This window comes from Humulus lupulus, chromosome X (genome assembly GCF_963169125.1).
Source record: "Humulus lupulus chromosome X, drHumLupu1.1, whole genome shotgun sequence".
Taxonomy (NCBI): Eukaryota; Viridiplantae; Streptophyta; class Magnoliopsida; order Rosales; family Cannabaceae; genus Humulus; species Humulus lupulus.
In genome coordinates, this window is record NC_084802.1 from 2,547,451 (window position 1) to 2,690,564 (window position 143,114).

The window sequence follows — 143,114 nt, forward strand, 5'->3', positions numbered from 1 at the left end:
ACGATTATGGGGTTATTTTGTGGTTTTTTGTCAACTGTTTGAAAACTGACTAAGTGGTATGATTTGGTACGATGATGGTCCGATGGGGGTACGATATGTATTCTTTGTTAATGTAGTAGTAGAGGTACGATATTGGTACGATGTTGTACGATGATGGTACGATAGTTAGCAAGTAATTCTCACTTACGGGTACGATATTGTTATGTTATGGGTACGATATGGGTACGATAATTGCATGATATGGGTACGATATGGGTACGATTGGGGTACGACAGTTTACCATTTTTCACAGATGACAATTACTTATTTTTTATATTGTTTTACTTTCCAATCTAAATATGCATTGTTTTTTGTGGCAGTTGACAGTATACCCCTACCTGTGTGCCCGACCTGCTGAAGAACAGTATGTGAGGACCCTTACAGACAATGAAGCCTCATTGTATGTGGACATGGGGTTAGAGGAACTAGAGGTGGGTCCCGATGGACAGCCTACACAGGAAGCCTTACAGAGCCAGGCTGAAAAGCTTGCTGAAAAGTTAGCTGAGCAAGCAGAAGCAGCAAATATTTTTAAGGAGGTTCCACCAGCTCAACCTGAGGCACCTGAGGTTCCCCCATCAACACCTCATGCCAGCACCTGAGCAACCAGGCTACTCTATGATTTTGGCCAGGTTGGAAAAGGTTGAAGGGCAACAAAGTGCCCTTATTAAAGGTCAGTCCGAGATCTTGGGTCAATTGCAGAAGCTTATGACAATGATGGAAGATCTTAGTAGGCCAGTTCCAGATCCACACCCTCAGTCCACTGAAGAAGGCCCTCAGTCTCCTGTAGATGAAGACATTCTCCCTAACGATTACAGACCTGATGATGTAGATGATCACATTTTTCGCACACCAGAGGATATGCAAATTACTGTAATCGGAGATACTGAAGATTCTGAAGTACAATTCTTAAACATAGCTCCACCAGCACCGGAGAAGAGGAGAGAAAGAAAGAGGCCTAGGTGGTTCGATGAGTACACTGCAATGAGGAAAAGGAATAAGAAATCGAAGACAGCAGTGAATGTGGATCCATTGAGGGTTGTTGATGGTAAATTACTTATGACCTTTCACAAGTGGTTGCTTGGCACCATTGGGAATAAATATCCGAGGGAATGTTTCTCAGGGACACACGATGCTGCTTGGTTCCTGAAACTGCATACTCCGAGGACATGGCTTTCTGACTCTGTAAGTTTTCTATAACTTCATAATTAAATAATGTTGAAAATTTATTTAAATGTTTCTATATATAGTGGTACGATATGGGTACGATATGGTACGAATGTAGTACGATAATTATAAGTGTCAAATTATAAACTGTTTATATGTCAATGGTACGATGGTGGTACGACATTAGCACGATAGTGGTACGATATAATTTGTTAAGTAGTTACTATTACCATCATAATTTTAGAATTTGTAGTGGGACACTTTAGGTACGATGGTAGTACGATAATGTACGATGATGGTACGACAGTAGTGGGACGCTAGTGGGTACGATGGTGTATAATACTAGTTTTTGCCATAAAGGTACGATGATGGTACGACATTAACACGATATTGGTACGATAGAAGGTTTTATTGTTACTATATTCATGTACGATTGGGGTACGATAATGGTACGATTGGGGTACGATAGTTACTATATTCATGTCTGATAGTTTTTTGTTTGTTTATTTTGGTACGATATTGTGGTTACTGACTTAATTTTCTTTTAATGTAGCATTTAGATGCAGCATTCCATCTCATGAGGAGGCGTCTAGAGTTTTATCCTAACGTGTACCCTCAGAAATGTGTTGTTATGCCTACAATTTTTCCCGAATCATTGAAGGGTCGGTGGGACGCTTTTCCAGGTTCTGACTACTCTAGATTTAGTTGGGATGACAGTATATTGGACCTGGTTAGGGGTGATGCAGTCCAGTTCTTACCGAGTTGGCAGAACAAGGAGTTCATTTATTTTGCCCTCTTCTTGAAAGACCAAATGCATTGGGTAGCTGTAGAGGCAGACCTGAATGGGTGGATGCTCAACATCTTTGACTCCAGTATTGGATCAATTTCCGAAAACGATTTGATCAGCTTGATGGTTGACTGGTGTACCATTTTCCCGTCGGTCTTGCGACAGTCCGGTTTATTTGAGAACCATGACGTTATACTCGCGCCTCAGTTGACAGCATCAGAGAGTCAGGTCAGACCCTTCGATTGGAAACTCACTCCACGTGAATTCGTACCGCAAACAAAATCCAGGTGAACTTTATTAAATATCACATATTAATTATTATTTCTTAATTACAAAACTTTATTAAATTATTGTTTATTTTCTAATGCAGTGGCGATTGCGGATGTTACGTAATTGAGCATATTGAACATAAGCTTCTACAACTACCATTTGATAATGTAACTGACAATAATATGAAACTTTTTAGGCAAAGGTGGTGTGTAGACTTATTCTACCAAAACTTATGTTGAACGGTCTTAATTTTTTTGAATTGTATAATTTTTTTGATTGCTCTTTTTGTAATTACTACATTTTAATGTGCTTAATCTTTGCATCGTACTATCGTCGATCACTATCGTACTCTATCGTACCCTCACTTGCCTCACAAATTTCACGAACAGTACTGAAACCATACCATCGTACCATTATCGGACCAATATCGTACATTATCGTACCCTAATGTCGTACATTAACTATCGTACTACATCGAGCAACGTCGTACCATATTGTAAGATACATTTAAATAATCCTACAACAAACAATATCGTGCATTGTCGTACCGGCATCGTGCACTATCGAACCAACACTGGATTATTACATATTTAAGAGTTTCATAATGGAGAAAAAAACAGAAAAAAAACCTGCAAAATCCAGCACATAACAAATATTACTAGTTCAAGCAGAAATAAAACATAATAGGTCAACTAGAATACAAACAAAACAAGTTAACCTCGGTACTTGCAAGACGCTTTGTTGTGCCCTTTACCACCACACTTGCTACAACATCGTTGTATCACAACCTTGTCTCCATTAGATGGATATCGATTTTTCCTAATTCGTCCGACCTTTTGCTTCTTCGGTCGGCCTACAGGTTTCTTCTCAATCGGTACTCCAACTTGGATGTTCTTAATGTCTTCAGGCAATTCCCAATCATCCTCATCACCAACTGGCATAATTGTCCCCTCATATGTGCTCTTCCAACTCTCTCTTGTGTAATATTGAGAGCACAATGCGTACATGCTAATATTTCGTTCTTGAGCAGCAGCACATGCATGTGGACAAGGAATCTTCATGATTTGGAATAGGCCGCAACTGCATTGTCGTGCCTCCAAATCAACTATACCACCGCTCTGAACTGTTCCTCCGGGGTGGACATTAAATGTATAAGGTCCAGCTCTGTCGACGCTTAAGAACCGAGATTTCTCAAATTGACATGACAAGTCCCCCTCCATAACTGGTGATAGAGTCGTGCTACACTTTTCAGCGTTTTCCTTTCGAGTAGCAAGCCATGTTTGAATAGTAAACCTGATGAATTCAACAAAAGCAGTGATCGGGAAGGCTCTTGCATCCTTAGTTTTGCTATTGAAACTTTCAGCCCAATTACTTGTCATTACATTGTAACGGTCCCCTGGAAAGTACGCACGAACCCATCTTTCAAATCCAATGCCCTCAAGATATAGTGCAACTCGAACATCCATTGCTTTTATCTTTTCAAATTCTCTTTCAAAATCTGTCTTCTTATACGAGTATGCACAACTGTAAATATGATCCGTGAAGCAATCAGTCTTGAACTTGCTAGCCACGTTCATAATAATGTGGTGGTAGCATGCGCCATGGGGTGCATCAGGGAAGACAAGTTCCAAAGCATGAACAATGCTTTGATGCCTATCCGATACGAATGCTAAGTTCTCAACATCACCAATCGCTTGTTTCAACTTCCTTATGAAATAGGTCCAAGAGTCGTGGTTCTCACTGTCAACCATTGCGAAAGCAATCGGAAATATGTGGCTGTCTGAATCCAATGCCACGGCACACAACATTTGGCCACCATACCTAGTTTTCAAGAAGGACCCATCAATACATATAACAGGTCGACAAAACTTGAATCCCCGCCTACAAGCACCCAGAGAAAAAAAGCAATACTTGAAGCGACCCTCGTCTACCTTGAAATCAGTAATGGAATCGGGATTGTTCAACTGCAGCATGTGCAAGTACCCAGGTAACTTCGAATATGAAGCTTCAGGCGTACCCCTAACTATGTGGAGTGCTTTCTCTCTGCATCTCCAAGCCTTCTCATAACTCATTTCGATCCCGAAAGAATTCTTCATATCTTCTCTTATTTTGGAGGCTAAATAATCTGAACCGTTAACTGAGAATTTATCCTTGATCAGTTCGGCAACTACCAAAGGTGATGCTTGACGGTTATCTTTTTTTCGAACATCGAGGGAACATGTGTGTACATTTTCAAATGCTGTCACCTCGAACATGTTAGAAAGTTGCTTCTTCTTCCCTCTTAACCTCCACCCACAATCAGGATCCTTGCATGTAATATACCAAACATCAGTACCAGACTTCTTAACTATAAAGTCGAATCCCTTCTTCATTGCAAACAAGCCAGCAACCTTCTTTAAATGTTCCTTGTCTCTGAAAAACTTTCCTAAATGAATCTCCCCGCCCGATGTGCCACCCATAGATATATAGTGACTATTATCCTCAATGTCTTCTCTTGTAAACATCTGAGCTTTGAATTTACTATAATATGTCGAAGAAGAGAGTGGATCACTAAATTCTCTAGCATCATTTGTTCCGTCTGGACGACTACTACTAGTACCAGGTGTTTGGCGATCTTCTCTACGGGGTCTACTTCTACATGTTGTTTGCCTCGGTATTTGGTACGACAGTGGACTCAGGCTCAAAGCTTGAGAACGGACCTCTGTTTCTTGGTCGTCATTACCCTCAAAATCATTTTCAGGGTCAGGACAATCAGGAAAATCATCATGAAATGGCATCTGTGCTACATGGTCAACTGTTGGTATGAAAGGGTTTGATTAAGGTATAGCAGTGGCTACCAGCACCTCCGGATTTGTTTCTGGAACATAAGTCCCAACCTCACTACGAGTATCCTTAACAGTACTTGGTGGAGGATTACGATCAACAATGATATTCTTCTCCACCAAAGTCACAAAAAGGGGAACAAATTCATCTGGCTTCTTCAAAAGCATTGACAAATATAAGCTTACACCCTTGTCATTCCTTATAAGTTCAGGCCGATACATTAACCCTTTCATGTACTTATAATTCACTTCTAATTTCAGGTCATACTGCACTTTGTCAACTTCCAGCTCTGAGTACAGAAGTTCAACAAGTTGTGAGTAAGTTATGTCCTTCTCCAACTCGAACGTTAAATTTTCGGCTCCATTAAAAACCCAATCTCTACCTTCACGCTCCCAAACACCATTATACATTAAGTACGCGAACAAAGTTGACCCTATCATGTACAAAGAAAAAAAATCAGTAAATGGCAACAAAATGTCGAAATTTAGTTCAAATGTTTGGGAATCGTACCAGTATCGGGCCATATCGGGCGGTATCGGGCAAAGTTTTATTTATGTTTTTTGATCACTTAAAACACTAATATCGGGCAAGTATCGGGTAACATCGAGTACCATCGTACTATTAGGTCAGCAGTAACTTAATAATAACTATCGAGCATATATCGGACTACTATCGATCCATTATCGTACTTAAAAGGATGTGTAGATTTAAAATAATAATCGGGGCAACCATCGGGTAGCCATCGTACCCTTATAACCATCGGGTAACCAAACTATCGGGCAACCATCGGGTTGCCATCGGACCTTCATCCCTAACCTTGAAACTCAACAACTATCGTGCCTGTATCGGGTCTCTATCGGACACTATCGGGCATTTAGAAAAAAACTCAGGGAACCCAAGAAAACGCAGATTTTCACATAACACGATTTTCACCCAAAAAAACAGCAAAAAATACCAACAAACTATAGATCCAACATATAAACAGCATTATGAATCATAAAAGCAACCAACAACAACAAGAATCAAAGAAAATCACTTACCCATTTAATATCTTCACTATGAGCAAAAATAACACAAAGCTTGGTGTTTCTCCTCAAACAATCCACAATGTCCGAATGTGTATCTTTCTTGCAAGATTTTAGTATAAAAATCTTGTGTGTAAAACGTATGGTGAAGAGAGAGTGAGAGAGAATGTATGGTGAAGAGAGGTATGGTGAAGAGAGGTAGAGAGGAAGAGGGAGAATAGAGAGGAAATGTGTTATGAGAGGGGTATTTTTGGTATTAAATGAAAGATGAGCATTGATATCATATGGTGGTTAACTTTGGTTCAAATTTTAATTATTAAGCTAATGTAAGTATGATTAATCAAATTTCCCAATACATCCCATAGTTTAATTAATGTTTAACTTGTAATAATCTTGAATTTCACTCTCCAATGAGTCCGTACATCGTGCTTAGGTGGACTCGACTACAGCATATAATAATCACCTTTAAAAAAGGTAGAACAAAATAATGAGTTTCACGATTTTACCGGAAAATGATCTCATTTGCATTTGGTTGTCTTCGATTTTCCCGGAATTTTTTCCCAGATTCCCAACCTAACATCCTCATATTACTATTCTCATCGCTGCTTTTTCCTTTTCACCACTGTACTAATTGGTCTTCTTCTTCGTCTGGCCTCATCCAATTTTGTTGACGAAAGAGATTTTAGGTTATGCCAGGTTAGTATCACAAACTTCTTGGTTTTATGTTTGAAGTGATGACTCTTGGATTTTGACTGATTCATAAATTGTTTTTTTTTTGTTTGTATTTTATGTTTTTATGATTAAAATCTTGTTTTTGAGTTTTTTTGTATTGATTGTGATACCTTTTTCATTTTCTTAGCAGAGTCCAACTTTTGGTGATCCAAGCGATTGCATTGAATTGAAGTTACTAAATATTTCCCAAAGAGTGGAACACGGTGAGTTTTGGGTTCATTATGCTATATTGGTCTTAATTCAGAGGTATAATGTTGAATAAGCTAGATAGTAGGAAGAGTTTTAGTGATAATCATCCCGGGGATTCAAGTAATGGCCAGTTGTTGCGAGACATTGAGGAAATTAGCAAAGCCCTTTATTTGCCAAAACCCTCTCCTAATGAAGTTCGATCCAAATCAGCTGGAAGAATCCGTTTGTCGGAATCAAAATCGGATTTAAACCTGAAAAATGTGTCTTATAAGGACAAGAAATCGTCGTCGTTATGGAATTGGAAGAATCCTTTAAAAGCGCTTACTCACATTGGCAACAAGAAGTTCTATTGTTGTTTTTATCTTCATGTCCATTCAATTGAAGGGTTGCCCTCCATTTTCGAAAATCTTAGTCTGTGTGTGCATTGGAAGAAGAAGAATGAGGCGATTCAGACTTCACCGTCAAGAGTTTCTCAGGGCGTGGCTGAATTCGATGAAACTTTGATGCATAGATGTTCTGTGTATGGTAGTAGTGGTGGGGCCAACCATCCCATGAAATATGATTCCAAACTTTTACTCCTATATGCTTCTCTTGTTGAGAATCCTAGTCTGGATATTGGAAAGCAATGGGTTGACCTCACCAGCTTCTTACCGCGTACTATGGAGGAGTTGGAAGGGGAGAAAAGTAGTGGTAAGTGGACAACCAGCTTTAATCTTTCGGGGAAAGCTAAAGGTGCTAGTCTAAATGTCAGTTTTGGATTCTGGGTAATGAGAGATAAACTAGTTAAATTGAGTAGTAATTCGAATTATCCTGAACTTTTGAATGTGTCGCGTAATAGGTTGAGTACAATAGATGATGGTGTTGACTTGGTTCCTAGCAATTATAACAGGACGCTTCCACGAGTTCGCAGCATTACTAGTTCTGTCAGTTATGAGCCTGACTTCTTGTGCCAGTCTCTGGATATGAAAGTTTGTCATGAAGTATTGCTCAGAACAGGATTGGAGCTTTCAAAGTCTATAAATTGTTTATATCAGAAACTTGATGAGGGGAACTTGTGCATTTCAACTGATTCAGCTTCTCAACAGCTGGAACAATTCAAACCTAAGTTTGATTATGACTTTGTGTCTTCTGGAGAAATGGAAGACAATGACTGTGAAATTACTGAATTTAGCATTACTGAAATGGGGACTGAAATGTCTGAAAAAGACGAGTCGACATGGGATCAAGGTGCTGATCTGTTTATTGAACCTATATTTGAGGCGACTGAGACAATCAATGTGAATGAGATCATTAAGGGTAGTGACACAGATCTTTATTCTGAGGACAACAGCTGTATGAGTTGTGTTGAAAAGATTCTGGTGGATGCTAGGAAAAATGAAACACAAAGCAATTGTACCAATGAATTGACCAAAGAAGAGCTGGAGTCAGCGCGCATTAGTCAGTTGATTGCGGAATCAGCAAATTTGGACCCAATAGACTTTGGAGGGTACATTGAGCAAGAAAGCCTCATGGAAGCTAAATCAAACAACAAAGCAAGTAGATCAGTTAAACGATCATTTAGCTTGGATGATGTTGCTGAATCTGTGGCAACTGATTTTTTGAATATGCTAGGAGTTGATGATGAATTATATACAGAAAATTTTTATAGTCAGCCAGATTCCCCAAGAGAGCTTCTTTGGAGACAGTTTGAAAAAGAGGCTATAGATTCAGGCAACTTCATTCTTGATTTTGATGCAAAGCAAGAGGAGTCAGAATTTGGCTGCAGTATTTCACCCAGGTTTAGCTGTCAGGATTACTCCGAGGAATCTGAATTGTCTTTGATAGTTCAAGATGCCGAAGAGGAGCACAAGAGAAGTGAGTTATTAAACAGAAGGAAGGCAAAAGTTCTTGAAGACATAGAAACTGAAGTTTTGATGCGAGAATGGGGAATAAATGAGGAGGACTTTCAAAACTCTCCACATAGTTATTCCGGTGGATTTGGTAGTCCAATTGAGCTTCCTCCTCAAGAGCGACACCTACTACCTCCACTTGAAGAAGGCTTTGGTCCTTATGTTCAGATGAAAAATGGAGGCTTTCTCTGCACTATGAATCCTTTGCTTTTCAGGAAAGCTAAAAATGGTGGGAGCTTAATTATTCAAGTTTCCGATTCAGTTGTCCTACCTTCAAAAATTGGCCACGATGTTATGGAGATTTTGCAACATTTGGCTTTTAGTGGAGCCAATAAGTTGTATGCTCAAATCAGTAAATTAATGCCTTTGGAGGATATTACTGGGAAGACAATAAAGAAGGTAGCATGGGATACCCCTCCAATCTCAATGGCACTTCAAAGGTGTGTAAGCACACAGAGTACATTTATTTTTCAAATTACTCTGACATTTATTCTTTTCGTTTCTCAAGTTGATGCCTTTTAAGTTGGTATATTTTCCATTTTTCGGTTTCAGGAAATTTCACTCGCAGCATGATCATTTTGGAAGGAAGGGAGGTTATGAATATCAATCAGGTTTGCAACATAATGATATCAAATCAGGCTTTACTGGTGGTGAGGTACATTTGGAATTTGCATCTCTTGAAGATGTTTCATCGTTGGTTGTGAATAAGATTGATACCCTCATACTGGAAGGCTTAAAAGCTCAGTCTCACATGTCAGATGAGGAACCGCCTTCTTGTATTTATCCACAGATTACTGGGGAGATATCGTCCTCTGGAGGTACGAACAGGTTTCTTAATTCAGATGTTGGAGCATTAAAACTTTGGGATGTAAGAGATGATGGTAACAACATTAGTGACTTAGTTGACTTGTCTGTTAAATTGGATGAGTGGTTGAGGTTGGACGCTGGAATCATTGGTGATGAAATTGAGAATGTTAACAAGGACATATTAAAAATCCTTGCTGCCCATCATGCCGAGTGCATAGATTTAGATAGTGGGAGTTTGAAACAAGACTTCAACTGGCACGAAGTATCTGGGAGAAGGTGTGGAATGTTGGGAAACAACATCACAATAGCTCATTTGGTACAACTTAGGGATCCCCTTAGGAACTATGAGCCTGTGGGGGTCCCAATGCTTCTTTTGATTCAAGTGCGGAGGGAAGAACAAGTTCACCCAGTAGTAGATGAGGTGTCAGGGATAAAGAAAAATCAGACAGTTAAAGACGGGGAAGACAGTCCCCGGTTTCAAATCACTGGTACCCACCTTGCTGGTGTAGATACTGTTCCCTTCAATAAGCAACTCTGGGGCACCACAGCACAGCGGCAGTCTGGGTCCCGTTGGCTTCTTACTAGTGGTATGGGAAGAAATGGTGGATATAAATCCAAGTCCAAGGCGATCGTTAAATCATCCCCACTTGGGATATCAGCAAATGTGCAGCCTAGGGATATCTTATGGAGCATCTCATCAAATGTTAATGAGCTGGGAGCTACCTGGAATAATTCGGTAAGTCCACAAACCCGAAACCCAGATGTTATATTTCAAACTGAAACTATATCAGACCATAGGTAACTCCAATTTAATATTTCTATGAATGGAGTCCTCTTCTGGTGTATAGAAACTTGTTCATGGAATAAAAACAGAGAATACCACTTATTTTGACCTTTTCTCAACTTTAACCCAAGATTCTTGAAGGTTTAAAGTATGCCAAAACTGTGCAACCTTTTGTGGATAAGAATTTGTTGAAGAGATATGTTGTAGTTATGATTTCAATTGATTGATATGCCGAGCCAATAAAATGTAATGGCTGATTCTTTTTGCCTTTTATTTTGTAAAACTGTTTGTTTTTTTTCATCTTAGCCTTAATGGTTAGTGGAATTTGTTTGGCTTGTTCCTGTGATTGTTAAAGAAAAGTATTAAAGTACAAATTTGGCTGCTTAACTCATCTTATATGCAATCAGACAAAAAGTCAAAGTATAGTCGTCCCATTTAAATGTTGATCAATACAAAACTAGTCAACAAGGACCACAATAGTAGCATCAGTTTATCTGATTCTAATCAGCTTGTACTTTTCTTGACTCTAAAGCTGATTGGTTTGTTTAAATCTTTGCACCAATGACAGTGCAAACTCATCTTTTTGTTTTTGAGTACTTGGTGACTCTTTTCATGTCCACCTGTACTGTCATCTGTCTCCTGCTGTATTGTATAATAATAATAATAATAATAATAATTCATCAAATAATATGATATAGGACAATAAGAGTCAGCTTAAACGAAATTGGGTAACTAGTATGACCGATCTGAATAATACTATGTCAATATTTAACTATAGATAGTTACATATGAACTATAGAAAGTTACATATGTTTAAATAGTTAGAAGCTAGAATTTTATACATGATTGTGATCAATTTGGCACTTCATTATAACTATGGAAGGAATTATAATAATAGTACATTTTTTATTTTTTGAAACGTAACTAGTAACTATTATAGAGACGTGACCATTCTTCTATATATGTATACCTAAGTTGGAATAAAGATGTTTCCTTAGTTATTGTCATATAAAGCTAAAACTTAAAACCCAATACTGCTAGTTTCTGAAAACATCCTAGTTCTGAAACTCTGATCTGATTTCATAACTCTACAAAACTGGTAAAGAAAAGAACCTAATGCTTGCTTGTGCAAAAAGCAGAGGAATACATCTTGGTCATCATATGTATAAACATGGTCAACCCTTAGTCAACAAGGGAAGAAGTGGTGGGTACAAAACTATCTTGTACCAAGTTTGAATCTGCAACTTTGATTAGCTCCCAAGTTACCATAACTAGAAAGAGCTTTGGTGGTTATGGACTCCCTCATAGGTTGTTATAACATACATAGGATCTTCTCTGTCTCTTTCCACTCTCTTCTTTACAGGACATCCATCAACTGAACACCTGTAATAGTTCCTGCATTTACATAATATCTTATATTAAATTTGGTCCAAATAATTTATATATATATATTGGTCTGGATTTTGTTACAACAGACAACCGTTTAATCAGTGATTGGATTGATCAGATGGTTGTTAATCATAACAAACCCAAAATACATAATGGAATTTGTCCTAAAATGGGACAAAATCCAAAACCATGTATGAATATGTATATATGTGTTGAACTTATAGCAAGGTATAGAAATGATTGTATAAATAACAACCCTTTTGCACAAAATACTAATGCAGCATAGTTTTGATAGATTTTATTATGAAAACCTTGGATTTGGGCTGTTCTTCACCATCTTCTTCCCATACTTCCGCCATTTGAACCCATCATCCAATATTTCAATTTCTGATTTTGTCTTGAAAGCAACTCTTTCTCTGACTTCCATTCTTTCCCTCCCACTTTGCACATTCCCTCCTGTTAGAAGAAAAATATACCAAGAAACTCAAAGCCTCAATACCAATAACACTAATAATAATCACTCATATGATTCTATCATGTGTTGCTTACCAGTGGTGTTGTGTCCACCAAGGTGGCTGCTGCTTCCACCGAATTCGTCGGTGGCATAAGTAACAGTGTTCGGTGTAGGCTGAGACACTGGGGACACCTCCTGATGACGATATTCATCAGGCCACTCTTCAAACATCAAAAACTCGGAGAACTGATCGAGACTGGAGTCATCAACCATGTTGTCATTCTCAGGAGACTGATCCATATGTGATTTAAACTTAGTGTTGCTATTGCTACTAGGACTGCCCGACATCATTTGCTTGCTACACAAGTGAACTTGGTTTGTGCAGATATATTATTAGGGATAGATTGTGTGAGGTGGGTTCATGGAGAGCTTCCTACGTAATAATAAGGAAGCTTCAAAGATAATTCTTAGTAAGTAAGAAGTGCCACTTAGCCAAAAAAAAAATACAGCGGAGAGAAAGGTATTGATTTGGAGGTAATGAGGAAGAAGAAGACAAATGAGGGAGTGGGGCATGGGAATGACTTGGGAGAAAGTCTTTGTTATGTTATGAGCCTTTTGTTTTTAAAGACCTTTGTTCTGTATGAATTAAAGTAGGCTTTAGGGTCCCGTGGTTAGACCAACCCCTTCATAACGGAGAAGAATATGAGTCAAAAGTGATGTTGATTTATATATATATATACACATATACATGTACAGATCCTCTTACATGACCCAATTATATGTATTTAATTTTAGCTTTAGATTTTAGGGGTCTTCATTGGGCCGGTTGGGTAGATTTTTGATAAATCCAAACTTATAATTGGGTTGGTACTTTTCAACCTGTAACACACCCAATTAAAAAAAAAATTGAAGTTCAATCCGACCATCGGTTTGGGCCGAAACTTTTTTTTTCTAAAAAATAAATTTTCACTATTTTTAGTTTTATTTGTAACTAAAATAATTGTTACTTTTAAATATAGGGTTTTTTTTTTATAAAAAAATTTAATTTAAATTTAGTTTTATATATGTATAATTAATAATTTAATAAATATAAAATTATAAAAAATAGACAAATCCTTAATTGGGCGGGTCGGGTTACATTGGGCGGGTTGCCAAAAATTTCAACCCGCCCAATGTAATAATTAGGCGGTTTGAAATGAAGGTCGGGTTTTTCGGGTTGTATTTTTGTTGTTTTTTCAGGTTAGTTTGGGCGGGTTGCAAAGTTGTTTGCACAACCCTATTAGAGTCTAGGTATATTTTAGTTATTTTATATTTTTTTAATTCAATAATTAATTGAAAGGTTCTAGATTGAACAAAATGTTTATGTGGATTAAACCGGACATAGAGCTATAGTACTACTTAGGCTAAATTTGTCCACTTCACGTTGATTTAGTTTAATATAATTTAGAGTTTGATGTCCTTTCAATTTTTTATTTTTATATATTTCTAAATAATTAATAACCGTTCGATCGATTCAATCATTAATCATACTATTCTAGACCGAACAAAATACATAACCATAGAAAGACAAAATCGGAACCCTATATGTATGAGTTGTTTGAAGCCACCAATATTTATCAATGTTAGATAGAAAATTTTGGATCATAATAACAAACATGTTTGAACATTATCATTTGAAAGCAAAAAATGAATTTTTTGGTGCTTTCCCTTTAGTGCTCTTTCATTTTCAAACTCAACCCTAGATTATGCCTATTAATGTGTGAAAATAATATAAGTTGGTTTAGTGTGTAACCTTATACATCATCATATTGAATAAGGCCAAGTGGGAAATTTATGAGTTTCCTCAAAATTGAAAAGAATGTTGTCCTAATGTGAATGAAACAACATGTGATGATGGGGAACAAGGTTCCGGCTCAACAAGAAAGTTCCTTGAAGAAAAGGCAATTTTTTTTATATCTTTATTTATTTAATTTTAATAGATATTATCAAACCATGCAAGTTTAAGGATTGAGAAGCAAATAAGTGATTGAGTCAAAACCAATATTTGAATCTCTCCCAATCAAAGTCCATTTACTAAAAATACAATCTAGACTCCTTGACCATTGAAAATGCAAAAGAAAACACCCAATCTACGACTCCTAAACCCTAGTAAAAGCATATATATAATAGAATATAAATATATATATGTGAAAGATTGGGTGGTTACTAGCCATAGATTGGTACTAACAATTATGATGATGTGGCAACATAGTGACTTAACAATTATGATGATGTGGTAACATAGTGATTTGTTATAACAAGTCACCAACATGTAAATATTTTTTTTCTACATTAATTTCGAATTTAGTTATTTTTTTGCCATAATTAATGGTGTTTCTAACCAATGAGAAACACTAGCTATATTTAGAAATTGACATACATTTGAAAAATGAAAAATTTACAATATTATATTTTCATAATAAATACACGTTTTTTATCAGGTAACCATTCTAAAAATTTAAAAAAATCAAAAGTTATTTTTAGAAATATTAATTAACAACTATAAAAATGGATCATCAATCTTAATCCAACGATTAATATTAAACTAGTCATCCATGGGATGTAATCATTAAGAGTGCATTCATATATATATATATATCATAATTTATAAAGTATACCAAAACTTAAAATGAAAAAAGCTATTTATTAACAAAATTAACTAAATAATATATTTTTTTAAAAGGACTAAAATTTATGTAATTATTTATGAATAAATGTTGATGTAATGATTTGAAGACCAACTAATATATTTTTTATATACCTATTTGAATGATTAATCCTACTTAGATTCGGTTAAATTTGCATTAATGTGTAAATGGGATGACTTGATACAAACTTGTGACATTAGAAGACTCCATTATAAGGTTATGTTATGTGACATCATATTAATTAGTCACCTTAGTGAGCACTCAAAAGGAATGATATGACATATTTCTTTCTTTTTTTTGGGTTCTTTTTTTTGGACCAATGGAGAAGTTTTATGGTAACTTCTTAGAATGGTTTTTAAGTCTAATTTTTAAGTCTAATGAGTGGGATTGAGTTAAACTTGTACTTTATAGATTACCACATATTGTATTATTAGTATAAGGCCAACTCCAACTTAATTCCAAAATAATATATATATTTATATATATATATGCTGACATTCTCTCTAATCCAACTCCATATTCTCATTTAGCTATTTTTGAACAGTGCCACGGCATATATATTGTGCACTATTCGCACAGCAAAATACTTTTTTTTTCTTATTTTAATATATATATATCATATATTTTTTTTAAATAAATATATTTATATCTTATATATATTATTTTATTAAAAAATAATATAATAATAAAGAATGTATTTTTTGGTGTTGTGTTTGGAATGAAAAAAAAACATGGTGCTAAAATTTTTAATTTTGATGTTGGTGCAATACCATATATGATGTTATGGGATGGAGATGCCGTTAGACTTTGCTCCTATTGTGTTTAATTAATTAATGCCTTGAATAGCACATTTCTTTCTCTATTCATCTTTATTAATTATTTTGAAATATAATTTTAAACAATAAATCCTCCTTTTTAACACCCCCATAACATTAAGTATGTATATATATTCAAAAAATTAGGTTATCAATTTAAAAAAAAAAATTGTACAAAATATGAATAACCAATAAGTAAAATTTGAATGTGAAGAATTACATGTGATTGAAAAATTAGAGAAAACATAAATAATGATGTATAATGGGGTAGAAAAAGAAGTTCATAAATGCTTTATTTTTTATTATGAGTAATTTTGAACTTGTACAAAATTTAAGAAAGGAGTAAAAGAGAAAAGAGGGGTAATTAGATTGAAGTCAAAAAGAAAACAAAAGTGTGTCAATAAAAGCATTCTTAATTTATTTAAAGAATAATAATAATAATAATAATAATAGGGCTTCTTGGCAAAATGACCTATTTTTTTAAGTCATTTTGCATTCTAGCCTAGTTTTAATAATTCTTTGCAAAATGACCTCTCATAATTTAGACAGGTAGTCGAAAATTTAGACAGGTGGTCGAAAAATTTAGACAGGTGGTCGAAAACTTTGACAGCTGGTCGAAAAATTTAGACAACTGGTCAAAAATTTAGACAACTGGTCGAAAATTTTTGACAACTGATCGAATTTTAGACAGAGGCCATTTTGCAAAAAATTATCAAACGTAGGCCAGAGTGCAAAATCACTTAAAAAAAGAGGCTATTTTCACAAATTTCCCAATAATAATAATAATAATAATAATAATAAGTTAGTATTAATGATAATCTTATCTTTCATCATCCTATTTAGTGAGTCAATTTCCTAGCAAGTTAATAAGAATGTTTTGTTTGCCACTTGCTAGGCAATTTTCATTTACATGTTTATTAGGCATCTGTCAATTTGTCAAACAAAGAGCTTTCAATCTTTATCAATTTATCATAATTTTCAAAAAATCAAATAATGTATATCTCATATTTGAAATGTATACTCATTAATTAATCTTTGATTTTTACACTCCTCTCTATTTTTTTGAAAATAATAATCTAACCCCACTTAGTGGTCAATTCTATATATATTTTAATCATCGCTAATATTTGTAAGTGTCAAAACTAATGATTTGTTTGGTATCGTTTTTATTTTCTAAGGTTGTGTTTTTTCAAAGACGATAATATAATTGTCATTTTTTAAATATTTGACATGTTTGGACTATAGTTTGTAAAGTAAAATTGAAACTTTAAATAGAAAAAGAAAAGTCTATGTGAAATAATAAGAAGAGAATTTAAAAAATACTTAGAATTTTTATTGTTTAAAGAAATTATGTTTTTTTTAAAGATTATTGTAAAAAAAATAACAATATTGTAAATACCTATTTATTTATTTATTTTCAAAGAACAATTTTTTTTTTTATATTTTAAAAAAAGTATAATATCAAAATTTTCAGTGAAGTGTTCTAATATTATAGAATTAGTAAACTTCAAAAGCAAAAAGAAAAACCTTCTTAAGAAACAACAAATAGGCATATAATTAATTAGTACACTTCACTAAGAAAATCTCTAATGTAAATTTTGATACAAGATATATAATTTAGAATAAAAATAACTAAATATTATATTTAATATTTAAAAAATAAATATTTCACATAATATTTTAATATTATACTCCAATACACAAATATTATATACAACACAATGCTATTTAGAAGTAAAAGTAAATAATATTCAATAAATACACAATAAATTTATTGCAATTGGATTTAAAATAAAATAAATGTAAAAAAATCAATTAATTATATAATTTTAACAAGTATTTGTTAAAAATATAATATTTATTATTTTTCTACATATTGTACGTTGGACTTAATGTTTATTTTAACTCTTTGTCAAAAAAGATATTTATTTTAATTCGGAAAAAATACAAAAGTGCCTGTCAAAGCGGTGTCGTTTAAAGAAAACTAACAGTGTCGTTTTATGCCTAAGAAAACAAAAAACGGTGTCGTTTTATGCCTTAAAGAAAACAAAAAACGGTGTCGTTTACTCTCAGGGGCAATTTATTTTAGTTTGGGTTCGAATTCGAAGCTTTTACCTTAGCGTAAACAATGGCGCGCACAACACCGAAAGCTGTGAGGAAGAAGGCGAACCCCTCCTCCGCCGCACCGGCCTCGAAGTCGGAAACTCGCCGCCAGAGCAACGCCGAGAGGTCGGCTTACTTCGCTCGGCGAGAGGCAGCGAAGGTTCTCCGGCTCGTTCTCCAAGGCGACGCTCGGCGCCGCGCCGTTGGCTCCATCAAAACGCTCATTTATAGTCCCTCGGTGAAGAACAAGAAGGCCACCTTCGCTCTTGTCTGTGAAACCCTAAAACGTAAGTCGGTCTTAAAGGTTTAGTAACTTAATTAGCAATGGCTCGAATTTAGGGGGATTTTCTTGTCTTTTTCAGATCTTTCTGTCATAAAGGAAGTGTTGAATGAAGCTGAGATTCTCAATAGCAAGTGGAAGGTATGTATATATAAATATATAAATGTATATTTGTGTGTTTATTTACAGAAGCATTTCTACAAACACTTGTTGTGCATTCGAATTTCATTGACGTAATAATCGCCATTGTTATTGCAGAAGCAAGATGAGTTGGTTTATATAATCACGTATGATGTTCTTTTTGGTCAGGTAATTTTGATGAACCAACATGGTATCTTCCATTTTTTTTTAAAGACTGCTTTGATTTTGGTACTGAAATGTGTTTTGGTTCGATCGAGTTTGTAGAAAACTTTATCAACAGGAGATGCAGAGAAGTTTCTCTGGAAGAGAAGAGAGGCTCTGGTTTCTGCTCTAGCTTCTATTTTGAAGAAGAAAAAATTGAAGAATGTTCAAGAGTTACTAGCTCTGTATCAAACTCCAGGTATGTGTACAAACATTGCATAAAATGCTTATACACTATATTGATTTTCATGTTTTTTTTTTCTTGATCATTTTTATTCATTAGTGAATTTATATGACTTGTGATCCAAAAGGGTAGCTCAGTAGGTGAGGTTTGAGTCCACATTGGACTTAACTCTATGTAGTAATTGTTATAGTTTTTTGGTTCGCAAATATCTTAAAATTAGACAAAGAGCCTATATTCGAAAAAATAAACAAATTTATATGAGTTGTGAACACTAATTCTGTAAATCATCAAAGATATTAAGTTGATTTTTCTACTGAGATGTTAGTGTAATCAAAGTCCCATGTGCTGATTGCAGATGCTGATGTTTCAAAACCTCGTTATGTTCGAGTAAATACTCTGAAGCTGGATGTTGAATCTGCACAACAGGAACTGGAGAAACGATTCTCGGTATGTTCTGCTAGTGGGGTTTTAGAATTAAATTATGATCATGGTCTATGTTAAGATCATCTACTGGAGTAAACATGTTTAGACTAAGTATGGTGTATTAAAGTACCGAACATTCTTGTACTTATCAATTTTTTTGATTATGTTTAGGTTCAAAAGGATGACATGGTTCCTGATTTGTTGATTCTTCCAGCGGGAACTGATTTGCATAAACATCCTCTTGTCATGAATGGAAGTATCTTTTTGCAAGTAAGGTTTTTACCAGTTGTTACTGAAATTCGGTCTGAGCCATATGACCTTTATGCTGAAATCTATTAGAACTTGGCAATTGTTTTTGGGATTTTATCTATTGTTATTTTTATCATTTTGACTGATGAACTGCGGTGATGATTTGTATGAGCAGGGAAAGGCTAGTTCTATGGTGGCAGCTGCCCTGGGTCCTGAACCAGGATGGGAGGTAGCTACTTATGCTCTTCTTCTCTATACTGTGAAATAGAGAAATGCACAAGATGTTGCTCAAGAGGAAGCCTAGTTTTTTTAAAAAAAAATGCACAAGATGTTATAATGTTCTTATCTTGAACAGAAAACTTGAGGAATTGAATTAGGGCATAAACAGTGCTGACTTGACTTATGTCTGATTTTTATGAAGGTTCTTGATGCATGTTCTGCCCCTGGGAACAAAACCGTGCACCTTGCTGCTCTGATGAGAGGAAAGGGGAAGATCATAGCTTGCGAGCTAAATAAAGAAAGGGTTAAACGTTTGAATGACACCATCGAACTCTCTGGTGCTTCTAGTATCCTTATAACGACGTTCATATTTAAGCTCAGCATCACTTGACATGTTGTTGTTCGTTTTCTTTTCTCGTCTCTCTCTACCCATTTTGTTTTTTGTTTAAATCTTAACCCAATTTGTAGATATAAAGGTTTTGCATGGAGACTTCTTAAGTTTAAGTTCAGATGATCCGGCCTATTCCAAGGTAAGCCAACTGCCGAAATTTGTGCTGTAATGTCTATTTACAGACTTGAATAATACGAACCACTAACACACCCATCTAACATATGAGCGAGCTTCAATTTCCAAAGGGCCCTCTTTTAAACATGAACCGGGTTAAGAAAATCCACTCTGTTTGACAACATATTCTACAATTTCAGGTCCGAGCCATTCTTTTGGATCCTTCCTGCTCTGGCTCTGGGACTGCTTCTGTGAGATTGGATCATCTTCTCCCTTCTCACGCCACAGGTAATTTTCGGTTTCTAAATAACAAGAAAAACCCACCCCCATTTGAGTCACTCCACCATTACTACCTTATCATATTTCTTGAATTTCTCTCCTTCAATCCATTACAGGTCACTCAAGCAATGATGTTGACGATTTTAGACTGAACAAGCTCGCAGCTTTCCAAAGAAAGGCTCTGGAGCACGCTCTGTCCTGTAAGTATCCATTTAGCTACTGCAAATCTCTAGACGAAAGGTCGTATGCCTCGTTTCTCATAACTAGAAATACTCAAACAAATTGGTTAACTCAAATAGTAAATCACATGCAACAATTGAAAAACTCGACAGCTTTATCAACATATCATAATGATGTTACAACTTATAATGCTGGTGTTGCCATTTTCACCAGTTCCATCAGTGGAGAGAATAGTCTACAGCACTTGCTCCATCCACGAGGCTGAGAACGAGGACGTAGTCAAATCAGTTCTCCCTCTTGCAGCATCCTACGGATTCGAACTCGAAGCTCCATTTCCTCAGTGGCCCCGCCGTGGTCTTCCCATCTTCGAAGGCTGTAAGTACTCTCATTACAATCCTCCATGGACACACATACAGATTCTCATCTTTTATAACTGGTAAGCTCCCTGTTTTTTCGCAGGCGAAAAGTTGCTTCGAACCGATCCGGTTGAGGACAGGGAAGGGTTCTTCATTGCCCTGTTTGTCAGGAAGAAGGAAGAGAAGCCCCAAACAAAAGATGGCCACCAGAAAGAGATTCTAGTTCCGAATGTGTTCAGTAAGTTTTGTAAGTTTATGTTTTACACTCAACTTAGTAGGTCAAGAAAATCCAGTCCACAATGTGGATGTTGTCACCACGAGACTTAATATCATTACTTGCATAGCATTGGAAAGATTTTTTAACACTTTTTTTTTTACAGCATTATTGGTTTTTTACTGGAAAATTTCATACAACTGACTTCATATTTCGAAGAAGTTTTAGCACAATTACTATCTAAATTCCACTTGATAATTTAGTTCTTGATTTTTTTTTAAGAATCAAATTTTTGAGTATTTATACAGATTTTTTGAACAATTTTTACGGGCAGAATTGATATTTTTTTTTTAAGTCTTAGAGCACTCCCAAAATTGAACGTGGTAACTTATATTTTTTTTTTTATCTAAATCTCTTAATAGGAAAATACTATTCATCAAATTATAATTTGAGAGATAAATTATAAAAAAAATATGTTTTGGTGATGTATACTTTCATTATAATATTTAGTTAAAACTTACATAAATATATTATTATAATATTCTATCAGTTTCTTTTTATATATATTTATAATAGTTAATAAAATTTAATTAATTTATGTACAAATTTTAATTAATTTATATCTATATTTATATTATTATTTTTATAAGGAAAATAGAAAAAAGGACGGAGTATTTGACTCATTTGGAAGTGCTCTTATAACAATTTTTTAAACAAAATTTAAAAAAATTGATTTAAATATATTTTGTCTGTAGACAGAGACGCTTTGCAAAATAATTTTTCTTTATAATCTCTTTTTTAATGGCTCAAAAACGTCTAAAATATCATTTGCGCTATCAAAACAAAATATCTATTTCTTTTTTACCAATTTCTCTTTATATATAATTTTGATATAATGTTGGGAGCAAATAATTATTTTTATTTTGTTTGAAACTTATAAAATTACATAATATAGCTTTATTTTTTGTTTGTAAATATTGGAAACAAAATTAGAATAGAACGGGGCTTGAAATTTTAATTTCTTTTTATTAATAACCCAAATTAAAGCGATAAGTTTTTGTATGAATTTGTAATTTATAAATATTTCTTTTTATTTATTTGTTGTTTTCCCAAATGTGAAAAATATTCATGCTAAAACTCTGTTTCGTCTTAATATCCAAAACTTGTTCAAATGATATGAAATTTTTTCTGAACAATTTCAAAAAGAAAACAGATACGAATTCCAGGCAAAAGTAAGATGATCGAAAAGAAAGAAAAAACAGTACTAATTTGATTGAAATTTGGTGCAAAGTTCATACAACTACTAGGAATAAGCAAAAAAAACAAACACAAAATAAGCACACCAAACAGAACATTCCTCATACCCAAACATACCCCTAACCAAACAGCCAGCCATAACAAACAAACCACATACATTCATTCATTCATTCATAATCATATTCAAGCAATCTTAACCTCAATCGTCTTCGGCTTCTTCGGCTCCGGCGGCGGAAGCTTCTTCACCGTAACAGTCAGAACACCGTCCTGGCAAACGGCGGAGATCGAGTCGGTATCAGCATTCTCCGGCAACACAAACTTCCTCATGAACTTTCCGACTCTCCTCTCCATCCTAACGTACTTGGCTCCTTCTTTCTCCTCCTCTCTCTTCCTCTCGCCGCTGATCAGAAGCACATTGTCGTCCTCCACCTGAACCTTGATGTCGCCGGACTTCAGCCCCGGCATGTCGATGATGAAGACGTACGAGTTCGGGTACTCCTTCACGTCCGCCGGAGTCGCCGCCATCGCCTTCGCGTCGCGGACGTAGGTCCTGGTCGGAGCGTTGAAGGATTTGTGGTCGTTGGATTCGTCGGAGGGATCGACCATCTGGTTGAGTGTGGTGAAGAGTGGAGAGTCCAATCCCAAGATTCTGAAATCCATGGCTGATCCGATTGATGATCTTCTTGGCTTGTTTTGTGGTATTTTTCTAAATCGGTTTTTTGTGCGGTGATTTTGATGGAAGAAGATGAAGGTTTTGGGGATATTTATAGGGAGAGATGAGAAGTTTCTGGAGGAATGTCGGAGAAGGAGTGAAAATGTTCTAGCAAATTCTGAGACTTTTCTTCTACATTTCTCTAGAATTTTGTCTAAAATAACTCTTTTTTTTAAAAAAAAAATAATAAATAAATAAATAATGATAATGGAGTTTCTAGAATTTGCTTTTTTTTCAAAAAAAATTAAAAAATTGAATAAATAATTATTCAGTTACTAAAAATGTCAAAGGCGCCAAAAATAAACCTTGCCCAGTTTCCTAATTTGGCAATAAAGTATAAAGTACAATTATTTATTAATATCCACTTAAGAGATGATATAATTTAATATAATTCACTTTAATTAAATAGGAACTAATACATTTTATATATTAAAAAAAATAGGAACTTATACATACATGTTGTAAATTGCGTATTGTTTAATTGGATAAATCCTCAACTTTAATTAACGTTACAACAACAAAATAAAAGAGTACAAAATTAATATATATTCTTTTTATTAATTTATGATACATCAAATTGATATATATTCCATATGATTTGTAATGTAAATAATGTGAATAAAATGTTTTTTTTTTAAATTTTAGAGGCTAATATTAATTATTATATGAGTAATGTTTGTGATACACTCAAATTTCACATATTATTTTCATTATTTATATACAGTAATATGTAATTAATTTTAATTGTACAATTAAAAGTAATGTGGTCCAACTTAAAAATATCTATGGCTAAAATTTAATATCACTTAAAAATTCACAGACAAGCAAATGGTAAAAAAAAAGAAAGTATTTATTTCCCTTCTATATCTTGCATCTATAGTATTTTTGCCTTGGTGTGTAGATAACGGAAATTTTTTATTTTAACGGTTTTTTATTTTTTTCCATTAACTTTAACGGAATTTTTTTATATTTAAAACATGATTTAAACTTAAATAAATAAATAATTAAACAAATTAAAATATGATATTTTTGAGATATTTTACAATGATAATTATTTACAAATAATAAAACTGTATATTTTATAACTTAATAAAATTTAATTAAACTTAAACTTAATATTATATTAAACATATAATATATAATCTTTTGTTGTCACTTCCAAATTCAAAAACTAGAACAAATATAAACTTAAACTGATGGATGTCGTATACCACAACAAATTTAACAATTGTTTTTCTTTCAATACTTCCAATTATCTTAGTATAATAGCAAGCATATGTCGAACCCACGAACTATCGTTTACTCTATTATTCAATAATTAACATTAAAACTTAAAAGAGGATTTAGATTTCAAACTCAAAATTAAATAACATAAACTAGAAAGCAATTAAAGATTGATATTACGATATTAAGAAACAGTTATAGGTTAATCTCCACCCTCAACAATCATTCCCAATCACTAATAATAAATATCATTCCAATTTCTCAATTAAACTATTAACCTCGCAGATAACGCTGAAGCATATAATTATCCCAGTCTCCCTATTATAAGTAATCAAGGCGAAGCGCTCAATAATTAACTGTTTTAGCTAAGCAATAAATCTATGAAACATACAATCTATTTAACTTAGATAAAGCATTAAGTCCTATGGAGACAAGTTAATCTAGGCAATAAATTAATGAAGCATATGATTCATTTAACCTAGGTTCTATCTTTCATCACAATCAATAATTCTTTTGACATCACTATCAATTGCAATTTATCACATACACTTAGAATCCTAAACTATTAGGTGAGTAGTAATTCTAAGATGACAGTTGAACAATGTAAAACCTTAATTAGTTGGCCACCTAACAAGAAATCACAAAATTCATAACATTCAATTGGAAAAATAGAAACAATTTAATATTGAGAGAAATTAAAGAATAATATTCATTATCAACAATCAAGAATTAATGTCTTGGGTTTTGAATTAACCCTTAACCTAAAAAGAACCTACTCCATAATAGTAATTGTTTACCCAAAAATGGCTGCTGATGACGTGGCAATAATTTCTCACATGTGCTTGACACGTGGCAACGTCATTATGAAAATGTGCTGTTCGTCTATCGACCAGCTCCCAGTTGCTTCATCAAACCTCACGATTAGATGCGACCAGGCTGGTCGTATGCTTCGGTTTATTTCCTTAAAAGATACGAAATCTTGTAATAATTACGATTATTATTTCCTCTTAATTGCCTTGATACGCTGAGATTAGGAATAATTAAGGCCCATTGACCTATGTAACCCACTTGAGCCTATAAATATGAATGAGAGGGCTCAAGGAAGGGACTTTTGGACTTTTGAATTTTTTTTCTGAATACTTGAAGAGAGAGCATAGTGTTATTATTCACCAAAAAGTTGTACTTCTCCAGAGGCTTGTGAAACTCAAGAACCATAGTTCTTTGATCACAACATTTCAATTCGACATCAATAATAGCAATAAGTGGACGTAGGTTATTACCATTCTTTGGGGCCGAACCACTATAAATCGTCTATGTCATTTCTTTACCATTTGATTCCATTCTTGATTATCATCTCATTTCTTGTCGTATTTCTGACTCTGTGTCGTTGGCCAAATCGAGGGTCAACATTTTAGTGCTTTCATTGAGAGTTTGATAAAAAGCTTTAAGAAAATCAAATGGCAAAGACATCTAAGAGAGCTGGACAGGCCGTTGGTGCAGCATCATCTCAACCTCCTCCTCCGAATGTGGCGGAGAATGAACCACATTTAGAGTTTGAAGAGGAGGAGTTGGATACGGAAACACTGAGGGCAACACTGGCGATGTTGCAGGATGAGTTGGCCAATCCGAGGGCCAACCAGGAGAGCGCAACGGAGACAAAGGCGCTGCAGTAGAGAGAGATTGAGCGTCAGCGCCAGGAGTTGAATGAGTGGCAGGCGGACATGGACTGTCGGCAAAGAGATGCCATGGCTGCTCTTGAAGCAGCCATTCAATTGGCTTAAGGACAGGCTACGCCGACCTCTCAACCGGATCAACCACCGAGTGCGCCACCACAACGGGCCCTCAATCCAAGTCCTCCGCTTCAGCCAGCAAGCCCCCAAAGGCCGGAGCAGCCACCTGTGGCTTATGATGATGTCCTAATTCGGGATCCTGAGCAGCAGCCTCCATCTCAAGCTGATCGTGGCAATCCCTAGTGCCAGAGGCAGAGTAGGGCCGGGCAGCCGCCCCGCAGCCCTAGACACCAAGGGGACGAAGAGCCGAATCCACCGAGCAGGGGGTAACATCCTTTTACCAACAGAAGGAACGAGTCAGTCTTTGCGGTCAGGGGCCCCCCCACGGCATAATAATGCCCGGGGACCCAACGATCAGCGCAGGCCTCCCCGTGATGCTCGGGAAATACCAGCCCGCGGAGGAAATAGCGTGAACAACCAGTCACGCCGTAGTCGGCCACAGTTTAGAGATGACCATGACTATAATTAAGCCGATTCTGGCAGAGGGAATGCTGGTCGGAGGAATGAGGAAAGAGGTGGAGACAAAAGCCCCCCACCTAGAGAAAATAGGCCAGCAAGCCATAATGCTGGGGGGCAACCCAGGCAGCATAACGCCTTTGATCAGTTAGGAGTTAGCGAGTAGAGGCGCAGGAATGATGATTTGAGGGACGTACTCAACGATCGTCGTGAGAGGCACGATGAGTATGCTCCTCCGGCACCGGTCGCCTCAGCGATCCCAGAAGCGGTTCAGGCTCTGATTGATGCTCTGAACCAGGCAGTACAATAACTGGTCGAGGGTCGAACATCCTACATAGAGTATGATCGGAGGAGAGGCACTCCGTTTGTGCAAAGGATTGCTATGGCAGAAACCCCCCAGTAAATTCAAAATGCCAATACTGCCAAACTTTGATGGGTACGGAGACCCAATATCTCATATCAACAAATTTGAGATACAAATGGACATACAGAAAGTGTCAGACGATGCTCGCTGCAGGATCTTCCCCGCAACACTATCTGACACCGCCCAGGAGTGGTTCTTTAAGTTCCCTCCTGCTAGTATAGTATTCTGGGAAATGTTCGTGGATGAATTTTACGGACAGTTTTATGTGGGTCGCGTACACCCCACTAAGGCCAACTAGCTGGTCGAGATACGCCAAAAGGAGGGAGAGCCCTTAAAAGAGTATGTCCAGCGCTTCATGCGAGCAGCAGTTGGAGCCAAGACAGTGGGGGATGAGGGAAAAATGATGACCCTAACTGCTGGGGTTAGACGTCATTCTCCTTTCTGGAGTAGCCTAAGAAAGAATGGGGTAAAAAGTACACAAGAGTTTTTGGATCGAGCTAATCGATATATCAAGCTCGAGGACGCGATTGCCAATGAGGGGAAATCGCCCACGAACGACAAGGGACCAAAGGAAGAGCCCACCATGGCCGCCAACGGATCGGAGAAACCCAATGGCAACGGCAAGGGCAACGGGAACGGGAACGGAAATGGTAAAAATGGTGGAAAACGGGCGAGCAATGAGCCGTCAGCCTATGAGAATAAACGCCCCAAAGGCAATAGATACGAGTCGAGATTCACCAACTACACGGCCCATGTCAAAAGTCGAGCAGAGGTCTACCAGGCGACCAGCTCTAGTGTTCTTTATAAGCGACCCGCACCTATAAGGAAGGATATCTCCAAGAGAAATGCCACAAAATTCTGTCGTTTTCACAACGACTACGGACACAATACCATTGAGTGCAACCAGTTGAAGGACGAGATTGAGTTCCTGATCAGGCAGGGACATCTAAGGAGATATGTGTGAGCCGTAGGAGGGTCTCAGCGAGAGGCTCAAGGTGGCAACGAGCAGGCGCCCGCACACCAACGCTCGCCACCTTTACAGCCAGCTCCTGTGGCAGGCACGTTACTCACCATCTGTGGTGGTCCACACCTTGCAGGAGACAGTGGGAAGGCAAGGGAACGATACGCTCGAACCCTACGCCACGACCAGGACATCGAGTTGATGAGTGTGGAGGATCGAGCACCAAAGAAGGCTCGAACAGAGGAGGAATTAATAACTTTCTTTGAGGACGATGCCCAGCACGTACGATTCCCACACTCCGATCCGCTGGTCGTGGACGTTCAAATTGCCAACATGATGGTTAAGAGGGTGTTGGTTGACATAGGAAGCTCAGTCAACATCTTATACAAGTCTTCATTGGAAAGAATGAAATTGTCCGTCAAAGACTTGGAGCCATGTAACCAAACCATCTATGGTTTTTTTGGCGAAGGGCTCGCCCCAACTGGGTCGATTAGGCTTCCAGTTACAGCAAGTACTGCACCTGCTAACATGACATTACTCACTACTTTCATAGTAGTTGATTGTCCTTCGGCATACAATGCTGTAATTGGGAGGCCAATTTTGGTCGACCTACGAATCGTTACCTCGATATGGCACCTGACCATGAAATTCTCAACCGACGCAGGGATAGGATGCGTGTTAGGAAATCAGCGGAAAGCAAGGGAGTGTTACAATGCCTCGATAACTAAGGCGAAGAAAGGTGTATCGAGGGAATTTGCCGGAAAAGAGTTGCAAATGGTGACTGATGTACAAGCCCAATCAGGAGATAATGTCACCAAATAGGGCGTTGCCCAAAGTGAGGACATAGATTTAGATCCTCACTTTGGGGATTTTGACGAAGAGATAAGGCCCATCGAGGACCTTGAAGAGGTCCAACTCGATGAAGAAAACCCAACAAAAGTTGTGAAAGTCGGTAAAAACTTAGAGACAACAACGAAGCAAGCACTGGTGGAATTTTTGAGGAAAAACCAGGAAGTCTTTGCCTGGTCGCACAAAGACTTGGTGGGAATAGACCCTGCAGTCATTAGTCATGTCCTGAACATAGACAAAAGTTTTCCACCAGTGCAACAGTAAAGGAGGCTGCTCGACAAAGATAGATCAAAGGCTCTAAAGGAAGAAGTTGAGAAGCTGAAGGAGAATGGATTCATCAGGGTAGCATTTTATCCATCATGGGTCTCTAATCCCGTGCTTGTTCCCAAGCCTAATGGCAAATGACGAACATGCGTGGATTTCACAGACCTTAATAAAGCCTGCCCAAAAGATTGTTTCCCACTCTCTAGGATCGACCAACTGGTCGATGCCACTGCAGGGCACGAAATTCTCTCATTCATGGATGCATACTCTGGATATAATCAGATCATTGTGCATCCTCCTGATGAGGATCACACTAGCTTTTAGACTGACACAGGACTTTACTGTTACAAAGTAATGCCCTTCAGTTTGAAAAACGCTGGTGCAACTTACCAGCGACTGGTCAACCACATGCTTAAGGAGTTGATCGGCACAAACATAGAAGTGTATGTCGATGACATGCTGGTTAAGTTGAAGAAGGCAGAAGGGCATGTAGGGGACTTGCAAGAATGCTTTAACGTCTTGAACAAGTATCAGATGAAGTTGAATCCCCTCAAATGCTCCTTCAGAGTTGGATCAGGGAAATTCTTGGGATTTATAGTAAATTCGCGAAGGATTGAGGCCAATCCCGAGAAAATCAAAGCCCTGGTCGATATGAACTCGCCAGCAAAGATCAAGGATGTTCAAAGCTTGACCGCAAGAATTGCAGCTCTTAAATCTACGGACAAATGCGTCCCATTTTTTAATCTACTCAGAGGCAGTAAGAAATTCGAATGGACGGAGGAATGTGAGCAGGCTTTTCAAGCATTAAAGACGCACATGTCGCAACCCCCGATCCTATCAAAGCCAGTGGATAAAGAAACTTTGTTCATCTACTTGGCGATCACATAATACACTGCTAGTGCTGTCTTAGTAAGAGAAGAAGAAGGCGTGCAGAAGGTTGTTTATTATGTAAGCAAGAGGCTAATTGGAGCGGAACTGCGGTATCCACCTATTGAAAAATTAGCCTATTGCTTAATCTTAGCCACTAGGAAGTTGTGACCCTACTTTCAAGCTCACCCAATCACGATTTTGACCGACCAGCCTCCACGGCAAGTTCTGCAGAAGCCAGAAGTCGCAGGCAAATTATTGAAATGGGCGATCGAACTTGGGCAATTCGATATCTCTTACTTTCCACGAGCAGCGATAAAAAGGCAAGCCCTGGCTGACTTCATCGTAGAGCTCACTGGGCTTCCAGATAGCGAGCAGCCAGAAGCGACTGAAGAGCCCGAGCCTCAAAACCAACCTCCCTCATGGAAGTTGTACACGGACGACTCTTCTAATGAACATCACGCAGGAGCATGAGTGATTTTGATAACGCCTGAAGGGCATCGATTTCATTGCGCAATCAGGTTTGACTTCACTGCTTCTAACAACAAAGCCGAGTATGAAGCACTGCTCGCTGGATTACGGCTAGCTAGAGATATGCACATAGAATCGCTTGATATCTACAGTGACTCCCAACTGGTGGTCATTCAAATCAGTGGAGAATATCAGGCCCGAGGCGTAAAAATGGTTGCTTAGTTAAATAAAGAAAGGGATCTATTAGCGCAGTTTGGCAAGTACACATTCAAGCAAGTACCTTGCGATCAGAATTCAAACGCTGACGCCTTGGCCAAATTGGCAAGTGCGAAGGATGCTGACACTCTGAACATAGTGCCAGTTGAGCAACTATCCGTACCAAGCATCCAAGTAGAGGAGACCTCTTTGGTGGTCCAGGCGGCCGATACATGGATGGCACCTTACATAGAGTACCTGACATAGGGCGTCTTACCGACGGACAGAAACAAAGCTAGAACCCTTCAGCGGCAGGCTGCTTGGTATATCCTAGTCGATAGAATCATGTACCGAAGATGATACTTAATGCCACTCCTCAGATGTATTTTGAAAGAGAAGGCCAAATAGTTGATGAAAGAGGTCCACGAAGGCTTTTGTGGGGACCATGCTGGGGATAGATGATGAGTCTAGTTTTTATTATGTTTTGGTGATGTTTTTAGTAGTTTTTTATTTTGTTTTTCCTTGTTTTAGCACGGGTTTACGCTTTGTTTGGTTGTTTTTGTGAATATCAGGAAGAATTGAGCACGTGGAAGAAAATGCCAAAGAAAGGGAAGAAATAACCGAGTTTTCCATCATATTTTGATCAAGAATGGTTCTCAACACAATTTGGAAGTGTTGGTGAAATTTTGGGATGAAAACTTGAAGAAATGAGATTTCCCTTAAGAGCCACGGCTTGAGCAAAAGGGAGCCGCGGCTAGGTGGGAAACAGAAGCATTGTTTTTCAGGAAGTCTTCGGGCCGCGGCATGGCTAGATAGAGCCGCGGCATAGATGGGTACTCTGCCCAGAATTCGTCGATGCGGGCCGCGGCATGGCTTCAGAGAGCCGCGGCATGAAAAGGACCTCCTGCCCAGAAATTTTTATACGGGCCGCGGCATAGTGCATGTAGAGCCGCGGCCCGCCTCTTTAAAATTCGAAATCTTAGGTTTTTAAGAGGGGAAAAAGAAGAGAGAAGGACGTACGGACGAAGGGAGGAGTTCTGGTTTTGAAGGCTCAAGCTTAGAGTATTTTTACATGTTTTTCTTCCTGATGTTATCTTTAATTTCTGTTGTGATTAGCACTATGACTATGAACTAATTTTCTGTTTAGGATGTTCAATTGAATCTCTTGAATTTCTGTTATGACCTAATGCAATTTTAATTTCCTCTTCTTCAATCTTCTTCAATTCCATATAATTTGTTCTTATAGAGTGATTATTGATTGGCCATCTTTAGTCACATTCATATGTTTTAAAGTCAAAATCTGAGAAGTGAGATTTAATTATGCTTTGGTTATATTGGACATAATTCTAATTTAGAACGAAAGTATCTGAATTAATTGTGTAACTGTTATTAAGTTGTGGAATTTAATGCTACCTTTGTGGTTCAATTTACCATAGAAATATAGGAAATTGTCACCTAGGTTGAGTTTATAATTCATAGTATGATTATAGGCTGCTGTTTCAACTTGTTAATTGAATTAGGTAAAAAATAAGAAGAATTCATACTTTGCATTAGGGAATAATAGGAAGGATAGTTGATGAGATTGAATATCCTAATTGTTTCTCAGTGATTAAATTAAAAGTCTTATTATTAGTTATTATTCTATTTAATTGTCGATTATTATTTCTGCACTTTATTGGTTCTTTTGCTGTATTTTACAAAAATCAAGAATTTTAATTCATCAAATAGAACAAGAAGTTAATTGACTGGTAATTGATAACTCAATCCTTGAGGACGATACTTGGTTTTACCATTTTATTACGAGTTTGCGACTGTGTGCACTTGCATAGCAAAATTATCGCAACAAGTTTTGGGCGCCGTTGCCGGGGACTGAAAATTATCAATATCAGTCTAATTAATTTTTATTCTAATTTGATTTTAATTTCTCTCGTTTCTAATCTGTTTAGTTGCTTAATTTGTCTATCTCAGGTGAATTTTGGTATATGCGTGGCAGAAAAGGAAAAGCCACACTTGTTCCTTTGAATCCCGAGATTGAAAAGTCCTGCAATCAAATCAGAAAGAATAAGAGAGAGGCCCATAAATCTGTAAAGATGGCACATAATGAAGGGGATGGCAGGAATGTTCAAACTCCTGGAGTTGTACGAGGGGTTCAGGCTCAACCCAATGCTGAGAGGAGCCTGCGAGATTATGTGCTACCCACTCTGACGGGAGTACAAAATAGTATATGCCCACCAACTGTAGAGGCCAACAACTTTGAAATAAAGCCCGCCATTCTACAAATGGTGCAGTCCTCTGTGCAATTCAATGGGTTGCCCTCTGAAGATCCTCACACCCATTTGTCTAACTTTCTGGAGTTGTGTGGAACCTTCAAATATAATGGGGTGAGTGATGACGGCTCTTCCCATTTTCTCTAAGGGACAGAGCTAAAAGCTGGTTGAACTCTCTGCAGCCAAATTCCATTGTCACCTGGAAAGATCTAGCTCAGAAGTTTTTGTCCAAATTCTTCCCTCCGTCCAAAGCTGCTAAATTAAGGGGAGAGATAAATAACTTTTGCCAGAATGACGGAGAATCATTATATGAGGCGTGGGAACGGTTTAAGGAACTCCTGAGAAGATGTCCTCATCATGGCATTGAACAGTGGATGCTAGTACAGAACTTCTACAATGGTTTATGTCCGACAACCAGAACCATTATTGATGCTGCAGCAGGTGGCACTTTTATGAGCAAGAGCGCAACTGGTGCTTATGAGCTGCTGGAGGACATGGCTACAAACAACCATCAGTGGTCAGAGGAAAGATCATCAGGAGTTAGAAAGGTAGCTGGGGTGCATGAGCTAGATGCAATTACTGCTTTAACAGCGCAAGTAGCCTCTTTGACCAAGCAGTTGCAACAGAGCAGTGTATTTGCTAATGCGGTTCAGATGGCAGTGAGGTGTGAAATGTGTGGTGGTGCTCATTCTGTCGATCAGTGCCCTATTTGTATGAATAACACCCCAATGGATCATGCTCAAGTTCAGGCGGTGGGAAATTTTCAGAGGCCACTCAACAATCCATTCTCCAACAACTACAATCCAGGGTGGCGAAATCATCCAAATTTTTCGTGGAAGAATAATCAAGGCCAACAACCTCCGTTTCAGGGCCAGTTTCAGAATAACATGCCTCAGCCACCTATGAATCAAGCTTCGTCATCACTGCAGCCTAGGCCTCAACAATCAATGCATCAACCTGAGAGACCTAATGAACTGCAAGCTGCCTTGTTGACTCTTACTAATACACAGACTCAATTTATGACTGAGACCAGATCCTCCATTCGAAACCTTGAGACACAGGTTGGGCAGTTGGCCAATATGCTCAATAACAGACCCCAGGGAAACTTGCCTAGTAATACTGAAGTCAACCCCAAGGAGCAAGTTCAGGCAATTACTCTGAGGAGTGGGAAGCAAACAGAGCAGCCTAGACCTCCACAGGCACTGGTTCAGAAAAAAGAGATGGGTGCACAGTTTGAGTCAGAAAGGGTTACTGAAGACCATCAGAAGTCAGAACAGAGTCCCCCAGTTGTCATTGAGCAGCCAGTTAGAGTTCCATACCCTCAGAGGCTTAGAAAGACTACCCTTGATAAACAGTTTTCTAAGTTTCTTGAGGTGTTTAAAAAGCTGCACATAAACATTCCTTTTGCTGAGGCCTTGGAGCAGATGCCCAGTTATGTTAAGTTCATGAAGGAGATTTTGTCAAAGAAAAGGAGAATGGAGGACTATGAGACTGTAGCACTCACTGAAGAGTGCAGCGTTATTTTACAAAGGAAGTTACCCCAAAAGCTGAGAGATCCGGGGAGTTTCACCATACCTTGCACCATTGGCAAGTTTGAATGCAAGCACGCCTTATGTGATTTGGGGGCAAGTATCAATCTGATGCCCTTATTTGTGTTTAAAAGACTTGGTTTGGGGGAGGCAAAACCAACAACTGTCACTTTACAGCTTGCAGACCGATCGTTAACACATCCACGAGGTATTATTGAGGATGTTCTCGTGAAAGTGGATAAGTTCATATTTCCCGCTGACTTTATTATTCTGGACATGGAGGAGGACACAGATGTCCCTATTATTCTTGGTAGGCCATTTCTAGCCACAGGCCAAGCTCTTATTGATGTTCACAAAGGAGAGCTTAAGCTGAGAGTTCAAGGAGATGAGGTGGTCTTTAATGTCTTCAAGTCGATGAAGTATCCGGTGGCTAGTGACAGTTGCTTTAGTGTGGATGTGATAGAAAAGGCAGTCTCAAAGAGAAGGATGAGCAGTGATGCCTTAGAGGCAGTATTATTGGGTGATGAGGGCGATGATGATGAGGACGCTGAGATCAGAGAATGTGTCAACTGGATCAATTCTTTCTTACCATATTGGAAAAAGTTCCAAGAATTAGCGGATGCGACTGAAAAACCGCTAACCTCCATTCAGCAGCCACCACCGTTGGAATTAAAGGTTCTCCCAGATCACTTGCAATATGCTTATTTGGGAGAGAATGAAACTTTACCGGTCATTGTGTCAGCTGACCTGTCAAAGGTAGAATTGGAGAAACTGTTGAGGGTTCTAAGGGAGCATAAATTGGCCATTGGGTGGACATTGGCAGATATTAGAGGAATAAGCCCAGCGAAAGTGATGCATAAAATCTTATTGGAGGAGAATAGCAAGCCATCCATAGAGGCCCAGAGAAGACTCAATCCAGCCATGAAGGATGTAGTACTTGAGCAAATTCTTAAATGGTTGGATGTTGGGGTAATCTACCCAATTTTTGATAGTGCATGGGTGAGCCCTGTGCAAGTGGTACCTAAGAAGGGTGGAATGACTGTAGTGAAAAATGAGAACAATGAACCCATTCCAACAAGAACTGTAACGGGGTGGCGGATTTGTATAGACTACCGCAAGCTCAATAAGGCAACAAGGAAGGATCATTTCCCTTTGCCTTTCCTTGATCAGATGCTTGACAGATTGGCAGGCCACAGCTACTACTGTTTCTTGGATGGGTATTCTGGGTACCATCAGATCGCTATTGCACCAGAGGATCAAGAGAAAACAACCTTTACATGTCCTTATGGCACATTTGCTTTCAGGAGAATGCCATTTGGACTGTGCAATGCCCCTGCAACATTTCAAAGGTGCATGATGGCCATATTTTCAGACATGGTAGACAGGTGTATTGAGATTTTCATGGATGATTTCTCTGTTTTTGGCTCATCATTCGACCTCTGTTTGGGTAATTTGGAGAACGTGCTGCGTCATTGTGAGATGGCTAATCTGGTGTTGAATTGGGAGAAATGCCATTTTATGGTGAAAGAGGGGATTGTTCTTGGCCATAAAATTTCAAGTGAGGGAATTGAGGTAGATAGAGCGAAAATTTCTACCATTGAAAGGCTGCCTCCACCAGTTTCAGTCAAAGGAGTTAGAAGTTTTCTTGGTCACGCTGGGTTCTATCGAAGATTCATCAAAGATTTCTCAAAGGTGTCTAAGCCTCTCTCGAATCTGCTTATGAATGGAGTTGTCTTTGATTTTAATGACGAATGTTTGAGGGCGTTCAATTTCTTGAAAGAAAAGCTTATTTCTGCTCCAATTGTGATAGCTCCGAATTGGGAATTGCCTTTTGAGTTGATGTGTGATGCCAGTGATTACGCAGTAGGGGCAGTTCTGGGACAGCGGATTGACAAGGTATTCAGGTCTATTTACTATGCTAGTCGGACTCTAAATGATGCTCAGCTGAATTATGCTACTACAGAAAAAGAGTTGCTAGCTATTGTGTTTGCTTGCGATAAATTCAGACCATATCTGATTGGTAACAAGGTGATTGTCTACACTGATCACTCTGCCATTAAATACTTGATGTCAAAGAAAGATGCCAAGCCCCGCCTGATTAGATGGATTCTGTTGCTTCAAGAATTTGACATGGAGATTCGTGACAAGAAGGGCAGCAAGAATGTGGTAGCTGATCATCTCTCTAGACTTGAGGTGGAGGAGACTGAAAATAAGAAAGCGGTGCAAATCAATGATCATTTTCCTGATGAGCAGTTGTTTGGGGTAAGTGAGACTTTAGCTGTCCCGTGGTTTGCAGACATAGTGAACTTTTTGGTTGCAAAAATTGTGCCTTCTGAAATGTCAAAGCAGCAATTAAAGAAATTCTTTTCTGAGGTGAAACACTACTATTGGGAGGAACCTATTCTCTATAGGCACTGTGTTGATCAGATTATCAGAAGGTGTGTTCCTGAAGAAGAGATGCAGTCCATTCTTAATCACTGTCATACTCAACAATGCGGAGGGCATTTTGGAGCATCAAGAACGGCGGCTAAGGTATTACAAAGCGGTTTCTATTGGCCTTCATTATTCAAGGATGCCAATGAGTTTGTCAAGGCTTGTGATAGATGTCAGAGAACTGGCAATATCTCGAGGAGAAACGAAATGCCTCTACAAGGGATTCTTGAGGTGGAACTGTTTGACGTATGGGGCATCGATTTCATGGGGCATTTTCCACCATCTTACAACAATGAATACATTCTATTGGCAGTGGATTATGTATCCAAATGGGTGGAGGCTGCAGCAACTAGAGCCAATGATGGTAAAACTGTGCTTAATTTTCTGCATAAACATATTTTTACTAGATTTGGCACTCCCCGAGCTCTGATTAGCGATGAAGGGAAACACTTTGTGAATAAGCAATTGGATGCACTGCTGGCTCGTTATGGAGTTTATCACCGAAAAGCTTTGCCTTATCATCCTCAATCAAATGGGCAAGCTGAAGTTTCGAACAGAGAAATCAAGAGCATCCTTGAGAAGACCGTTGACAGTTCGAGGAAAAATTGGTCGAAAAAGTTAGATGATGCGATTTGGGCATACAGAACTGCATTCAAAACACCAATAGGCATGCCTCCTTATAGGTTGGTGTTTGGTAAAGCGTGTCATCTACCAGTCGAATTGGAGCATAGGGCATTTTGGGCTATGAAAAAGTTAAATTATGATTGGAGTGCCGCTAGTGAAAGAAGACTGTTGCAACTGAATGAACTTGACGAGTTCAGAAATGAGGCTTATGAGAATGCCAAGATTTATAAAGAAAGAACAAAGGCTTGGCATGACAAGAACTTAATCAGAAGGGAGTTCCAACCAGGGCAGCAGGTACTTCTGTTCAATTCAAGACTTCGACTGTTTCCTGGAAAATTGAAGTCAAGATGGTCAGGGCCATTCACTGTAGTTCAAGTTTTTCCTTATGGTTCTGTAGAAGTTCGGGGCAACTCAGGTGATTCCTTTAAAGTCAATGGTCAGAGATTGAAACCCTACTTGGGTGGTAGTTTTGATCAAGCGAAGTCTATCCTCCTTCTGAAGCCTCTCTGAAGAGGGGTTCAGCGTCCGGCTAAATGACGTTAACGACAGCGCTTGTAGAAGGCACCCTATATTTTTACTTGTTATTTTTTTTAATTTTGTATTTGTAAACAATGGATATTTGGTATATTTTTGGACTTTTAGAATCGTGAAAAACGTGAAAAATCAAAAAAACTTTAAAAAAATCAAAAAAATAAAAATTCCTTAAGGGCCGCGGCATAGCCATATGATGCCGCGGCATTGGGGGTTCCAGAGGCTCACGAATTTGGCAGTATAGGGGCGGGCCGCGGCATAGATGAGGAGGGCCGCGGCATTAAACCCAAGATTTCCCAGAATAATGAGGCGGGCCGCGGCATATGGGTGAGAGAGCCGCGGCATTACATCCTGGCGATTCGATGCGAGCCGCGGCATAGTCAAGGTAATGCCGCGGCCCTAGTCCGAAAATTGGGATAAAAAGCCCTAAATCAGCCATTGTCTCATTCATTCACTCTCACAATATACATCACACTCCAAACATCTTTCTCTCTAATTTTTTTTTAGACTTCCATCAGTCAAGGAGACCACAAGAAGGATTTTTGTGCCATTCAAGTAAGTGTATCTTCTCTAGTCTAATACTTTTGATTGGAGATTAGATTGCATTGTGGTGTTGTGGATTGTCCTTTGTTGTTCTTGTGAGAAGATTAAGGGTTTTGCCAACTATTGATAGTGAGAATTATTGTTTGAGGCTATTGATTGTGGGAATTACTGTTTGAGACTATTGATTGTGGGAATTAGTGTTTGGGGTTGTTGATTGTGGTAATTAGTAAGTTTGGGGGGAGTGACACCAAAAATGAAATTATACTCAAGTTCTTGAGAGCATATTTGGGGGTTTAGTTGGTTCTTTTTTAAAGATATTATGGGTCCTAAGCGAAATCCCCTTAGAGGCACCTCCTCCAAGAAAGCATCCTCATCACGTACTCAACCACCACCAACACCACCTGCCCCAGCTGAGTATGACACTAATATATTTGTTAATAAGGACGCTGCCGAGTTGTTTAAAAAGATTTATGAAAGATCGGTGGTAAGGGAAAGGGGGTTTGACTTTAATGAGGTCCCTGTTGTACAACACCCTGGTTATGAACTTATCAAAGCTGAAATAGTGCGACGTAGATGGAATTTGTTTTGTGACTCGAACCATGTGGATTCAGCCAACTGCTCTATTATATATGAATTTTTCGCCAACTTCTCATATCAAGATGCAGAGCAGAATAATTTTGTCAGGGGCAAATTGGTGCCTACAACAGCCTATGCATTCAACCAATTACTGGGTCTTCCCTCTTTTTTTGCACAAGAGGATGAATACTGGCAGTTGGCCCATTTCGAGGAGCCAGACTATGATGCGGTGGCTGCGGTCTTGAGTATGGAAGGGGCACGTTTCAGTTATCATAATGGGAGGCCCAAAGAGTTGTTCAGGTGGCAGCTAAACCCCGTTGCGAAGGCGTGGTTTTATTTTGTGAGTGCACGTTTACTGCCGACGTCTCATCTGTCTTCTGTTGATCGAGAGCGTTGTTTGTTAGTGTATGCTATCATGACTCAAAAGAAGGTCGATGTGGGCCGCATTATTCGATATAGCATACGCAACATCAGTAGATTCAACACTACCGCTGGTGTCGCCCATGGTACCTTCCTTTCGACTTTATGCAGCACTTACGAGGTACCAACCTTTTCCAGCGATCTAGTCCGGAGGCCAATGGGGGCAATCAATCAGACCTTGTTTACGGCCTTCCCTCCAGCCTCTCTTACGCAGCCTCCCTCTACTCAGCCAAATAAGCGCAGTCGGGCTGATGAAACAGGGGATCTGGATCAAGCTGAGGAGGAGGAAGTAGAAGAAGTGGGTCCCAGCAACCCACCTGAAAATTTGGCAATTGGAGGACCGATTGATGAGCACGCACAGCATACGCATGCTCGATTGGATTACATTATTGTTGGAATTAAAGGTTCTCCCAGATCACTTGCAATATGCTTATTTGGGAGAGAATGAAACTTTACCGGTCATTGTGTCAGCTGACCTGTCAAAGGTAGAATTGGAGAAACTGTTGAGGGTTCTAAGGGAGCATAAATTGGCCATTGGGTGGACATTGGCAGATATTAGAGGAATAAGCCCAGCGACAGTGATGCATAAAATCTTATTGGAGGAGAATAGCAAGCCATCCATAGAGGCCCAGAGAAAACTCAATCCAGCCATGAAGGATGTAGTACTTGAGCAAATTCTTAAATGGTGGAGGTGGTGGAGGTGGCCACTGATATGGAGTGTACTGTGGCGGTGGAGTGAAATAATTCTCATCAGCTGAACTCATAGTCCACCTCGTGACCAAAGTATTCAACTCCTCAATGTGAGCCCGCCCATATTCATTTTGTTGCACCATAAAGTCATTATAGTGCTGATTTTGCGCCTGCTGCGATTGGATTAAATACTGATTTTGTTGAATAATGTAATCCAATCGAGCATGCGTATGCTGCGTGTGCTCATCAATCGGTCCTCCAATTGCCAAATTTTCAGGTGGGTTGCTGGGACCCACTTCTTCTACTTCCTCCTCCTCAGCTTGATCCGGATCCCCTGTTTCATCAGCCCGACTGCGCTTATTTGGCTGAGTAGAGGGAGGCTGCGTAAGAGAGGCTGGAGGGAAGGCCGTAAACAAGGTCTGATTGATTGCCCCCATTGGCCTCCGGACTAGATCGCTGGAAAAGGTTGGTACCTCATAAGTGCTGCATAAAGTCGAAAGGAAGGTACCATGGGCGACACCAGCGGTAGTGTTGAATCTACTGATGTTGCGTATGCTATATCGAATAATGCGGCCCACATCGACCTTCTTTTGAGTCATGATAGCATACACTAACAAACAACGCTCTCGATCAACAGAAGACAGATGAGACGTCGGCAGTAAACGTGCACTCACAAAATAAAACCACGCCTTCGCAACGGGGTTTAGCTGCCACCTGAACAACTCTTTGGGCCTCCCATTATGATAACTGAAACGTGCCCCTTCCATACTCAAGACCGCAGCCACCGCATCATAGTCTGGCTCCTCGAAATGGGCCAACTGCCAGTATTCATCCTCTTGTGCAAAAAAAGAGGGAAGACCCAGTAATTGGTTGAATGCATAGGCTGTTGTAGGCACCAATTTGCCCCTGACAAAATTATTCTGCTCTGCATCTTGATATGAGAAGTTGGCGAAAAATTCATATATAATAGAGCAGTTGGCTGAATCCACATGGTTCGAGTCACAAAACAAATTCCATCTACGTCGCACTATTTCAGCTTTGATAAGTTCATAACCAGGGTGTTGTACAACAGGGACCTCATTAAAGTCAAACCCCCTTTCCCTTACCACCGATCTTTCATAAATCTTTTTAAACAACTCGGCAGCGTCCTTATTAACAAATATATTAGTGTCATACTCAGCTGGGGCAGGTGGTGTTGGTGGTGGTTGAGTATGTGATGAGGATGCTTTCTTGGAGGAGGTGCCTCTAAGGGGATTTTGCTTAGGACCCATAATATCTTTCAAAAAGAACCAACTAAACCCCCAAATATGCTCTCAAGAACTTGAGTATAATTTCCTTTTTGGTGTCACTCCCCCCAAACTTACTAATTACCACAATCAACAACCCCAAACACTAATTCCCACAATCAATAGCCTCAAACAGTAATTCCCACAATCAATAGCCTCAAACAATAATTCCCACTATCAATAGTTGGCAAAACCCTTAATCTTCTCACAAGAACAACAAAGGACAATCCACAACACCACAATGCAATCTAATCTCCAATCAAAAGTATTAGACTAGAGAAGATACACTTACTTGAATGGCACAAAAATCCTTCTTGTGGTCTCCTTGACTGATGGAAGTCTAAAAAAAAATTAGAGAGAAAGATGTTTGGAGTGTGATGTATATTGTGAGAGTGAATGAATGAGACAATGGCTGATTTAGGGCTTTTTATCCCAATTTTCGGACTAGGGCCGCGGCATTACCTTGACTATGCCGCGGCCCGCATCGAATCGCCAGGATGTAATGCCGCGGCTCTCTCACCCATATGCCGCGGCCGGCCTCATTATTTTGGGAAATCTTGGGTTTAATGCTGCGGCCCTCCTCATCTATGCCGCGGCCCGCCCCTATACTGCCAAATTCGTGAGCCTCTGGAACCCCTAATGCCGCAGCATCACATGGCTATGCCGCGGCCCTTAAGGAATTTTATTCTGAAACTGGCCCTGAAACGGAGGTTGTTGGCCTTGATTATTCTTCCACGAAAAATTTGGATGATTTCGCCACCCTGGATTGTAGTTGTTGGAGAATGGATTGTTGAGTGGCCTCTGAAAATTTCCCACCGCCTGAACTTGAGCATGATCCATTGGGGTGTTATTCATACAAATAGGGCACTGATCGACAGAATGAGCACCACCACACATTTCACACCTCACTGCCATCTGAACCGCATTAGCAGATACACTGCTCTGTTGCAACTGCTTGGTCAAAGAGGCTACTTGCGCTGTTAAAGCAGTAATTGCATCTAGCTCATGCACCCCAGCTACCTTTCTAACTCCTGATGATCTTTCCTCTGACCACTGATGGTTGTTTGTAGCCATGTCCTCCAGCAGCTCATAAGCACCAGTTGCGCTCTTGCTCATAAAAGTGCCACCTGCTGCAGCATCAATAATGGTTCTGGTTGTCGGACATAAACCATTGTAGAAGTTCTGTACTAGCATCCACTGTTCAATGCCATGATGAGGACATCTTCTCAGGAGTTCCTTAAACCGTTCCCACGCCTCATATAATGATTCTCCGTCATTCTGGCAAAAGTTATTTATCTCTCCCCTTAATTTAGCAGCTTTGGACGGAGGGAAGAATTTGGACAAAAACTTCTGAGCTAGATCTTTCCAGGTGACAATGGAATTTGGCTGCAGAGAGTTCAGCCAGCTTTTAGCTCTGTCCCTTAGAGAAAATGGGAAGAGCCGTCATCACTCACCCCATTATATTTGAAGGTTCCACACAACTCCAGAAAGTTAGACAAATGGGTGTGAGGATCTTCAGAGGGCAACCCATTGAATTGCACAGAGGACTGCACCATTTGTAGAATGGCGGGCTTTATTTCAAAGTTGTTGGCCTCTACAGTTGGTGGGCATATACTATTTTGTACTCCCGTCAGAGTGGGTAGCACATAATCTCGCAGGCTCCTCTCAGCATTGGGTTGAGCCTGAACCCCTCGTACAACTCCAGGAGTTTGAACATTCCTGCCATCCCCTTCATTATGTGCCATCTTTACAGATTTATGGGCCTCTCTCTTATTCTTTCTGATTTGATTGCAGGACTTTTCAATCTCGGGATTCAAAGGAACAAGTGTGGCTTTTCCTTTTCTGCCACGCATATACCAAAATTCACCTGAGATAGACAAATTAAGCAACTAAACAGATTAGAAACGAGAGAAATTAAAATCAAATTAGAATAAAAATTAATTAGACTGATATTGATAATTTTCAGTCCCCGGCAACGGCGCCCAAAACTTGTTGCGATAATTTTGCTATGCAAGTGCACACAGTCGCAAACTCGTAATAAAATGGTAAAACCAAGTATCGTCCTCAAGGATTGAGTTATCAATTACCAGTCAATTAACTTCTTGTTCTATTTGATGAATTAAAATTCTTGATTTTTGTAAAATACAGCAAAAGAACCAATAAAGTGCAGAAATAATAATCGACAATTAAATAGAATAATAACTAATAATAAGACTTTTAATTTAATCACTGAGAAACAATTAGGATATTCAATCTCATCAACTATCCTTCCTATTATTCCCTAATGCAAAGTATGAATTCTTCTTATTTTTTACCTAATTCAATTAACAAGTTGAAACAGCAGCCTATAATCATACTATGAATTATAAACTCAACCTAGGTGACAATTTCCTATATTTCTATGGTAAATTGAACCACAAAGGTAGCATTAAATTCCACAACTTAATAACAGTTACACAATTAATTCAGATACTTTCGTTCTAAATTAGAATTATGTCCAATATAACCAAAGCATAATTAAATCTCACTTCTCAGATTTTGACTTTAAAACATATGAATGTGACTAAAGATGGCCAATCAATAATCACTCTATAAGAACAAATTATATGGAATTGAAGAAGAGGAAATTAAAATTGCATTAGGTCATAACAGAAATTCAAGAGATTCAATTGAACATCCTAAACAGAAAATTAGTTCATAGTCATAGTGCTAATCACAACAGAAATTAAAGATAACATCAGGAAGAAAAACATGTAAAAATACTCTAAGCTTGAGCCTTCAAAACCAGAACTCCTCCCTTCGTCCGTACGTCCTTCTCTCTTCTTTTTCCCCTCTTAAAAACCTAAGATTTCGAATTTTAAAGAGGCGGGCCGCGGCTCTACATGCACTATGTCGCGGCCCGTATAAAAATTTCTGGGCAGGAGGTCCTTTTCATGCCGCGGCTCTCTGAAGCCATGCCGCAGCCCGCATCGACGAATTCTGGGCAGAGTACCCATCTATGCCGCGGCTCTATCTAGCCATGCCGCAGCCCGAAGACTTCCTGAAAAACAATGCTTCTGTTTCCCACCTAGCCGCGGCTCCCTTTTGCTCATGCCGTGGCTCTTAAGGGAAATCTCATTTCTTCAAGTTTTCATCCCAAAATTTCACCAACACTTCCAAATTGTGTTGAGAACCATTCTTGATCAAAATATGATGGAAAACTCGGTTATTTCTTCCCTTTCTTTGGCATTTTCTTTCACATGCTCAATTCTTCCTGATATTCACAAAAACAACCAAACAAAGCATAAACCCGCGCTAAAACAAGGAAAAACAAAATAAAAGACTACTAAAAACATCACCAAAACATAATAAAAACTAGACTCATCAAACTCCCCCAAACTTAACCTTTACTCGCCCTCGAGTAAAGACCAAGTTACACTAACAAAAAGAAACAAACACAAACGAACAAGGTAAACCATCATTACCATCTACACTGCTTTGCCAAAACTCATGAAATCTCAATTGCAATATTTATAACCAGAATTTCAGCTCAATTGCCTTAAAGTCCAACTTATACAGTTCAATTAGGGAAATCAATAATATATCATGAAAATGACTACAACACTTGCATTCTATCATATATGCTCAACTCATTCCAGACAATTCCACAAACCAAATCTACAATATGCTTGCATTACTTGACCTTCTCCACTAATGTCAACAACACATGTTTTGAAATCAAAAGGACTTTCACAGGTTATAGTGTTAGGCTTAGGTAAGGGTAGATGAAATTCTCATTTAAGCTCAGTCGTTACCATAAGCATAAAAAAAAACTTGAAACCCACCAAATTTCTCTTTACCACACCAAAAATCACCCTTTTATACAATTAGAGAGAGAGATTACAACACTTTTAATTATTTCCCTTTTTTTTTTTTTTTTTTTTAGACTTATCACTTTTTTTTTTTTTTTTCAAATCACACTCCCCCAAACTTATTATTTTCTATATATATATATGATCAAGGAGTGTGACAAAGTGATATTATTCTCTTTTTTTTTTTCAAAGACTTCTCTCTCTCTCTTCTTTTTGTACAATCATACTATATTCCAATCATACCAACTTCTTACTATTTTTCCTTCTTCTTTCCCACAGATTATATGCTTATGATAACAAAAGGAGAGGAAAACAAAAATAAAGAAGTTAAGAAATTTAGGCTCTAAGTAGTATGATCAAGAACAAAAACCAAGTTCAAGGCTCAAAAAGGGTAACTAAGGATAATTAACTCAAGGTCGGCTTGAAAGGCACAATCGATCCAATAAAATTGCCTAAATCACTTTTCTAAACACATGTCATCAAGAATTTCGCCTCAAAAGCCAAATAATGCAAGTTCTATTAGATTCAAATTGTCATTCCACCAACCCTAGTCAAACACATATAATACAATCCAAAATGTTGTCTTTTCAAAACATATTAAAAATTTCCCACAAAACTTTTTTAAATTCAACTCTAAAACAATTGAACCAAGCACACAGTTGAATTCAATTTCCTTTTCACGAGCAAAGACAAAACAAGTACAGACAAGAATGATGGTTTAACCTTTACACTACAGAAAACTAAACTAAAAAACGCAGAAAACAAAAAATAAAACAAAATAAGCTCCCCCCCAAACTTAAGATGCACATTGTCCCCAATGTGATAAAGAAAAGAACAAGGGAAGAGAACTTACCTGACGCCAATAGAGCTTATCAAAAAAGATCCTAAGGCAAGGATACTTCTGGCCATCGATGAATGAAGACTCGATGGAATTCGTGCAGAGGTGCGACAAGTGCTAGAGGTTCTTCAAAATTCCACAAGCAGCCCCTAATGAGCTAAAACAGATGCAAAGTCTGTGGCCGTTCGTGGTCTAGGGTATGGATTTAATCGAATCTCTGCCCACAGGAAAGGGCAGGTTAAATACGCTGTGGTTGTCGTTGATTACTTCACTAAATGGGCCGAAGCTAAGCCACTCGCGACCATAACGACCAAGAAAATGCTGTATTTTGTGGTAAAAAACATCGTATGCCGCTATGGATTGCCAAGGAAGATTATCTTAGACAACGACACCCAATTTGATAGTGATCTGGTCACAGATTTTTGCGAGCGACATGGAATTATCAAGAGCTTTTCTTCAGTCGCTCATCCTCAAGCAAATGGACAAGTCGAGGTAGTCAATAAAACACTAAAGGATACTCTGAAGAAAAGACTTGAGGAAGCAAAGGGAGCATGGCCAGAGCAATTGCCTGAAGTCCTTTGGTTGTTCAGAACTTCTCATCGAACAACAACAGGTCATACTCCATTTTCCTTAGCTTATGGATATGAGGCTATGTTTCTTGTTAAGTTAGATCCGCCGTCGCATCGCAGAATAACGTATGGTCAAGGCTCTAATAGCCAGCTATTAATGGAGTCCTTGGATTTGATTGATGAAAAATGTGAGCAAGCCCAACTTCGAGTAGCAACTTACCAGCAAAAAGTCGCCCGGTATTTCAATTCTAAAGTACGCAAAAGGAAATTCAATGTCAGAGATCTAGTACTTCGAAGGGTTTTCCTTAACACCCACGACCATGCTGCTGGAGTACTCGGACCTAATTGGGAAGGACCATACCAGATTGAAGAAGTCCTCCATCCAGTCACCTATAAACTTGCTTGCTTAAATGGAGATCTCATTCCTCGCTATTGGAATGGAGAACACATGCGCAACTACTATCAATAAACAATTCTTCTTAAAGAATTGACTTGTATTAATTTTACTTTTTACAAGTTATGAAAAATGGTTGGTCATTTTACATGACTAATCGCTTATAAGTGTAAGATCTTGTTGATCACTCGTACATACATGTTTTGTCCATTTATTACGAGAAATATAAGGGACTGTGCGCAGCCAGTCATTCTTGCCAATTATTGTATTTATTACAAGTATTTGCTCATTACGTGTGTTGTTTTGCTGTATTAAATTCTTTGCTACGAGCAGTAATGTCCGAACAGGTTTTGGCCAAGGCAAGTGGCCAAGGACCTAAAGCTCCTCAATCACTTGTGGGGCATTTAAGGCATCTAGTAAAGCAAAGCATATCGAAAGATATGTAAACACATGAGCAAAATAAGTGAAAGCACACTATGGTACTTAGAGTATTTTTCAAAGTTTTGTATTTTGTTAAATCAAACCAAAAGTACTATGCTAAGTTCGGTCATGCGAACAGATGTTATAATAAAATGCAAATATTATAATATCAAAAGGAATCCCTTTACACCGCAAGCAGAAACTGCTCGGATGTAATTGTTCGTTAAAAGTAAAAGTTGCCCGTGCAGCAATAAAAATTAAAAAGCAATTATCTTTACATCACGACCCGTAAGTCACATGTTCGAAAGATAAAAAGAAATAAAAGACTATGAGGCTGGAGGATCTTGAGGAACGTTTTGATCGACAGCAGCGCCAGCTTCGTTATCCGCACCGTCAATCCCCGTTGCCAAGGAAATCTCTGGGGAAGTAGGAATTTTGGCTCTTTCTTCTTCCTCCAGGCGAATGGCACATCGGGTCATTAGAGTTCGCCTCAAGCGCTCGGACAGATAGCTGAAGTCGACCTTTTGATTATGCTTCCAAAACTCGTAGAAACAAAGGTGGGTGGCATATTGATCAAATTTTGGTCCAAGAAACCAAATATGTAGGATTTCAAATTACAGGGGTAGATGAGATTATTGAATAAAGATATCAAATCCGTATTTCAATAAAACACATGATATCAAATAAATATTTACCTTACGATAGGAAAATAAATAAGGTTGATTGATCTAACACTATATTCTACACACATACTAGTTTAAAAGAATATTGAAAAATTAGCCAATTATTCAATAAGTGAAAGAAGAAAGAAAAACAATATGACAAAAAAAATAAATAAATAAAAAGTCAATAACATATTTTGACTATCTCTTAAATATAAGTAATAGATATTTTTAATTTTTTATAAGTCCATACTAGAAAACTTTTACATTGAAAGTGAAGTGGATAGTTATGGAGACCTTGAAGGAGAAAACATGATTGAAGGCTTTGGTGGAATCTCTATGGATTGTAGACTTCCTTCTAACATCTCTACTACTTTACTCATAGATGGTCGATCTGCCGGATTTGTTTGAATGCACCAAAAACTAGCTAATATCATCTTCTTTGCCATTTCTTTTTCTAATTCAGTCATGTTTCTCATAATACTTGCTTCATTATTTTCTATTTCCAAATCCTTATACATTATATTCGGATAATATATTTCGCTGGTACGAGAAGCTGCAACATCGTAATTATTTCTACCTCCAACCATTTCGAGAACCAACATTCCAAAACTATAAACATCGGATTTGTGAGACACTCCACCGTAGCCTCGAGTGATCACCTCGGGTGCAATGTATCCTATAGTACCTCTAGCTCCGACCATCGACACAATGCTCTCATGCTTCTTCATCGAAAGCTTGGCAAGTCCAAAATCAGAAATTTTAGGGCAAAAGTCTTCATCTAAAAGAATGTTTTGAGGTTTTATATCAAAATGCAAAATCCGTGTATTGCAACCACAATGTAAGTATTCCAATCCTTTCGCAATGCCTATGGCGATCTGGTACAATGTCTTCCTTTCTAGACGATTATTTTCTTCACCTGAAGCTTCTTTGTTGAAAATAAAGTTATCCAACGATCCATTTGGCATGTATTCATAAACGAGAGCTCTTTTCTTCCTTTCGTAGCAAAATCCAATAAGAGTTACTATATTAACATGAGAAGTTCTACCAATAGTAACAACTTCATTGATAAAATCTTCGCCATTGCTCTTTGATGAATTCAACATTTTTACTGCCACAAGACGTCCATCATCAGGTAGTGTTCCCTTGAATACAACTCCGAAACCGCCTTTACCTATTTCTTGTGTAAATGAGTTTGTCATTTTCTTAATAGTGGCATAACTATATCTTTTTGGGGCAATTGATCCATGATTCCTTATGGATGCCTCCACATCCAACTCTTCCTTTTTCTCTTTTATCCAATTAAGTACCCATTGTTCTCTTTTATGGTAACATAGAATCATTGTGAAGAGTATTATAATGGACACAGTGGCCACAACTATACCTGTGTGCATGCATTGATCAGTAAGAATATCTTTCACAACTATATCTTTACTATAGTGAAATGAATGAAAATAGACACAAATTTTTTTGTTCCTCTAAGTTTTGCCCTTTCAATAGCTGCCACATCTTCTAAAAATATAATTATATAGATCAATCAATTATTAATTTAAGTGGTAGGACATAAAAGAGAAAATATAGGAAGAAAAAAATCATTTGAAATTAAGTAAAATAATTAATTAAAATAAATTTGAGATTTATTTTATAAATTTTGTACCTATAGCGATTGGAATTTGTTTTGATGGTGGCCCTGGAAGAAGAAAAAGATAAAATTATTTATAACAAAAATATAAACAACATCAATAGTACAGTGAGTCACACTAATTTCAAGAGTGCATGCTAGGAAATATTATGTATTTTAATCTATGAGTGAAAATAATATTAAAGATAAGTGATATTATCTTTTCCAACTTAGGCAAACTACCTCGAATTAACGCTCGCCCTTTGTATATGGTAATGTTTGTTGCCAACATTATCATATACAAAGGGTGAGTTATTCGATATTTGTTTTTATGATCAAATATGTAGTCACATGAAATATCTCTATTGGTATAAGGAGTTTTGATTCATGTTGTGAAGTTAGACCCTAACTTAGCATATTATATACTGATATGTACTATCTCTAATTATAAATATAAATTATAAAACTTTTCCAACTTATTGGGTGAAGATATACAATTATACAACATTAGCCCAATTGAAAAAAAGTGTTTTATTTCTTTAGTTATAAAAAGTATATATATATATATATAAATAAAGAAAAGGGAATGCTAATTTGGGGACATGGGTTTTGCCCTTACCCAGAGGGACCTCGTTAACTTTTTGTACATAGATAATTTATAACTAAATATTTTTATATAGCTGTATACATTATAATTGTAACATACATCTTACTAAGATTTTGAAAATTCTAATTTAAAAAATTTATTTTACACAAATTTATATATATATATATATATATATAAACAGCCACACATTCAATTGAATTTTTGAAGCTTAATTTTAATACGTTAAATTATTTAAAATATATTGTTAGTGATCAATTTTGGTAAAAAATAAATCAAATATAACATTTCATTATCAGCTCTTCGATTATTTTCTCTATTTTTCTGAATCCATAACATCACTAACGACCTGATAATTGATCTAATAATTTAAATTTTTTTACCAAAATCATTTTTAGGGTACACTTTTCTCCGCGGTTTACTTATTAGAACCGCAGAGAAAGCTCTCTTTTCTCCGCGGTTGGCTTACTACAACCGCAAAGAAAAGTGTAGCTTTTCTCCGCGGTTTGCGTAACACTTTTCTCTGCGGTCGAATACACTGCGCTTTTCAATACTCTAAAAAACCGCAGTGTATTAAGTAAAAAAACCGCAAAGAAAAACCTTTTTTGTAGTAGTGAAAACACAAAGTCCGAATTATTATTTAACAAAACAAATGAACCGATCACGTATACATAGCCAAATTTGTATTTTCTCTTGTAGTAATAACCTACTTACTATACTACTACATTAACCCTTTTTTTAAATCATTATTTTTATAACTGTTATTTAAGATTATCATCATCTCTTTTTTTTATTTTTTTCAAATGATATTGTCTCTATTCCAAATCTTACTTCCAATAATATTTTAATCCCTTAAATAAAAAAAAATCATACAATAAATAAATAAATAAAAAGCCATAAAAGTACCTGGTGGCATGGGAATGGTGTAATTGACGTTAAAGCCCATCATCAGAGCTTCCGCAAGCGACGATGGATTACTCAACAGTGCCTTCCCCGACGACTCCATCATCGGAACCCTAACAACCTCATCGCACGTTATGTTTCCCAGAAGTAGATCGAACTCAACCGGTCCAACCAAGAAGAACGCTGGCGCGTGATCCTCACACTCGAACTGCATATTCAGCGGCTTCTTGTCAGCCTCAACGTTACGGCACTCGTACGCCAGTCTCAGATCCACGTTGTCGGCGCCGGAGCTGAACGCGGTGTCTTCGAACGTGGTGTTTACGAATTCGCGGGTGCAGGTTTTGTTCCAGAGGTCTGACCGAGCCAGCGAGAGAGTTTGCTCGGACGAGTTGAGTCGGAGGACTCGGTACTTGACCGAGTTGATTGTCAGCTCGGTGGAATCGTTGACGCAGGTGAGTCGGAACTGCGGCAGACCGCAGTGATCGGGACGGTTGCCGCCGCTGAAGGGGTGAGAGATGTTTCGGAGGTGGCCGCAGTTGAAAGTCGTGTTGTTGCAGGAGTCGGGAAGTGAATCTCCGGTGGCCGTGGATTCGCCGGAGAATAGGAAGAAGAAGAAGAGGAGGAGGAGGAGTTTGGCGAGGGTGATCGGAGAGAGAGTAATCTGGTGCATCGCGTTTGGTTAGCTAATACTAAGATGAAGTGATTTTGTCCTTTGGGAAGATAGTTGCTCTTTTGCACAAATGGCTTGATGACGTGGCTTTTCCTAATTGGTCCCTATGTTGAAAAAAAAACACATTTTGGCATAAAAGTGTCACTTGGCTATTTTTGCTCCACAATTCTAAGTCACATATATTTTTTTTTCTTTTTTGGAAAATAAAAACTATACATTTAAATTTACACTTCATGGTTTATTTGAAAGATATTAAAAATATACAATATCTTGGCATAGGTAGAGTCATTCTAAGTACATATCTCACATCTCCTAAAGAAAGAGGTAAGAGACATTTCACGTCTCTCAGTGGGAGAGATTGAAAAGTGTCAAAAAATATGGACTTTCAACCTCTCATACTGGGAGACGTTAGAAGTCTATCACCTCTCCCACAGACACGTATTTAGACCTCAAATTTTCAATGTTTTCTTACACTTTTAATGGCTTACAATTTTAGTAATTAATAAAAAATTTCAATGTTTCCCAACATAAAGCATTTAAAATCCCTCATAATTTTTAATGTCTTGCACTATTGATGTAAGACAATGTAGGGAGTCATTGAATATCAAAATTGTTGTAGTGTTATGATAGGTAGGAGAATTTAAGAGTAATCATCAAAACATTATGAGTGTTGTTATTTGTCATTCTATTATTGTTTAGCGGCAATACATAATACTTATTAAATTAAAATATATGAGACCTGATATTGGATTGCACCAATAATATTACGCCACTTCCTTGGAGTGTTGGACATCACTCCTTAGAAATTCTGAAACATTATGCACAGTGAAATGATATTATTTTTTTTACAACAGCAGGCACCATTTGAAATATTTGTGATTTATTAGAAGAAAAAAATTATAACATTGTTGTGTTTAATATTTTGGTGTATATTTTAAATAAATTTAAAATCAAATACTATATATTTTAATTAAAATATTATGATATTTTAAAATAGTATTAGTCGGTCGTAAAATAGGATAAAGAAGAAGATGAAGAGGTGAAGGAGCCCGGCGACGGCGAGGGCAATCGGAGAGAGAGGGATCGGGTGCATCGAGGAGAGGAGTGGAAAAAATCTTAATTGGTTGGCTAATAATAACATCCATTGATTTTGTAGTTTGGGATGGTGCTAAGAAATTTCTCTTGACGTGGCAAGAGTATGGAAAATGTTGAACATGGCCATGACCATAAGTCATACTTTTTGAAAGAAGAAAAATTCTTCGTTCAATTTTTGATTTTTGATGGTGATGGGTGGGTGAGTACTTAAATTCAAAATTAAATAATACTACATATTTTAATTTAAAATTTTATAATAATTTTTAAATTTGATCACCGTTACAATAAAAAATGGGATTTATTGTCATTTTTGTGCTAACATGGAAACTATCAATACTAGAAAGAAAAATACTAGTTTAGCTCTTGTGTTTTTTCTCAAATACGTGATCGGTGCTTGTATTATGTTAAATGACACTTCGAAGAATTGGTAAAAAATATTTAAATATAATTTTTAATTCTCAGCTCCTCAACTACTTTCTCTACTTATCTGAACTCACCGTATCACTAACGATCCGAGAATTGATCTTATAATTGAAAATATTTGACCAAAATCGGTTCTACAGTGTTATTTTGATTCATTTTGTAAAATAAAAAATTGGAATTGTCATTTAACAAAACATAAATGCCAATCGCATATTCGGAAAAAATACAGAGGCCAAAATAGTATTTTCCCATACTAAAAAATGAGATTTTTTATAAATTTTTTAATTCAGTTTATAATAAAAATAAAAAACGAAGTTAAATTCAGTTCTTACCTAAGAAGCCAAGTAATAGAGAGTCTATTACTTTCGTTGTATTTTTTGTTTTATTTTATAAGTATATATTTTAGAATATTATTATTTGACAATTAGTTCCAAGATAATTGATCAAATCCTTACAATAAGAACATCAAAAATTTGAAAGAAAAAAAATTATATGGTTTTTTTTAATGATAATTTATGATAGTAACTATTTGTTCTCCAATAATTTTAATTGGCCCTCTTCAAAACCCGTTTCTAGCTCTTTCCTGTGTATTGACAAAATAAAAATATTATAAAGTTATATAAATAGTTTAAACATAATAGAGGAATAAAAATAAATATACCGTTAAATATATATATATAATTTTCGTATTATGATTGCTTTACGTTGTTTCACCATTTTGTTTTTGAGATAATTTTTGTGAAATTTAGTTATTGAGCTTAATATCAATAATTATTTATTTGATATTAATATATCTTCTAAGGTTTTGTATTTTGTCAAATTACTTGTTTAGACTTTGTATTTTGACAAATTACTTTTTTTGATAATGTGTTTTGTACAATAATTCAAATAGAATCCTAAATTTGATTTCGATCAAAATTTTTTGAACTAAAATCACAAATAATTCACTAAAATAACAATTTAGAATAGAACACACAACCATTCTGCCTAACAACTGTGTTATTGTATTCCATTTTTTGTTCATCAAAATCAGGTTTATGGATCTATTTGAATCATTTTACAAAACACAAGATCCAAAACGTAATTCAATAAAATATATGGTCCAAATATGTAATAAGACAAAATATATAGTTTAAAAATGTATAAACCCTGTATTTTATCTCTATTTTCTTCTATTGATTTATTCCGATTCCAATTCCGATTACAGTTTAATAAAGTGACCAATACTTTCTGCCACATTAATTTAAGGGGAGCTTAAGCCCCTTCAATAATTATAATTTTTATTAAGATTTTTTTTCAAAGTTTTACATATTGACCCTAAATCTAAAAAAAATCCATTTCGGATAATTTTTTTTTAATACTTTTTTAGACAATTTGTTTTTAAAATAACTTTTTCAGACTTCATATTTTGAATTAATTCAATTAAAGTTACTCGAACTCGATTTTGGACAAATTATCTTAAAATATAACTATGTAAAGATCAACATTCATCAGAGTTCCACACATTTCCCAGAATGATCATGATTCTGTAAATAAATCAAAATGTATGAGACCCGATATTAAATTACACCAATAACAGTACGTCACATCCTTGTGATGTTGGACACCACTTGCATCCCTTGCAATACTTTGTCACCTCACTTGTTGAGCCTCTTCTCCATCCTTATGTACCTAATCCCTATCTCCTCCTCCTTCTCTCTCTGATGAATGAGACACTACTACAAAAAAGGCTTTTCTCTGCGGTTTTTTTACGTAATACACTGCAGTTTTTGGGAGTAGTGTAAAGCGCAGTGTATTCGACTGCAGAGAAAAGTGCTGCGAAAACTACGGAGAAAAGCCACATCTTTCTCTGCGGTTGTGTTCAAAAAACCGCAGAGAAATATTATTTTTCTTTGCGGTTGTGTTAAATAAACCGTAGAGAAAGAACATTTTTCTCCGCAGTTTTTTCAACACAAATGCAAAGAAAGTCTTTTTATAAAAAAAAATTAATTACTAATTGTATATATTTTTTCAATAATTCAATTCCAATTATATACAATTTTTTTCAACTATTCAATTCTGATTATATATATATATTAAATATTATATAATGATAACCTAATTTAATAAATTATTATCTAATTAAAAAAATCATTATGTAAATAATAAAAAAATTATGTAAAAAATAATATTATAATATAAAAAATTAAGTAAAATACTATACATTTTAGAGATATAACATAATTAATATTAACATTATTAAAATACAAATAAATTAGGTAAATAATATAAAACATAACAAAAATATGAAATATTAAAAAAAATCAAGTTTTACTAAAATACCTATTTTGAACAATAAAAATGTCTTCTAATCTTCCACAAACGTTCAAAAACGTTATAGAAAAGCTTGAAAACCACAATATAAACTGTTGACCATTAATTTGCCCAACGACACAGATTCAAAATAATGACAAAGAACGAAAATGAAATCAAGAAGAGAATCAAACGGGAAGAAAGTGATACAAGCAATTTATAGTGGTTCGGCCCCAACTAAGTGGTAATGACCTACATCCACTTAGTGTTCTTATTGATATTGAATCTCAATACTGGGATCAAAGAACTAGGGTTCTTGAGTTTCACAAACCTTAAGAGAATTACAATTTTCGGTGGATAATCACACTATACTTTTCTCTCTGAATACCAAGATTAAAAGTCTAAGAGTCAAAAAGTCCATTCATTGAACCCTCTCATTCTTATTTATAGGCTCTAGGATGTTACATGGGCCGATGAACCTTAATCACCGTTAAGATTGGCCTATCAAGGTAATAAAAAGAAATATAATAAATGTAGTTATTACAAGATTGTGTATCTTAAAGGAAGTAAATAGAAGCATGCGACTAGACTGGTCGCACCTAAACGCGAGACTTGATGAAGCTATAATCATCTGGTCGATAGTCGAATAGAATCCCTTCACTTCAGAACTACCACGTGCAAGAAATTCTTGCCATATCATCATGAGCCATTTTTGGGTAAACATAAACATACATTAAAATCTCATTAAACCCACTCAATATTTCTTTATTTTTGCCCTAAAACTTCAAAATAAATCAATATTATATATGTATATTTACATGATTTAAAGCGTTAATATGCAAGAAAAATGACAAAAAAACAATGAAAAATAGTGAAAATGGATCTTATCGTGGCTGGGGACGAAGGTTGCGCCGTTCCTTTCTTTGCCTCTATGAAATGAAAAATGAAGAGGGAAATGAGGCACGGGTTCGTCTTGTAGGGTTAGTGGTACTTTTTTCTGCGGTTTTTTTTTTTATAAAACTGCAGAGAAAAGTCTCCGCCTCCCCAATCTTTGAACTTTAGACTGCGTTTTTTTTTAAAACCGCAATAAAATAGTATTTCAGACTCATAGGGACATTTTCTCTGCGCTTTTTATTTAAAGTTAAAAAAAAAACGCAAAGAAAACCTATATTTATAGTAGTGTGGCCGCCATGCCCTTATCGTGTCCCTCAAGTAAGCTCATGACGCAACACGGTGGTGAGTAAGTCGAGTTGGTCGTACACCACTGGTGATGGATCAAGACAAGTGGGAGGTTTATATATATAGGAATAGTTTAATACATATATATTTTTATATTTGACATTCTGTTATAATCATCAATTTAATTTGTGTTTTGCTTGAATCATCAATTTAATTTAACGGTATTAGTCTATGTCAATTACATATGATAGTGTTTTATTCGATAAAGACTAATATTTTATTTACGACAGTGTTGTAGATTAATATTTATATTTTATAGCCATCCACCAAAAATATATGTTGTTTTTCTTATTTTATAAAAATTATGTAGTAATGCATTATATAATTACTGTATTGTAAAATTCTATTGGCTATTACAATTTTTATTTTACATAATAAGAAGATTTAGTGATTTATTATTATTTTTTATTTTTAAATGGTAGAAAAAATAAATAAAGTTTTTTTTGGCATGAAAATAAATAAGGTTGATCGATATACCACTATATTCTATACACATACTTGAAATAATAAGTGAAAAAAAGAAAGATAAAAAGATTGTTGATAAAAAGTTGGAAATATATCATGTACAAGCTATTACATTGATTGTTATGGAGACCTTGTAGGAGAAAACAAGTATGGTTTTGGAGGAATCTCTATGGACTGAAAGTTTCCTTCCAACATTTCTACTACCTTACTCATTGATGGTCGATCTGCTGGGTTTGTTTGAATGCACCAAAAACTTATTGATATCATCTTTTTTGAAATTTCTTTTTCTGACTCGGTCATGTTTATCAGAATACTTGCTTCATGATCACTTTCTATTTCCAAATCCTTATACATTCGATTCGGATAATATATTTCACTAGTATGAGAAGCTGCATAATCAAAATTGTTTCTACCTCCAACCATTTCGAGAACCAACATTCCAAAACTATAAACATCAGACTTGTGAGATACTCCACCGTAGCCTCGACTGAATACCTCAGGTGCAATGTACCCCATAGTACCTCTAGCTCCAGCCATGGAGACAATACTCTCATGCTTCTTTATCAAAAGTTTGGCAAGTCCAAAATCAGCAATTTTAGGGCAAAAGTCTTCATCTAAAAGAATGTTTTGAGGTTTTATATCAAAATGCAAAATCCGTGTGTTGCAACCACAATGCAAGTATTCCAATCCTTTCGCAATGCCTATGGCGATTTCGTACAATGTCTTCCTTTGTAGACGATTTTCTTCATTTGAAGCTTTCTTGGTGAAGATAAAGTTGTCCAACGACCCATTTGGCATATATTCATAAACGAGAGCTCTTTTCTTTTTTTCGTAGCAAAATCCAAGAAGAGTTACTATATTTACATGAGAAGTTCTACCGATACTAGCAACTTCATTGAGAAAATCTTCTCCATTACTCTTTGATTCATTTAGCAATTTTACCGCCACAAGATGACCATCAGGTAATGTTCCTTTAAAGACAGCTCCAAAACCTCCTTTACCTATTTCTTGTGTAAATGAGTTTGTCATCTTCTTTATAGTGGCATAACTGTATCGTTTTGGGGCAATTGATCCATGATTCCTTATGAATGCCTCTACATTGAAGTGTTCCACTTTACCTCTCTTGTAGTAACATAGCATTGCCAAGGAGAGTATGGCGGGTATTATGAATATGGACATAATCGCGAAAGCTGTATTTGTGCACACACTTGGTAAGAATATTATTCATTAAATATTTTTAGAGTAATTGGTGAAAATGACCTCTCTTTTTTGAAGTCATTTTTCACTATGACCTAGTTTTGATAATATTTTGCAAAATGATGCTGTCTAAAATTTCGACTGACTATCTTAAAGTGTCAGAGGCCCAATTTTTCAAAAAAATTATCAAAAGTAGTTCAGAGTGCAAAATGACTTCAAAAAATAGGTCATTTGCCAAATGACCCAAGGTAAAATACATAGCTGTCACGTTTTCTAAATTAATAATTTCATTTTATATAAATTAATTAATTATTATTTTAAGTAATACTTTTTTTTTTTGGTTTTAGGAGTAGAAATTTAAATTCAAGAAAAATGTACCTTTAAATATGTATATTAATGATGACCCTGGAAGAAAAAGATAAAATGACATAAGAAACATAAACAAAATCATTAGTATATAGTGATTCTAATATTCATGATGATATTTATGTTTAGTAATTAACATAATAATTTAGTAAATATTTCACTATTTTCATTCACATATGTTATGGAAAATTATTTATTTTAATAGAGAAACATTAGGTTTTATGCTTAAACTATACGCATACTATAAAACCTGAAACCTTTCAGGTCGAAAAGTCAAAAAGAGAAGGAAAAAAAATTATTATTAAATTATATATTTATATGGTGGAACCCACTTATTTAAAAAATGTAAAATCATTTTTTGGCTAAACTTTAATTTAGACAAAATATTTTAATTGTTTAAAGAAAAATTAGTAGCATATCTCCATATTAATTTTCGGTTTTATTAGCAATATTTTCAGCTGATTTTGTAATGTGAAAATATCTTTAAGTGTGAATATATTTGTTGCCTTATTTATCTCAAATAATCAATTTTTGGTAAAAATATATTGTGCAAATATCTTAAGATTATTTTCAGGGATTATGTGGGATTATGTCTATTCTGGAATTAAGTTGATGTCGAAAATGAACATGATCAAAAGAAATCACCATGTTCGTTTTGCCAGATGAGACTGATTTCGTTCCTAACTCATCAGTTTCCTTTTCTGTAGACACAGAATGCATCTGGCTGACTGATTTCCTAAATCAAATGAATTCACAAATTGATTTCAAAGATACCTGAAAATCATGGCCTTGGACGATTTCCTTGCCTATAAATACCTTGCCAAGGCCTATGTAATTTTCATCTCTTCCCTTTTGAATATTTGTAAACATTACGTTATTTTTGAAGAATGTGTTTATTTGTAGAGATTAAGTTTGTTCACCTTAATCTTTGTGAGAGTGCTGAGTGTACTTGTGGATATCTATCTAGTCCATTGTAATCAGATAGTGTCTATTGTGAACGTGTTCATAAGGATCTTCGGGAGAGGATTCTATCTAAGTCTCACTTCGGGAGGAAGTGTGCACTCGCTATTCTTTGAAGGGAGTTCAAGAGAATCAGCATTTCATCAAACGAGATTCGTAGAGAAAAGTACAACAAGATTGCGGCAATAGTTTAAGAGGGAGTCTTACATTGTTTAAGTCAATGCTTTTGTACACTTTGTTTCTTTACTAATTGGTTTATTCTCTGGGCGTGGCCCCAAGGAGTAGGTTATCCGAAAGAGTTTCTAAACCTTGTAAAAATTCGCTGTGTTCTTTAATTTTTGCACTGTCTATTTATTGTGTTCAGTTCTGTCGTGACAAGTTCGGATTCTGTTCCGACAGAACTGCTATCTGTGTAAACAATTAATTACCATTCCACATTTTAATTAATTTATGGTTTAATTAATTTGGTAATTACTAAAAAATAGAATTTCAATTGGTATCAGAGCGAGTCACTAAACTCTTAGTGCGATCTTGTATTTTTTCCGTTTGTTTTGTGCCTTGTGAAATGTCTTTCTTTGCAGAAGGTGGATCTATAACTCGTCCTCCTTTGTTGAATGATTCCAACTATCCTTATTGGAAGGTTAGGATGAGAGCCTTTATTAAATCTCAAGAAGAAAAGGCGTGGAGATCAATCTTAACCGGTTGGACACCTCCGTCTGAATCTGATGATGTCACAAAGGTAAAATCTGAAATTAACTGGACCGATGCTAAAGATAAATTATCAAGTTATAACAACAAAGCCTTATATGCTATCTTTAATGTCGTTGATGAAGGATACATAAAATTAATATCTTCATGTGAATCTGCCAAAGAAGCTTGGGAAATCCTTCAAACTCAATTTGAAGGAATTGCTGATGTAAAACGTTCTAGGCTTGTTATGTTAACTACTAGATTTGAAAATCTTAGAATGACAGAGACTGAGTCTCTCACAGAATTCTATGAAAGACTGTCTGATATAGCTAATGAATATTTTGCATTGGGGGAAAAATTGGAAAATAATGTGTTAGTTCGAAAAATTGTTAGAGTGCTTCCTGACAGGTTTCAAACAAAGCTCACAGCAGTTGAAGAAGCAAAAGATCTCGACACAATGAAAGTAAAGGAATTGATGGGTTCATTGCGAACGTTTGAACTCAATCAACAAATTCGCCAAAGGGAAAATCCAAGTGCTCCCAAAGAAAAATCAGTTGCTTTCAAATCATCGAAAATAAAAGATTCAGAAGAAAATGATGGTGAAGACGAAATGGCTTTGTTGACCAAAAAATTTCAAAAATACATGAAAAAGATTGGTAACAAAAAATCCTCGCTCAAATCTTCCAAAGGTAATCAATTTTCTAGACCTTTTGACAATAACAATAAAAGAGGCGTGCAATGCAGGGAATGTGAAGGGTTTGGTCATATTCAATCTGAATGTGCCAACACACTGAAGAAAAATAAAAAGGTAATGGCAGCAACTTGGAGTGATCAGGACTCTGAAAGTAGTGATGAGGAAGATAACTTGAACCTTGCCTTAACCTTTGTTGTTTCTGGATTAACATTGAATTTGCAGGATAATAAAAGGGTTGTTTGTCTGAACAACGCAATACAGGAAGATAATTTTGAATGTGAATCCAGTGAGTCTGATCTAGACGAGGATTCCCTGAAAGAATCATACAAATATATGTATGATCAATGGTTAAAGGTTTATTCTGATACTCGCTTAATGGCAAGCAATAATAAAGTCTTACAGGAAAAGAATGATGATCTTATAAGCACTGTGAAGAATCTTGAAGAAAAAATTATTGCAAAAGATTGTGAAATTAAGAGGTTATCAAATGAAATTAATCACATGGTTAAAGGTGTTAAAATGCTTAATCCAAATTCCAGGATTTTGGATGATGTTATTGATGCATGACAAAAAGCTGGTAAGTTTCCTGGATTAGGATATGATGGTATTAAATCAAAAGGCAAAACCATTTTTGTGAAATCTGGAATACATTCTGTTGCATCCGCTAACGTTTCTGCAAGTACATCTCAAACAGTTGATTCGACAAAATGAAATTCTGTTTCCACATCTGTTAAACAGACCAATTTTCTCAAAAGAACCAACACAGATCGATTCATTCTAATATGCCATTTTTGTGGAGTGAAAGGGCACATCCGGCCCAGATGTTTTACTATGATGAATTTTTTCAAAAACAATTATTTAAATCATTATAGTAAAACAAAACATGTTGTCAGAAAACCTTCAAAATGTGTTTGGGTTGAAAAAGCAAGAAAAACTTGTCTTGCTGCTTTTACTTGTCATAAATCTTGTGCCTCTAATTCTTGGTATTTTGATAGTGGATGTTCTAGACATATGACAGGTGATGCAAATATACTCACCAATTTCAAATCTATGAAATGTGGTGCAGTAACCTTTTGTGATGGTATGTCAGGTAATATTATTGGAAAAGACACTCTAAGTCTTGATGGATTACCAAAATTGATAAATGTTTTACTTGTTGAAGGACTTAAGGCTAATTTAATTAGTATAAGTCAAATTTGTGATGAAGGCTTCACAGTAAATTTTTCTCGTGATAATTGCAATGTTGTTGATCAAAATGGCGTGAGTATATTGAAAGGATATAGATCCATTGATAATTGCTATACTCTTTCGCCAACTCTCACATGTCACTCGGCTATAAGTAATACCACTGATTTATGGCACGAGAAACTGGGTCATATAAATTTCAAAAGTTTAAAAAAGATTGTAAGTGCAAGGTTAGTTCGTGGGTTGCCCAAGTTGGGTAGAGAATCTTCAGGTAAATGTGAACCTTGTCAGTTAGGGAAACAATTAAAAAACTCCCACACAACTGTCACGGGAATCAATACTTCAAAAGTTCTTGAACTTTTGCACATGGATCTCATAGGTCCCATTCAAGTTGAAAGTATTAATGGAAAAATGTATATCCTTGTGTGTGTTGATGATTTTTCTCGTTTTACTTGGGTTGACTTCTTAAGTGAAAAATCAGACACGTTTGATGCCTTAAAAAATCTGTGCATTAAATTAAGAGTTGAAAAAGATTGCAATATAGGTAAGATTGTGAGAATTAGAAGTGATCATGGTAAATAATTTGAGAATATTGTTTATGATGATTTCTGTAAATCTCTAGGGATTTCCCATAAGTTCTCAGCTCGCAAGACTCCTGAATAAAATGGGGTTGTTAAGAGAAAAAATGGAACCTTGCAGGAGATGGCCAAAGTCATGGTAAACAGTAAGAAACTCTCCAAACGATTGTAGGCAGAAGCAATATTCATTGCTTGCTACACAATCAATCGAGTGTTTCTTAGGCCAGGTACTTTCAAAACTCCCTACGAAATTTGGAAAGGTAAAAAGCCCAATGTAAGTTATTTTCATGTTTTTGGATGCATATACTATATTCTTAGAGATCGTGAGAATATTGGAAAATTTGATTCAAAAAGTGATATAGGAGTGTTTCTTGGATATTCTATTAATATATTGTTGTTTACTTATTTATGCAGGTTATAATTTTTGGGTTTTATTCAAATGCAACTGTTATGCTGCCCAATTTTTTTAAAATATAAAGGGAATATGTTTCTTTCTTTTCATGTGTACCGACATTTGGTTATAACGATGAGAGCCATAGTGATCATGATTTGTGCATGTTGTTGTTTTACGGCCTAGTCTCTGTGTCATCATACGTAGATTAGGTGTCCACTCACCTGTAGGTGTAAAGACCTAGCATCTGTATACAGGAAGTGTTCTGAGCCTCCCCTTGTGGTGGTTAGCAGGTCCGGCTACCCGGTTTAGGATGTCGGATTTTCTATGGTGGGTAACGGGAACTAGGGATCTAGTGGACAGTGTGATGTGCACTTGTAGCTATGCTCTTATGATTATTTTTTGTTTCTTTTTATTTTGGTTTATACATGATAATATATGTTTTGTTTTCAAAGCTAACCATGCAGGAGTTTTATTTAACTTTTTGGGTCCTATGATATTAGTTACTTTCCTACTGGGCTTTATAAGCTCACCCCCTATATCTCTCCCATTCTAGGAGCCTAGTGACGCGAATGTGGATAAGGTGAATTATTGATGAAGCCAATGTGTTTGGTGCGGTAGTCCTATCTTTTGAACATTATATATATATGTATTTAATTTGGAACCTAATGGTCTGTATATCTAAATTAGTTATGTAATAGTTAGGAATGAGGAATGGTGGATGCTTAGTATTATTTTGGGTGTTTTATGACTTATTAAATTTAACTATTTGGTGACTACATAACTGTGGGGATATTATTGTTCTATGTATAATGATAAATGATCTTGCTTTTATTACTAATATTTTTATATATAATTATAGGATTTATTCCATTGTTTTGACTTATAATTATAGTACTATCTAGTATAAACTAAATGATTATTTATAAAGACTATTTTTCACCAAGGGTCAAACTTTGGCCTTTGACAACCCAAGTTATGGATATTACAAATCTGCCATAGCCTAGGGCTCGGGTCATGACACATACTATAAATATTATCTGTCTTAAGTTAAAAAAAATTAAACTATTCTCATCTTTCATTTAGAAACATATTTACCCCTATGCCTCCATCCCCCATCACCAAGCTCGCACCACCCATGACATCCCCCCCATTGGCGAACCCAGTCCCACGACCCCGCGTCGTCCCCCATCATCGAACACAATAGTATGCAGGCTGACATCATCAAAAATGGACTGTCTACGTCGTTCTACAACCCATGCCGACGTCTCAGACCGCCCTGTGCAACCCACGTCTAGCTCGTTTTTGTTTTGATTTTTAATTGTTTAGATTGTATATAAATGATTATTGCAGTTGTAAAATGCGGGTATTATTGAATTTTTGGAGTGTTTATATCAATTTAGTGTGCCTTGGTGGATTTATGATTTTTTTTTTTACACAAATACCTAGATTTTTATGAATGAAAACCTAATATTTCCCTTTTAAATGTAATACCACACTATAAAAATAAGGGTCTTTTGGCAAAATGACTTATTTTTTGAAGTCATTTTGCACTCTGGTCTAGTTTTGATATTTTTTTACAAAATAGCCTCCGATACTCCAGACAACTGGTCGAAATTTTTCATACAGTTGGTCGAAATTTGAGACATGAGTTATTTTGTAAAAAATTATCAAAACTAGGTCAGAGAATGTAAAATGACTTCAAAAAAATGATCATTTTCAATCGTAAAATAATCTTCTTCTAATGATTGATGTCCATATACAGGAGATCCACACATCTCAAGGTTAGTAACTCCGTAAATAAAGGATGAAGGCAAAAATATTTTAATCAAAATTGGAATTAGGAGATGATATTTTGAATCAATTTATAAGAGAAGAGATCTAAAAAAAATAATTATTATTTTTTAAATAGAAAGAACAAAATAGCTAAACATGCATACCTCGCACCATGCAACGGTAGCTGTTAGAGTAATAATAATACTCACACGCCTGAGAATCAAGCCATATAGAACACGGATCATCCATTGTCCTATAACTGACGTTGAACCCCATCTTCAAAGCTTCCGCAAGCAAAGATCCATTATCCGACAGTTCACGCGCCATTGATGCCATAATCGGAACCCTAACCCTCTTACCGCACTTGTGTACGTCGCCCCGGAACGGATCATACGGATCTGGTCCGACCAAGAAGTAAGAGAACGAAGATGCACGATTCTCGCACACGAACCGATTATTCTTTGGCGTCATATTAAACTGAGTTCCGCCGGCATTATTACACTCATAGATCAGTGTCAGTTCGACGTTGCCGGTGTCGGAGAACAAGTCGGTTTTGAACGTGGTGCTGAGGAACTCGCTAGGGCAGGTTTGGTTCCAGAGGTCTGATCGAACCAACGTAAGAGTCTTCTCTGATGAGTTGACTTTGAGGACTCGGTACTCGACCCAGTTGATGTTCAAGGTCGAACTACTGTTAGGGCAGTCGTTGAGGTATTCGAAATCTCTAGAGGCCATGAGATCGCCGGGAAAGAGGAATGATGAGAATAGGAGGAGTACTCCGGCAAGGGTGATCGGAGAGATAGGGATCGGGTGCATCGCGGAGGAGTGGAGAATTTTTTAAGATCGAGTGATATTTGGCTCTTTTACGTTGAACTGAAATCGCTTGATGACGTGGCAAGCCTTAGTTGAAAAAAAATTTAAAAAATCAGTATTTATTTGGCATAAAAATAAAAATGTCGCTTGGGCCTTGCTGCTCCACAATTTTTATTTTTAATTATTTGGCATAAAAATAAAAAAGCCACTTGGACTTTGTTGCTCCACAATTTTAAGTCATATTTAAAAAAAAAGATTATACATTCAATTTTAATACTGATATGGGTGGGAGAGTAGTTGAATATAACATCAAATACTACATATTTTTTTATTAAAATACTATGACATTTAAATGGTTTTTTTCTTCGTAAATACACTTTTTTTTTTAATATCTATGCGATTCTTAGTTTTTTTTTTCAATTTTACTAATTTTATTTTTTAAAAATACAATTTTAAAGTTTTATAATTAAAAAAATATTATCTTAAAGATCATTCCCCATCAATATAATATTGAAAAGACATCTTAAAATCAATCAAGCTATACATAGAATTATTCAAAGAAATGGATGAAATCGAGTATGTGACTTTGACCCTAATTAAGTTCGGACTAAGATATCTCTTACAAAGTCAAGGAAATTATTAATCAATAAAGCCATTCTTATCTTCTTCCTCTTTCCACTACTTAGAGCCATTGGAGCTTTGGGTGACCATAGTTTGAAGTAGTGTGAATCAAGGATAAAGAATTGCTAAGGGATATTATTAGTGTCCAACACCATAAGTAGGTGACATATCATTATTGGTGCAATCCAATATCGAGTCCTACTTATTTAAATTTAATAAAGATTATGGGGTATCGCTAAACAATCTTGAGAGTTGGGTACCTTAAGATGCAAAATAGCAACACTCATTTGTCAATGATGTCGACGAGGAAGACTAAAATGCCTAGCTAACTTTTTTTATTTTTTATTTTTTTATTTTCTTATGTTAGTAACCTACATTTTAAAGTAGGGGTGCACATCGGGCGGGTTTGTCGGGTTCGGGTTAGGCGGGTTTCGGGTAGAGGAAATTAATATCGAACCCATCCAAATTGCTCTCGGATTTCTTCGGGTTTGGGTGTGGTCGGGTTCGGGTGTGGGAAAAGTGTAACCGAACCCGCCCGAAAGGGATTCGGGTTGGTCGGGTTCACAAGAATCTAATCTTCTCCAAACTCCTCATCTCCCACCATACAATCAAGCATTTGTTTGGAGAGTGAGTCGACATTAACATTCTCCAAACTCCTCATCTTCTCTTCATTCTCCCTCAACCATGCCTCCAAAATATCAACATTCATCAAAACCATCTACAATTGCTGCTCCAGCCCTTCCATCTCATCTTGCATCTCCTTCACACCCATATATATACATATATATAATTATATTATATAATCATATCACAGATAAAATATAATATAAATATATATAATTAAATCTAAATAAATAGATATATATATAACTATATAATTCTAAACTAAACTAACATTGGCTTGGATGGAAGTTTACACTGGCAGGGAGGACACCGCCGCCTAGCCGCCGCCGACCGAACCCACGAAGAGGAGGACGATGCCGCGTGTGGCGTGCTGCCCTTTTGGCACACCCACATGGGGCCATTTTGTAATGAGCATGCCTTGGTGCTTGATCATTAGTCAAGTCTTGCACCAAGCAACCTCAGGGGATATGGTAGTGACAGTTTTGTAATATTGCATATGTCTCCCAGACAAAAATCATATATGTTCCTGGGAAGACTTTATTTCCTTAGAAGGCTCCTTAGGGGGAGGTGACCTGGTGACTTAGGGAAGCACCATGGCCATCAGCAGATAGGGGCCAAAGATGTGTACTCCCTTGCCCTATCAAGGCTATATATTAATGAAATAACATTTATCCATACTTGCCCCTGTGTGCCTCCTTGTTGTTTATGTGTTGCTTGTTTGTTAGCTTCGTTGGGCCACTGAGTGCCATTTGCCTTGTTGTGTGGACGTTCCTAGGAATGACTTGCTTTGTGCTTGCTCATACTTCGTTATTGCCCGTTGCATGTCCGAGATGTGTATGTGGCTAACCGATGAGTTTGTTTGCCTGTAGGTGTGTGTTGTAGGCTGACTTGCTAGCTTGAAGAGTCTGCAAGTGCCGCACGTTCCGTCTAGTTGGAGTACCCAAATAGCCGGCCCGTGACAGTTGGTATCAGAGCATAGTTAGAAAGCGCTTGGCAAAAGACACACTATGGTGAGCAACACTCTGAGGATCGAAGCTCTTGAGAAGCGAGTAGGGGAACTAGATGGCCTGGACGAGAGGGTCAGGGATCTTTCCTCTGCAAGTCAGGACTCGGGATCGTCTGATGCAAACAATCGCATAGCTGCGTTGGAGAAGGAGAATGATGTTCTTCTATCCAGAATTATCGCGTTGGAGAAAAGAAACACTCCAACAAGTACTTCTGTTTCCCCTCGGTGGGAGGAACGCATCGCGGCGGTGGAGCGCATGCTAAAGGACCAAGAAGTTTCAATAAATGACACGATGGAAGATTGCAGGGAGGCAGTCGGTGTGCTCAGAGAAGAAATGGCTGAGCTGTCTACCAAGGTAAACCTGACCATGAGAGCGGTTGGGAATGCCCCTGCAACAGGGCCGATAGGTATGGAATATGGCCGAGCCAAAGTACCCGAGCCGAGACCCTATAATGGGGCCAGAGATGCAAAGGATTTGGAGAATTTCCTCTTTGACATGGAACATTATTTTAGAGTCGTGTGGGCCGTTTCAGAAGACGGAAAGGTTGCCATGGCTACCATGTATTTGTCGGGAGATGCCAAGGTGTGGTGGAGGACCAAGCATGATGACATAGAGAATGGCAGGTGTACCATCACATCTTGGGCGGACCTGAAGAGGGAATTAAAGACGCATTTTCTGCCAGAAAATGTAGCTTACATAGCTCGTCGCCAGTTACGAGAGCTTAAACAAGTCGGGACAGTCCGAGAATATGTAAAGAGATTTTCGGGACTGATGCTCGATATTAAAGACATGTCTGAAGTGGACAGGCTCTTCTGCTTCCTCGAGGGATTGAAACCGTGGGCCAAGCAAGAACTTCAAAGACAGCGGGTGTCTGATCTGGCCACCGCTCAAGCTGCTGCCGAACGCTTAACAGACTACACTGCGGAGAGCAGCCTGCCGAAAAGGGCTACTCCTCCAGCCAGCTCGAGTAGCGCCGGGAGTAAGAAGTCTGGGAAGTCCTAGCAGGGTAAGAGTGGGGGAGAGAAGAGGACAGCTGAGTCCAATTCGTCCAGTGGGACAGATGCTGCTGCAGGGAAGAAGCCGCTAGCTTGTTGGATTTGCAAAGGCCCACACAAGTCGGCAGTTTGCCAATTTCGGGGCAAGCTGAATGCCCTCATCGGCCAAGAACAGCAAGGCGAAGGAGAAGAGGAAGAAGAAGAGTACGCGCACATGGGCGCTGTCCGTCTGTTGAACGCTCTCAAGAAGCATGGCGAGAAAGGGAAGAAGACCCTGGGGAAAGGGCTAATGTTCGTGGATGCCGCTATCAATGGCAAGCCTGCCAAAAGCGTGATGATTGATACTGGCGCCACCCACAACTTCATCTCTGAACTCGAAGCAAAGCGACTAGGACTAAAGCTGGAGAAAGATGCAGGCCGCATGAAAGCGGTCAACTCCAAAGCCTTGGCCACAACTGGCGTGGCTAAAGAGGTAAAAGTGAAAATCGACACGTGGGAGGGGCAGACTGACTTGGTGGTCGTCCACATGGACGACTTCGATGTGGTTTTGGGAATGGACTTTCTAACCGAGAAATGTGCCATTCCAATTCCTGCCACTGGAAGCTTACTCATAATGGGAGAGACTCATTCAATGGTACCTGCAAAGGTGAAACCACCCCCTGGTGTGAAGCTTCTCTCAGCTTTACAGTTCAAGAAGGGTGTGAGGAAGCAGGAGCCCACTTATGTAGCTGTACCCACTGTGTTCAAAGAAGTAGTGGAAGAAATTGTTCCACTAGAAATTACGAGGGTCTTAAAGGTGTATGGGGATGTGATGCCAGATAAACTCCCCAAAGCCTTGCCACCAAAGAGGGGGATTGATCACCAGATAGAGCTGGTGCCCGGAGCGAAACCTCCAACAAAAGCGCCATACAGAATGACACCCCCTGAGCTAGAAGAATTGAGGAAGCAATTAAAAGAGCTATTGGAGGCAGGCTTCATCAAACCGTCGAAGGCGCCATATGGCGCACCGGTGCTATTCCAGAAGAAGCACGATGGGAGCTTGAGACTGTGCATCGACTATAGGGCTCTCAATAAGGTGACAGTTCGCAACACCTACCCTATCCCTCTGATCGCTGATTTGTTCGACCAGCTAAGTGGAGCCAAATGCTTCACAAAGTTGGACTTGAGATCGGGCTACTATCAGGTGAGGATTGCAGATGGGGATGAACCAAAGACTACATGTGTTACTCGATACGGAGCATTTGAGTTTCGAGTAATGCCGTTTGGGTTGACAAATGCACCTGCTACCTTCTGTACACTAATGAACCAAGTATTCCACGAGTATCTAGATAAGTTCGTGGTGGTGTACTTGGATGATATCGTGGTTTATAGCGCCACGATCGAAGAGCATCAAGAACACTTGGCTCAAGTGTTTCAGAAGTTGAGAGAGAACCAGCTATATGTGAAGCGAGAGAAATGCTCGTTTGCACAGGAGAGCATCAAGTTCTTAGGCCACGTGGTGGAACGTGGCCGTATTCGTATGGATCTGGAGAAGGTGAGGGCAATCCAGGAATGGAAAGCCCCCACAAATGTGAAAGAACTCCGCTCCTTCTTGGGCCTAGCCAACTACTATAGGCGATTTGTGGACGGCTACTCAAGAAGGGCGACACCCTTGACTGAGCTTCTAAAAAAGGGTGTGACTTGGGCGTGGACTGACAAGTGTGCTAAAGCGTTCAGGAGTTTGAAAGAAGCCATGATGAAGGATCCTGTTCTTGCCTTGCCAACTATTAGCAAGCCCTTCGAAGTACAGACAGATGCATCAGATTATGCTCTGGGAGGGGTACTAGTACAAGAGGACCACCCAGTCGCATACGAAAGTCGCAAGTTGTCTGAAGCTGAGAGGAGGTATACTGCCTAGGAGAAGGAGCTCCTCGCAGTTATACATTGCTTGCGAGTGTGGAGGCATTACTTGCTGGGGTCAAAGTTCGTAGTGAAGACGGATAATGCAGCTGTGAGTCATTTCCTTACTCAGCCGAAACTGACCCCTAAGCAGGCTCGATGGCAGGAGTTTGTGGCAGAATTCGACTTCCGTTTTGAGCACAGGGCAGGACGCTTAAACCAGGCAGCTGACGCCTTGAGTCGCAAAGCGGAGTTGGCGACTCTAAAGATCATGGCTAGCTTGTCGGCTAGCGTGGTGAACACTCCACTCAAGGAACGCATTAAAGAAAACCTGGAGAAAGACCCAGTTGTCAGGACCATCCTGAAGCTCGTAAAAGAAGGCAAGACTCACCAGTTCTGGGTGGAGGATGACCTTCTGTGGGCCATAGGGGGGCGCTTGTATGTTCCAAAAGCTGGAGATTTGCGAAGGACGTTACTAAGCGAGTGTCATGACACTCTGTGGGCAGGTCATCCAGGGTGGCAGAGAACCCATGCCCTCTTGAAGCAGGGATATTATTGGCCACAAATGCGAGACGATGTAGTAGAGTACACCAAAACCTGTCTGGTCTTCCAGCAAGACAAGGTCGATAGGAATAAGACACCTGGGTTGTTGGAGCCCTTGCGAGTCCCAAGCCGACCGTGGGAGAGCGTGTCGCTTGACTTTATCACCAGTCTTCCGAAGACAGGAGATTTAAGTGCGATCTTGGTGGTCGTGGATAGATTCTCGAAGTATGCAACATTCATCCCAGTGTCGAAGTACTGTTCGGCAGAAGAGACAGCCAGACAATTTTTCAAACATATTGTCAAATATTGGGGAGTGCCCCAGAACATCGTCAGTGACCGAGATGGAAGATTCACGGGGACGTTTTGGTCTGAATTATTCAATCTCTTGGGGTCACAACTGAATATTTCCTCGAGCTACCATCCGCAGACAGATGGGCAGACAGAAAGATTCAACGGGATGTTGGAGGAGTACTTGCGCCACTTTGTGAATGCCAATCAGAAGAATTGGCCGCAACTACTCGATGTAGCTCAATTTTGTTTCAACTCTCAAAAGAGTTATTCGTCGAATAAGAGCCCTTTTGAAGTTTTTAATGGACAGTAACCACTGTTACCCCACACAGTGGACGAATATCGCGGTCGGAACCCGCGGGTCTTTCACTTCACAAAAGACTGGAAGAAAACAACAGAGATTGCCCGAGCTTATCTAGAAAAAGCCTCAAGAAGAATGAAGAAGTGGGCAGATCAGAAGCGCAGACCACTGGAGTTCAAAGCAGGTGACTTAGTGTTAATCAAGCTGAGGCCCGAACAGTTGAGATTCCGAGGGGACAAAGACATCAGACTCGTTCGCAAGTACGAGGGTCCGGTCTCAGTCATCTCAAAAGTTGGCCTAACTTCATACAAAGTCGACCTACCCGCTTGGATGAAGATACACCCGGTCCTTCACGTCAGCAACTTGAAGCCGTATCATGAAGATCCAGCCAATCCAGAGCGCAACCAGTCAACCAGAGGAGGAGTCAGTGTTCAGCCAAGGAGCAAGCGTCAACCTGAAGAAATCCTGGCGGAAAGAACGGTCACCACTGACCGTAAAAAGCATAAAGAATATCTGGTAAAATGGAAGGGGCTCGCTGATGACGAGATCAGCTGGGAGAGGGCGGAAGACTTGAAGAAGCTCACGCAGAAGATTGAAGATCTACAAGCTACTTCGTCGAGGGCGCCGAAAGATTAAGTGGGGGAGAGTGTGGCGTGCTGCCCCTTTGGCACACCCACATGGGGCCATTTTGTAATGAGCATGCCTTGGTGCTTGATCATTAGTCAAGTCTTGCACCAAGCAACCTCAGGGGATAGGGTAGTGGCAGTTTTGTAATATTGCATATGTCTGCCAGACAAAAATCATATATGTTCCTGGGAAGACTTTATTTCCTTAGAAGGCTCCTTAGGGGGAGGTGACCTGGTGACTTAGGGAAGCACCATGGCCATCAGCAGATAGGGGCCAAAGCTGTGTACTCCCTTGCCCTATCAAGGCTATATATTAATGAAATAACATTTATCCATACTTGCCCCTGTGTGCCTCCTTGCTGTTTATGTGTTGCTTGTTTGTTAGCTTCGTTGGGCCATTGCGTGCCATTTGCCTTGTTGTGTGGACGTTCCTAGGAATGACTTGCTTTGTGCTTGCTCATACTTCGTTATTGCCCGTTGCATGTCCGAGATGTGTATGTGGCTAACCGATGAGTTTGTTTGCCTGTAGGTGTGTGTTGTAGGCTGACTTGCTAGCTTGAAGAGTCTGCAAGTGCCGCACGTTCCGTCTAGTTGGAGTACCCAAATAGCCGGCCCGTGACACCGCGCCGCCTAGCCTAGCTACCGACCGAACCCACAGACGGAGACGAGAGGGAAAGAGCGAGAGAGGGAGGAGAGTTGGCGTCGGTGTTTGGAGCTTGGTGGTAATGAGGCGCCGCCGAAGGGACTAGGGAGGAAGGAAGGGAGATGAGGGGGGTCGGGGGACTCTCGGGTACGAGGGCTTCGTTTGGGTTGGGGATTAGTTTAGGTTATTTTCTTTTTTTTTTTTTAGGTTTTTTTTTATTTAAGTTTTACTGAAGCAATTTGGGCGGGTTTAACCCGAACCCGAGATGCATTTATTTAGACACCCGAACCCGACCCGATGAAAATTCTGGTTGAGCCCGACCCGACCCGAATGTGCGGATTTTAATATTTTTTCGGGTGTCTCGGGTGTGGGTTGGGTCGGGTGGTCGAGTTTTCGGATTCAAATGTGCACCCCTATTTTAAAGGCTTAGTCCAAGAAGTTTATCATTTTAGGTTTTCCCTTGTATATTCTTTGAGTTACGTGAATATTTTTTGAGTTGTATTGTTGAAACAATTTTGTATCATTTTTGATATAGTGAATTTATTTTTCTCGCCCATGATTTTTTTCTTTCAGAGTTTCCACGTAAATTTGTGTGTGATCTTTATTTTTCTGATCGTTATCTATTATTATATTTTCAACAAAAATAATATAATTGAAAGAAATCATGTACCACTGTATATTTGAAAAAAAATCTATATGGTTCACCGTATAAAAATTATAATTAACTTAAAAATTGTTAACGGTCTAAATATCCCATTTAAATTTAATCACACCTAGGACACCAAGTCTTATTAGCCTATGCTTAATATCAATATATACTCTCATTCCTTTTTATTAAAAAAAAAAACAATACTCACTCACGTTTATGAATATATAATTTAGAATATTATTATTTCACATCTTAAAACGCTCAACATCACTTAATTTAATATAGCATTGTTATTATTTTTAATTTTAAATTAATATATATGTATATATGGAAGATTTCTCAATAGTTACTACCCATAAATGAGTACTAACAATTATGATAATGTGGCAACATAGTGGCTTGGTATAACAAGTCACCAACAGGTAAATATTTTTTTTACACTAATTTCGAATTTAGTTTTTTTTTGCTATAATTAATGTTGTTTCCAACTAATGAGAGACGCTAATTATATTTAGAAATTGACATGCATTTGAAAAATGCAAAATTTACAATATTATATTTTCATAATAAATACACTTTTTTTCATCAGGTAACCCTTCCAAAAATTTAATAAAAATCAAATTTTATTTTTAAAAATATTAATTAACAGTTATAAATATAGACTATTGATTTTAATCCAATTGTTAATATTAAAGTAACCATTCATGAGTAGTAACTATTAAAAGTGCGGTGAGACTCAATATTAATTTATACATAATTATTAAAAATATTACATATTATTATTTGTTATATGGGACTCAATATTAATTTACACGTAACTATAACATGGTCAAGACACCTTACAAATACTTACTTCCAAGATAATTTCCCAAATCCCATACACAATGACAAAGGTTATTCCATGAGAGCATGGGGGACTGTCAAAATTTTGAAAAAAATAGAATTATATGGTATTTTTTAAGAAAATGATAATTTATGATTGTAAATAGTAAGTGTTTGTCCTCTCTTAAAAATATATCTTAGGTTTTTTTATAAATATACCATTTTTTTTACTATTTTTTCTTTCTTTACAATTCTTAAAAAAATTCCAAAAATACTATTTTAAGTTTATAAAAATACTGTGTCGAAACTAAAAAAAAACTAAACATCAACCACTATAATATAATATCAAAAAATAATTAAACATCAACTTACTATAAAAAAAAAACAATCTCAAAAATTTACCACTACATACTAAAACCTATCAAAATAAACTAAAAATATATCTCAAAACAATTAAACATATACACAAAATAAACTAAAATTAAAAAAAAAAAACCAAAAACACAAAAAAATAAATATAAATTAAAAATATACACAATATACCTAAGGTAAACCCAAAATAAACTAAAAATATACACAATAAACAAAAAAAAAATGTTTAACTAGAGACATCAATTCACCCCATGTAGTGAAAATTTACTTAATATATACCTAAAAACAACTAAACATATACCTTAAAAAACTAACAATATACTCAATATATACCAAAAATAAACAAAAAAAAATATATACTAATCAATTAGAAACAAACCCAAAATATACCCAAAATAAATATAAAAATCATCAAAAATCAACCCACAAAAAAAATATTTATACTACATGTTAGCTTAGTTTTATTTGGAAAATGCATTAATTTATTTTTATTAATTTTCTTTCATTGTCATATAAATTTTAAATAATAAATAATAGCATATATTATAAAAGAATGACATGAATATATTTGAAAAAACTAAACCAAATTAGATACACATTTTTTTGTGCAAAAGTCTTGCTTATGCCAACATCATCATGGAATTAGATTGCTTCTTAGTGGTGTAGGCTATCAACAACAAAAGCATATACCAATCCAATTTTGATTCCATTGTTAGGAGTATCATTGTTATTTGTAATGAGTTTATTGACGTTTCATTCAAATATTGTCCTAGAGTCGAAAATAAGGTAGTCGATTCCCTAGCCAAGTTATTTGTAATGAGAGGGATCGGGTGCATCGTGGAGGTGTGGAGATGGCATTTGGAGTTGGAGCCGCCTTGGTTGAATGACTTCCTTTTCAACCATTATTTGAGTTGTGAAGACTAATACTATAAATCCTCAAAGATATTAAGTTGATTTTGGCTACTGACATGGGGTAGTGTAATCAAAGTCGTTGCCAACACTAGCTTTGACTTGCTTGAGGAAAATTGCTAAGGATGCCCCTATTGCCAATACCACAAGAAAGGAGGAGGTGGTGTATAATGATTGGTGCAATCTAATATCAAGTTTTGAATTTAATAAGTATTACAGAGTATCGTTAACCAGTTATAGGGTCCCACCTCATGTGGTGATGGGGCTGAGCTTTGGACAAAACCTGTGGCAAATTCAATCAAGATCAATGGGACGCAACAATTTTTAAAGAGAGTAATAGATATGGGGTCGGGTGGGTGGCTCGTGATGAGGAGGGGAGGATTATCTTAGCAAAGTCTCTAGGCTTTCGTGATTTGGTTCAACTTGAAGTGGCAGAAGTTTTAGGCATTAAGGAGGCTCTGAGTTGGCCCAAAACTTAGCAGTATCAGCATGTGACACTGGAGACCAATTGCCTTATAGTAGTTCCGGCCATTAGGAGCTCGTTACAAATTCGTTTGGTCTTCTTGTTACTGATTGCAAAACCTTATTGTCTAGTATGAGTACTGTTAATTTAGTTTTTGTTAAACAGTCTGCGAATCAAGTAGCTCGCTATCTAGCTAGAACCTCTTGTTTCATTTCTGATCGTAATTACAGGGAGTGTGATGCTCTATCTGAACTCTTGAATATTTTGATTTCTTATCGTTCAAGTTAATGAAGTTTATTTTGATTCAAAAAAATAAAATTAAGTGGTTTTACTTTCACGTGGCTAGCTGGTGTTTGGTGGACTTTAACTCATAAATTTTTTAATAATAAAATTTTGACGGTAACTCATAACCATGCTCTTTTTTGTTTTTTTTAATAATTACCCATTTTGCTCTTATATTTTTCTAGTAATATGTTTTCCCCATTATTTTTTTAAATTATCTTTAAATAAATGATTTTAGTTTTTTTTACATGAATTTGTTCCTAAATTTTTATTTATCATTAATTTTTTTACCCTTAAACTTGTTTTTTCTTATGATTTAAAATTTTTATTCTCGGTTTATTGTATTTAACTAATTTAAGTATTATTTAACTAACACATATGTACATAAAAAATTTGTTAAGCAAATATCTATCGACATATGTTACAACATATAGTTATTTTATAATGTATGATTTAATAAAACTAATATAAAACATGAAGCATATTAATTTAATTATGATTTCATTAGCCATCATAAAAATAAATAATTTACCTTAGAAAATTAAATTCATAATTAATATAAAATTTTGTAAATTCCTTCATTTTTTCCCTTTTTTTTTTCTCAATTCTAATTTTCATCATTAAATATACTTTAATTATGAGTAATGAAAAAAAAGAATTTGTCCAATTCTAATTTTATCAGTTGATATGCATTAATTACTATTTTAAGGTAAATTATTTACTTAGTTTAGGTAGCTTGTGGGGGCAAAAAATTATGATTTTTTAAGTTTTTAAATATTTTTTATTTTTTAAATGATTTAAATTATATTTAAAGAATGAAATTTTGTTTGAATTACTTTTTTAAATAATAATTAAAATTTAAATTAGGAGAATCAAAGAAGTTGTTTTGTAAAAAAATTGTGTAATAAATGTGTTTGATAAATGGTGAGAAAACAACTTATTGAAGAATTTATGTAGAAGCTGCAGCTAAACGCTAAAGCTGGCAAAACCTAATTTTTAGCTTTTTCTAAAAACAGTTTTTTGAAAAAAATTATACTACAAATATATTTTTTCATCTAAATATATCTAATTATGTATTATATATTAACCAAAATTAAAATATTTAAAATAAATTAATATAATAATAACATAAACAATATTTTAATCTTAAATATTTTTATTTTGTTCTAAAAATATTTTTATATTTATTGGATATTTTTAAACATTTTTTATTTTGATAATTTTATATTAACAAACCACATTAATATAAAATTTTTTTAAAAATATTTAATATATAAATTATTATACACTATAATATTATTTTTGCATCTCATAATATTTTTAAATTATAATTTAACAAACACATATTAATTTCATGCTTTAGAAAGAAAAAAATAATTAAAAACATATAAATGAGAGTTTTGGATAACTTAATTTTCACATATTTGTGATTATATCATGACTAGATTATTATACTATGATCATTATAATTAGAATTTTAACTAGAGTGACTAGTTATAATATATATACAATTATATGTATGTATTATATAATATAATATTTTTGTTGATGATCACTTTATTAGTACCTTCTAAAAAATATATTAATATTGAAATTTATTTAGTATGTGTGAATTTATTTTAATAAAATAAAAAAATATAACATTTATTTTGGTATGTTAATATGTAACAACACTTAAATCATACAGTTGACCATACGCTTTGCTACAACTTTTCCAATTTACATCACTTCAATTTTTATAATTTACCAAATACTCAGCAATTTTTCCTTACAACATAATTGCATTTGTTTTTCCCACCGTACAACTACAACAGTTTTTCTCACAACACAATTATACCAAATTGGCCCTATGAGGCCACACACATTTTTCCCTTTCACTAATTTTTATTTTATTTTATTTTCTCTCGGATTAAGTTTTTCATTTTTCGTTCCTTATTTGTTTTTCTAATTAGTGAAAAAATAGTATTTGTTTTAAGTTTTTTCCTTCAAAAAAGAAAATGTTTTTACTAATTAGTTTATTTATTTTTTCTGTTAGATTAAGCTTCTCATTTTTCGTTTAAGTATTTGTTTTTCTCACAAAAAAAAAAGTTAGAAAAACAAAAATAGTATTTGTTTGAAGTAATATTTACATTGTCTGATTACGTATGTAAAATTAATATAACAACAATTATTTTTCATTATAGTTTTCTGAATGAAAGTATCATAGCAAAACGACGTAGTTTTGGGATGACTGAGAAGATTCTAAACCCTATAAGCCCCTCCCCAGCGTATCTATAGTCTCTATTTTCTTCTCGTTGTCTCACAGTTTCTCCGGCGTGAATCGTCGCCTCTCCGCCGCGATTTTTCACTTCACATTGCGTCGGGTATGTCTGATTTTCATTTTTTTTTTTCTGTACTTGAAGTGTGGTTGTGCTCTAGTGTGGCAAAAAAAAAAAAAAAATTTTGTTTCGATTTGTTTTGAACTTTGTGTCTTTCGATTTTTTTCAATTGCTTTGGTTTTTTCGAAAGACACAATTTGGCTATTAAATAATCTGTTTGGTGATCCAGTGCTTATCTGAGATTTCAAAGCATATATTAACTTGTATTGTTGTTGATTTTAAGAAATTTACCAGAGATTTGAGCATTATTCTATCGATAACAATTGATATATTTGTATTACTTTATGGATTTGATGCCGGTTTGAACTCATTGACTGTTTAGGCTTGGAGACTTGTATTACTTTATCGATAACAATGCGAACCAATCAGCCCCTAAATTTTGTAACATATGTGATTGGAGACTTGAGCTTATTGGTTGCTGAATTTTATTTAATTTTTATTTTGCAGATTGGAGGTTTGAGCGTATTCTTCATTGTGGAGAGGAGATTTTGAGAAATCTTAGAAGTTGCGGTGGATAATTTTAAAGATTTTGCTTCATCTTTGAACTTGGTTGCATCTGTGATTTGGATTAAGCTTGAGAGAGTGTTGCCTGAGTATAAATTATATTTGGTAAGAGACTCATTGAGAATCAGAGTGAGTATCAGTTGGAATAGGGTTTCAAGAGATGTATTTGAAACACTTGATCTCTGGTAATGCGGTAAACAGGGTTTCAAGAATCAATGGAAGGAGATATCTTTATGGATTAGCCATTTCTGCACCCCCAAATTCTTCTACTACTTCATTCCATTCATCAATTACCCACTCTTCAAAACCTTCCCTTAGCTCTAATAAATTTGGGAGTTGGAATTGGAGATGCATTCACTCTACTCTGTCAACTAAACTGAGCTACCACTCAGCTAATGATCTGATACTTGCTTCCGACGATCAGGCAGAGGAGGAAGAGGGTGCCATTAACGAGTTCCTGTCTCGATTCGTCTGGATAATGCGAGGTAAGCTCTCCGATTCCTATCCTGATTTCAATAAGGAGACTATCGATGGTATGCTTTTGGTTATTGTTGAGAAGGTTGTTTCGGAGATCGAAAAGGGTGGTGTTGAGCAGATGCTTGGATCGTCAGAGTCTACTCCTTCGCAGGACTTTAGCGAGGATTTGTGGAGAACGGTGTGGGAGGTGAGTAATATGGTTTTGGATGATATGAAAAAGGCAACCAAGAAGGAGAAAATGAAGAGTTTTTTGCAATGTGAAGAGGTTAAGGAGATGTGTAGGTTTGCTGGTGAGATTGGTATTAGAGGGGATATGTTGAGGGAGCTGAGGTTCAAGTGGGCTCGTGAAAAAATGGAAGAAAGCGAGTTTTATCAAAGTTTGGAGCGTTTCAAAGAGGAAGCTAAACCTCAAGAAGAACTAGGTGAAGAAGCTATGGCCGAAGGGGCGGAGGCTGCTGTTGTGGTTGAGGAGGAGAAGTCTAAAGCTGTGTCTCTTCCCAAGAGACGAGGGAAAATAAGGTACAAGATATATGGTCTTGATCTTTCTGACCCAAAGTGGGCTATGGTGGCAGATAAAGTTAATGAGGCTGGGGAGGTAATTTGGCCTGAAGAACCGAAACCAATATCTGGGAAATGCAAACTTGTCACAGATAAAATATTTTCATTAACGGAAAAAGATGATCCGTCCCCACTTTTGGCTGAATGGGCAGAGCTTCTTCAACCTGGTAGGGTTGACTGGATCAATTTGCTTGATAGATTGAAAGAGCAGAATACTCTGTTGTACTTTAAGGTAAACAAACCATTGCCTATGATATATATTATGCTAGTAGTAAGAGTTGAGTTTTTTGACCATTTTTGGCTAAATTCCACGTTTCACTTTGTGATTATTTTACTTGACAACATGAAGTCAAAATAACCGAACAAATCTTTATCTTCACGAACAAAATCATTAACTCTTTACCTTTTTCTTTTTCACAACAACTTTGCATCGTTTATCACTAGCTTTAACTTTATATAAGTAGCTAGGGCATCAAACTGTATAAGACTATACGTTAACTATATCTAAAAATCTGATTCTGAATCATGGAATATTATAATTAATTATGACTTTTAGGAAAAGAAGTGGGAGAGAACAGCTTTGATAAGTAATTTAGTCCATTTCATTGATGGGTCTTAAATAATTCTGATATTATAAGGTTTCATAATTTTTTTTTACGAGAAAAATTAAGTTGCAGAAAGTGTATATTTTGTCAATTTGCGTAGTAAGGTATCCTTGCCTTTGTTCTATGTTGTTTGGTTGAAGTGTGGTACAGGGTACTGAGTGGTCAGATTTTTTCATTTTGTGTTTCTATCTTCCAATAGAGTTCTTAATGATTCAGTTTAAATATTATGTAAAATCTAACACTGGCAGGGTCATATACGTATGTACATAACTATATACCATGTTTATTTAAAAAAAAATACGAGGTTTGCTCTTCTATTTAAAATATATAACATTTGTTTTGCAAATGAGTTAAATAAATAATATCATAAATCTGTCTTTGCTATTATTACTGATCCGCAAATAATGTAGGCTTAGGAGAATTTTTTTTTTTTGTAATTTCAATTACCTTGTATGCATAGTCACCCTTATCTTCTGTCACATATGTGTGTACTTTTTGCCTCTGATGATATTCCCTCACGATAGCCATGTAACGTTGAAGTTTTGTATACTGAATCATGATCATTAACTTTTGCTCCTGTCTGGTTGATTAGGCAGATCTTTGCATTTATACTGTCTGAATCTCTGTTTCATTTCTTCTTGTTCCATCGATGATGCTACTTTCTATCCTGTGGGTTTAGCCAAAGAAAATTTGAATTTTGAATGCATCCTTTCTTGTATTTGGGTTCGTCGAAATGTAGGTAGGTGCACCAAGGCAAACCTGCTCTTTACACTTGATTGCCCCTAAATGTTATTAAATATTTTCCCTTTTATGTTGAGGCAAATCTGATACTGGACCTGTTTTGTTTATGTGAACTATATCTTGACAACATCTAATGTGAAATGGACTTGTTTTGTAGGTAGCAGAACTTTTATTAAGCGAGAAGTCTTTCCAAGCAAATATTCGCGACTACTCAAAGCTTATCGACGCTCATGCTAAAGAGAACCATTTGGAAGACGCAGAGAGAATCCTCAAAAAAATGACTGAAAATGGCATCACGCCTGATATTTTGACTGCCACTGTTTTGGTTCACATGTACAGCAAGGTAGGAAATCTTGAACGTGCAGAAGAAGCATTTGAGAGCTTGAAGGTTCAGGGTTTCCAACCAGACTTGAAGCTTTACAATTCCATGATCATGGCTTATGTCAATGCCGGGCAACCGAGAAAGGGGGAGACAATAATGAGGGAGATGGAAGTAAGAGATATCAAACCCACAGAGGAGATATACATGGCTTTACTCCGATCCTTTTCCCACAAAGGAGAATCCGGTGGAGCAGGACGAATTGCCACAACCATGCAATTTGCTGGGTTCCAAGCAAATACCGAGATTTGTAAATTGCTTGTTCAGGCATATGGGAAAGCCGGTGAGCCTGATCAGGCAAGGAGCAACTTTGACTACTCAAGAAAACTTGGTCAAATGCCAGACGACGAGTGTACTGCGAGCATGATTGCAGCTTATCAAAAGAAGGACTGCTTGGATAAAGCATTGAATCTTTTGTTGCAGCTTGAGAAGGATGGATTCGAACCCGGAGTTGCTACTTACACTGTTCTTGTGGATTGGCTAGGAAAACTACAACTAGTTGAGGAGGCTGAGCAAGTAGTGGCCAAAATTTCCGAGCTGGGTGAGGCTCCTCCGCTTAAACTCCATGTAAGCCTTTGTGATATGTATTCAAGGGCCGGAGTTGAGAAAAAGGCTCTACAAGCTTTGGGGGTTCTGGAGGCTAGAAAGGAAGAATTGGGTTCAGAAGAGTTTGAGAGGATTATAGGGGCACTTGTTAATGGCGGCTTTAAGCAACATGCTGATAGGATGCGGCGGTTGATGGAGGCCCAAGGTTTCACCATTTCAGAGCCACTGAATGTACAATTAACGGCAAGGCAAACTTTTCGCCGCACCAGACTACCCGGTATGAGATAGTTCGGACTCGTTTAAGTTCAAGTTTTTTTAGTTATTGTTTGAATAGTTTACTCGGATGAGTTTTTCAAAGCACAAAAATATGTTTTGATGTAATAAAATAGAGAATCTGTTGTTAGAAAATGGATGAAGTAGGAAATTTTGAAATTTTATCAACACTTGAAAATGAAGTAGTTGTGTTGTTTTTTTATCTTTAAAAGAGCTTATTGTAGAAGTCAGTGAAGATTTACCAAATTTATTGGAGTGTTTTCAAAACTATGCACAACAGGTACTTTATTCACCTGTCTTCTTGAAGTGATTTTGATCATTTGGCATGTCTTTTTCTCTAATGAAAACTTTTTAATACACTAATTGGGATCATTACTTTAGTGGATTTTACATAAATATTACTATTTTTTTTGGAAAACTAATTCAGAAATGATTTTAAAAATAATATTTATTTTTAAAATATACATACTACTCTGTAAAAAATAAAAAATAAATATTTAAAATAAAAATGAAGGCTAACTCATCAAAATTTAAGATAAAATAAATGGGTGAAAATACTACATACTTGTAAATTCTTTAAACGGTTATGATTTGGAAACGTGAGGACACCACTACTCTTTTTTCTCATGATACATATAAAGTGAAATAAATTGCCAATTCTTTTTTTTTTAGATAAAAAGGTACATTGTTATTTATTGTAGAGATTAATTTTGATGGAAAAGAGATTGATTTCTTTGATTTTCACAAGATTCTAAGTTGAATCTAAAACCTCCATTTCAGTTGCTCCATCTCTTTTCTCAAAAGATATAGGCTTATAATGCTTAGCACAAACAACATACAATCCAAAATTGAGTGCAGCCAAAGCAGCTGATAAAAAGTAAAACCAATCCAAATGACCATCATTTAGGTTAGGAGGAACCCAACCAGGCTTCCCATCACTTGATGTAATCTTCATCACGACGGTCAAAATAGCACTAGCAACATAGCTCCCCATAGCCGAAGCAGACAAGGACAGACCTATTCCCAAGCTCTTCAGCCCGTCAGGAGTCTGCGAAGCAAAAAACTCCATCCGAGCCACATAGACAAATGCGTCCGAAGCTCCAACAAGCACATATTGTGGAATTTGCCACATAATGCTCAAAGAACTAGTCTCTTGTTTGAGGGAATCAATGGCGAATTTCCGCCTTCGTTGCTCGATGACTCCAGCTACCAGCATGGCTAATGATGCGATGGCGAGCCCTATTCCTATCCTCTGTAGGGCGCTCAGATGCTTTGGCGCTCGTTTTGTTAGTTTGACATGTAGAGGAAATATGAGTCTGTCGTATAACATGATGAAGAGCGATGTGAAGATGAAGTCAAATACGGTCATGCTTGCTGGAGGGATGTCGAAGTTGAAGACTCTTCGGTTCATAACCGCGCCTTGTTCGATGAATAGCGAAAGCATTTGAACAAACACTACAGAGGAGAAGATTGTGCAGAGCCATATTGGTAATAATCTTAGCACACATTTCACTTCTTCAACTTGAGTGACAGTACAAACATGCCATGGATTTTGAGTACTTTGGCCTTCTGTTGTTGTTGAGATCAGTTTCATGTCTTCTGTTACTATGATTGCAGCTCGGTCAAGAAACCTGTCCCCCAAAAAAATGGTATTTGTAAAATTCATAACATTTTTTTTGATAGAAGTGAGAATAGAAAAGCATCAAAGTTTGTAGAAATCTGCCATAAAAAAATGGTATTGTAAAAGTTTAATATATATTTTTGGTAGAAATGAGTATAGAAAAGCATGGAGTTACTAGAGAAGCATTCTAACCAAGAAAAAGCTAAAAAAGTTGTATAATCTAAAATTTCATTGTTAAGAACTTTAAAATTGAAATGGAAGCTATAAATATATAGGGGAATTCTCTTATACGGCCTTCACTTTAAGCCCTGCCAGTAGGGCTTTCAGTATTCTCGAACCGTGAACAGTTTTCGACGCGATATTTTTTTATGATCGTGTATATTGTAGCTATTTAGAGCATCCTGCAAATTTTCAGAAAATTCTGAATAATTTACAGTACCGAAAACTAAGTCCAAACATGTTATTGCACGCGTAACCCTAAGTTATAATTAAATCTATTTAAAGGTAAAAAATAAGGATAAAAAAATCTAATATTTTTCTTTGTTAAGAACTTCTAAATTGAAATATGAGAGGATACACATATAGAAATATGTACTTACTTGAAGCCATTACTATGAAGAATCTTCCTCATTCCATTTCTCTCACTCTCTTTCAAATGAACTTCATAAAGCTCTTCACCATTCAATGGTAGCTTTTGATTAAATTTTCTCAAAGAAGCCACTATAACTTGAGAGAATCTAGAGATGGGATTGCCACAAGGCTTAAAATGTCTATATCTCAAATTCCCACTTAAGAGAAATGCATAAGCAACAATGGCAGATAGAGTACAAGTCCAGAAAGCCACCACCCAATGCCCCATGTCCTCTACATAAACCAAAATCGTCTCGGCCGCCAAGGCGCCTAGGTTTAGAGCCAAGTAAAAGTAGGTGTAGAATGAAGCTTTGGAGTGCCTTTCCTTTGGATCTTCCTCATCAAATTGGTCAGCACCAAATGCTGCAAGTGCAGCCTCAGGTGCCCCATTTCCTAAGGCAATAAGGTTTATTGATGTGTAGAACAATGCTATTTGGAATGGTTTGTGAGCCTCACATTGCTCCCCAATCTTTCCACAACCTTGGGGAGTGAGTAAAAATAAGTGTGTTGATAAGGATAGTGCTATTAGGCCCTGCAAAATATACAACATTTATCTATGTATATAAGACAAGAGTATTGTGTACTACTACATGCATTAGGAATAGATATAAATATTTTCGTAGAAATGAGAATAAATAAAGTAGCATCCTAATTAGGTCGATATCCAATTTTAGAAGCAACTTACTACACAACAAACGAACTAAACACCTAAAACAGAATGCATATAATTTTATAGAAACCAAACTAGTAAAAAAGTTGGAGGATTGAAAAACTTACAATAATGAATATGACATGAGAGAAATGCACCTTTGAAAAATTGGAATCATCAACATTCCAATTAATAATTATTGGCATAGTCTAGTAGTATTACATTTCTTGCAAATAGAAAATCCCAATTAGAATCCCCTTTCTCAAACTAAAAAAAAAGCTCCGATTAGGTCGGTATCAAACTTTAAAACTCATTTACCTAAACAGAATATGTATCCCCTCAGTCGAAACCAGGTCATGTCTGAATAGAGGTGGGCTAGGCCCATGTTTAGGGCCCCACAATAAAGGGCTCCAAGTTTTAGAAAAATATCAATTTTTACATATAAAAAAGCCCTGATTAGGTCTGTATCCAACTTTAAAACTCATTTACCTAAAGAGAATATGTATCCCCTTAATTGAAACCAAGGTCGTATTTGAGTATGGGCGGGCTAAGCCCACGTCTAGGGCCCCACAATAAAGGCTGCAAAATTTTAGAAAAATATAAATTTTTACATATAAAACAGCCTCCAAATTTTAGGAAAATTTTCATTCTGTGTAAGAATAACATTTGTTTTCTTTATTTATCTTGGGCCTCACCCATCGCAGGCACGTCCCTAGTCGAAACAAAGCTATTAAAGGATTAGAGTGTTGAAAAACTTACGATAATGTAAATGACTTGGAAGACGACACAAGTTAGGTATCTTCCCAAGTAGGAATCACTAAGAAATGCACCCATTAATGAGAACAAATAGACTGTTCCCATCCATGTGCTGAATGTATGTGCAGCCTCAGCATGAGAGTACCTCAGAACTGATTTTGAGAACAGAACCAAATTCACTTCAATACCAGCAAATCCCAAGATCACCAATCCTTGATTCACTGCAAAGTTTCAATACCAAATTTTGAGCACAAATATATTGAAATATTATAGGTTTTTCATTTTTTGTTGGGATGTTTATAATTTCTTATTCGAGATTTGATTGAAAGTTAGGGACCAAATTGACAAATGATTGAATTACGAAGAATCTACCATGTAAAAATTTCTCAAATTCAAATGATTTCTAATAGAATTTGAGGCCGAAATTGATAAAAATCTTCAAGTAATTCTTCCAACCAGCAGGATTCATCATCTATCGCAAACTCATACTTAGTTAATTTATAAACGTTATTTATAGTAGAAAAATTGATGAAAATAGTATTTTTTTTAAGTGGTTTTGCACTCTGGCCTACTTTTAATAATTTTTTGCAAAGTGAGCTCTGTCTAAAATTCGACTAGTTGTCTAAAATTTTCAACAAGCTATCTAAAATTTTCGATTAGCTGTCTAAATTATGAGATGTCATTTTGTAAAAAATTATTAAAACTAAGCTAGAGTGCAAAATGACTTTAAAAAATAAGTCATTTTACCGAGAAGCCCTTAATATTACGACCGTGATGGACTCGAACTAAAGACACACTTGAAAGAACAAATAACAAAAATCTAATATTGAGAACATAGACTAAGACGAGAAAGAAAAGAAAAATCTCAGTTTCTGAGTTTCCAAGTGAAGTCAGGATATTATAATTATAATAATAATAATAATAATAATAAATGAAATTAAAAAAAATTACAAGTACATACCTAGAAGCAAAATTCCACATCTCCATCCACCACTGGTCTCTTTTAGAGCTGGTTTTCCATGGTGATCAACTGAACCATCTTTTGTGATTGTATTCTTATCACTACTACCTTCCTCCTCCTCCATTTTTGCTTATATATATATATACCAATAATTAATGTATAAATAATATTTTATATATAGTTAAGGAACTAAATTGAAAATATATATATAAATTCTTTTATTACAAAAGTACCTTACTTGATTTTGGTCACTTCCAATTTTTTTTAATCAACCCTTAAGTAGAAAATGAAAGATTGGAAATTGATTGATATTAGGAATTAATTTTTTATTTTAGTTATCAAATTTGTTTTCTCAGTTGTTCTATTTTGTCATTTTATTGCTTTCTAGAAAAAGTGATGTCATTGTGTGACGTGGACATCACTTATAACTTTTTGTATTTATCAAAAATATTTTTTCAGAAAAATACAATATTTAACTGTTATATTAAACATCATTTATATAAAATTATTAATATTTATTATTCTGGTACCAAGACAAAGGTAAAATTGTACTATTAGCCTGGTAGAGGATTAATTTAGACAATTTTTTTTAAATAAAAAATTGTTGTTAAAAATTTCGTAAATATATTTTAAATCTTCTATAATCTCTTTCTCTTCACCTTGATAAAGCAAAACTTCGAAATAAATAATATATATTTTAAAAATTTATTTCCATATATATATATGTATTATATATTAGCCTAGTGGAGGATTAATTTAGAAGAATTTTTTAAATAATTTTTTTTATTAAAAATTAAAATATATTAGTATTCTCTCATCTCCTTTCCATGAAAAATAAAATTGAAATAAATAAAATACATTCTAAAAATCTCCTTCCAAACCCTAGAAACACAAGCATGGAATATAAATTTATTTATTTTTAAAATTGGGTGAAAAAATAAAACTCAGTGACCAAAAATATAACTATAAAATACCAAAAATAACTGTATTGTTGTTCCAAAGACTAAGATTTTGTCGGAAAAAAAACAAAAACTATTGTTAACTTCTAGAATATACAAAATCAAAATCTAAGAAGAAAAAGACAAAATCCCATGAAAAATGACAATATATATATAGAAGTACCTTAAAAATGTCGACAAATTAAGATTTGGAGTGTACACGTGGCTGCTGATGAATGAGATGATAAAAACTGCCGTAGCTTAGCTCCGAACTGGATTAGTTTCTTTCGAGATTGTACGAGAAAGAAGAAGAAGATAATAACCTAATTTGAGAAGGTGACAAGGCATGATAGCAAACAATATTTATATATATATATATCTACACACATAACCAAATACTTAATTTTTTTTAATTACTTTTAATAACTTTTATTGAGACAAGCTCTATTATTAATTCTATTCAATTCATTCTTATCTGTCATAGATGGTAGATGGTAGAAGGAAGAAGGAAAAAAATGGTAGGGTTAATGAATTAAAGCATAATTATTGTATTTTGCAGAAGAAAGTTTTGTTGAGGCTATTTTGTCAAAAGAGTTAATGATTATTTCTTTATTTGAAAGAAATTAGAATAAGTTAATGGCATGTTTACTTTATAAGGGCTTGTTTGGTATGCATGAATCTCGAGATGGGAGTGAGGATCTGAACAGTTTCATATGTTTGATACTGATTTTGAATTTTTCTAACCCTGGAAACTGTACTCCAGAGATTTTAACTTTTCTTGATTTTTGGTTCATGTGAAACTCACTTGACATGTGATTTTTAGATACTTAGGAATGTGAAACACTTTAAAATTATTTAAAAAAAAAAAATCTTAAATCAATAATTTTTTGGTTAATGATTTATTTTGTTTTTGAAGCTTATAATATTAAAACGAATATACATATATCAAACTATAAAATGATAAATAATGTTTGTTTATTTAAGTAAATTGATATGTAAAGCCTGTAACGCCTTGGATAATCAAGACGGTTACACTGTGTGTTTAAAATAATGATTAATCTGCTAAGCAAGTCATTTGAACTTAAATGTGCAATTAAAAAAAACTAAATCAATGTCAAGTAATAAAAGATTTGGTCAACGAAATGATAATTTTTCATTAAAATATCAAGTTTGTACACGGGATCCCAAAAATCAGTTTACAGACTTGATAAAAAATAAACAGATACAATTTAGTCGTCCTAAGCGGCAAAAACAGAGTTTAACCCTAGTTCCTACCAAGCTACCCCGACCGTGGCGATCGAGCAGGCTGCATATGTACACATCGCCCCTGAAGCTCTCAAACTCATGGCTGGTCCATCTATCAACTCCCTTACCTGCACCACGTAGCACCCGTGAGCCAAGATCCAACAAGAAAACTTAAAACAACATGTACAACTAGGCAACCGTATGAAAGCAGTAATATAATTCACCAGATTCAACTAACAATAGAATATATGCAACAAATTCAATAAAAGTACTCAGCTTAATCAAACGTATAAATCAATCCCATCAATCAATACAAATAGCTAAGCGTGAACCACGCTTTTGTTTATTGTATAACGTCCAGTCCCGACGCCCTTAGGCCGAGTCCACTGACTTTATGGCCAACCCCATTGTAACGCCTGATATCGCCCAATAAACTTCTAAGCGGTCGCAGTAGTAATCAGGCTATGTCGTATCCACAGAGAGGTAAAATACAAAATTAAAAGAAAGATTAGTAAATTAAAAATAATAAATTTTGGAAAAATGTAAATTTGAAAAAGAATATAAACATTAAATTAATAAAATCGAGGAATTAGAATCAGAAAGAAAGTATGGAAGGCATAAGTTTCATTCATGCAAACATATATATATTTTAATAAAATTGATTCATTATACTCAACTATAATTCTACCCCATTAATTATAGTTGGAAAATATATATAATAAAGCTCACCTTATATTATGTTCTTTAATTAAATTATACTAACTTCTAATTTTAAAAACCTATCATATTATATACTTTAGAGCGACAAAATACCAATGACAGAATGCAGTAAAAAGCATATAATATAATAAATATTCTAAATTAAATTAAAAACTTAAATTACATAATTGAGAAAAAAAAATATTGTGGATAGAAATAATTTTTTGTAATGTCATGGATCTTCACATATTATACAACTAATGTCTTACTAATTTTTTATTTACTAGCTATTTTTATGATTAATTCTAGTTTATATATGTATTTCAAGTATCTAGCTAGTGTCACTAAAAAAAATCAACTTGGAAAAATAAACTTATTTAATGGTATGAAGTAAATAAATAAATAAAAGAATAATAATATTAAAGAAAAAGGAAGGAGAAAAAATATAAAAAAAAAATAATGTCTATAAGTGGAACACCAATATTATTTAAATACTCTAACCACAACCAAAACAATTATTATTATTATTATTATGAAAAATAAGTGAAAATAAAATTTTTTGTAGCTGTCTAAATTATGAAATATCATTCTGTAAAAAATTATTAAAACTAAATTAAAAGGCAAAATTACTTTAAAAAAATAAATATTTTACCAAAAAGCCCTTATTATTATTAAAGAAAAAAACATTAATTCCAAATATTATTACATATAAAAAGAAAGACAAAAAAAATTCAAACTTTATCAAACGAAAGCTTCTTAACAATTTCATCATCACTTCAAGCAACCTTGACCTCAATGGTCTTCGGCCTCTTGGGCTCCGGCGGCGGAAACTTCTCGACCCTAACAGTCAAAACTCCGTCCTTACACACCGCTGAGACGGCGTCTTTGTCAGCGTTCTCCGGCAGAGAAAATTTCCTCATGAACTTCCCAACTCTCCTCTCCATCCTCAAGTACTTAACTCCCTCATCATCTTTCTCACTCTCGCGCCTCCGTTCTCCGGTGACGACCAAAACGCCGTCGTCTTCGACCTGGACCTTGATCTCGGCGGGCTTGATGCCGGGCATGTCCACCACGAAAGCGTAGGCGTTCGGGTACTCGATCACGTCGGCTGGGGTGGCCGCCATGGCCTTGGCGTCTCGTACGTAAGCCCTGGATGGGTTGTTCCGGGACTTCTCGGCGGTGGACTGGTCGGCTTCTGGGACGTCCAACATGTCTTCGAGGATTGAGAAGAGTGGTTGGGTGATTAGTCTGATGTTGTTGTTCGTGAAATCCATGACTGTTTTGATCAAAGAAAAAGCTTTATGATATGGAAATTTATTGAGATTTTCGAGTGTGTGTTGTTTGTAATGTGTTTGTTTTTAGTCCTAGCAGAGAATGGTGTTCATGTATATATATATATAGTGTTGTTTGGAGGTGAAAATGGGAGAGAATTCTGGAGATTATGGCTCTGTCTATAAGGGTGAAGAAGATAGTTGAAAGTTCTTTCTTTATAATTAAATTATTACATTTTATTCTACTTGGATAGGTGAAATTACTATTTTGCCCTCTGGAGATTATGGTTCTTTCTGGAGTGGTGGAGAAAAGTTAGAGGTTCTAATTTCTGTCTCTTTTTTTTACTCAAAAAAAAAATCTATCTTTTTTTGGTCAGTTTGTTTAGTTTGTTAATCTAAATTTACAAAATAGATTAGTGTAGTTTAAGTGAGACAATTTCTGTCTTTTTATAAAAAAAAAGTTTATATTTTGAGACTCTGTATTTTGTCTCATTACCTGTTTGTACCTTATATTTTGACAAATTATTTTTTTGGATTATATATGTTCTAAAATAGTTAAAATAGACCCCTAAACCCGATTACGATTGTGATCAAAGTTTTTTGAACTAAAATCACAAATAATTTATCAAACTAAGAACTCAGAACAAAAATATAGTCATTCTGTGCCTAAGGACTGTGTTGTTATACTCAATTTTTTGTTCATCAAAATCAGGTTTTAGGAGCCTATTTGAACAATTTTACAAAACACAGGGTCTAAAAATAATTTGTCAAAATACAGGGGCTAAACATATAATGAGGCAAAATACATAGTCTAAAAATGTATAAACTTTATAAAAAGTTTGTTAAGAAATAAACAAAAGAACTTAATTCAACTCATTAAAATAAGGATAACTTAGTTAACTAGAATTAGCCATTAAATAAATTTAGTTAAAATTTATTAATTATTACAATGACATTTTTTATAGTACCCTTACTTAAAAGTATATAACTCATGTATGTGTATAATTAGTAGTATCAAATAAATATTGGGTATAAATTAAATTTTTTAAAAAGTGAAATTAAATGACATCTCTAAATCTCGTTTGTACTTAAAATAACTAAGGTTAACTTAGTAGATAAAGAATTTGAAAATAGTCTTCAAGATAATGTTTTCTAGTCAATGTTTGAATTTGAACATGCATGATGTTGCTGGAACACTAAGTTACAATATATAGCACTAGTGGAGTAGTAATTGAGACTGTAACAAAATTTTGTGAATAACAAAATGAGTTTATTAATTTGTTGGAAAAATGGGTGGTTGTTTTGTTTGGGTTATGAAAAACAAAATATTAAATATTTTAATGTATTATTTGTGCTAATTGACAATTGATTGTTAAAATATTTAAGTTGTTTTAAAAAGAGAAATTTGTGAAAATGATATTTTTTTAAGTGATTTTACACTCTAGTTTACTTTTGATAATTTTTTGCAAAATGAACTCTGTCTAAAATTCGACCAGCTGTCTAAAATTTTCGATCGGTTGTTTGAATTTTTCAACCACCTGTCTAAATTTTCGACTAGCTGTCTAAATTATGAGAGACTATTTTGCCAAAAAATTATTAAAACTAAGTTAGAATGCAAAATGACTTTAAAAAATTATTTTGCCAAAGGACCCTTTTAAAAATTATATTTAAAATATCTATTTTTTTTTCTTTAATGTCTAGTTCAAAGTTGGCAGGCCTTCAAATCAAAATATAAAATTAAATTAAATAACACCCTTTTTTTTTAACTTAACAATTTTATTAAATCAGTAATTAGAATTTAGATTTTATTTTTTAAATGGGGTTTATTTATTTTGTCTTAATTTTGATTTTAATGTTTCCCTATTTGTACACAAATATTCGACTGTAAGATTTCTAATGTTTACTATTTAACACTGGAGATTTTGGTAAGATATTTAAATGCTATAAAGAAGTATTTTAGAATACTAACAAAATAAAAATTTGTCTTTACATAGATCTGCAAGTATAACTAATACATCTGTGTGAATATATTATCTCCATAAACAAAGTCTATTCAACAAAGAACGATATGAATGACCATATACAACTTGGTGATTAGAACACAAGCAATTTTTTAGTATATTTTTTTTTTTCATTTTTCAAAGCTCTTCATCATCATCATACTCTAAACCAACCAAATCACCATCTTTAGGTGGTGTCTCTTTAATGTATCCATGCTTAATAAGAAACCATCTAATCATTCTCACAACATTACCACCAAAAATGACTCCCATCAATGGCAACCATACAAGAACTGAAACCCTTGTAACATTATACAAAACACCTCTTTTACTCTCAGGTGTCATGTAGATCAAGCCAACAAAACATGTTCCACTCAGTGAAGTTATAGCAATCCACATAATCACCATCTGCAGCCACATCCACCGCCGCTGTCTCAGCGGCAATCCACTCACCAGCAGCAAGATTATGCTCAGGGAAGAGAGGAAGGCAATGGTGTTCATGATCATGAACTGCCCGTATTGAAATGGATAGCTATCAGCCATTACCGACTTTCCTGCATTGTGTGGATCCTCCACGGGTTTGCCATCAGAGTCCACTAGGTAGTCCTCTTGCCAGACTCCGCCTGGAGGTGATATGGCCGCTTGAAAGGCTACGGTGGCGATAAGGGACGCCACCACCATTAGCGAACTTCGCCTCCTGCCTAACCAGTCTACTTGTTTCGGCTTTTTGGAACTGGATTTTTGTGATGTTAGTGGCTTTCTTGAAGAGGTAATGACTCTCATTGTGTCCTCATCAGGGTAGTATGAAGTGGATGAAGCTTCAGTGTTTCTTTGAGCTCCAGCCTTTTGGAGAGTCTCTTTAATAGCCATGTCTCTTGTATCTCTGTAGCCAAGGAATAAGAGGTCCAATGCAGTCAACCCATTTGAGTTTTGGGCATTTACTTCTACTTTTGTATTGAACACTAGATAGTTTATCATCTGCATAACGGCACTTTCTAGTTATGAAAACAAATTGAGAAATTGAGATATTAGAAAGGTTCATCAAATGTTTCACAATGAATCTGGTCAGACAATAAACTAGAATTGCAACTTAGTTAACATGAAGAGTTTGCCTAATCAAATTTGGTCGATGAAAGATCATAAAATTCAGATGTTATGACAGTTTAGAATGCTGCAAATTTGATTGGCACAGAAAACTAGTAATCCATGTGTTAACATATAACAGCTCAGTTATACATAGTAATTTTGTTCCCTAAGTTCATTCACTTGACTCAGAGCTTAGAAGAGCTAAAAATAACGAGAGAAAAACAGTTTGTTTATTCCACATTTTGAATGGTAATATTTTGCTTCCACAAACGCTAGTTTTACCTCCAACTATTTCATTTGCCAATGCATACAATGATTTACGAACACAAAATGTTATATTTACCATGTAAAATGTTAAGTCTTTCAAGTTAAAAGAAAAAGAGCAATCAGATCAAACACTAAAATGTACAACCATGGCTTGATGAGAGCTCGATCATAAATAGTATATTTGGTCTCTAAGCTCGTTCACTCGATTCAGAAAGCTACACCATCAATTTACAGTGTTCAAGAGTTCAGAAGAGCAAAAAATAACGTGAAAAAACAAAGTACTAGTGGGAAATTTTGCTTGTACAAACAGGTACCATAAACATTAATTTCACTACCAATGATTTACTAAAACAAAATGCTATCTTTACTATGTGCAAGTGATTAAATAGCACCAAAAAAAATGTTATTGAAAATACTTACCTCTAATTGTTTCTTTGATACAGCAACATGTAACACACTATTTCCATCACAATCCCTGAAATTCACAGACTCATCATTCTCACCCAAAACATCCACCAAAACCTTCAAAGCTTCCAACCTACTATGCTTGACACACAAGTGGTAAGCACTATCTCCTCCACGGGTCAAAACCCGACCCGATTCGGGTCTGACTCGGGCCAACTCACCCACCGCCGCAACTTTCCCTTTCAAAACCCCAAGATGCAGAGGAATTCTCCCATCTCGATCTCGAACCAAACACAAATCCGAGTCGACCCGGACCAAAATCTTGACTATCTCCACAGACCCTTTTGCGGCAGCCAAGTGAAGAGACGAGTAGCCTTGAGAATTCAACACGGGAGCGAGTTGGGGCGCCCGACTCAGTAGCTCCTTGGCGAAAGCAGAGTGACCCAGAAGAGAGGCTGTGTGTAAGGGCGTGTTTGGATGGGATTGGTTGTTGAGGATTTGAGGGTCTTCGTTGAGAAGCTTCAAGAGTGATTTTACTGAGCCTTTCATGGCTGCCTCTTCTACACTTTTCTCCATTGTTATCGTTGTTTGATTCTTCTTCTTCTTCTGGTATTCGTTCTCACTGTATGGATTTACACAGTGATTTCATTCCTTTTCTTTTTCTTTTGTTAAGGGATTGAGTATAGAGAGAGGAATGATTTTGCCAAGGAAAGGAAAGAGTAGGAAGAATCTTGAGTCAAACGATGTCGTTTCACGAGTGGACTTTGATATTGTCAAGGAAGGAAGGGTGTGTTTACTAATTTTTAATTTTAATATTAAACCTCCTCAGCCAATTTGGAATTTTTAAATATATTTTTGTTTTTTTAATATGATTTTTTTATTACAAAACATATACTACACAATACCTAATGAAAATGTATTTTTCTTTTATTTTTAAAATATATAAAATCGCACTAGATATAATTCTTACATTTGTATTTTAGTCACGCGTGCAACATGTTTGAACCTAGTTTTTGGTACTGTAAACTATTCAGAATTTTCTGAAAATTTGCAGGACGCTCTAAATAGCTACATTATACACGGTCATAAAAAAAATCGCGCCGAAAACTGTTCACGGGTCGAGAAACATTGAAAGTCCTACCGGTAGGGCTTAAAGTGAAGCCCCTATTTATAGGACAATTCTTCTATAGGAGCTTCACTTTAAGCCCTATCGGTAGAGCTTTCAGTGTTTCTCGACCCGTGAACAGTTTTCAGCGCAATTTTTTTTTATGACCGTGTATATTGTAGCTATTTAGAGCATCCTGCAAATTTTCAGAAAATTCCGAATAGTTTACAGTACCGAAAACTAGGTTCAAACATGTTGTTTTCCACGTGCATAAAAAAAATTAATCATGTGTGCAACAACATGTTTAAACCTAGTTTTCGGTACTGTAAACTATTCGGAATTTTCTGAAAATTTGCAGGATGCTCTAAATAGCTGCAATATACACGCTCATAAAAAAAATCGCGCCGAAAACTGTTCACGGGTTGTAAACACTGAGAGTCCTACTGGTAGGGCTTAAAGTGAAGCCCCTATAGGAGAATTCTCCTATATTTATATGACCCACATGCAAAATCTAGTATTTATTAGAGTATTGCTATTGTGTCCAACTAAACAAAATGTCTAACATTCTAATTCGTTAGCAATATCCCTCAATAATTATTAAATTAAATTGTATTGGACCCGATATTGAATTTCACCAATAATAATATACCACCTATTTGTGGTATTGGAGTAGTGCCCTTAACAATTCTCTATTTATAATGGCAAACTCTTTAATTTCATAATTTTTTTTTAAAAAGGTCATAGGTAATCAAATTAACATTTTATATACTTGTTCTATCAACAATGATCCAAATTCAAACTAATAACATTTTAACACGTGGCACTTCATGTCACTCACTCCACCTGACAATGAAAATAGTAACATAGTCACTAAATGGCTTGGGAGGGCTCAAGCCCCCCACTACATATATTTTTATAAAGTTTTAAAAAATATAAATTTAGTGCTAAAATATGAAAATTTATACTTTTGCCATCCAACAAATTTGTAGACTTCATTTACGCCCAAATGAAAAGAAAAAAAAAATGTGGTGGAGAAAGCTTACCTTGAGACGGTCAAAGTACTACTTTCGTTGACGATGAGATCTTGTGCTCTATTAGGGATCAAGAGGGGAGAAACTCTCGGCACCTTGCGGCCATGAGAGAATTTTGCATGATTGTGTGAGTAAATCAGTTGGAAACTCTAAACCTTTTGGTAGATGTTATAGATGGTGATGATTCGTATTGATGTGAATTAGTTTTGAAAGTTGGGGAAATCTTATCAAGCTGAGAATAATGAAATTAATAGATGCTACCCTTTTTTCGGCTGTAAAGTACCAAAACGCTAGTTTTATTGTCATTTATTTCGTAGGTATTAACTGTTAAGTCTTATATTTGTCCATGAAATTTGTAGCTAAAACATGTAAACTTTGTGTTTATTACTTACGACTAAATACAAAAACTTTATTTGTTTGGCAGTAAAAGTACCAAAACATTAAATAGGTGTTTGTTTTGAGTAGTTGAGTTGTCTTGGAAAGTATAGAGGGACTTAGGATGGAAGTAATATTAAACTTTTGTGTACAAAAATGTTCACTTTACCCTTAAAATACATGTGGGGTCCACACATTATTAATTTTACCCCCTTAAAATTTGAACCAAACATAGGAAGGGATTTAGATTTTCATTCCCACCTTTACTTTACCCCACATCAAAAACCCAATTTATTTAGAAAAAAAATCATATTTTTGCTATTTTGAAATCCTGTAATGGTACTATAACTCTCATTCTTGGACAATAACAATGACAGATCACAATACTACTCCAAAAATTGCATTCACATGTCAATACAAATGAATTCTCTTTCACACAATTTTGCCTAAAACACAAATTATCCCAATGTTCCCACATCTTTTTGAGTAATTTCACAAATTGCCTTGGATAGTGATCCCATAAGTTCTCTCAACTACCTCAAATTTTTAAATTAACAAAAAATTAAGAGTAATGATATGTGCACCCAAAATATATACCCAAACATTACACATATGATAGTTTAGTTTAGCCAATCATATTTATTAAAACTGAGACTCACTGTTTTAAAAATCAGTGACACGTTACTATGTATAATATTTGGGTGCACATATCATTCCTAAAAAATTAGTTTGTTTGACATGTCTCTGATAAAGGTAATGATGGTATAGACTATATAGGAATCTCAATACTGACTGTAAATTAATTTTTATTTTAAATATTGACATTTCTAAATGACGGTATATATGCAAGGGAAATTTGAGTTTTAATGCAATAAGTAACACTCCATTTGAAAAATACCTTATCACTATATAACTCTCGTTTTGGTGCTACTAATGCCGTTACTACCCAAAATACCCCTGGCATAATTTTCCCTCTTTTTTCTCATAGTCTTCACTCTCTATTTCTTATGTTTTCCCTCTCTATCTCTCAAACTCTCGTACACACAAAAAAAGCCAGCCACCATTAATTTGCATTTCGAATCTAGGGGCAAGTTGTGAGTCCTTTCAAGTCAAGAAACTTCATTTTGGATTTCGGATCTAGGGGAAAAAATCATATGGGTAAGTATATATTTGTTATATGTAGTGAGGAAACTTGTTTGGTTACATTACTTGTCTTATTTCAAACAGATCTGTGTATGCCTTCATGTTTTATTGCAATTTTTCACGGAATGAATTTTGGATACTTCGTGCGTTTTTTTCTGGATTTTTTTCCTGCCTCGATGAGTTTCGAAACTCGATAGGTCTCGATGTGTTGCATGCATGATGGCTCGATGGTCCTCGATGGACCTCGACGTGCCTCGATAGTGTTAGGATGTTAGTACCTCGATGGTACTCGATAAAACTCGATAGGTGTATAAGAGTTTAATTGGATTTAATAACTCGATTGTATTCGATAAAACTCGATAGGTGTATAAGAGTTTAATTGGATTGTTTGCCTCGATTGTACTCGATAGGTGTATAAGAGTTTAATTGGATTGTTTGCCTCGATAGTCCTCGATTGTACTCGATAAAACTCGATAGGTGTATAAGAATTTTATTGGATTGTTTGCCTCGATAGTCCTCGACTGTACTCGATAAAACTCGATATGTGTGACCTCGATAGGACTCGACATATATCGATAGAAATCGATATTTTCTGTTTTATGTTGTAGTTTAACTTTTTGACCTTTTTATTTTATTTTATTTTTTGCAGATTCGACTGTTTCCGTATTTGTTGCATTCAATGGTGTTTGGGAACTCGAAAATAGGGATTGGATTTTCAGAGATACTGAAAATCAAGTTCTACCCGTGGAGAAGGGTGTGACATATGAGCAACTGCTTGACATTCTGTACGATGAGCTTGAAGTGGATAAATGTGTGCATGACTTGAAAATTGAGGTCCCGTACACATGCCTATCACAATTCGTCAAACCTACCGTTATAAAAAATGATAGGCATGTGCGTGCATTCATTGGGTTAGCATCGAAATCTGTAGAGAAGCTCATTCCTCTATGTTAACCCAAGATATGTTTCCAAGAGGGGGGGTGAATTGGAAATTTAAACTAATTTCGTAAATTTAAAACTTAATATGCCAAATTATGCAATAAATCAAATTTATCAAGTAAAAGCAAATAAAATGGCAAACAAATAGAAATAGCAAATAATCAAAATTGTAATGTAAAGAGTTGAAGGTTAAGAAATCGCAAACTCTCGAATTTTACAAGGTTCGGTAGAACTAAGCCACCTACGTCCTTGGTCTTCAAAGCTATGGACCTAGCTTTGAGTTCAACTATCGAGCCAAGTTAGCGGGCTTGAGTAACCCTTACAACCGGGAATTTTTCACCAAGGTATTTCCAAACCTCTTACAATAGTTTTCCACCACCAAGGACTATCAACCTCTTTTTCAGATTGTTGAAGTGCCAATCTCACTCTAACCGGGTTGTTTACAAAACCGGTGCCAACCTCACCTCAATCACAATATGGGAATGTGTTTGATATTGCAAGAAAAAATCACTCTAGAAGTATGATAATACAATGAGAAACCTAGAGTGATTAGCAAGCACACTTAGAAGAAATAAATACAAATTTTGGCTCAAGTGTGTGAATATGTGTTTGGATGAGTTAAACTTTGAAAGCTCTTTGAACTCAATGGATTTGGTTTGGTATATGTAATAAATGCTCAGCCAACCAACAACTTTGAGTAAAAAACGAGTTTATATAGAGTTTGGGAAAAAACTAGCCGTTTATAGCCGTTAGGGATTAATTTTCGAAGCTGTCTGCCGCGAACCGAAAGTCCGGATGGGGAACCGGAATTTCGGTTTGTAAGCAACCGGAATTCCGGTTGCCAATCCGGAATTCCGGATGGCAAACAGAGAGCAAAATCCGAATTATGCCTATTTTCCCATTTTTCAATTCTTTATAACTTTTAGCTCGTTTATCCGATTTCAAAAATTCCAATTGCGTTACGACCGTATCGGGATGTATTTTCTTAAAAGTGAATTTATGATATTTATTTCTCATTCTAAAAAATCACCATTTTTTAGTACGTGAGTGAGCCAAATTTTATACTTATGACTTAAAGTATACTTGCAATCACTTTACAAGACTAAGAAATGAAATTAAACCTTTATCTTGAGTTTCTTGAGTCTTGAAGTCCATTTCGGGTCATTTCCGGAAAATTTGGTAAAATGACCATTTTGCCCTTGGTCATAAGTTTGACTTTGAAGTGCTAATTCACTTTGGTTTTTGCTACAAAATCAACAAATCATTAGTAACAAATAATAATCAAATATTTGTTAATCATCAAAACAAGGAGACTTAAGAGTTTGGGTCAACAATCTCCCCCTTTTTGATGATATCAAATATTTGATTATTTTAAAAGGGAAAGAAGATATTTTTTAAATATGAATATTAGATTAGCTCCCCCTTAATGTGTGTAAGGGTTTAAATTAATTTAAACTTTACCTTTGATTTTTACCTTGCATGATTTTGTAAACTCCCCCTCAATTTATTGCTCATAGTGAAATAAACGTTAGTCCAAAAATTGAGGTTTTTGCCAAAGTTAAAATAATCTCAATTAGTTCTCCCCCTTTGATTCATCAAAAAGGGTGGCAAAGGAATTCACAAAATAAAACACAATCAAACATAGATTAAACTTGTTAAGCATTCATACATAAGGCATAAATCTATGCAAATACACAAGTACACAAGAAAAAATAAAACATGAAAGAGTGCAAAACAAAGAAAGTATGCAAATGCCTAAGATGGTGGCCCCCCAAAACGCCTCATGTAGGCCTTCATCTCCTCCATTTCGTTACGAACATTTTGGAAGCCTTGTTCCATGTCACTCCGCAAGTTGGTAAATTGAGTGTTCATGTCGGTGTGAAGACGAGCAAAGGCCTCCTCAAGGTTGAATTGAGATGCTTGAGGCATTGGAAGGCTAGAGGGTTGAGCTTCTTCTTCTTCATTGGCTTGCTCCTCTTCTTCACTTTCACTAGCGGGTAACCCAAAGCTCTCCTCTTCATCTTCTTCTTCTCCTACTTCAAGGTCCTCTTGCTTTCTTTGGCCTCTCTTGGGAGTGAAAACCCACTGATTGTTGATAAGGGTATACCCCAAGCTTGTGAAGGTTTTAGGACCTAGCTTATCTCCTTCGGTAGGTTCAACCTTCTTTTCATCCGAGATGGGAACTCCTAAGAGAGGTAGGATGTAGCTAAGGAGAAAACCAAATGGGAGGGACTTAACCATGTTCGGTTTATACACATCAACAATAAAACGAAGAATAAGATGGCCTAGGTTGATTCTTGCCTTTTTGGTTAGGATAAGGTATAAAATGAGTATATCGATGTTGTTCACCTCATCCTTATGACCACTTCTAGGAGCAAGGTTATTGATGATAAATAGTTGGAGAATTTTGGCTTCTAAAGTAAGATTGTGAAACTTTGGTTTTATGAAAATTGGGCCTTCTCCACAAAGGACTCTAGAACACTCATTCATAGCAAAAAGTTCATCATTCTTAAGAGTGGTTTTTGGTTCTAGCAAAAGTCCCTCATTGGGTGCTCCTAGCAAGTTATTTAGAGATTCTACATCAAGTTCAAAGGGGACATCTCTAAGAGTGCCTCTAACTCCTAGGGGTGCATGGCTAGGTTTGATGCAAGCATAGAAAGCTCTAACCAACCTAGGGTACATGGGTGTCTTAATATTGATAAAGGATTTCCACCCTAGCATTTCAAAATGATAGCTGAATTTGACACAAGCTAGGCTTGGAAGGGCGCAAAATTTACCTTTGATAATAGGCCTAGAGGAGAAAGCATTATGGAAACGATTGAAGTCCTCTTGGTTGTAGAAAAGAGTAGGTTCATTTCTGCCTTTAGCCCTCTTCTCCCTGATTTGTTCAGCAGTGGCAACCCTCTTGCTCTTCCTTGGGTTGGATGATGAAGCCATTGAAGGGGAAACAAGAAGGGAATGAGAGTTTTGTAAAAAAAATGAGGATGAAGTGAGGGTTTGAGGGAGTGATTTTGGAGAGGGAAGAGAGTGGTGGCTGGTATTTTAGGTTGTAGAGTTAGAATGGGGGAATGAAACTCGTGGGTAGGGTTTTTATGGAAAAAAAATGCATTGTAAAAAGGCCAAAAAAAAACTTATGGGCTGCTGTCAGGCGCCAACCGGAATTCCGGTTGGTTTGTGCACAGCCAACCGGAATTCCGGTTGGTGCACCAGCCCAGCCCTCTTTTCAAAAACGTGCCAAAAATCTTCGTTTTTAACCCAATTGACCCCAAACTTTTTCTAACACCTAAAATATGAGAAAATGAATATGCTCAAACAAGAAAATCTGAAAAATGACGATTTACGGTAAGCTTTTCAAAAAAGTTTAAGAAAGCTAAAAACTTACCAACAATGAAATCTGTTCAACCAAATTGCAAAATTCTTTTTCCAGCAGTTCAAGAATATTAAATATGAGATGTGTGAAGTGACAGAATAAAAAAATATTGAAAATTGAGAATTTAGGGTAGATTTTTCGAAAAATGCCTAAAAAGGCCTTGAAAGGTGGAAATCTACCCAAAATGAGTTTTATGCAACCAATTCGAAAAATTCTTTTTGCAATAGTTCAAATGTGTTAAATGTGAGGTGCTCAAACTGACGGAATTGAAAAAAGTTAAGAATTGAGTAAGTTTGGCGAAAAACACTCATTTAGGCAAAAACTAACCAATTTTCAATACTTAGCATACCTAAAAATTGTTCAAAGAGTAATTCAAACATAGAAACCCTATAGGCATACTAGATAGACTTATTTAGACATGTTCAAACACATAAACACATATACTAAACACATATGCAAAAATTCACATATTTACTCAATCAAAAATGAGTTCAAAGTTCACCAAAAATTCATACCATGACCTATAATTTGTTATCCTCAAAGACATATATCTAATAGGTCAAGTATTAAAAGACTTTGCTTATTTATGCATTAGAATCATATTATAGTGAGAGTATACATGCATAAGTAAGTAAGGAGAGATATATTATTCAAGTAGCTAGTAAACCTTAAATTTCATTTATGTTGGTCATTCCTAGCTCTCTTCTAATAAAACTAAATCTCTCATCACTAAGAGGCTTGGTGAAAATATCCGCTAGTTGAAAATTGGTGCTCACAAAATCTAGCATAATGTCACCTCTTTGGATATGGTCTCTAAGGAAGTGGTGCCTTATATCAATATGCTTGGCTCTAGAATGCAAGATTGGATTCTTAGAGAGGTTAATGGCACTAGTATTGTCACACTTTATGGGTGTACATTCAAAATCAACATCAAAATCCTTAAGAGTTTGTTTCATCCAAAGTATTTGAGCACAACAACTACCAGCGGCAATGTATTCGGCTTCGGTTGTGGATAGGGCTACCGAGTTTTGTTTCTTGCTAAACCATGACACTAAAGAGTTTCCTAGAAAGTGACATGTTCCACTAGTACTTTTCCTATCCGACTTACAACCGGCAAAGTCCGCATCCGAGTAACTAAAGATTTCAAAGTTTGAGTTCTTGGGATACCAAAGCCCTAGATTCATTGTACCTATCAAGTATCTAAAGATTCTCTTAACGGTACTTAAGTGGGATTCCTTGGGACATGATTGGTACCTAGCACATAGACCAACACTAAACAAAATATCGGGTCTACTAGCGGTTAAATATAATAATGAACCAATCATACCTCGATACTTGGTGATGTCAACATCCTTACCACTTTCATCCTTGTCCATCTTTATGGAGGTGCTCATAGGAGTTTTCATGGACTTTGCATTGGCCAAGTCAAACTTTTGAAGTAGATCCTTGATGTACTTAGATTGACTTATGAATATTCCATTCTTTTGTTGCTTTATTTGAAGTCTAAGGAAAAAGTTGAGCTCTCCCATCATGCTCATCTCGAATTCACTATGCATACACTTTGAAAATTCTTCACAAAGAGCATCATTAGTAGCACCAAAAATAATATCATCAACATAGATTTGTACTATAATAATGTCTTTTGATTTTCTTTTAATAAAAAGTGTATTATCTGCTTTTCCCATTGAAAAACCATTTGAGATAAGAAAAGTGCTTAAACGATCATACCAAGCTGTAGGAGCTTGCTTTAAACCATATAAAGCTTTCTTTAATTTATAAACATGGTTAGGGTGTTTGTGATCTTGAAAACCGGGGGGTTGAGAGACATAAACCTCTTCCATAATGTATCCATTTAAGAAAGCGCTTTTAACATCCATTTGATACAAGACAAAATTCTTGTGGCATGCAAAAGCTAATAACATTCTTATGGACTCAAGTCTTGCTACCGGGGCAAAGGTCTCCTCATAATCAATTCCTTCTTCTTGATTGTAACCTTGGGCTACTAATCTAGCCTTGTTACGCACAATGACCCCTGCTCATCTACCTTATTTCTATAGACCCATTTTGTTCCAATCACCGATTGGTGTGACGGTCTTGGAACTAACTCCCTAACATCATTTCTAATAAATTGATTTATTTCTTCTTGCATAGCTAGAAGCCAAGATTCATCGAACTCGGCCTCTTTAAAATTCTTTGGTTCAATTTGAGAAATAAAAGCAATGAAATTACATAAGTTTCTAAGGGAGCTTCTAGTTGTGACTCCTTGTGAAGGATCACCTAGAATTTGGTCTATAGGATGAGCACTTTTGAACTTCCACTCATGAGGGAGGTTAGAATCCATACCTTTGCTTTCATTTACCTTTTCCTCGGGTAGTTCCTCTTTGGGAGTTTGTGATGGAGCGTTAGATGATTCTCCAATGTCAAGCTTTTGAACCTCTTCTCCCAAACCTACAACATCATCATATACACTTTTGCTTGTAGGAGGGTTAGACTCATCAAATGCAACATGAATAGATTCTTCAACAACATTAGTTCTTTTGTTATAAATTCTATAAGCTTTACTATGTGTTGAATAACCTATAAAAATTCCAACATCGGATTTTGCATCAAATTTTCCAAGGTTGTCCTTGGTGTTCAAAATATAGCATTTACATCCAAAAACTCTAAAATATCCAATGTTGGGTTTTCTCCCTTTCCAAAGCTCATAAGGGGTTTTATTCATGTTAGGCCTAATGAAAACACGGTTCAAAATATAACAAGAAGTATTAACGGCCACGGCCCAAAAATATTTAGGTAATGAGATTTCATTGAGCATTGACCTAGCCATTTCTTGAATTGTTCTATTCTTCCTTTTGACAACTCCATTTTGTTGTGGAGTTCTTGGAGCCGAAAAGTTATGGTTAAAACCATGTTCATCACAAAAAAATTCTAAGGCATCATTGTCAAACTCTCCACCATGATCACTCCTAATGGAGGTGATTGAATACCCTTTTTCATTTTGCACACTCTTACAAAATTTAACTAGATTTTCCAAAACATCATTTTTGAGTTTCAAAAATATAACCCATGTAAATCTAGAAAAATCATCAACAATCACAAATGCATAGTATTTACCACCTAGACTAGCAATTCTTGAAGGACCAAATAAATCAATATGAAGCAATTGCAAATGTCTAGAGGTTGAAATCTCTTTCTTGGAATGAAAAGATGTTTTAATTTGTTTTCCAAATTGGCATGCATCACAAAGTTTATCTTTAACAAAAGGAATAGATGGCAAACCAACAACAAGATCTTTTCTAACCAACTTTGAAATAGAATCCATACTAGCATGTCCTAATCTTCTATGCCACAACCAAGAATTATCATTCATAACGGTTAAACATTTATTTTTGCTATCAAAGGAATCAACATCAATAACATAAACATTATCCTTCATTTCTCCAACAAAAATAACTTCATTGGTTGAAGCATTTTCAATGGAGCATTTTGAGGATTCAAAAACAACACGAAAATCTTTATCACATAGTTGACTAATACTAAGTAAATTATGTTTAAGGTTATCAACAAGAAGCACATTTTTAATACATGGAGAGTATATGTTACCGATATCACCAATGCCCAAGATTTTTCCTTTTGAATTGTCTCCAAAAGTGACAAAGCCACTTTCCTTGCTCTTAAAACTCGAAAATCTTGATGGGTCACCGGTCATATGCTTGGAACAACCACTATCCAAGAACCACAAGCTTTTGCTCTTCCTTGGTGATTCCTACAAAAATAAAATCATTTGTTGGCCTTTGGTACCCAAACAACTTTGGGTCCTTTCTTGTTAGTTTTGGAACCCTTTGGTACCCATTTGGTCTTGCCTAGATATGCATATCTCTTTACATGACAATATGAAATAGTATGACCATCTTGGTTACAATATGTGCATGTAAAGTGTGGTAGGCTAGTTGGTTTTACAAAGAAGTTTCTCAAAAAAATTTGTTTCCTACTAGGATCATATCCAATACCACTTTTTCCAAAACCACAAGATTGACTCCCTAGCATAAGTTCATAGCCTTCTTTACCTTTTGTAAAAGTATATATGTCATTCTTAAGGCTTTTTACATTAGCATGCAACTCAACAATTTCTTTCTTATATGAGGAACAAGTAGCACATTGAGATTTAGCCAAAAGTTTCTTTTCATTTAATTTCAAAATCTCAATTTCCTTTAATAGCATGTTGGTCTTTTCTCTAAGGGTTTGGTTTTTAGCAAGCAATTTTCCAAAATCATCAAATAGTTCCTTAAATGAATTTGACAACTCATCATATGACATTTCTAAGTTATCATCATCATTTTCACTATCACAATCACTTTGGTTAGAAATGCTTACCCCATCATCAAGTGCCATCATGCACATGTTTGCTACTTCATTCTTCTCCTCATTGTCGGAGTCCTCCTCATCGCTATTGAGCCAATCCGCCAACATTGCCCTTCCTTTGTATTTATTCTTCTTCCTCATTAGGCAATCCATTTTCATGTGACCGGGCTTCTTGCATTCGAAGCAAATTGGTGGATCATCTTTGCTCTTTCTTTCTTTTTCTTTTGAATCACTTCCTCTTTGTGGCTTCTTCCCAAAGTTCTTCTTGAATTTCATGAACTTTTTGTATTTCTTTGAGAAGAGTGCCAAGTCCTCCATGTCACTACATAGGCTATCCTCATCATCTTCACTAATGGCACGGGAGGAGGAAGACTTGAATGCAATAGTCTTCTTTTTCTTCTCAACTTCCTCTTCATCTTGTGTACTCATGAAAATTTCATGGTTCATGAGTGAACCAATTAGTTCTTCCAAGGGAAGTGTTGAGAGATCCTTGGCTTCTTGAATGGCAATCAATTTGCCTTGATAGGCTTTGGTGAGACTTCTCAAAATCTTGGTCACCATCTCCTTTTGTGAAAGTACCTTGCCAAGAGAATTCAAACCATTAGTGATAGTAGTGAAACGAGTATACATGTTAGCAATAGTTTCATCCGCTTTCATCTTAAAGTTCTCATATTGAGTAGAATAGATTTGAATTTTAGTTTCCTTCATAGCATTTGTTCCTTGATGAGTGACTTCAGGCATTTTCCACATATCATGAGCGGTAGAGGCTTGTTCAATATTTTTGAACACATCTCTATCCAAACCACATATAAGTGCATACTTAGCTTTAGCATTCTTAGAAAGCATTTTCTTATCTTCTTTGTCATATGCCTCATATGTCTTAATAACTTCTACACCATTAATGACATGTTTAGGAATGTAAGGACCATTAGACACTATATGCCACAAATCATAATCAATAGATTGAAGATAAGTTTCCATCCTAATTTTCCAATAGGGAAAGTCTACTCCATTGAAGAATGGTGCTCTAGTTGTGCTTAAACCTTCTAACATGTTATTTTGTGAATTACTTGGAAACGCCATGCTCTAGATTGTGAAATCTAATCAAATAAATGAGCCCTTGCTCTGATACCAATTGTTAACCCAAGATATGTTTCCAAGAGGGGGGGTGAATTGGAAATTTAAACTAATTTCGTAAATTTAAAACTTAATATGCCAAATTATGCAATAAATCAAATTTATCAAGTAAAAGCAAATAATATGGCAAACAAATAGAAATAGCAAATAATCAAAATTGTAATGTAAAGAGTTGAAGGTTAAGAAATCGCAAACTCTCGAATTTTACAAGGTTCGGTAGAACTAAGCCACCTACGTCCTTGGTCTTCAAAGCTATGGACCTAGCTTTGAGTTCAACTATCGAGCCAAGTTAGCGGGCTTGACTAACCCTTACAACCGGGAATTTTTCACCAAGGTATTTCCAAACCTCTTACAATAGTTTTCCACCACCAAGGACTATCAACCTCTTTTTCGGATTGTTGAAGTGCCAATCTCACTCTAACCGGGTTGTTTACAAAACCGGTGCCAACCTCACCTCAATCACAATATGGGAATGTGTTTGATATTGCAAGAAAAAATCACTCTAGAAGTATGATAATACAATGAGAAACCTAGAGTGATTAGCAAGCACACTTAGAAGAAATAAATACAAATTTTGGCTCAAGTGTGTGAATATGTGTTTGGATGAGTTAAACTTTGAAAGCTCTTTGAACTCAATGGATTTGGTTTGGTATATGTAATAAATGCTCAGCCAACCAACAACTTTGAGTAAAAAACGAGTTTATATAGAGTTTGGGAAAAAACTAGCCGTTTATAGCCGTTAGGGATTAATTTTCGAAGCTGTCTGCCGCGAACCGGAAGTCCGGATGGGGAACCGGAATTCCGGTTTGTAAGCAACCGGAATTCCGGTTGCCAATCCGGAATTCCGGATGGCAAACAGAGAGCAAAATCCGAATTATGCCTATTTTCCCGTTTTTCAATTCTTTATAACTTTTAGCTCGTTTATCCGATTTCAAAAATTCCAATTGCGTTACGACCGTATCGGGATGTATTTTCTTAAAAGTAAATTTAGGATATTTATTTCTCATTCTAAAAAATCACCATTTTTTAGTACGTGAGTAAGCCAAATTTTATACTTATGACTTAAAGTATACTTGCAATCACTTTACAAGACTAAGAAATGAAATTAAACCTTTATCTTGAGTTTCTTGAGTCTTGAAGTCCATTTCGGGTCATTTCCGGAAAATTTGGTAAAATGACCATTTTGCCCTTGGTCATAAGTTTGACTTTGAAGTGCTAATTCACTTTGGTTTTTGCTACAAAATCAACAAATCATTAGTAACAAATAATAATCAAATATTTGTTAATCATCAAAACAAGGAGACTTAAGAGTTTGGGTCAACACTCTATGTGTCACATTAATTAAGAATGGAGGTATAAGAAATGCATCGGCTTCTGCCAGCGTTAATAAAGAAGTTTGATTTAAAGAGAACATTTCTCCTCCATGTCATGGTTTCAAAGGAACTCAAGATGACGTTGGAGCATGTGTTCCCAAGACAAATCCAGATGTCATAGTCCATGATGATATCCCGGTTAGAGATCCTTCATATGTGCATGACACGGCAGAGTACGATCCCTATGGCTAGGAACCTTATGTCAACGACGATCCTGTTGTTGATGCAACAGATCTTGGTGGGCCAGATGTTAGGGCAGATTTTCCAACACAGAGTTTAGATGTTATGGTAGATGAGGAGCGCAGAATAGAAGACCGGCAAACACCTGGGACCAGCAGTAGTCGTCCAGGTCCAAGTAGAACCGATGATAGTTTTAGATGGAGTTCTCCATTGGACTTAGGTGAAGATTGTAATGCCCCGGATGCCCTATTATGGTTAATGGCTGGATTAGTAGGCCGAGAGGGCCATAACTGTTTAATTATGCCATTAAATGTGTTTATGCATGTTTATGAGAATTATATTATAATATGATGATAAATGCCTGCATGTGAGTCCACATTTGCTTACAGGGGTATTTTGGTAATTTGGCCCGTTGAGGGTATACTTGAATATTGATATATTGTGAGACCACATTATAATGTGGATTGGTTCGAGTATTTCGACATGAGACGATCTTTAAACATGATTTATCGGTTTGGTCATAACAGGTTTGAGCTCGGGGCTCGGGGTGAGTTTCGGGGTGATATTGGTGGTTATAGCGTTACTGGGGATTTTAGGGTAACGGGATATGAATTATTGGTGTTTGAGGATATTGAGATTAGCGGGAATTGGGAAGCGTTAATTATAATTAACGGGTTAAGCGGGAAGTACCAATTTTGCCCTTGGGGTGGCTTTAGAGGCTTAAGATGACACAATGGGTATTTTGGTCTTTTTGGAAGGATATATATGACTTAAGTGGCTTAGAAAGCTGTAGAATAAACAGAGCAAAATAGGGGTTTGCTTCCTCCATTCCCGTACATCACCTTCTTCACTTCTCCTTTGAGAGTTTTGAGTTCTTGGTGGGAGTTCAAGCTAAGGAACTTCAAGGCTGAGTTGGTAGACTTGGTTCTTCTTGTGTGGGAAGTTCAAAACAGGTTTTGAGGTAAGTTTTGATCACTGAACTTAAGCTATGCTCTGTTTTCGTTTTAGCTTTTCAGTCATGAGTTTTGATGTGGAAAGTGTGAATCAAAGGGGGTTTTAATGTTAGTTTGATTGGGGTTTGATGTGAGTGAGCTAAGGGAGTTGTTTGGGGGTTTAATTGTGTGTTAGGAAGAGGTTCTATGAGGGTTTGAAGGTCTGGTTTGAGAGCGAATTGCACAAGGAGAAAAACTGGTTCGTGTGGTCGACTTTGCCATTCTGGGCTGAGCGCCGCGGCGCAGTAGGGGAGCGCCGCGGCCCTTGGCGTTTGGCAGTCAGGGAGCCTCTCTGTCTGGAGGCGCGCCGCGGCGCAGCAGAGGGGGGGCCGCGGCCCTTAAGGCCAATTTTGCTAAAATGAGGTTTTTGGCTCGGGGATTCAAACCATAGGCCTCGGGGTTGAACCTAGTACCCGGTTGGGTAGTATTTGAGGTCTCGGGGGCTGGGATTTGGTTTGGGAACCCTCGGTTACCATTTTTATTGATAAATTCTATAATTTGGTTATGACCAGGTGACCTTCGAGGATTTTAAAGGTTGATCGTTCTCAGGGGTCGTTCATATTATAATTCTCACTCGAACCAGAGGTAAGAAAACAGTGTATGAATATAGTTGCACCCTGTATAGGTATATGGCATGTATGATTTGATATTTGAGGCATGCTGGTTGATATATGTGGACATGGATTGCATATTAAATGCTAGTGAATGATGATTACCTGCTTGAGACACTGACTAGTCAGGGACCGACTCTAAAGTCGAGGATCATGCATTGAATGGCTCTATAGCATTAATGCCAGACCGACCCTAGGGTCGAGAAACTTACAAGCGCTTGCCTGGTCTACGACCAGATGATTATAGCTGAGGTATCTGACCCCGGTGACTGTTGTCACAAGGCTAAGGGATGTTGTCCATAGTTTCGACTCTAGAGTCGTGAGGAAGGTTATGTTGGTGACCAATCACCATGCACCTGTCCTGATCAAGCTTATGGAAGAAATCACCTATCAGTTAAGCCCTGGTGACCCTATCGTCACATGGCTAGAGGGAGCGATGCTCATTATTGTGACTTTTGGCTATTGTCACCTACTTGTTGGACTGATAGTCCTGAATGGTTATTATGAACGTTGTTGATATTATATCATGTCTTGCTATGTTTTCTTGCTGGGCCTTGGCTCATGGGTGCTATGTGGTGCAGGTAAAGGAAAGGAAAAGCTTGGCCAGCCTTGAGTGGAGAGCTTGGGCGATGTAATGTACATACAGGGCCGCTTGACTGCCACGGTCAAGGAGTTCTCAAAGGGACTAGGGGTTTACCTTATTTTTGCCGCTTAGGCCGGCGGGGATTGTAAATTTGGAACTGTAGCGACTCCTTTGTATTACGAACTACTTGTAAACATTTTAAAAGGCTCATGAGCAGTTTATTTACTTAATGAAATGTACCCTTTCCTTTTTATTGGTTTTTCACCTTAACCTGTTAATGGTACCTAGATCACGTTTTTAACCAAAGGACTCGGGTAGCGAGTCAAATTTCCGGTTCACCGTAACTGTTTTGGGGTAACCAGGGCGTTACAACTTGGTATCAGAGCAATGCCAAGGTTAGGTTTCCTGTAGACTGGCTGGGTATGTACACACATCACCGAAGACAAGCTCGACTCACGGTTTGGTAACTATTTACGTGGTTACATGAATAATTGTTTAAACGTGATATATATGTAACGCCCTGGCTACCCCAGAACAGTTACGGTGAACGGTGGAACGGAAATTTGACTCACTACCTGAGTCCTTTGGTCAAAAACGTGCTCTAAGTGTAATTAACAGGTTAAGGCATAAAACCACAAAAACAAGAAATGGAGATTTTTATTACAAACTGCTCTGCAGAGCTAAACAAAATGTTTACAAGCTGTTCTCAGTACAAAAAGGTCACTACTGTTGTAAAGTTACAATTCCGCCGACCTAAGCTGCAAAAATAGGGTAAACCCCCTAGTTCCTCCGAGAACACCTTGACCGTGGTGGTCAAGCGGCTGCATATGTACACACCACCACATCAGCTCTCCACTCAAGGCTAAGTGAGCTTTTCTTTTCCTTTACCTGCACCACATAGCACCCATGAGCCAAGGCCCAGCAAGAAAACATAACACTTAATGTAAACATTATCAAATGATTATCATTATAATCACACTGAGCATAAAGCTTTCAAACGAATGAGTGAACACCACGTGAGGTCCTGATAAACCATACTGAGTGACTGACAAGCGAGTCACTAAATCAAATGGAAGAGTGGCTGATGGGTAAACCACTAGCCTTCAACGGGTTCTGGTACACCGCACTGAGTGACTGCCATGCATGTCACTAATTCAAGTGGGAGAGTGGCTGCTGAGTAAGCCACTAGCCTCCAAGCGCTTATTTTATTCATCGACCCTCGGGGTCGGTCTGGCATTAATGCTCTTTGAGTCATTCAATGCTAATAATCGATTAGATCCAATCTTACTGGCTTGCGTGACACACGCCAAGGCCGTCCTGACTAATAAGTCAGTTCATCGTGATCAATGCCCAATACCACTGCCGAACCTGACTAATAAGTCACAGCTTCACAGTGATACTAGCACCCTTGCCAAACCTGACTAATAAGTCAGTGCCATGCACAAATGAGCAACATATGCTAAGCATTCTATGTTCAATCCATATCCATATTCTCACATTCAACATGCCTCAGGAATATCCATGCATGTTACACTTGGGGTGCAGTTTTCTTACCTCTGGTTCGAGCAAGAACGAACAAAAGAACAACCCTGAGAACGATCGACTTTTTGGTCCTTTAGCGGTTACCTGGTCATAACCAAAATGTAGGATTCATCAATAAAAAGTGATAACTGAGGATTCCTAAACCAAAACCCAGCCCCCGAGACCTCAAATACTACCCAACCGGGTACTAGGTCCAACCCCGAGGCCCATGGTTTGAATCCCTAAGCTAAAAACCATTTTTAACAAAATTTGGCCTATGGGCCGCGGCCCCAAAAAGTCGTGCCGCGGCATGCCTCTAAACTCCATCTGCCAAACGCGCGTGGGCCGCGGCACGCAAAAGCTGTGCCGCGGCACCCAGCCCAGTTCAGCCCAAAACTAGCACGCGAACTCAGAATTGTCCCTGCGTTTTACCCTTAGAACCAGCCTCTCAAACCAACTTTAAACCTCTTCCAAACACCCAATTCAACCCCCTATCAACACCCTTAACTCACTCTCATCAAACCCCAATCAAGCTAACACAAAAACCTCCTTTGATTCATGCTTCCCACATCCAAAAACATGAATTGAAAACTATAAACAAAAATAGAGTATAACCTGAAATTCAAAGACAATTCCTTACCTCCAACTGGTTTTGAACCCTCTTAAGATGATGAACTAAGACCACAACCTCCAAGCTTTGATTCCCTAACTTGCCACCTCAACTTGGGACCAAAAACCTCAAAGAATGATAGAGAGGAAATGATGTACGGGAAGGAAGAAGAAGACTCTCTGTTTTTGCTCTGTTTTGAACGGTTTCCACAGCCTTCTAAAACCACATATATCCTAGCCAAATGACCTAAATGCCCCTAGGTCATTTAAGGCTCTAAAACCAACTTAAGGGCAATTTTGACATTTTCCACCTACACCGTTAATCATAATTAACGCTTCCCTTTTCCTGCTAATCTCAATATTCTCAAACTCCAATATTTCACATCCCGTTACCCTTTAATACCCGGTAACACTCTAACCATTAAAACACCCCGAGACTCACCCTGAGCCCCGAGCTTAAGCCTGTTATGACCAAACCGACGTTTAACATTTCTTTGATCGTCTCATACCAAATGGCTCGAACAAACCCACATCATAATGTGGTCTCAAATTATATCACCGACATGCGAACAAATAATCAATTTACCCTCAACGGGCCAAATTACCATCACACCCCTGTATAAAGAAGTATGGACTCACATGCATGCATTTCACATCATATCATAATATAATCAACATATACATGCATTTAATCAATTAATAATACAATTAAGCAAGTATGGCCCTCCCGGCCTACTGTTCACACCGTTAAATGCATCGGAGAATTTGGGGCTTTACAATATATGTGTTACCTGCGTGCATGAGATATTATGCTGAGCCTGTGCCCTGAAATATCATATCTTCAGCAAATGTGTACTGATTAGTACTGAGATTGCTGGCACCTGCTTATTAGTATGGTTTTTTATGGGCTATCATGTGATATATGCTGAGTGCTGAATGCCATAAACATGTATCTGATTGTGAACATTGAATGACTGTGGAATGTGATTATTATCTGTTTGTTCTTGGACCGTAAGGCGGCAAGAGGTTTAGTTATTACTACCTGACTGGCCGTATTGATTATTGTTTCAGTAAGGTATCAGTGACAGAATGAACCCAGAACAGACAGACACTGCAGCTGGCCAGAATGGTCAGGGTCAGAATAATGACAATAGTCAGGGTCAAGTGAATGACCAATCTCAGGTTCCACAGCCAGCACCTGCAAACTGGCAGCAGATGTTTAATGATTTGCAGGCTATAGTGGTAAAACAGGGAGAGGAGCTTCGTCTCCTAAGACAGCAGCAAGTGCCCGTGGTGGCCAGTGTTGCAGAGGCACCTTCTGTGCCGGTGCCAGTTATTGGGCCACTGCCTGGGGTTGAGAACAGATTGGAACCTCTTTATGAGCGGTTCAGGAAACAACAACCTCCTGTGTTTGAAGGCAGTGCTGATCCCACCAAAGTTGAACAATGGATGAGCATGATTACCACTGTTCTTGACTTTATGAAGGTAGTTGGTACTGAGAGGGTGGCCTGTGCGGCCTATATGTTTCGGGAAGATGCCCGGATTTGGTGGGAAGTGGTTGGTCAGACCAAGGATGTTAATCTCCTGAGCTGGGAGGAATTTCAGACTTTGTTCAATGAAAAATACTACAATGACGCTATTAGAGCGGCGAAGGCTGATGAATTTATGAGGCTACTTCAGGGAAACTTATCAGTGACCGAGTATGCCTTAAGGTTTGACCATTTGGCAAAGTTTGCCAAGGAGTTGGTGCCCACTGATGGGACCAGGAGAGAGCGGTTTTTACAGGGGCTACAGCCCAGGTTAGCCAGAGATGTGCGTATCACCACTGTGGCAGGAGTGACTACTTATGCACAGGTGGTGGAGAAGGCACTTACAGCTGAAACTGCAAAGATTAAGATCTGGCGTGAAAATGCAGCCAGAAGGGATTTCAGGAGGCCAGGTTCTCCATTTATGGGTTCTGGTAGGGGTGTTGGCCCCAGTGATCAGAAGAGGAAGGTTCCTGATACCTTCCCAGTTCCAAGTCCTGACAGGAGATCTCGTGGTGTTACAATAGGTCGTCCTGGGGGCAGTGAAGCCTGGAAGTCTTATCCCGAGTGTCTTAGATGCAAGAGGCATCACTTGGGAGAGTGTAAAGCAAGAGCCTGCTTCTCTTGTGGAGCAGTGGGTCATCTTAGAAAGGATTGCCCTAAGGCAAGAAAGGAAGAGCCCAGGAAGGCAAATAGCTCGGCTCCAGCGCAAGTGTTTGCATTGACTCAGGCAGAGGCTAAGGCTTCCCCCTCAGTTGTTACAGGCCAGCTTCTTAGTGCAGGAACTGCTTATAATGTATTGATTGACTCTGGTGCTACACATTCCTTTGTTGCTAGTAGTGTTATTGATAGATTGTGTAGACCTTGTGATTTCCATGCTGTGGGGTTTGGTACTTTGTTACCCACTGGGGAGCTGGTTGTATCCAGGAGGTGGGTCAGATCTTTGCCAGTGATAGTAGAGGACAGAGAGTTGTCAGTGGATCTTATAGAGTTGGTTATGAATGACTTCGATATGATACTGGGTATGGACTGGTTAGCCAAGTATGGGGCAACCATTGACTGCAGAAGGAAGATGGTCACCTTTGAGCCTGAAGGTGAGGATCCTTTTGTATTTGTTGGTACTGTGCATGGACCCCGTATTCCTATGATTTTAACATTGAGGGATAGGGATTTATTGCAAGGGGGTTGCATTGGATTCTTAGCCAGTGTGGTTGATACCACCAAGGTCGTGCCAGTGGGACCAGAGGATACTAGACTGGTGTGTGAGTTTCTGGACGTGTTTCCAGAAGATCTGCCAGGGTTGCCACCACACAGAGAGATTGAGTTTGTTATAGAACTGGCCCCAGGAACGGAGCCAGTGTCTAGAGCACCATACAGAATGGCCCCAGCTGAGTTGAAAGAATTAAAGGTACAGCTGCAAGAGCTGTTGGATTTGGGTTTTATCAGACCTAGCTTTTCACCTTGGGGTGCGCCAGTTCTGTTTGTAAAGAAGAAAAATGGTTCCCTGAGGATGTGTATAGATTACAGAGAATTGAATAAGTTGACAATTAAGAACCGGTATCCTTTGCCAAGGATAGACGATCTGTTTGATCAATTGCAGGGTAAGACGGTGTTCTCTAAGATCGACCTTCGTTCTGGTTATCATCAGTTGAGGGTTAAGGAGGGAGACATACCGAAGACCGCTTTTCGTACTAGGTATGGGCATTATGAGTTTCTAGTTATGTCATTCGGGTTGACTAATGCCCCTGCCGCTTTTATGGATATGATGAACATGGTGTTTAAAGATTATTTAGACTAGTTTGTGATCGTCTTTATCGATGATATTCTGGTATATTCTCAGACTGAGTCAGAGCATGAGCATCATCTGAGGTTGGTTCTGCAGAGGTTGAGAGAACACAGATTGTTTGCAAAGTTCAAGAAGTGTGAGTTCTGGTTGTCTCAGGTGTCCTTCCTTGGGCACATTGTTAGTAAGGAGGGGATTAAAGTGGATCCATTAAAGATTGAAGCAGTCAGAGATTGGCCAAGGCCAAAGAATGCTTCTCAGGTTAGGAGTTTCCTTGGATTGGCAGGGTATTATAGGCATTTTGTGGAGGGGTTCTCAAAGATTACTACGTCGTTGACTGAGCTGACACGCAAAGGTCAGAAGTTTGTGTGGTCAAACAAGTGTGAGAACAACTTCCAAGAGTTGAAACAGAGGTTGATTACAGCTCCAGTTCTGAGTCTTCCGACAGACCAGGAGAAGTTCGTGATATACTGCGATGCTTCTCATCAGGGTTTGGGCTGTGTTTTGATGCAATCAGAGAGAGTTATATCTTATGCTTCTCGTCAGCTGAAGGAGTACGAGAAGAGGTATCCTACCCATGACTTAGAGTTGGCAGCGGTGGTTTTTGCTTTAAAGATATGGAGGCACTATCTCTATGGAGAGAAGTGTGAGATTTATACAGACCACAAGAGCCTGAAGTACTTCTTCACTCAAAAGGACTTGAACATGAGGCAAAGGCGTTGGCTGGAATTAGTGAAAGATTATGATTGTGAGATTCTGTATCACCCAGGGAAAGCCAACGTGGTAGCTGATGCTTTAAGCCGGAAGGGTCTGGGACAGGTTCATGGTATTAGGCTGATAGCCAGAGAGTTAGCTGATGATATGACCAGAGCTGGTATAGAGTTACTGGTGGGCCAGTTGGCCAATATTACGCTATAGTCTACGCTGCTAGAGAGAATTAAAGAGGGTCAGTTGAGTGATCCACAGCTAATCAAGATTAGAGAGGATGTCTTGGCTGGAGCATCCAGGGACTATACAGTGTCTGACTTGGGGTTATTGAGATATAAGGGACGGATATGTGTTCCGTTAGACACTGCATTGAGGCGGGAGATTCTGGATGAATCTCATACTACACCTTACTCTTTGCATCCAGGCACCACGAAGATGTACCAGGATGTAAGATCATTGTACTGGTGGCCAGGGATGAAGAGAGATGTAGTAGAGTATGTGGCTAAGTGCTTGACTTGTCAACAGGTCAAGGCTGAGCATCAGAGGCTGGCAGGATTATTGCAGCCTCTGGATATCCCAAAGTGGAAGTGGGAAGACATCACAATGGACTTTGTGGTGGGCTTGCCCAGGACTGTTGGTCAACATGATTCCGTTTGGGTGATAGTGGATCGCTATACCAAGTCAGCTCACTTTCTACCGGTGAGGACTACCTATACTGTTGACCAGTATGCAGATCTCTATGTAAGAGAGATCGTGCGTCTCCATGGAGCTCCTAGGTCGATCGTGTCAGATCGGGACCCTACATTCACTTCCAAGTTTTGCAAGAGTTTACAGACGGCCATGGGTACACGACTGAAGTTCAGTACAGCTTATCATCCTCAGACAGATGGGCAATCTGAGAGGGCGATCCAGATATTGGAGGACATGCTGCGAGCATGTGTGCTGGACTTTGGAGGGTCGTGGAGTAAGTATCTGCCTTTGATAGAGTTCTCCTATAATAATAGTTACCAGTCTACCATTGGTGTTGCACCTTATGAGATGTTATATGGTAGGAGGTGTAAATCTCCCATTCATTGGGATGAGACAGGTGAAAGGAGATACTTAGGTCCTGAGGCGGTTCAGAGGACCAGTGAGGCTATTGGCAAGATTAGAGCTCGGATGCTTACTTCTCAGAGTAGACAGAAGAGCTATGCAGATCCCAAACGCAGGAACGTAAAGTTCCAGGTAGGAGACTATGTCTTCCTTAGAGTCTCGCCATGGAAAGAGGTGAGAAGGTTTGGGAAGAAAGGCAAGCTGAGTCCCAGGTTTGTAGGTCCATTTGAAATCCTGGAGAGGATTGCTCAAGTAGCTTACAGGCTAGCTTTGCCTCCGGCGTTGTCGGCCGTGCATAATGTATTCCATGTATCCGCTCTTCGGAGGTATGTATCTGATGAGAGTCATGTTTTGAGTTATGAGGATCTGGAGCTTGAGCCAGATCTCTCCTTTGAGGAGCAGCCTGCTCAGATACTTGATCAGAAGGATAAAGTCCGCAGGAATAAGACAATACCTTTGGTTAAGGTGTTGTGGAGGAACAGCAAGGGCGAGGAGGCGACCTGGGAGCTGGAGTCTGATATGCGGAGTCAGTTTCCCGAGCTGTTCAGGTAAATTTCGAGGACGAAATTTCTGTAAGGAGGGGATAGTTGTAATGCCCCAGATGCCCTATTATGGTTAATGGCTGGATTAGTAGGCCGGGAGGGCCATAACTGTTTAATTATGCCATTAAATGTGTTTATGCATGTTTATGAGAATTATATTATAATATGACGATAAATGCATGCATGTGAGTCCACATTTGCTTACAGGGGTATTTTGGTAATTTGGCCCGTTGAGGGTATACTTGAATATTGATATATTGTGAGACCACATTATAATGTGGATTGGTTCGAGTATTTCGACATGAGACGATCTTTAAACATGATTTATCGGTTTGGTCATAACAGGTTTGAGCTCGGGGCTCGGGGTGAGTTTCGGGGAGATATTGGTGGTTATAGCGTTACCGGGGATTTTAGGGTAACGGGATATGAATTATTGGTGTTTGAGGATATTGAGATTAGCGGGAATTGGGAAGCGTTAATTATAATTAACGGGTTAAGAGGGAAGTACCAATTTTGCCCTTGGGGTGGCTTTAGAGGCTTAAGATGACACAATGGGTATTTTGGTCTTTTTGGAAGGATATATATGACTTAAGTGGCTTAGAAAGCTGTAGAATAAACAGAGCAAAACAGGGGTTTGCTTCCTCCATTCCCGTACATCACCTTCTTCACTTCTCCTTTGAGAGTTTTGAGTTCTTGGTGGGAGTTCAAGCTAAGGAACTTCAAGGCTGAGTTGGTAGACTTGGTTCTTCTTGTGTGGGAAGTTCAAAACAGGTTTTGAGGTAAGTTTTGATCACTGAACTTAAGCTATGCTCTGTTTTCGTTTTAGCTTTTCAGTCATGAGTTTTGATGTGGAAAGTGTGAATCAAAGGGGGTTTTAATGTTAGTTTGATTGGGGTTTGATGTGAGTGAGCTAAGGGAGTTGTTTGGGGGTTTAATTGTGTGTTAGGAAGAGGTTCTATGAGGGTTTGAAGGTCTGGTTTGAGAGCGAATTTCACAGGGAGAAAAACTGGTTCGTGTGGTCGACTTTGCCATTCTGGGCTGAGCGCCGCGGCGCAGTAGGGGAGCGCCGCGGCCCTTGGCGTTTGGCAATCAGGGAGCCTCTCTGTCTGGAGGCGCGCCGCGGCGCAGCAGAGGGGGGGCTGCGGCCCTTAAGGCCAATTTTGCTAAAATGAGGTTTTTGGCTCGGGGATTCAAACCATAGGCCTCGGGGTTGAACCTAGTACCTGGTTGGGTAGTATTTGAGGTCTCGGGGGCTGGGATTTGGTTTGGGAACCCTCGGTTACCATTTTTATTGATAAATTCTATAATTTGGTTATGACCAGGTGACCTTCGAGGATTTTAAAGGTTGATCGTTCTCAGGGGTCGTTCATATTATAATTCTCACTCGAACCAGAGGTAAGAAAACAATGTATGAATATATATGGCATGTATGGTTTGATATTTGAGGCATGTTGGTTGATATATGTGGACATGGATTGCATATTAAATGCTAGTGAATGATGATTACCTACTTGAGACACTGACTAGTCAGGGACCGACTCTAAAGTCAAGGATCATGCATTGAATGGCTCTATAGCATTAATGCCAGACCGACCCTAGGGTCGAGAAACTTACAAGCGCTTGCCTGGTCTACGACCAGATGATTATAGCCGAGGTATATGACCCCGGTGACTATTGTCACAAGGCTAAGGGATGTTGTCCATAGTTTTGACTCTAGAGTCGTGAGGAAGGTTATGTTGGTGACCAATCACCATGCACCTGTCCTGATCAAGCTTATGGAAGAAATCACCTATCAGTTAAGCCCTGGTGACCCTATCGTCACATGGCTAGAGGGAGCGATGCTCATTATTGTGACTTTTGGCTATTGTCACCTACTTGTTGGACTGATAGTCCTGAATGGTTATTATGAACGTTGTTGATATTATATCATGTCTTGCTATGTTTTCTTGCTGGGCCTTGGCTCATGGGTGCTATGTGGTGCAGGTAAAGGAAAGGAAAAGCTTGGCCAGCCTTGAGTGGAGAGCTTGGGCGATGTAATGTACATACAGGGCCGCTTGACTGCCACGGTCAAGGAGTTCTCAAAGGGACTAGGGGTTTACCCTATTTTTGCCGCTTAGGCCGGCGGGGATTGTAAATTTGGAACTGTAGTGACTCCTTTGTATTACGAACTACTTGTAAACATTTTAAAAGGCTCATGAGCAGTTTATTTACTTAATGAAATGTACCCTTTCCTTTTTATTGGTTTTTCACCTTAACCTGTTAATGGTACCTAGATCACGTTTTTAACCAAAGGACTCGGGTAGCGAGTCAAATTTCCGGTTCACCGTTCACCGTAACTGTTCTGGGGTAACCAGAGCATTACAAAGATAGTAGAACATGGAGTGCTCCCATGTTCACCAAAGAGGATATAGAGGCCTCACATCAACATCATTCCTCAACCAGCAAAGCTTCAGGAGAATTGCACCGTCAAGCATCACCGTGGGTTGTTGGGCACCTAATCAAGAGGAAGCTTGCTACCGATGGTACTCAGTACATGGAAAACAACATAAGGGAGGACATGAATCACCATTTTGGGGTTGAAATGAGCTATGAGAAGGCGTGGAGATGCAGAGAAAAGGCTCTTATGTATGTTAGAGGGACACCTGAGGAATCATACTCCAAGTTACCTGGATACCTGTGTCAGTTGGAGCAAAAGAACCCAGGTACAATTACTAATTTTGTAGCAGAAGATGGTCGTTTCTTGTATTGCTTCTTTTCCCTCGGTGTTTCTAGGTGTGGTTTCCAGTACTGTCGTCCTATAATTTGTGTGGATGGCACATTCTTGAAGAATAAGTATGGTGGCCACATGCTCTGTGTTGTTGCATTGGATGCAAACAACCAGTTATTTCCAATTGCATTTGCATTGGTGGACAGTGAGAACCATAACTCTTGGACTTATTTCATGAGAAAATTGAAGGAAGCCATAGGGGACGTTGAGAACCTTGCTTTTGTATCGAGCATGCATAAAAGCATTAATCATGCTTTGGAGCTTGTGTTCCCAGATGTGTATCACGGTGCATGTTACCATCATATATGTATGAATGTTGTGGCAAAATTCAAAACTGACCACGTGCAAGACATCATGGGGTGTGCAGCGTACGCATTTCGAAGAACGGAATTTCACAAGTTCTTTGACAAGATTAAGGTAATTGATCCGCCCATTGCTCAATATCTAGAGGGAATTGGCTTTGAAAGGTGGAGTAGTGCTTATTTTCTTGGTAACCGATACAATATCATGACGAGTAACTACGCATAAAGCTTTAACAATAAGACCAAGGAGGCAAGGAGCTTTCCAGTCGCCACTTTTCTTGAATTCATAAGATTCACTCTCCAGTCTTGGTTTGCAGATAGCCGTGAAAGAGCTGCAAAAGCAACAACTGTGTTATCACCTGAGATGGAAAACGATTTGAAGCAAATAGGTGATAAATCAATTTTTTTAGATGTCCAAGTCCTTGGTTATCACGAATTTCTTGTGGTCGATGGTAATGGTGAGGTGAACTTGGCCACAAAATCATGCTCTTGTGGCATGTTCCAAACCATTGGGATACTCTGTGTACATGCTTTTGCTGTAGCCAGAAAAAGAAGCATAAACATTTACTCATTGTGTTCCCCTTACTATAGAATCGAGGCATTGAATGACACTTATAAAGATACTATTTACCCTGTTGGGAACGAGGATGAACGGGTAATCCTTGATCACATCAGAGATACGGTTGTCGGCGTCCCCGCTGAGAAAACCCCTGTAGGAAGGCCCAGGAAACAGAAAGTGGGTAGGCGAAAGACAAATCGCTATGCTTCACGCGGGGAAAAGATTATCAAGCCACGGAAGTGTAGCAGATGTGGTGGTAGTGGGCACAATAGAAAGTCATGTAAGACTAGGATTTAAAATATTGTGTTATGTAATTATTTAATTGATTTTGCTGCATTTATCATATGGAATAATTCTTCTAATACTTTGTGTGTTTGGATGTCGAGGCAGACACATTATGTGAATTTAATATTTTTTTATTTAATAACTTTTTCAAAAAATATTGTTTGATAAAAAATAATATACAAAACTAACTATATGCTATACTATACAAGATGTGTAAGACAAAAATGTAAAGAGCATCACGGGGCCAAATTCTGATAGAACAGGTCCACACACCACTTGGTCCTGAAATGCAGGATGTTCTCATCGATAACAGTATCGAGTGGTAGCCTGGCAACCAGATGCTCGATATGTTTGATGGCAAACATACCACAATCCCCACTGCATATAATCGATTTTGTGTCAATAGAAGATAAAAATAACTTTAATTTTTAGATTTCAAAATCCACTAATTAAATAGGGGAATACCTTGTCTTAGTCTGAGGACACTCCTTTAGAGGAATACGACAATATGAGCAAGGCTTTGCATTCTGCTCAGGATATACCTGGAGGTCCTCATGGTCGTCAAACACGCCATAACACCATAACAATGAAGGCAACAATAAGCACCAAGGCTTGATCGCTTCCTCCATCAGAGCGGGATTGAGCACGCTATGTTTGGTATCATAAATGTTGATGCACCACGTTGGAATGGAGACTTCAATGGAGATCCAATGTGTGGCTTTCTAGACGTGCAAGGCAAAATATACTTCACTCACATTTTGCCATGATACAAGGAATTGATTATCATCGCCCTTCAACATTCTCAGCACATCGTCATCCCATGCATACTTAGTGTCGGTCTCTCTGAAATGATTCCAACGACCTAGGCACACCTGGGGGAAGGTGGTGTTCATGATCGCAACATCCTGCCGAAATGCAGCATGGTAAAAGTGGCGTCGGCGGCGTAGCATGTGCAAAGCGGCATCAATATGCTAAAAAAACATAAAAAATCATTAGTACCATTAATATATTTTAAGATTGAATTGAAAACATGAATGTAATTTACATACCGAATCCCAAAGCCAAGTCTGGACTGTGTGCAACTATAAGAACCATGCCACACTGTGCGTCCCAGTATACACGTTGCGGTCTCTCTTATTGTCGATCTTCCCGATGATCCACTTATGGAAGCTCTTCTCCTGCTGTGGGTCACACTTCCTCAGTGGTTCAGCAACTAGCCCCTGTTTATCTAGTCTGATCTTCTTTGTTGGGTCGGTGAAGTCATCAAAATGCTTGGGCTTGCGTTTCTTCCTGACAACTTCAAGGCTAGCTGCCTCCTCGGGTTGCAGTACTCGTACACTAGGACTGTCAGCATCACTGGCAGCTACAGATGTCTGGGCCTGTGGAGTGGAGGGTTGATCACCGCACTCGTAGTCTGCAGGCAAGATATCAGACTCTGTATCTGATTTTACGTCGGTGGATCGACCTGAGACCAGTGAAAGCAGCTGCGCCAACTAAGCCATGATCGTGGTCTGATTCTGTAGTAAGGTTGCCTGGTCCTCCTCAACCCTCTTGAGCCTCTGCATCAATTGCTCATAATCAGGCTGGGCAACTTGACTAGATGAAGCTGCACAAGCCTGTGAAGTGCCCTCCTCAATGCTCGGGACATCCTCATAAAAAATGGAGGCTTCCTTTGCAACTTCTGCTAGCTTCTCTGCCTCCTTCTCAGGTACCACTACTTCATCCACTGCAGTCCCAGCCTCCAACTCAGGGAATAACCTGGAATAAACTTCTGGGAGGCTATTGTAGTAGACTACCTCACCGGGACGTGGCTTCAGCATGGAAAGTACCACTAACTGCATGGTTGAATAACATGTGTCAAAAAAACTTTAATAAAATAAATCGTTAATCAATTAATTTGTGACATTTAACAAGATAAAATGGAACTTACTCGACGATTGGCGAATATAGGAACCAACAGAGCTGTCGAAATAGTGATATCAGTCTTCGTAGCCCAGCTGAGCATCCTCGGAATCTGATTTCCACTGTTCTCACCGAGCTTACTCCCGAGAGAAGGCATGGCCTCAAAAGCCCAGTAAAGAAGCGCGGGTGCATAGCAATTGAAACTATACTTCGCCTCCTTCTGTTTTTTGCTTGACCCCTCTTTCTTCTTCTCCTCATAGTGTTTCGATTGCTTCTTCATGTCCTTTTGAAGGCCTTTTCTAACCTTCTTAAATGACAACTTCCCCCAAGGATACTTGAACAAGTAATCAATATCCTTAACCATCCTCAGGGAATCTCCCCATATCGTTGTTGTCTTCTCTGGGGCATTAAGTACCCCCTCTATCAAATAGCACAAACCCAGCTTAAATACATCTTCCAACTGACCAAAACTAACCTTCGAATCAACATTAAAATATTCCTAGATGATCCGATCACTTGAAAGATGCTCTTTCAATTCATCTGGGGACGGTGATTTCCCAAGATTTAGCCCGGTAACTAGGGCAAACTCTGCAATACCAAATCTACACAGAGTGTTTCCCAGGTAGAACTGACCCTCTTCAGGCTTCTTACTTTCTACCTTACGCAACATTAGCTGATGCAGCAGAACCCCAGAAAAACTAAACGGTTTTTCCTTAAAGAACTGTCCCAACGGGCATGCCTGTGCCCTTTCAATAAGACCATGCCTCTTAAACTACTCTATAAGGGTATCCAAGTAGGCACTACCCCTATAAGTGACACGACCAGGAAAGTGTTTCTCCAATGGCACAATAAGTTCAGGCATCTGGAAAAAAAAACAAAAAAAAATGTTAAAAATGTTAAAAAAAATGTTAAAAATGTAAAACAATCTGGTAAGGTAGTTACTATCGAGGCAGAAACAATCGAGTTCTATCGAGTCTTATCGATGCCTATCGAGGTGGTTCCAAAATCACAAAGAATAATATCATCGGGTTACTATTGATAACTCTACAAAATAGAGTTATTTTACCACTTTTTATGTGCTAATTGTTGCTTAATTCTTGAGTTTTTAATTGATTTATTAAGTTTTTAAGTAATTTTGAATTAATAGGCTTATTTTAATTTTATAGATTTTTGTGTGTTTTTATAGTTATTTTGTTGTAAAATATTGTAGTTAATTATTTGAATTATTGTGGTTTAGTTTGAGGTAAAAATGTTGTATTATTGAAATTAAATGTTAAATATAAATTAAGTTATAATTAATATTTTCAAAGAATTAAATTGATTTATTTTATAGTTGAAAATATTTTATTATGATTTATTTTATGTTTATTTTGTAGGGAATTTATTGTGTTTTTGGGCTTTGAAAAGAAAAGATATAAAGCTGAAAAAGAGAAGAAGAAAATGGCATTTTTCAAATGCCATAAGTAAGCAAAAGCTTACCAAGGCCCAGCTGCCAGCCACAGGCCCAAGCCCAAATTTTCCTTCCCAGCAAGGAGCTCCACGTCCAAGCTTCATTCTCCCATCACCTCCCAGCCGAAGACCCTATCAAATGCCACCTTGCAGCTCCACATGCTAACAACTCCTCACCAGTTGCATCAATTAAGCACCATTCGGCCCAACGTCTGGCACCATACCCATGAGCCGCCTGCCACACTACTGCTCCCCACGCCCACTTCAGCCCCAAGCCTGCCACAAATCAGCCAGCCACTTTGCCATGCATGCCATTTTTTCTTTGAGCCCATAATTTGTACTCTTGTCCATTTTATTCAAAAATGCCACTTTTTACCCCACTTTCTACACATTTTACCCCAAAATATAATTATTATACCCTATAATTTATCCCTATTTGCCATATTATAATTAATTTAATTAATTTAAATTGATTATTTTAATACCTCATTTTTGGCTATAAATAAGGGATTTGGGGTGTCCATTTTAGAGGAGGTTACCATACCAAAAACTCTACACATTTCAAAACATCTCTATTCTCTTCATCTTCTTCTTCTTTTTATTTTTTTCTATGTATTTTTAGAGGAAAAATTTGGGGGTTTCTCCTCCAAATTTTCCTATTTATGTTTGTAATTTTTAGTGTGTATTTGCTATTCTAGTTATGAGTTTCTAATCTTTTTAAGATTATTAAGGTGACGATGAAACATTATGTAACTAGATAGTATTTATTTTGTATGTTGATTTCCCATTTTGTGCAACAAAGTTTATGGAATTTTCTTCTTCAAATATCTTCTTTCATCTTAAATATCATGTATTTTGGATTGTTAGCACATATTTACACTTTGTTCTTCATTAGTGCAAAAACATAATATTCTTTGTGTAAGATGTGTCATTAAATTGTACACATCCATGCTTAGAACAAAAATATTATGTTTTGCCTTATAAATAATGTTCATTGATTTATTTGTTATTTCATTAGATTGATTTACACTAAATGCTTTGAAATTATAATTTTGAAAAGTGAAGAAAAACCCTATCTTTTTAGAAGTAATTTGTGCTTAAAACTATACATCTATTTAGAAAAATGATAGTTTGATCTATTTTAACTATCACTAAAACTTGGGAATCAATGTACTTATAAATATTATTGAACTTATATTTTGTGGATTCTAATCCTTAATAATCTTATTTTACTATCTTGATTTCTACTTTTAATTTAGTTATATATATTGTCTCTAATTTCTTTATTATTATTATCTTTTATTTTCTTTTTCTTATACAAAAATCCCATCAATCTTTGAAACTAGGTTATAATTTATTAATTTTGGTTTAAAATAGTTTTCTTTTCGATTTTAGACAACTCCTTTGGGTTCGATATCCTTGCTTACACAATCACTATTCTTTATGAATGATTCGTGCGCTTGCGATTTATAAATTTTTAAACATACCCGTTTTGGGTCCATCAAGTTTTTGGCGCCGTTGCCGGGGAGTTGCAAGAGAAAAGAAACGAAAATTATCTCAAGGTTAGTAAATTCTTCTACTAGTTATTTTAATTTTTGCACTTAAAAAAAAAAACTAAAAAAATATATATCTATAAAATCTAAAAAAAAAAAAGATAAAAAGAAACGGTTCTACCACACATAAAAAAACTTGCTTATATATTTATATTTATTGTCTTTTTTTTTAGTTGACGGCACTTGTGTCTCCTATCTATCCTTTTAATTTTTATAGTTGATGGCACTTGTGCCTCCTAATTTTGTTATAATTTTGTAGTAATTTTGTTTATTTATATTGTTGTGGTTTTTATTTTACTTTATTTTTGCAAGTTACTAGTTGATGGCAATTTTGCCTCCTAGTCCTCTATCTTATGTTTTAGTTGATGGCACTTGTGCCTCCTAATTTTTACCTTATTTTTGTTATGGTTGATGGCATGCTATGCCTCCCTACTCTTGCTTAAATTTGGATAGTCTTATTTAATTTTGCCTTATTTCTCTTTATCCTTTATCATATTATTGTGAAAAAAAAAATACTTGAAAAGAAAACTTGAAAAAATATATATATATTCTTGAAAAAAATAAATAAATAAATCTTGTCCTAGCTCTTGTTTTCATTTCTTAACATTGTTTTTTTGTTCTCTTAATTTTTATTTTCTTGTTTTTTTTCCCTTAATTGTCATCTTTAAAATAATAAAAAAAAATAGTTTGTCATTTAGTTTCTTCCATATGGATCATTTTAATTATAGTTGGAATTCTGAGTACAACTATTATGAGCATTCAAATTTAAATTATGGAGAAACTAATAATATGTATGATATGCATGAATCATTTGATATCTCATTTGCCCCTACCTATAATCCAAATTTTTCATGGAGTCATACCCAATCTCAAATGAATCAAGGGCATGAATTCTACATGCCTAATCCAAGTCATGCCCATCCCGACCTATCATATCCCATTGAACAAGAAACGAGTCCATCTTTAGAGGATACCCTACAACAGTTTATGCAATCAACCTACCAAATCTTACTAGCCCAATCTCAGTCAATCTCAAAAATTGAGACAATAGTAGGACAACTCGCAACTGTTATAGAGTCGGAAAAACAAGTTTATCCCAACCAACTCATTCCCAATCCAAATAGTCAAATTGAAAATGAAAAGGAGAATGAAGTTGTTGAAGAACTTGTAATATGCATCCAACCCCCTAATAAAACCAAAGAGTTGGATGAGATAATTTTCGAGGCTTGTAAGGAAAATGAAAAAGATATAATTATATTTCAAGAGCCCATAATTGAACAAATTTGTATATTTACTCAAAATGAAAAGGAGTCTAATATAAACATGCAATTTTCTTATTTTGTTGATATTCCATTAAAATTGCATATTTCTAACTTTCTTGTAGGTGTGATGTTATCAATTCTTATTTATAGCATTTGCATCAAAGTTATAACTCACCCTACTAATGAAATTCTACACCATCGATTGGGTGTAGGTTAAAAGAAAAAAAATTATAGTCGAGCTAAAGACTATAAACTAAAGCGCTTTGTGGGAGGCAACCCATACTTTAATGTTTCATTTTATATTTCACTTTTTGTTGTGTGTTTTTGTTTCATGTTTGTCAAAAAGCTTGAAGGAAACTTCTTGCCCAAAAAGAAAAGAAGAGAAGAAAACAAATAGCCAAATCAAGAAAGCATACCTCAAAGGGAGTAATTCTTAATTTTTTCCATTTTATTAAACATTGAGGACAATGTTTCATTTAAGTTTGGGGGTAGTGTGTATGTGTTTTTCTTAGTGTTTATGTGTGTTTTCTTTATGTTTATGCATGTTTTTCATTTGTTGTAAAATTAAAAAAAAAAAAATTATTTGTTTTTCTTTTTGTTTTAATGTGATTTTCATTTGTTATATAATGTTAAAAAAAAATATTTTTTTCTTTGTTTTGTTTGAAAAAAAATATTGGTGATTTTCATTTTTTTAAATGATAAGAATTATGATTGAAATTGTTCTTAGTTCTTAATAAATAATTATTAAGCTTTATTTTTAATTTCTAAGTTAGCTTTGTTTAAATATATATTTTTCATAATGTCACTTTTCTATTCTATTTGAATTTGTGATATTTGGATATAGTTTATTTAAACATTAAATTCTTTAAATCTCTAAATTTTTTTTTTTTTAAAATCCTAGAATTTGCTTGATTATCTCTTGAGATTTAATTTATTTTTGTTTGCATAAGTTTGTCTAATTGTTCAAATGATGATTTGATGTTTTTATGTTAAATATCTATTTTGAAAACAATTTTAACTTTTCAAATTAATTACATAAGCTTTACTTTTATTTGTGATTTTCTTTGAACTATTTCCATTATGTAATTTTTGAGTTAAGCATTTGACATCACCAATTAAAAAAAAAAGTGTGTTTTTAATTTTTCTTTTGCTCGAGGACTAGCAAAATATTAAGTTTGGGGGTGTGATAACTCTACAAAATAGAGTTATTTTACCACTTTTTATGTGCTAATTGTTGCTTAATTCTTGAGTTTTTAATTGATTTATTAAGTTTTTAAGTAATTTTGAATTTATTAGGCTTATTTTAATTTTATAGATTTTTGTTTGTTTTTATAGTTATTTTGTTGTAAAATATTATAGTTAATTATTTGAATTATTGTGGTTTAGTTTGAGGTAAAAATGTTGTATTATTGAAATTAAATGTTAAATATAAATTAAGTTATAATTAATATTTTCAAGGAATTAAATTGATTTATTTTATAGTTGAAAATATTTTATTATGATTTATTTTATATTTATTTTGTAGGGAATTTATTGTGTTTTTGGGCTTTGAAAAGAAAAGATATAAATCTGAAAAAGAGAAGAAGAAAATGGCATTTTTCAAATGCCATAAGTAAGCAAAAGCTTACCAAGGCCCAGCTGCCAGCCATAGGCCCAAGCCCAAATTTTCCTTCCCAGCAAGGAGCTCCACGTCCAAGCTTCATTCGCCCATCACCTCCCAGCCGAAGACCCCATCAAATGCCACATTGCAGCTCCACATGCCAACAACTCCTCACCAGCTGCATCAATTAAGCACCATTCGGCCCAACGCCTGGCACCATACCCATGAGCCGCCTGCCACACTACTGCTCCCCACGCCCACTTCAGCCCCAAGCCTGCCACAAATCAGCCAGCCACTTTGCCATGCATGCCATTTTTTCCTTGAGCCCATAATTTGTACTCTTGTCCATTATATTCAAAAATGCCACTTTTTACCCCACTTTCTACACATTTTACCCCAAAACATAATTATTATACCCTATAATTTATCCATATTTTCCATATTATAATTAATTAAATTAATTTAATCAATTTAATTAATTTAAATTGATTATTTTAATACCTCATTTTTTGCTATAAATAAGGGATTTGGGGTGTCCATTTTAGAGGAGGTTACCATACCAAAAACTCTACACAGTTCAAAACCTCTCTATTCTCTTCATCTTCTTCTTCTTTTTATTTTTTTCTATGTATTTTTAGAGGAAAAATTTGGGGGTTTCTCCTCCAAATTTTCCTATTTATGTTTGTAATTTTTAGTGTGTATTTGCTATTCTAGTTATGAGTTTCTAATCTTTTTAAGATTATTAAGGTGATGATGAAACATTATGTAACTAGATAGTATTTATTTTGTATGTTGATTTCCCATTTTGTGCAACGAAGTTTATGGAATTTTCTTCTTCAAATATCTTCTTTCATCTTAAATATCATGTATTTTGGATTGTTAACACATATTTACACTTTGTTCTTCATTAGTGCAAAAACATAATATTCTTTGTGTAAGATGTGTCATTAAATTGTACACATCCATGCTTAGAACAAAAATATTATGTTTTGCCTTATAAATAATGCTCATTGATTTATTTGTTATTTCATTAGATTGATTTACACTAAATGCTTTGAAATTATAATTTTGAAAAGTGAAGAAAAACCCTATCTTTTTAGAAGTAATTTGTGCTTAAAACTATACATCTATTTAGAAAAATGATAGTTTGATCTATTTTAACTATCACTAAAACTTGGGAATCAATGTACTTATAAATATTATTGAACTTATATTTTGTGGATTCTAATCCTTAATAATCTTATTTTACTATCTTGATTTCTACTTTTAATTTAGTTATATATATTGTCTCTAATTTCTTTATTATTATTATCTTTTATTTTCTTTTTCTTATACAAAAATCCCATCAATCTTTGAAACTAGGTTAGAATTTATTAATTTTGGTTTAAAATAGTTTTCTTTTCGATTTTAGACAACTCCTTTGGGTTCGATATCCTTGCTTACACAATCACTATTCTTTATGAACGATTCGTGCGCTTGCGATTTATAAATTTTTAAACATACCCGTTTTGGGTCCATCAACTATCGAGTCTTATCGAGGCCTATGGAGGTAAGCTAAAAAAACCAAATTCTAGTCATATCGAGTCCTATCGATTCCTATCGAGGTGGGTCCTAAAAATCCCAAAGCCGTGTATCATCGAGTCTTATCGAGTCCTATCGAGGTAAGGCAAAAAAACCAAAGTCTAGTCATATCGAGTCCTATCGATTCCTATTGAGGTGGGTCCTAAAAATCCCAAAGCCGTGTATCATCGAGTCTTATCGAGTCCTATCGATTCATATCGAGGTATGTTCTAAAATTCCCAAAGCCTTGTATCATCGAGTCCTATCGAAGCCTATCGATTCCTATCGAGGTGGGTCCTAAAAAATCCCAAGCCGTGTCTCATCGAGTCTTATCGAGTCCTATCGATTCATATCGAGGTAGGTTCTAAAATTTCCAAAGCCTTGTATCATCGAGTCCCATCGATTCTTATCGAGACCTATCGAGGCACAGTCTAATCCATTCCTCATCCTATACTATCGAGTCCTATTGATTCCTATCGATTTCTATCGAGTTTCATGAAAATATCGAAAAAAACCCAGATTTCTTCATTGCCAGCCTCGATCTATTCTATGAACAAAAATCAACAAAAAAAACCAGGCACATACACATATTACAGATTAAAAACGAAATCCCTCACCTTCGCTTTCTTTGAGGTTGTTTCCTAAAAATTTGGTCGGCTTGCTCGACGTTTTCTCCTTCCCCTTCTCCGATCGTCACCCTTTGGGAGCCCTTGTTCGTGGTCGTGGAAGACAATGAAGGTTGGGTTCTACGGATTCAATCGATACCTATCGATTTCAAAGTTTGCTTGGTTCGGGTATTTTGGGAGAGAATACAGAGAGTTTGAGAAAATTATGCCAGGGGTAGTTTGGGTAGTAACGACATTAGTAGCACCAAAATGAGAGGCTTATAGGGATAGGGTATTTTTCAAACGGAGTGTCACTTATTGCATTAAAACTCAAATTTCCCATATGCAATACAATACTAATAATAAGTCAAATATAGCATTTATTTATTTTTCTTACTAAATTAGCATTGTAATTAGCTCACATATTGAAAATAGTCTGATTAAAATATGAGTTTTAATATATATTTTTTAATAAAGAGCTTCATAGGTAGACTTTGAGATGGGAAGCCAATAGAAATAAAACACATCATCAATTGGTGAGTTTTGATTCATTTTAACAGTCGTGAGCCGTACGTCCTTATAAAGTCTAGCAAAGTTATCTCTTGACTTTAAGTCAACAAGTCTTATTAACAAAGACATACATTGGAAAACCTAGAAAGAAATGTAGAAAATGGGTGATATTAGTCGCTTCATTGATTTATTTTTCAATAAAAAGAAATAGAATCATATCAATCATTCCTAAGGTAGATACCCCCGCTAAAGCTGCTGATTATAGACCAATTGCTTGCTGTAACACACTTTATAAATGCATTTCAAAAATGCTTTGTTCTCAGCTGATCCAAGAAGCTTTTATTAAGAACTGTTTGCTTGCGCATAACATTCTTATTCTCCAAGATCTCCTTCAAGGTTATTCTAGGAAGAATGTCTCTCCCCGCTGCTTGATAAAAATTGATCTAAGTAAGGCCTATGATTCTCTTGATTGAGTTTTTTTGGAGGATATTCTGAAAGATTTTTATTTTTCTAGCACATTTATTCAGTGGATTATGGCTTGTTTGTCGAGTACCTCTTATACTCTATTGATGAATGGGAGGTTACAGGGGAGTTTTGATGGGATGAAAGGATTAAGACAAGGTGACCCGATTTCTCCCTTACTGTTTGTGCTTGTCATGGAGTATCTCACTCGTCTTCTTAGTCTTGTTTCTCAGCACAAGGAATTCCGGTTTCATCCCATGTGTAAAAGTTTGAATCTTGTTAATCTTTGTTTTGCGGATGATCTTATTTTGTTTTGCAAGGGTAATCTTAGATCTTTCCAAATATTGTTTGATGGTTTTACCAGGTTTAGTCAGAATTATGGGCTGACAGCCAATTTGAATAAGTCTCAAGTGTATTTTGGAGGTATTTCTGTTGAAGTGAAGAATAGTATTCTGAGTTATGTCACTATTGAAGAGGGTACTTTTCTCTTAAAATATTTGGGTGTTACTCTTCGCCCTACTAAATGGAAGGCGGCTGATTATGGCGTGATCATTAAAAAATTCATAATCGTCTCCATGCTTGGTCAAATTGCCATCTGTCATTTGCTGGGAGATCTCAATTGATCCATTCTGTGTTACTGGGCATTCGATCGTATTGGATGAGTATCGTTCTTCTGCCTGAGAGTGTCATTCAAGAAATTGATCGACTTTGTCGTAATTTTTTATGGGGAGCTAAGGGCAACCGCAGCAAGTTTCATTGTTCTTCTTGGGATCAGGTTTGTCTTCCTAAGACTAAGACTATGGGTGGTAATGGTTTTAAGGAGGGATCAAAGTGGAACAAAGTTTTATTGGCCAAATTTATTTGGGATATTTCCTCTAAACAAGATTTGTTATGGGTCAAATGGATAGACGAGCGTTATCTCAAAGGCCATAATTTCTGGGATTATTCCTTAAAACTTGATGTGAGTTGGTATTGGAGAAAATTATGTTATCTGATAGAGTTTTTTTCTGAAGTGGATTTGGAGGCTTTGTCATTGAATGGTAAGCTGAATCTGAAGGTTCTTTACAGTAGTATGCTTCAGAGGGCCACTGTCTCTTTTGATAAGGGTGTGTGGTGTAGGCTTTTAGTTCCAAAGCATCGTTTTATCTTGTGGCAATCGGTCCTTGGCCACCTGCTTACTAGGGACAATCTTTTGCACTGTCATATTTCTATAGCTTCCTCTTTGTGTCCTGTTTGTGAGAATCGTGTTACTAATGCACACCTGTTCTTTGATTGTGTTTTCTCTCAACAGGTTTTGGAGCTCATTAAAAACTGGTTATGTAATGCCTCGGATTCCCTAATATGGTTTAATGGCTGAATTAGTAGGCCGGGAGGGCCATAACTGTTTAATTACGCCATTAAATGAATTTATGCATGTGTTATGAGAATTATATTATAAAATGATGTTAAATGCATGCATGTGGGTCCACATTTGTTTACAGGGGTATTTTGGTAATTTGGCCCAGTTAGGGCATAATTGTATATTTGTTTGCATGTCAATGATATATTGTGAGGCCACATTATAATGTGGATTGGTTCGAGTTATTCGGCATGAGACGATCTTTAAATATAAATTATCGGTTTGGTCATAACAGGCTTAAGCTCGGGGCTCGGGGTGTTTTTAATGATTAGAGCGTTACCGGGAATTATAGGATAACGAGATATGAATTATTGGTGTTTGAGATTATCGAGATTTGCGGGAATTGGAGAGCATTAATTATGATTAACGAGATAGGTGGAAAATACCGATTTTACCCTTGGGATGACTTTAGAAACCTTAAATGACCTAGGGGCATTTAGGTCATTTGGTTTGGATTTATATGAGGCTTTAGTTGGCTGTAGAAAACAGAACAAAACAGAGCAAGGTTCTTCTCCTTCCCGTACATCATTTCCTCTCATTTCACCTTTAGAGTTTTTGAGCTCAAAGTGAGGAATCAAGCTAGGAAATCAAGGAGTTGAGTTCATAGGGTTGATTCAGCCATTGAAGGGGATTTAATCTCAAGTTTGAGGTGAGTTCAGCCATAAGTTTTCTGGTTTTACTCTGTTTTCTTTTAGTTTTCAGCCTATGATTTTGTTGAGGATAGTTTGGATTAATGGAAGTTTTGATTGATGTTCAACTTGGGTTTTGATGAGGATTTGATATAGATGGTGTTTAGGGGTTGGATTGAGTGTTTGGATGAGGTTTGGGACTGGTTTGAAGGTTTGGTTTCAAGGAAAAATGCAAGGGAAGAAAGCTGGTGGATTGCTGGTTTGTGTAAAGGGCCGCTGCATGGCTATGGTGAGCCGCGACCTATGTTAGTTTTTGGGGAGTAAAGTCCTCTGTCTGAGAGGTGAGTCGCGGCATGGCTATGGTGAGCCGTAGCCCATAAGGGCATTTTTGGCCAGAAATGTGATTTTAGCTTGGGGATTCAAGCCTTAGGCCTCGGGATCGATCCTACTACCCGGTTTAGTAGGATTCGATGTCTCGGAGGCTAGGTTTTGGTTTGGGAACCTTTGTTAATCATTTTCATTGATGAATCCTATATTTTGGTTATGACCAGGTAACCGTCAAGGAATTAAAAGATTGATCATTCTCAGGGGTCGTTCTTATATTAATTTTCACTCGAACCAGAGGTAAGAAAACAGTGTATGAATACAATTGCACCCTGTGTATACATGACATACGTGATTGTACTAAGGCACGTTGATTGATATATGTGGACATGGATTGCATGTTAAATGCTAGTGAATGTTGATTACTTGTATATGGCACTGACTAGTCTGGGACACTAACCTAAATGTCAGAAACGGCATAAGCATTCTAAACGCAGGGCCGAATAAAGATTAGATCTAATCGATATCAGCATTGAATGGCTCTATGGCATTAATGCTGGACCGACCCTAAGGTCGATAAGCTTATAAGCGCTTGGCTAGTCTAAGACTAGTTACTGAGAGCCAGGGCATAAGGCCCAGGTGACTGTTTGGCACATGGCTAGGGAACGATGTTCCATAGTTATGACTCTAGAGTCATGAAGAAGGTTATGTTGGTGACTAATCACCTTGCGCCTATCCTATTAAAGCTAGTGAAATGCTCACTTATCTGTTTAGCCCTGGTGATCCTATCGTCACATGGCAAAAGGGAACTGTCCCCATTTTTGTGACTTTTGCTACTGTCCCCATTTGTTTTGGACTGAAAGTCTTGAATGATTATTATGATCATTGTTGATATTATATCATGCTTTATTGTGTTTTCTTGCTGGGCCTTGGCTCATGGGTGCTATGTGGTGCAGGTAAAGGGAAAGAAAAGCTCACCTAGCCTTGAGTGGAGAGCTTAGGTGGTGATGTGTACATATGCGGCCGCTTGACCACCACGGCCAAGGAGTTCTCAGAGGGACTAGGAGGTTACCCTATTTTTGCCGCTTAGGTCGGCGGAGTTGAAATTTTGAAACTGTAATGACCATTTTGAGTTGTAAATAACCTGTAAATCTTTTATGGGCCCATGAACAGTTTTATGCATTAAATAAAACATATCCTTTCCTTTTTACTGATTTTTCACCTTAACCTGATAATAACACTTAGATCACGTTTTTAACCAAAGGACTCGAGTAGCGGGTCAAATTTCCGGTTCACTGTTCACCGTAACTGTTCTGGGGTAACCAGGGCATTACAGGTTAGGCCCAGCTATTTGGCTGGGTAAGTATATTGATTGGTTGTGTTGGTTAGAAGGGAAGCCTCAAGGTTTGATGCAACAAATAGCAGTTGCTTCTTTGACTGCTGCTGTTTATTGTATTTGGTTTAACCGAAATTCTTGTATTTTTGCCCATTGTTCTTTATCTGCTCATTGTATTGATTGTATGATTAAATTCGGATTGAAAGCTAGATTGTTTAGCATCATGAGTCAGAAGTTGCAAATTAAAGAGAAGTTTCTAGATGAGTTTGTAAGGCAATTGTAATTTGTATTTTTGATAGCTCCGTTTTTTAGCTTTAGGTTGTAAGTTGGTTTGAGCAATATATTTCTTTTTTTTTTTGATAAAAAAAAAAAGAATTAGAAAATCAAATAATTGAAAATTTTACAAAAAAAAAAAAAAATCACCATATGGGATGCTATAATTAATGTTATTTTCTTTCCTCGTAAAGATGAAACCTATATCAACATTCCACAATCCTAACTTTTAATAAATTCTACATTGATGCAATTTTGAAATTTTGGTTTTTTTTTTGCCAAAACGATATTTTTTTCGATGCAACATCGATGCTTTTACTGAAATTTAACGAAAATTTTGGTGAGCCATAACTTTTTGCTTAAATGTTCATTTTAGTTGATTTTTTTAATCTTAGTATTTTTTCGAAATATTTAACATATTTAAAGCCTGAAATTTTTTATGTAAAATACAAAAATTAATCTTGAGTGTTGTTGACGCCGTTTTCCGTCAACTTAAATCTAAAGAGCACTAAACACAAAATTAAGAAAATAAATCAGAACAATTAGGATTTTACGTGGTTCAGTAGTTAAAATATACCTAGTCGAATCAATATTATTGAGTAGTGGTATTCTCTTAATGTTTTTACAAAGCAATTTATGAGAGTATTCTCAATACCAAATTGTGCGTCCTTACAAATGAAATTCTCCAGTCTATTTATAGACTAGTTAACAAAATATATTCCATTTTATTTCGGGGAGTTACAATTCAAATATGAAATACATATAATTAAATATATATTAATCATGTAATATCTCATGATAATCAGAATTTACTATCAGATTACAAAAAATCCCCATGTAATAGGGATTTTCTAAGAGCAACTGCATTCAAAGTGAATATCGACGTCGAACATACAATTTACACACTTTCGAGATCGACCATCATCACGAGCTCGTCATTCTGGTTAGCCTCATCCTTAGCCAGTAATTTCATCGAGCCTAACCTTCGGAGATCAACCTCTTCGAACTTGCAATGAAGGTTTGAATTGCACTCAGACTTCGGAGAAGATCTATCCTTTCGAGCTTGACGCTTAAGCTCAAACCTTCTTAACTGGTGCTCGGTCGCCAATTGGAAAAAATCAAGAAACATGTTAATTTATACAAGTATTGAGCCCTTACTCAACATTTTCGATATTACACTTTACGAGCCTACATTTCGAGGCTCATTTATGGCGATTTCAAAATTCAGGTGTAACAAGTTCACAATAATGTGAGAGAGAATGAGAAGTTTAATAAAATGAGTATTATGGTCAAAATTATACAAAATGACATATATTTAGGATGCCTATTAAATTTGTCATATAGATGAATTAGAGTATATTATTCAGCATATAAACTGAAATTTCCTTTTCACAATTCTCTATTTATAATGGCAAACTCGTTAATTTCATAACCCTTTTTGTTTTAAAGAAAAAGGTCATATATATGAAATCAAATTAACATTTTATATACTTGTATTATAAACAATGATCCAAATTCAAACTAGTAAGCAAAATAATAACTAATATATATGAGGACCACATAGAGAAAAAAAGTACATAAGTCATATAAAAGACATAAAATAAGAAGCTCTAAACTAAAGCTTAAATATATTATCTCAAAGACCACAGTACTCCAACTATAACTTAATTACTAACATATAATCCTGCACCAATATTATTGAGAATTGCTAAGGGCATCATTGGTGTCCAACATTACAAGTAGGTGACATATCGCTATTGGTGCAATCCAATATTAAGATCCACTTATAGCAACACTCAATATTATTACATCGAACTTTCCACATCCGTACAGTTGTATTGTCTTCTTCTTCTTCTGATAAAGTTTCGAAAGCATTGAAACAAGTTTATGAAAACACGACTAGTATGGAGTAGTGCAATCACCAACATGACTCCACCCCAGGTGATCACTAAAATGGGTGTCACATAAAAGGTAGTCCAAAAATCACTACCTGGGGCAGCAACATAAATAGCAATGATGTATGTAATGGTCATAGCTGTTATGGTCACCCACAAAACCACTGTTAAGATCCACATCAAGAATTTGCGGCAAAAAGGCAAGCCTGTGACTAGTAGTAGGATTATGCTCAACGATCCAACAAAACCAACTGTGTTACTAAGCAAGTAAATGTGATAGTAATAATGATGATTGTAGTAACTTATTATTGACTCTCCTGCAAAGTGATAAGCTGGAGGGTGGGCTATTGACATGACATTATTGATATTTTCATCAGAAACTGGTGATGATAATTTTGAGGAGGAGAAGCCACTGTCTTGCCAGAGACCGCCGGGAGGAGTTGTTCCGGCTTGGAAAGCCATGGTGGCGATAAGGGATGCCACCACCATTAGGGATTCTCTCTTTCTGGTTAGCCAGTTTCTTGGCTTTGTTGTAGCTTTGTCTTTTTGATGAACATGATGATGATGAGTTGTGGCTTTAATAGGCTTCTGATGATCCATAGGTAAGGGTTGATCTGTGGCTCGTGATGCTCCCATTGAATGAAGAGACTCTAAGATGTCAAAGTCTTTCTCACTTCTTTGGCTCTGTGCTAAGATGTCCAGTGCAGTGAACTTGCTTGCATTGACTGCGTTGACTTCAATTTTTGTGTTTATAAGCAAAAACTTCACTGTCTGAATAAGGAACCAAAAAAAAAAAGGTTAAAAGATTCAAATTAATGTCTTAATAAATTTTAGGATAATTTTATAAGGTATGCAGTGGTGCATACCTTTTGTGGTTTTTTGGGTCGTGAACAGTTTCGGTGCGATTTTTTTTATGAACGTCTATATTATAGTTATTTAGAGCATCCTAGAAATTTTTATGAAATTTCAAATAATTTACCGTGTCGAAAACTAGGTTCTAACAGACTGTTTTTCACGTGCATAAAAAAATGAATTAAGTGTGCAACAACCTGTTTGAAGCTAGCATTCAACACTGTAAATTATTCGAAATTTTCTTGAAAATTTACAAAATACTCTAAATAACTACAATAAATATGGTCATAAAAAAAAATTACACCAAAAAACATTCACGAGCCGGAAGCACAAAAATGCAGCACCATAGAAATATCCATAAATTTTATATAGAACAATAAGCACCGGAGTCCATTATAATGGTTGG

At 36.7% G+C, this 143,114-nt stretch overlaps 13 protein-coding genes and 2 non-coding genes across 18 annotated transcripts in view; 6 read left to right on the forward strand and 9 right to left on the reverse strand.

The window, feature by feature from the left end:
* Positions 1 to 1,784: 1,784 nt before the first annotated feature.
* Positions 1,785 to 2,944, forward strand: LOC133804778 (uncharacterized). The gene is made up of 2 exons (XM_062242914.1): positions 1,785 to 2,277; positions 2,361 to 2,944. The coding sequence occupies exons 1-2, from the start codon at positions 1,835 to 1,837 to the stop codon at positions 2,497 to 2,499; spliced, it is 582 nt and encodes a 193-aa protein (XP_062098898.1). The 5' UTR covers positions 1,785 to 1,834; the 3' UTR covers positions 2,500 to 2,944.
* Positions 2,945 to 6,612: 3,668 nt separating this feature from the next.
* On the forward strand, positions 6,613 to 10,896 carry LOC133805280 (protein PLASTID MOVEMENT IMPAIRED 1-RELATED 1-like). 2 transcript variants are annotated; one of them, XM_062243413.1, is made up of 3 exons: positions 6,613 to 6,804; positions 6,968 to 9,358; positions 9,471 to 10,896. In XM_062243413.1, the coding sequence occupies exons 2-3, from the start codon at positions 7,092 to 7,094 to the stop codon at positions 10,525 to 10,527; spliced, it is 3,324 nt and encodes a 1,107-aa protein (XP_062099397.1). In that variant the 5' UTR covers positions 6,613 to 6,804; positions 6,968 to 7,091; the 3' UTR covers positions 10,528 to 10,896. The 2 variants fall into 2 exon arrangements, with proteins under 2 accessions (XP_062099397.1, XP_062099398.1); XM_062243414.1 differs by having other exon boundaries at positions 6,971 to 9,358.
* Positions 10,897 to 11,256: 360 nt separating this feature from the next.
* On the reverse strand, positions 11,257 to 12,864 carry LOC133805281 (probable WRKY transcription factor 50). The gene is made up of 3 exons (XM_062243416.1): positions 12,448 to 12,864; positions 12,210 to 12,354; positions 11,257 to 11,904 (listed from the first exon to the last, which is right to left on the reverse strand). Exons 1-3 carry the CDS (start codon positions 12,701 to 12,703, stop codon positions 11,781 to 11,783), a joined length of 525 nt encoding a protein of 174 aa, XP_062099400.1. The 5' UTR covers positions 12,704 to 12,864; the 3' UTR covers positions 11,257 to 11,780.
* Positions 12,865 to 17,947: 5,083 nt separating this feature from the next.
* On the forward strand, positions 17,948 to 33,027 carry LOC133804819 (25S rRNA (cytosine-C(5))-methyltransferase NSUN5). The gene is made up of 14 exons (XM_062242941.1): positions 17,948 to 18,244; positions 18,320 to 18,378; positions 18,496 to 18,546; positions 18,643 to 18,778; positions 19,119 to 19,210; positions 19,358 to 19,456; positions 19,611 to 19,664; positions 19,857 to 20,001; positions 20,123 to 20,184; positions 20,360 to 20,447; positions 20,555 to 20,638; positions 20,832 to 20,993; positions 21,078 to 21,212; positions 32,567 to 33,027. The coding sequence occupies exons 1-14, from the start codon at positions 17,983 to 17,985 to the stop codon at positions 33,010 to 33,012; spliced, it is 1,875 nt and encodes a 624-aa protein (XP_062098925.1). The 5' UTR covers positions 17,948 to 17,982; the 3' UTR covers positions 33,013 to 33,027.
* LOC133804820 (17.9 kDa class II heat shock protein-like) lies at positions 22,436 to 23,273 on the reverse strand. The gene has a single exon (XM_062242942.1). The coding sequence runs from the start codon at positions 23,103 to 23,105 to the stop codon at positions 22,629 to 22,631; it is 477 nt and encodes a 158-aa protein (XP_062098926.1). The 5' UTR covers positions 23,106 to 23,273; the 3' UTR covers positions 22,436 to 22,628.
* A 95-nt stretch (positions 33,028 to 33,122) lies between the features above and the next one.
* LOC133807668 (small nucleolar RNA R71) lies at positions 33,123 to 33,229 on the reverse strand. Its single transcript, XR_009879568.1, has one exon. It is a non-coding gene; the product is annotated as a small nucleolar RNA R71 (small nucleolar RNA).
* Positions 33,230 to 42,701: 9,472 nt separating this feature from the next.
* On the forward strand, positions 42,702 to 42,808 carry LOC133807669 (small nucleolar RNA R71). The gene has a single exon (XR_009879569.1). It is a non-coding gene; the product is annotated as a small nucleolar RNA R71 (small nucleolar RNA).
* Positions 42,809 to 48,388: 5,580 nt separating this feature from the next.
* Positions 48,389 to 52,067, reverse strand: LOC133803575 (LEAF RUST 10 DISEASE-RESISTANCE LOCUS RECEPTOR-LIKE PROTEIN KINASE-like 2.1). Of its 2 annotated transcripts, XM_062241669.1 has the most exons (3): positions 51,363 to 52,067; positions 49,889 to 49,921; positions 48,389 to 49,615 (listed from the first exon to the last, which is right to left on the reverse strand). In XM_062241669.1, exons 1-3 carry the CDS (start codon positions 52,027 to 52,029, stop codon positions 48,519 to 48,521), a joined length of 1,797 nt encoding a protein of 598 aa, XP_062097653.1. In that variant the 5' UTR covers positions 52,030 to 52,067; the 3' UTR covers positions 48,389 to 48,518. The 2 variants fall into 2 exon arrangements, with proteins under 2 accessions (XP_062097653.1, XP_062097654.1); XM_062241670.1 differs by lacking the exon at positions 49,889 to 49,921.
* A 5,524-nt stretch (positions 52,068 to 57,591) lies between these two features.
* Positions 57,592 to 66,265, reverse strand: LOC133804327 (LEAF RUST 10 DISEASE-RESISTANCE LOCUS RECEPTOR-LIKE PROTEIN KINASE-like 2.1). 2 transcript variants are annotated; one of them, XM_062242496.1, is made up of 3 exons: positions 65,545 to 66,265; positions 59,119 to 59,145; positions 57,592 to 58,733 (listed from the first exon to the last, which is right to left on the reverse strand). In XM_062242496.1, exons 1-3 carry the CDS (start codon positions 66,191 to 66,193, stop codon positions 57,664 to 57,666), a joined length of 1,746 nt encoding a protein of 581 aa, XP_062098480.1. In that variant the 5' UTR covers positions 66,194 to 66,265; the 3' UTR covers positions 57,592 to 57,663. The 2 variants fall into 2 exon arrangements, with proteins under 2 accessions (XP_062098480.1, XP_062098481.1); XM_062242497.1 differs by lacking the exon at positions 59,119 to 59,145.
* Positions 66,266 to 79,438: 13,173 nt separating this feature from the next.
* Positions 79,439 to 83,836, forward strand: LOC133803244 (uncharacterized). The gene is made up of 3 exons (XM_062241214.1): positions 79,439 to 79,576; positions 80,039 to 81,362; positions 82,634 to 83,836. The coding sequence occupies exons 2-3, from the start codon at positions 80,256 to 80,258 to the stop codon at positions 83,687 to 83,689; spliced, it is 2,163 nt and encodes a 720-aa protein (XP_062097198.1). The 5' UTR covers positions 79,439 to 79,576; positions 80,039 to 80,255; the 3' UTR covers positions 83,690 to 83,836.
* Positions 83,837 to 84,352: 516 nt separating this feature from the next.
* LOC133804688 (protein NRT1/ PTR FAMILY 7.3-like) lies at positions 84,353 to 89,556 on the reverse strand. Its single transcript, XM_062242831.1, has 5 exons — positions 89,414 to 89,556; positions 88,292 to 88,420; positions 87,334 to 87,551; positions 85,895 to 86,457; positions 84,353 to 85,305 (listed from the first exon to the last, which is right to left on the reverse strand). Exons 2-5 carry the CDS (start codon positions 88,413 to 88,415, stop codon positions 84,426 to 84,428), a joined length of 1,785 nt encoding a protein of 594 aa, XP_062098815.1. The 5' UTR covers positions 88,416 to 88,420; positions 89,414 to 89,556; the 3' UTR covers positions 84,353 to 84,425.
* Positions 89,557 to 91,844: 2,288 nt separating this feature from the next.
* On the reverse strand, positions 91,845 to 92,674 carry LOC133803717 (17.6 kDa class II heat shock protein-like). The gene has a single exon (XM_062241827.1). It carries the CDS (start codon positions 92,445 to 92,447, stop codon positions 91,950 to 91,952), a length of 498 nt encoding a protein of 165 aa, XP_062097811.1. The 5' UTR covers positions 92,448 to 92,674; the 3' UTR covers positions 91,845 to 91,949.
* Positions 92,675 to 94,375: 1,701 nt separating this feature from the next.
* On the reverse strand, positions 94,376 to 96,944 carry LOC133803672 (ankyrin repeat-containing protein BDA1-like). The gene is made up of 2 exons (XM_062241789.1): positions 96,218 to 96,944; positions 94,376 to 95,422 (listed from the first exon to the last, which is right to left on the reverse strand). Exons 1-2 carry the CDS (start codon positions 96,776 to 96,778, stop codon positions 94,583 to 94,585), a joined length of 1,401 nt encoding a protein of 466 aa, XP_062097773.1. The 5' UTR covers positions 96,779 to 96,944; the 3' UTR covers positions 94,376 to 94,582.
* Positions 96,945 to 136,071: 39,127 nt separating this feature from the next.
* On the forward strand, positions 136,072 to 136,623 carry LOC133804460 (uncharacterized). Its single transcript, XM_062242615.1, has one exon. It carries the CDS (start codon positions 136,072 to 136,074, stop codon positions 136,621 to 136,623), a length of 552 nt encoding a protein of 183 aa, XP_062098599.1.
* A 4,901-nt stretch (positions 136,624 to 141,524) lies between these two features.
* The window catches only part of LOC133804680 (ankyrin repeat-containing protein NPR4-like), a 2,202-nt gene continuing 612 nt past the window's right edge, over positions 141,525 to 143,114 (reverse strand). Inside the window, exon 2 of the mRNA XM_062242825.1 lies at positions 141,525 to 142,627. Coding sequence (XP_062098809.1) covers positions 141,767 to 142,627 — 861 coding nt within the window. The 3' untranslated portion in view covers positions 141,525 to 141,766. The remainder of the gene's footprint in view (positions 142,628 to 143,114) is intronic.

Bases quoted from the DNA above. Each gene is read 5' to 3' on its own strand.
- LOC133804327 (XM_062242496.1), bottom strand. From the start codon at position 66,193: ATGCACCCGATCCCTATCTCTCCGATCACCCTTGCCGGAGTACTCCTC. The intron at 59,146-65,544 runs GTATGCATGTTT...TTTTTCTTCCAG, and splicing joins CTACCGTTGCATGGTGCGAG to GGTCATCATTAATATACATA. The intron at 58,734-59,118 runs GTACATTTTTCT...GCACAAATACAG, and splicing joins ATTAATATACATATTTAAAG to CTTTCGCGATTATGTCCATA.
- LOC133804688 (XM_062242831.1), bottom strand. From the start codon at position 88,415: ATGGAGGAGGAGGAAGGTAGTAGTGATAAGAATACAATCACAAAAGAT. The intron at 87,552-88,291 runs GTATGTACTTGT...GAAACTTTGCAG, and splicing joins ATGTGGAATTTTGCTTCTAG to TGAATCAAGGATTGGTGATC. The intron at 85,306-85,894 runs GTAAGTACATAT...TTTGGGGGACAG, and splicing joins CTTCATAGTAATGGCTTCAA to GTTTCTTGACCGAGCTGCAA.
- LOC133804460 (XM_062242615.1), top strand. From the start codon at position 136,072: ATGGCTTGTTTGTCGAGTACCTCTTATACTCTATTGATGAATGGGAGG.
- LOC133803672 (XM_062241789.1), bottom strand. From the start codon at position 96,778: ATGGAGAAAAGTGTAGAAGAGGCAGCCATGAAAGGCTCAGTAAAATCA. The intron at 95,423-96,217 runs GTAAGTATTTTC...GCCGTTATGCAG, and splicing joins TATCAAAGAAACAATTAGAG to ATGATAAACTATCTAGTGTT.
- LOC133804819 (XM_062242941.1), top strand. From the start codon at position 17,983: ATGGCGCGCACAACACCGAAAGCTGTGAGGAAGAAGGCGAACCCCTCC. The intron at 18,779-19,118 runs GTATGTGTACAA...TGCTGATTGCAG, and splicing joins AGCTCTGTATCAAACTCCAG to ATGCTGATGTTTCAAAACCT. The intron at 19,457-19,610 runs GTAAGGTTTTTA...TTGTATGAGCAG, and splicing joins ATGGAAGTATCTTTTTGCAA to GGAAAGGCTAGTTCTATGGT.
- LOC133803244 (XM_062241214.1), top strand. From the start codon at position 80,256: ATGTATTTGAAACACTTGATCTCTGGTAATGCGGTAAACAGGGTTTCA. The intron at 81,363-82,633 runs GTAAACAAACCA...CTTGTTTTGTAG, and splicing joins ATACTCTGTTGTACTTTAAG to GTAGCAGAACTTTTATTAAG.
- LOC133804778 (XM_062242914.1), top strand. From the start codon at position 1,835: ATGCCTACAATTTTTCCCGAATCATTGAAGGGTCGGTGGGACGCTTTT. The intron at 2,278-2,360 runs GTGAACTTTATT...TTTCTAATGCAG, and splicing joins GTACCGCAAACAAAATCCAG to TGGCGATTGCGGATGTTACG.
- LOC133803717 (XM_062241827.1), bottom strand. From the start codon at position 92,447: ATGGATTTCACGAACAACAACATCAGACTAATCACCCAACCACTCTTC.
- LOC133805280 (XM_062243413.1), top strand. From the start codon at position 7,092: ATGTTGAATAAGCTAGATAGTAGGAAGAGTTTTAGTGATAATCATCCC. The intron at 9,359-9,470 runs GTGTGTAAGCAC...TTTCGGTTTCAG, and splicing joins ATCTCAATGGCACTTCAAAG to GAAATTTCACTCGCAGCATG.
- LOC133805281 (XM_062243416.1), bottom strand. From the start codon at position 12,703: ATGATGTCGGGCAGTCCTAGTAGCAATAGCAACACTAAGTTTAAATCA. The intron at 12,355-12,447 runs GTAAGCAACACA...TTCTTCTAACAG, and splicing joins TGGTGGACACAACACCACTG to GAGGGAATGTGCAAAGTGGG. The intron at 11,905-12,209 runs GTTTTCATAATA...ATGTAAATGCAG, and splicing joins AAGAACAGCCCAAATCCAAG to GAACTATTACAGGTGTTCAG.
- LOC133804820 (XM_062242942.1), bottom strand. From the start codon at position 23,105: ATGGATTTCAGAATCTTGGGATTGGACTCTCCACTCTTCACCACACTC.
- LOC133803575 (XM_062241669.1), bottom strand. From the start codon at position 52,029: ATGCACCAGATTACTCTCTCTCCGATCACCCTCGCCAAACTCCTCCTC. The intron at 49,922-51,362 runs GTACTTTTATGG...TTCTTCTTCCAG, and splicing joins CACCATTCCCATGCCACCAG to GGCCACCATCAAAACAAATT. The intron at 49,616-49,888 runs GTACAAAATTTA...GCATGCACACAG, and splicing joins ACAAATTCCAATCGCTATAG to GTATAGTTGTGGCCACTGTG.